Genomic DNA, 144,179 nt, shown 5'->3' on the forward strand with positions numbered 1-144,179 from the left:
AATACTTATAATTCACACAGCACTTGTGTAATGTACACTGTATGTTTTTCAGTGTATTTCAGCTGTGATAGAGGTGCGTCAAAGTGGAGGAGGCTTCAAAAAGCTTTAACTTCAAAGGCCTTTTAGACAAAAAGTGTGCAGGCTGCCTATTTTAATGCGCTAGCTGTCAAAGAGCTGCAGCACAATGTGTGTGACTGCAAACACCCTTCACCAATCTTTGCAATTTGCAGGACTTTTAAAGAATGTCTGTCAGTTTATACGATGCAGGTCTAGGTCTGCTGTCACCTCTGGGTGCAGGCCTGACAGCCTGGGCCCGGCTTCATTCACATTTGCTGAATGAGTGTTTAGCTAAATCCCAGCAGCTGACGGGGCCAAAATGAGCAGAGGTGACAGCCTAAAAGCCCTTCCTGTGGCCTAACTAATGTCCACACCAGAAGTGCAACCTTTGCAAAGCCAACCACGGGACAAAGGAGAGACAAGAGAAACGGCGCATGTCGTCACCTTTGAGGAATGGTGCTGTGACAAAAGGGCCAACTTATACAGACAAAAGCTGGTAATCTTTGTTGCAAGAACGGTCAGCTTTAACTTGTACCCCACTGGGTGATGGTCCAAGTAACTGAGAACCTGTGCACATTTAATCTACAGTTTGTATACACAGAACATTGAGAATGAAATTAATAATTTGGTCATTAAAAGTCCTAATCTGCATTTTTCAAGGAAACATTTGTCCATTATTTCGGTGACACAGAGGCCCTATTCTGTCACCGAGGAGTTTTGCAAATTCTGTCTGAGAGCACTAAACATCGCTGTCTCCACCTAGACGAATCAGTATTAGTAATAACCATGTAGATAATAATAAGTCAGTGTGAGATAGCAATTATATCAAACAGGCATATACTTAGAGACAACACATGGCCGGCACATATAGTTACCTCATCACGTGGAGCTTTCATTTTGAAATACCAACCAAACACTTATAAGTGGTATTTATAGTAGAGTGAGAAGGACTCCTTGTTAAGCTGTCTGATTTAATTAACACACACACACCCTTCTCCTAATGTATAAGATTCAATGAAACCTGCAGTATGGAGAGGACACATTAAGTCGAGGGGGCAGGTACTGACATGCAGCACTGTACCAAATATTGGTTATGGCACAGAGGAGATACGAGCGCCTTGTTGTCGTCTGGCATCCTGAGTCTGTCTCTCCTTGAACTCATTCACTCCAGCTCATTTATTTTCTCCATTCATTTTTCTCAGATGTGGGAGTAGCATATTCTTTCACACAGGCTCCAAAGCAGTTGCGTGGTTTCAGTTATTAACTGCTATTTCCAGGAACAATCTGGAGTAAAATACAGTACAGTAATGTGTTACAGGACTTGGAGTCGGAAAGTGGGAAGCTTGGATACGACACACATGAGACAGAAATATCAATGTGTGAGGCATCTAAATGGAAGCCAAGTCTTTCAGTCGGTATTTTTGGACAGCGGTGGTCAAGGGTCTGGGAAAACGGCCATCAGTGCTGATCTGCTTGACCCTTGTTTGTTGTGTCTGTGTTGGAGAAAGCACAGCTGCTTTGTGAGGGGCCAAGGGGTGCACTGGGCGTCAGCAGTCAGATCTCTGTAGCTCTAATATGCATGATATGGTTCTGATTACTCATACATTTATAATGTAACCTTTACTGTTACGTTTTTTTTTCAGACTTGAATAAAAAAAGTTAATGCCTTTGAAATCTGAGTGCATTTTCCTTCTGTCACTCCCAGAAAGCACATAAGAAATATACTGTACGTAGTGGTTTTGTAGATTTGCAGCACATTTTATACACTAAATACAGAGTAAGACAATTAGTGAAAAGACATACAACTCTCTTACAACTGTTGTAATTTAAAAAAAAATCCAAGCAACAAAAATAGATAACTTTATTGATTAATTTGATTATTGGTATTAGCATTGAGCTCAGTGGTGTGGGACTCAGGATATGTTACAGTCCAATGGTCATATCATTTAAGCAAACATGCAGTATCAAACATGCCATCATATAGTTCATCCACCCAAATAGACAGGAGGCATGAGAAAATATGGTCTAAAGAAGGTGTAAGCAGTACCACATTTACATATATAATAAAAAAACATTTGCTTATGCAGGCAGTTTTGAAAATGATGCTACGAAACATGAGATTAATATTGTGCTAATTTTTTACCATTAACACAGAATATGGAAATTAGTTTTAAAATCAATGGCACTGTTCATATGCAGCATGGGAATAAACGTTCTCTCTTAAAAATAGTTATTGTTTTAAACAAACTGCTTAAATTAAATAAGGAGCAAAGTAGTATGCACATATGCACATATCAAATCCAGTGTCCAATTTACAGTGTCAACATGGCCACACATGCCAATGCCAGTGCTGGATGCTGAAGTGCAAGCACCATCACTTGCTTTAGACAATGTCTACACGAATGAAATATACTGTATAGAAAACTATAGTTTTAGTACAGTGCTTTAGCTTCCCAGATCATCAAATAACATAATGGGGTCATAGCAATATGTGCACAAAACAGAATCATGTACTGTAAGAAAGGTAGACATGGAGGTAACTGTAACTCAAAAGAGAAAAATAATTTAGATTGTCAGAAAGAACAACAGGAAAGGCATAAATGCATATTATGCAGTGTTTTAAAAATGCAACTTTTAATCCTGCAAATAATTTTAAAAGTCTTACAAAGTAGCATTAGCACATGGGAATTTATAGTTGACGGCAAAGAACTTTTAGAATGCCATCCCTATATGTCTACAATGCACTTTTGTTTCAACCATCAGCCCTTTATTTATTCTGTATTGATCACAAAAGACAAAAAGAAAATGTATCCTGGCTCAATCATTTGTGTTTGGGTTTGAGACAATGATGTATTCCGGTGACGCACTGGTAACGTGACTCTAACCAGATTTCTGGCTCGGTCATGTCGAGGCCATCGGCCGCAGGAGCTCAAGCTGGGACTCTAAGGTGACCCTCTCCTGATGAACCACCTGCAGCCAAGTAAAAGAAAACATAACTTTTGATTACTACAGTCAGAACAAGAGATGCACCTCAGGGAGTCATTACATCATGTGCTTTGTTTGCCATAGTAATGATGGTCTACAACAAGATTAAAGCCTTGCTAGGGGCCTCCAAAGGGTTCAATGGTTGTTACACTCACAAAATATGTATTGGAGAAAATAAACAGCCAAGTTAAAAACTTAATTCTCTCAAACTTTACAAATAATAGGGAAAAAAATAACTGATCCAATGATACAATGAATGTGAGTGAGGCAACAGACTCAAGTTGGCGACCATGGCGACTACTATACTACAAGAGTTATCCCCTAAAATGGCCCCCCATTTTCCTCACACCCCCAAACTGAAGTGTTTATCAGAATTAAATATATGGTTCAGTACAAAGTTGAAGTTTTATTTGTTTTTGTTTATTCATTTATTTATTTTAGGTACAAATTGCTAAAACGAACACAGTTTCATACAACAGTCCAGTTCAACAGTCTTCAGAATAATAGGAAACTGTGGTTTGATCAAAGGACCAAGATCAGATGTGTCATACAACACGTATTGCATTTTGAAAAAATGTTAATTTATCTAAATCTCCCAAAAGAACTATGCTTTTCCATCCACCCTCCTTTCGTTCCTCACACACCCTGTTGGAGTTGGATGTTTGACCAGTCCAGGCTCTATTTTGAAGAAGACAGTTGTGAATGCCAATGGCTGCTTAGTATTTCACCATGGCTTGAGTCTATATAAAGACACATATGCCTTTCTCTGCAGAATTCCACAGATGCTTTGAGGAACCAGCAGTACTAAGTGAGAAAAGAACGCCAATATATTGTAAAGATAAAGCTTAGAAATCTTAAGCTTTAAGTTTAGGATCTCTTTTTGGACTTTGCAAGATATTTAAGAAATTGTATTCTGTTGCTTGATTGCATTTCTATTTTTTACTCTTTAGTCTCTGTAGTGTTAAAGCTATAAAAGGGATTTATTGTGAGCATGAATGTTACACCACTGGATCACATAGGAGTAGAATGACAGGCATGCAGCAACTGTGCCACAACCCCATTCCCAATGCAAACATGTAAATCTGTGCCATTAGTTCAGGTATGAGTGATGGGTAAGTGAGCTGACAGTTAAGCTTTGGGCTTTTCATCAAGTTTGACCAGTGGGAACTTTTGTTGTAACTGAGATTCAACTTCTGACAGATAAATGAAAACTTCAACAAAAGAACACAAAAACCCCAGAGTATTAAGTTCCTGTACTTTCACTTAACAGTCAGACTAAAAGCTACTTTCTGAGGTACTTATGCATGCTTTAAATGTGTTCTGTGAGAGCTTCATGCTTCTCCCATTTGAGTTTCCTGGAGGATGCAAGGTCGGGTAATGTCAGAAAGTTCTCATAGACACACGCCTTTTATAAAAATACAGTGTGCATACTAGTATGGTTACATTTACTAAACCTTTTGTGCTTTCAAAGAAAGAGGGGTGCTGACCTTGAGTTGCTGCTGAAGCTCACTGTTGAGGCGCGTCAACACTGCGTTGGTTTCCTTGTTTTTACGGATCGCCATCTGGATCTCCCTCTTCTGTCTGGACAGCAGCCTAAGAGAAATTACATATTGTACTGTAATAACTGTTCCTATCGGGAATATAAAAATAAAATATACATTTAATTCCTGAGCAACCATTGTGAAAAAGGGCGTAAGCATGGTGTTTGAAAACAGAATAAAATGCCTCAAGTTAAAATGAAAAGAAAAGCCAACGGATCCAACTGAAGCGCAGAGGTTTTAGATCAACCAACTGCCACTGCTGGCAGGCATCCCTGTCACCTTTTTCTGTGCTGGATGACAGTTTCAAAGAGTGGTCTGGTCAATGAGAAGCAAGAAGCACATATGCTGCAGCCATTATGCTGGGTTAGGGTGTGCCTTAATGTCTGACAAATACCCATTCTTACTTTTTGAAAGACTATTTGCTGTGTTCATATAACATGCTTAACTGGCCCAGATCCCATTTTTTTACTCCCGGTAATGAATACTCTACTTTGCTTAGACATTGATATATGGGCGGTCTCCTTTTTGATGCTGGGTATGTAGCGTATAGGTGGTTTTAGGACTTGTTCTTTACAGACAGCTTCCTGGTGCCAGACACTTGCCCCGAACAGCAACAACACTGGGGAAAAAGCTTCATAGAGCTCAATGGAGCTGCACAATGAGTGATAATTGAGTGATTGATGTTATCGTTTTTATTAATGCAGCTTTAAGGTTTAATCAGCCACCACACAAATGTATCTTTATTCCTAACTCACTGAAATATTAACCATGACTACCTAACACCACTAATTCAAATAATACACATTTACATTTTAGTGTTGAATAAGTTAAATGTTTGACTGACTTCTGAGCAGGTTTGGTAGAGGGAGGAAACAGCATGGCGGATGGGGTTACACTCTCTGGGTTCTGGGTCTCTGGATGATATTTTCTGCGAATCGGCTTCTGTGGAGCCTGACTGTGTGAAACACCGATTACGTCCTAAAAGAAAAAGGTAAATAAAAAGTTGACTCCCCTGACAAAAAAAAAAAAAAAAGATAATAGATAATTACACAATTAGACCATTATGATCTTCACATGTTATGTCCGCAAGCAGTTCTGACCTCTTTTGGAGCATTTGTCAAGTCCTCATTACTGTGACGAAATCTTGAGCGTTCTTCAGGTTTTACAGTGTTCTCCTCCTGCAATGCAGGCAGAAAGAAATGAATTCAATTAATTACACAACTCAAATTAATTACACTAAAAGTGTTTATCTCATCATGTGATGATATAAGAAGAGTGATACAGACACAGGATGAAGTGATTCTGCACTGGCTGGATAAAACAGCAGTTTCCCTGCCCGGACCACAATGTAGTACTCTCCAGATGCAGCTTCCTCCCCCCTAATTGGCAGACATGATGAATTAACTAACTTTTTTTTTGTATCTCCTTGCGGCATTTCAGCCATTATTTTGTTCCAAACCTAATGTTTGACATATCACTGCCAGCTTTCGTTCAGCAGGGAGATTATTAGTGCAAGAGTGCGAAGACAGGCCCTACACATGAATGCCAACTTTGGAATTATAGCCCAGATCAAGATTGTAAGATTAGTTGCTGTCAGAGCTGCAAGAATTTCTGACTGGGCACCACCTTCTGTACATTTTCTGCTCTGCATCATTTACCATCTGCTAATGTTGGAGTTAGTGAATTTGATCCACTAATTTCTATGGGCTGCCGTCTCCACCGCGGTGGCAGTTAAAATGCCTGGGCTTCACTGATGGTTTAAACAGGCTAATGCTGCTCCTGTAAATTGGACCCAAGAAACCCTAAAATGCATTTCCCTGAGAAGCACAAATGACTTGCAAGCAAGCACAAATAAATGGCCCCGACACAACACTGGATGTGAAACATAACCACAGCATGGAAACATTTAAAATGGTACTGTACTGGAGTAGCTGCTGCAATGGCAATAAAACACAGGAGCACCATTAGCGCTACTGTATGTGTGGTCACATAGGCCATAGATCCCAGTCATTCCACTCCAGCAGTGTCAGGGCTTAAGAAGTACTGTCAGTATCAACCATTTAAGGGCAGGATTTATTTAAACTGCAATGAATGAGAGCAAAATAAATAACTACATAAATAAATAAATAAATTGCTGTCACCAAAACTGCAGAGATGATTTAATAGAAAGTCTGCAAACACGACAGTGGAAGGTTGGTCTCATCAAATTCTGAACATGTTGACTTATCCATTAGACTGTCGGGGACAAAGTTGAGTTGGTGAGTGTGGATACTGTGTTCGACTGACAGATACATATATCAAACTCTGCTGTGCTTTGGAAAAATTCAAGGATGTGGCATTTAGGTCAGGTCTGCACGAGCATCACGTCTGGCTGCCTGCCCAGTGTCTCAATAGCTACTCTGTAGCTTCTCCTTACTGACACTGTTGTGGTTCGTGGAAAAGTTTGTATTTAAAAATGTTAGGCGAAATGAAAAGTTAAATTCAGTAAAGTTGAGTGAAGTCAACTTAAGTGTGAATTGAAAGATTTGTGAAATGTTGTTTAATAAAGTGATGCTAAAAATCACATTTCGGAAAGTCAAACCGATTTAATTGAAATCAGGTAACTTGCTGCCTTTGCCATTTGCTTTCTTTCAACAGTAGAAGAAATATGGATGCAGATATGAAGCGGTTTCTAAATTTATTTTTAATACACTGACCTGTGATTTAGCATTAAGATGCTTTATGTTAAGGAAACCATTTTAACTACACTTATAGTTAAACCATCTATAAAAATGCCCCTCTATGGGGTTTGGGCTGGTATGAGTTTCAGTTTGTCTTACAAAGTGCAAACGTTTAGGATCATCCAGCATGCTTTGGCTATAATTAATAATAAGTAAGTTCCGTGGTAAGGCAGGGAAAAGATGTTGGCCAGTGCTTCCTGGATCAAGTTTCCCCCTTGGAGAAGAGAAAACTTTACATGCCTGTGTACATGGTGTTTCTGAAATGAGAGTAAGACAATAAGGAAGTCCTCTTTTTCAATGTATAAAAAGACAAAAAGTAAATTATATGCTGCTGCCATGGAATAGTGTTTTCCACTTTCTGTGATGGAGCTTAGCTACAGTACCTATTGGAGAGTACATGAAGGATACATTTTATAAAGTAAACACATTAAAACATCAAATGCGTATCTTTGCAAATCGTCACAAGTATACACCCACATGAACAAAATGAAAGTTGTCAGAAAAGACAAATGAAGGACAAAGACCTCGAGGCTGAAAGGGCTCCATATAAATTTATGACATGTCACTTTACCCGTAAATAAATCCTTCATGCATGCGATCGCTTTCAGAACTCAGGAGAGCAGACTTGAAATAGAGGCTCGTATATTTGACAAACACGACCTCGGTTACAGATTTACTGTGCAACATCTGAGATGGATGGAAGAAAATTCAGAAGTGGAAATGCTGGATGGAATTTTGAGTCGGCCTGCTGATTTCTTATTTTTCTCCATTTGCAGAGTCAATGTTTCTGCTTGCTACAATTACTAAAATGAAAAGTGACGAGAATATAAGATTTTCTGCTTACCTCTTCCCTGAAGAGACTGAAGTCAGCAAAGTTTGGTTGCTGCACTTTATTCTGGGGTGTAATGTCAGGAGCATTGATAAAATGAGGAATCTGCAGGTGAAATGGCAGGTACCGATTAAGTAAACCTCGCTTCTATCATTAATTTATGGAAAATTTGTACAGGAGTTGGAGTTTAGATGAACAACAAAGGCTTTGTTTGCTCGGTAGCATGGATCGCTGCCATAATACAAGAAGCCTGACCTGTGAGGTTGATGGTCTTGGAGGGAGGGCAGGAGGAGGGGGCAACCATCCACTTTTTACCCCTGAATTCAAGACAACATTTCACCAATCAGTGATTTAATTTGTCTATATTTAGATGCCCTCAGTGGTCACATTTCACAAATAAACCACACAGTGATGTGAAATCTTGTGTGCTCTCACCTTACTGACTATATATTCCCTTTAGCTCTGTCATGAAAGAAGAACTATCACAAACAAAACACAATAACTCAGTGGAATAGTGCACTATACCGCCAGGCAGTGTGCAAACTCTGTGTGTGTCTGTTTTGAAGCTAATATTTTGAGATGAGCTGACCGAAGACAGGTAGAGGCCATAAATGTGGATTGTACCTGGAGTGCCCTGCTGTAAGAGCTTGTTGAGGTCCAGCGAGGAGGCTCTGGAGTGGGTTTTCTGTGGTCGTGGAGGAGGGGTCGGAGGCTCTTCTGCCTTCTTCACTGCATCCTCAAAAGAAGTGCTAGAGTAGGACCTGCAAGTAAGACAGTGAGGTAAAAAAAAAAAAGAAAAAGAAATAGCGTAAGGTTTTAGGAGTTAGGAATGTTATTGGATTGGATTAATTTGTTACTTGTAATAGGGGGATTTTCACCTCGGTCTAGTTTTTGTCCTCATCTGTGGGTCCATGTCTTGCGACAGCTCTGTAGGGAAGGATGCATTAACTAAACACCAGCACATTAGGCTTTTTTTCTTATTTTAGCTTTTTGAAATGAGAATTAGCTACTTCCTTTTGGGAACATGAACTACAATTTCAATTGTGCAAAGTAAATCAATCAACACTAAACATACAGTACTGCATGTTCATTACACCACATAACATTTCCGCAGCCATTTTTATTACCTCTAAATTTAATTACACTCTAGCATTCACAATTATTGCCATGTGCTTGCAAAATACTTTGCAATACATCAATATCAAATAAACATTTACATGAACCAGGTGTTTTCAGTGAATGTAGAAAAAAAAAAAAAGAGGAAACTCTCTGAAGCAAACACTCCACACAATGAATTGTTGAAGGTAATGTGGTTCTCATATATTCTTATGTGTACAGAAACAAAATATTCACACTAATTTTCCCATGTGAAAGCAGTTGTAGTATCACCTGGCCTCTCAGGAAAAGCATCAAGTTGTAGAGAAGGTGTCGCTTGAGTTGTTGTTCGCCTCTTCAAACTCAGATCTGTAGACACAGTAATTAAGATAATTGGATGACAAAAACGTATAGAAAGAGTTAAGATCTTTAGCTCATAAAATAAATTACATAAGAATTGGATTCCGTAATAGGGAAATTCCAGTGCCATGTGCTATATAACAGATTTTGGAAAATAATGTTGTTTAGTATTTGTTTATTAATCGCATTAAAAAAAATACAAAATAGGAAAAGCAAAAGAAAGCCACCTTGTTTACACACATCTTTCAAATCCTGTTTTGCTGTAGTCCGGCTTGGCCGGACCCCCTCTATAATACTTCGATCCTAAAAAACAGCAAAAAAAAAAAGACAACAAAAACTTAATCTACTATATTGTCAACAACACTACATTGCTCAGAATGAACTTATGTGGAAGTGTTTTAACAAATCAAGTACATGTCAAATTTTATACATTTGGACTAAGTCGGTGCAGCCTCATGTTCAGCTTGTCAGTGCCCCCTACTGGCGTCAAAGACAGACTACACTTTATCTATGAGCTGGGTTTACCATCTGACTGGGCCTTGGTTGAGCATCCTCAAAGACAATAAGTGCCTCTGCACTCTGCAAAAAAACAAAACACAACAAAACTAAAATATAAAAACACACACATACAACTTAATGACCAAGTCTGAAGTGAGAGTAACAAACAAAGAAAAGACGCCTAGGTTCTAGGGGTCAGCTTTACATTTGCGTTTCCCTTACTTCAGGAGTATCTGGTATGTCCTCTTCCTGTTGCATGAACCCTGGCTGCAGGGCCGGAGGAAGGCTCTCAGGGAGAGGGTATCCATTCTTGCGTGCCACAATCAAGTGAAAGGCTGTGCAGAACTCAGAGAAAGTGAGAGCTCCGTCTCGATCCACGTCGCTCAGCTCCCTTAAAAATTTAAAGTTTAAAAGATAAAGAATATCTTCAAAACCAGAGTGGAACTGTAGCCATATGTGTCAAATAATAATCCTTATTACTAAATGGTAAATGGTCTGCACTTATATAGCGCTTTTCTACCTATTGGCACTCACAGCGCTTTACACAACTTCTTATTCACCCATTCACACTCACAATCACACACACACTCACACAGAGATGGGGGAGCTGCTATGCAGCTGACCAACGCTCACTGGGAGCAACTAAGTTAGGGTTCAGTGTCTTGCTCAAGGACACTTCGACGTGTGACTGGAGGAGGTGGGGATTGAACCAACAACTGTGAGATTGGTGGACAACCCCTCTACCTTCCTACCTTATTTTACAGGTCATTAATGTCTAAACAGTTTGTTAATGATTGTTAGTTTTCTAGGAGAGGATTTACAGTGTATAACACACTTCACATTTATCCATGCTAGATTAAATGTCAGATTATCTGCTGACTCACTACTTAATGAGGCATTACTCCCTGATACACTCCATACAGGCGTTTAAAAAAAACTGTGGAGGAAACAGCCCACGTAGAAAACCAGTGTGTAGTTCTCTTTTAAGCTAGCAGTTTAATTTACGACAATTTATCGAAATAATTTATTTTCAAACTACAATTTGGAATACATTTGCAACCTTAAAATTGAAATACTTGGTTTCCTAAACATGTATCCTAGCTTCATATTTTGCTAGAAAAGGCTAAAAACACACGGAAAATGTTGGCTTTGATGTGTCCAAGGTTAACAAAATCAGTCTAACAACACCTTCAAAGCTCTGTATGAAAACCCCTGTATGTTTGCCTCCTTTTAAAGGAAATGGTAAAATGATACACAGTGATGGGAAAGGGAGCATTGCATTGTGGGATTGTTAGCAGAACATGCCCTGTACATTACTTTCTTCATTCTAATGTGAAAGTTTCAGATAGATTTAGTGGACAGATTTTACATAGTCGACATTTACACACTACTACAAAACTCACTCTATAGTGAGTAGGAGGCGATTACAGACAACTCTTTCCTCCTGGTGTCTAAAACAAATGTTTTATTGAATCCATATTTCCCTTAGAATGAAAGTAAAGTACTGGTCTCAGAGAGCATGCAGGTTGGTTGGCCAACAGACCCCAGAACGACAACGAGGACAGACAACACTGTGAGTCAGCACTTACCAAATGTGTGAAAGCTCTGGTATGGGGAGCTTGGATTTTGTGAAAAAGTTCTTTGCAACAGCTCCTAGAAAAAGCAGAGAATTGATATTTCTAAAGTGATTTCTTTATTCATAGAAAGGTGAAGCACAGTGGAGTGGGGACCCATACCCAGGATAAGAGCCCCCAGGTCAGGCTGCAGGCTTTTGAACTGATTAGTGTAATACTCCAGTTGTTCCTCTGTGATCCTCCAGGGGTCCTCATCAGAGTAATCCACTATACTTTGTTGGTCCAGCCTCTCTGCCGAAGAAGCCTGTGAAGAGACAAAACCAAAGTAGCAAGTAGGCTATTATGATAAAGACAGACACAATTCAAAGCTAGAAATAACATTCTGGCTGTACCCGAGCCATAGCAGGATGCTCCACACCGGGTTTGGTCCCATAGTGACAAGGTGAGGAGTGCTGCTCCAGCTGAACTACTGCCTGTGGGGATGGTTTGCTTTCATAGGCTGAAGGATAGGAGAAAAAAATAAAGGATTTTGATGGAGGAGAAACCTGAAGCCAACACGCAATGATTACTTAGTGATTACACTGTTGAAAAATGTGATCTGATAGAATGAGACATTTACCCATCAAAGGACTAGGGAAGAGAAAAACGAGAGGACAGCAATCAGAGCTGCCTTGTTTGGAGGAATGAACAGGTGTCTTGCATTTTTTCAGTTCATTTCTTATTTATCAAACATGGCTTCTGTCAGACATCTTTCACTATAAGTCAACTGAGTCAAAACTAGAAAACCTAAGCAATAAAACTGTTCCTTACACAGTAAATTACCAAATTAAATGACATGACATAAAGTGGCCAGTCAGTGTATATGCTTGTCTTACTCATCTGTGAATCTGCTCCGTTCCTCTGCTTGGTGTATGGGTAGCTGTGGTAGGTCAGCGGAGAGCGGGGTGGTGAACTACGCGGCGATCGCGGAGGAGACAAAGGTTCCTTTCAAAACAGGAAGAGAATATTTGGTATTTCAGCTAAAGAACAAGATTTACTGTCTATGTCTAAAAGCTGTAGTTACTTCTAGAAGAGATATGACAAATGCTGGAAACTCTTCCACTAACATGACAGTGTGTCAAGTTAGTTACATTTATGTTATAAGGAACCTGCTGCATCAAAATCTACCTTGACTGTATTGAGACGATGACGATGGAAACACATATAAAGACACTGATCTGGTCTGGTTTGGCTTGTCCTTCCTCTCTCCAATTTAGTCAAAGAGTTCTGCACTGATGAGCATACGTAGTTAACTAGAATGTCTTTGCACAGTGATCCAATTTTTGTTCAGCTGTAAACATGTCTTTGGTATGATGCCCATTAAAATGATCATTACACTTATTTTGAGCTTATTATCTTTAAATTAAATCAGACAACTAAATCTGAAAATAAATTGCCACTTGTTTGTGAGTTGATACATTGGAGAATCAGAGGTTTCATCACAGCATATACCTTCTTGTCTGCACTGGCCTCCAGGTGTCTGAAGGAGCTCCTTTCTGCTGAAGTCCAGGAGCCAGAACTGGGAGTTCCACACTGAGCCCCCTGAGATTCTGTGTTTGGAGGGAGGGTTAAGTATCGCATCTCTGGTTCATTCTTCAGCCCAACAAATCTGGGCAGAGGTAGATCTAAAGTGAGAAAATTAGAATTCTTTTGATTCTTATTTACCATGATAGTTTATCCTCTTCTTGAAAATAACTGAATAACAGGAGTGTTCACTGAATGACAAAATATTTTTTAATCTAACTAGACAGAGGAAGAGGGTCTTCTACATGTTACTTTATACATGTGAGCTACAACTGCGGCACACAATATTTTTAATTTATATTTTTTTGTCCTTTCGGCTTATCCTGTGAGTTCAGGGTCGCCACAGCGGATCATTGTCCACATGTTGATTTGGCACAGTTTTTATGCCGGATGCCCTTCCTGCCGCAACCCTCCCCAATTTCTACCGGGCTTGGACCGGCACTGCACAGCTGGAGATGGAAACGGGCCGTTAGGGGTTCAGTGTCTTGCCCAGAGAAACTTCCACATATAGCCTGGACTGGGGATCGAACCCCTGACCCTTTGGTCCGTGGACGACTTCCTAGTAAGCCATCAAGCTGTCATGTGCCATGCAGAGAAAAGATTTTCTCTTCGGCTGGCGTGTGCCTAATTGTGTTCTTGTGTAATACAAGCCAACACACTCAGCCCTTTGCACGCGACTCCTCTTTCGTCCAGATTAGACCAAATCCTACCAGGTTAAGATAATCTCCTGATCCCCTTTTGCTCTTATAAGACTCCAACTCTCTGAGCTGCAGACTTACTGGCCGTTACACTCTTCAGGCAAACGGGCAGACCAGACTGGGCGGCTGCGAGCAGCTTCAGTGCCACGTAGAACTGAGGTGTACCAAAGTAACCCAGGCGCTTTGCTCCACACACCTCAGTCACCTGAAAAAACAAGAGAAAGTTTCAAATCAAGCCACAACTACAGCCAGATTATAACAACAAGTTACACTGACAACTCCCTTTTTTCCTGCTGCCTGTAGTGATTTCCTGTTTTTACTATTCTGGTCAGGACCAGAACGATGTTGAGCATGTGGATTTGCACCAGAATGTATGTATGTATGGGATAAGCAGCACAATGGGATTGGTTTATCTGGCACAGTTTTGATTAGAGGTAGACTCATTTGGAGGAGCAAAGAGGATTATGTAGGAAAATCTTAGCTTTCCAAAATATTTGCTACAACCATTAGACGTTTAGTAAGAGAGAAAGTTTGGAAAATTCTACACAAATGAAGAGAAACATGGAGAACATTATATTCTGTTACTTTAAAACACAACATGCTTGATATGAGCTTCTAATTGGTTTAGTCCGAAGATGGAAGGGGTGATGTCAGAAGTCAGATCATCCACCTTTTGTGACATGAACAGATTAGCAGTGGTTATCTAGCTCTCACGAGTTTTGTCATAAACATACAAGGGCCCAAAGTCCAGTTTTATATGTATGAGTGCAATGTTGTACACCACCACATGGTTTTTTTTTTTTTTTTTTTTTTTTTTTTTTTGGTCACAGGCCACAGCACATTTTGCAGTACTCTCAGTTGTCTGGTTATTGAATACAGCAAACCGAAAACAATAAATCCTCCCTTCAGGAAGGAACATTATCACTTTCATGAAGGGAGGGTGGATTTATTGCAGGACTGTTGTATTAGACCACATTAGTTGTATGGTTGCTGTATTCAATACCCTGCCAACTGTGTACGTTTATGAAATATGAATGACGTTGGTGCTGTTAATACCTATTGTCTAATGAGGGTGGGTGGAGTGTGCGTGGCCCATATCGCCCTGTGTGACATTATTTCTGCTTGACCTGTATTGTATTGTAACACCAGCTTTCTCAAAGACGTGGAATCCATATGCAAGCATGGGCCAGCAAGGGGCTGAGCAGGCAGTAGAGGTCATGGCTGCAGTGCTGGTGAACGTGAATGTGGTTGGCAAAGAATGGCTGATGATGAGAATATGTCAAAAACAAGTTAAAGAAGAGAGGAACCAGACTGACAGGTTGGCTCTATGGCCCTGAGGGGGGAAGACGTAAGGAAGATTAAAACCCTTTCAGTGCACGTCAAGGCTGACTTTCCAGATGTTCAAGCTCAACACACTGTTGAGGTTGAAGTTGAAGTTGTATGTTAAACTTGAGACATAGAACAGCTCTTCTTATAACGCACTCCAGTACGAACCCACTAACCACTTTGACCTCAATAATAAACACATAGTAGAATTATCACCTCTCTGATAGTTTCATCCTAAGCACTGGGAAATTGTAACCTTGTAAAAGCAGAATTCATGGCAGAGCTGCTGTATTGGATTGGATTAAATTGCACAGATGGTCACAATGTTATGCCTGATTGTTCCTTTTTAAGGTTTGCAGCAGAAGTTCCCATTTAATTCAATTCAAATATACTGTAAAATAACCAGCTAAATAACAAATGGAAATAATATTAGTCAAACATGATCTGACAGTTCAGTATTTCAGTAACACAGAAGTTTCATAAAAACAATCTAAAAACAATTTAAGTACCAAGTAAGGTACATTTACTGTTTACTTGTGTCAGTTATTTTTCACACAAAAACAAAATCACAAAGTATGTGGATTTAGATAATAAACTTTTTAAGAGCTTACAAAACAGCAGCGCCTAGTTAGGACCCCGGATGCCTATAAGCGAGTTCCCCATTTAAACTTCTTAAGATGATTTTATCTCAGTAACTGTCTGACCTCTCTAAAGGTACAAACATCTAAATATTCAAAAACACATAATTTGGATTGTGTAGCAGAACTTTGTTTTTTTCTTTTATCCATTAACCAACTCACATCCCTGCAGTTTTATCGGAGGGCTTTGTCTAGCCCTCCCTCTCGTTGCTCTGCTACGCTCTGCTAAACTTCATTATGCTCTACCCAGCACTTTAGAAAGTCGTCATTAAAAAAAATGACTATGATGTAAATAAAACTTCTCCAAAAATATTATAAATCTTTGAGTTGTTAGAGGTTCAGGCCTTTTTTCCAAAATGTTTACAAGTGAATGAGGTTCATTCACAGCAGAGCATATTTTAGTAAAAACTTTCTCATACTGTAGCTTTAAGTGAGGGATCTGAGAATGCAGACCACACCTTGTTCAACCAGACTGGTTCTGCAGTCACATGTCAGTACATCTCTCCATGGCCCTCACCATAAAACCTAAACTACCTAAACGTAAATCCGTAAATTACACTTACTAAACTAATGTACACTAGACTAAACGCTCTGCCTCATCTCACTGGCTGCTGTGGGAAACCCTCAGTCAAACCACATGGCCCCAAGTCTAAACTCTTTAATCCACGAATTGATTTCATTGCAGAGCAATGTGTAGGAAGCAGAGCCTCTCTCTGAATAACTGCTGCCTTTACAGCCTGCAGTGACAGCTCAGCAGGAAGAAGTGTCCTGCCTTTAATGCTCATCGGCTGTAAACACAGGTTAGATATAAAGAGCATTCCTTGGTAAACCTGGTAAAGCTAGACAGATCATGAATCAGCAAAAAGCACACCTCTACGTAGAATGCATGACTGAAAACACCTATGTTTTGGCAACAGAGAGATTATTTACAATAAAACCAAGCTGAGCCAAGTGATACCACAACTTCTGCGAGGAAATGCACTATTTACACTTCGCTGATACTGTGTCACACAATGACCCAGAAGGCTGAACTGAGTCTGAGAGTGATCCTGCAGGCATCCTGCAGCAGGGGCAAAGGCAGCTCAAAGGGCCACGTGTCAATCCCCCGTGTGGTGGCAGGGATCCAGGCTGGACAGGAAGCGAGAGGAGCTCAATGCCAAGCTTCCTGACACCCGCACAGACACACAATAGGCTGTAGTCGCCCAGGGCCGAGCTCTTGGGACAGAGAGTGGCGTGAACAGAGGCGGCAACCTGCTGGGTTCATCTGAGCTGGAAAAATGTGTTTATATTTCTGTGATGGCTCAGCAAAATGACTGTGACTGTGTCGTTTTTTTGTTGGAGCAAAGAACAAACATGCTTGTTGCCAAGCACGTCTTGAATAAAATAGGAACAAGAAAACAATATGTATATTTTTCAATTTTAGTCTTTTTTTTAAATATTACATATTTAAAAGACTTGTAAAATGTATTAGAGTTCACACAAAGTCTTAATGTTTTGCCTTTGTCTTATTATTGATGAACAGTCATTTAATTAAATTTCAGTCTGCACTGCATTTTCTTGTAAAATTCATGTATGTTCAACTAAAATAATACTCCCTTTATATCTCTAAACTACTATACACACGAGTGGCAATTGCAAGATAAAGTAAATGTATTGCAAAAGCATAAAGAGTAGAGGAAACGGGTAGTTATGACCTTTATATCTTACTAAAGTTTGCTTACAATAGCCAACATAAGTTTCTATTCACATCACAGCAAGCAGGACTGTAGCAACAAAACTGCTGCTAATTCTACATGGATTGTGCTGCTTATACATTTTTTTGTCCCACAAATGATTTCTGATTGACCTGGCTTTCATGAGCGTACTATTAGATTGCCATACTATATACAGAAATGAATCAACAATGGAAAAACACATTCAGACATTGTGGTTTGCAACAATGCTACAACCACATAGCATAACCGCTGGTCTGGTCCCTTTAAAAAAATACTGACAGGTGCCCATAGTAAATCATGATGATTTCTCATGTGAACAATAGGGTTAAGCAAACCTTACTATAGTTAAAATGACATTACCATCTCTAATTTAATCCTCACAACAAAAAGCCAAAACAGAGAAAAGGCTGAACAGTGGAAGTGTCACACACGTACAGTTGGAGGTGAGAGCAGAGTGCCCTCATGTGTGACAGAGGTGTGAAAGATGGATGAGAAACCTCACTTACACACCACCAGACAGACAACTGGCAAACAAAGAATAATGGCTCGTTATGTGTGTGAGACCATGAGACCCCTGCAGATCAGTGGGCTCTGATGGAGCCGCAGCTGCGGCTCCTTCGCACTTGACAACATGTGATGAGCAAGCAGGCAGCAGATGTGCGATTCACTCACTTTATGCAGGGATTCTGGAGGTAGCTGAGATGCCTTGAACAGCTCTGCCACTTTGCTGGACGACAGTTTCCCCGACGCCTCAGCTTGGCACAGACTGTGGAGACCTGAGTAATACCTCTGTTCATGTTCATTCAGGGAGATGAAAGTCCCCGCAGACGCCACACCAGATTCCTGATCCATTCCCGGGGCTGACGCATGGAGGATCCGCCGGAGAAGCCCTACAACCAAACAGATCGATGCATCCTGCTCCAGACACCGGCTCCTGTTTCAAGTCGGCAAAGGGGGGGTTTGGGAAGTGGAGGCCGGTATCAACACTGAGGATAGAGCTCCCTGTGAAGGCAGGCTGCCTGCTCGGCTCAGGCTCATCCACTCCTCCTGCCTATTGTAGCTGATTGTAGCAGTACCGTCCGGAGCCTTCTGGGGGCGGTAGAGTACAGGAAGAGAGAGGGAGGGGGTCATTGTCTGGGAAATAAAACGATGCTTTATTTACCTCTAACCCACACAACAAAATGATCCCCAGAGTATCGCTCTCAGGCAGGTTATTATGCAGTCATTCATGCAACTTGTCCAACAGTGAAACTTTAATTACCAAAGCAAAAAGAGGCAGAAGATAGATACACCAGCTGTACACAGGGTTTCATTGTACTTAACAGGATGTTTCAAAGAAAGGACCTGTGCTAAAAATAAACAACGTTGCGCATTACTGACGTAAAGTATTTTTTTAAGTTGAACTTAAAAGCAATTCAATTTGATCTACAAGACTTTTAATGCTACAGATGTTAGTAGCAGGTGCATAGGGGGTGGGCGGGGGCCTCTTTGTGCTCAGGCCCTGCCCTTAACCAAATGAATCCAAGGTGCCCCCCTCAACATTATTTGACCCTTCGAGCTTTTATTATAGATGCTGAAAAAATCTGGACTGCAAGTGCCATCATGTAACTGACATTAGCTTCCCCTATAGCCATAGCTTTTCCGGATGCATGGGTTTCACCTTACCTTATAAAAATGGACTAAAGTTCTAAGAAAAAGTAAATACAGACATTGGATTTTTTTGACATTTTATCAATTTCCCACATCAAGAAAGTATGTGCAAATGTTTACATGTGCTGCCTAAGCCCCCAGGTGGAAAACTAAACAAATCTTTAAAAAAATCATTCATCAGTCATTCATGACAAAAATGAAAACAGTCATACATTTTTGACAATAAAGCAAACCATCTGTAAAGGACATAATGATGTTCTGTTTTATTATTAAATACATAAATAAAATGTGTAATATTCTGAAGTTGATCCTGAAACATAGTAGTATAATAGTATAATAGAAGCATAATAGTTTGATCAATAGAGTTACATATGTAGAGTCGGTAACTGGTTATTCAGTCAATTGTTGTCTGTTTTGTTTTAAGTCAGTTATTATTTATTTTGAATGGACACACTTTATTGTAAACTGGAATAATAACAGATTTTTAAAAAGAATTCATATCTGTGGCCTTATGTTGCCACTGGGCCTCTACTGCCATCATCTGTTCAGCACATTTATCTGCAGTCAGTCAATGTTATTACATCAAAATCAATTTATGTAAATCAGTTCTTAGCAGAAAGTGAACAAAACACTGCCTAAAGTTAAAGCCACAAATTGATTTGTCTTGTAGTGGACATGTGAGAGATGTTTTCATGTCCTTTCAGCGCGGGGGTTATCTGTTTTATGGAAAAACACTTAGGACATTTTATGGGAGCAAAAGATCATTTATTGTAGGCCAAGTGCACAGTTTAACATCTGTGGATTTTAATTGGCATAATTCCACTATCCTGAGTGAGAGACTTTAAAAGTAAATTTAGAAACAGACTTTGCCTCAAAGGCCTGTGTCCACTCAGTTTCTTATTAATGGTTATATCAGGACTCCCTCACTACATATGGTTAAACGTTTAACCATTTGTACACATGATTGTCACCAGACGTCTCATCAAGGACAGAAAATAATTCTCAGTGGTATTTCTCCCTTTTGCCTTTTGTCAAATAGTAAAAACACGAGGCATTTGATTGATATCCTTTTTTTTTGTTGTTGTTATTTTGCACAGCAAAGCTGATTAGGTCGATGGCCATAATTGAGAGTAATTGTGATACAACGTGCCTGGCACACATGGCTTGGTCACACACTGCACTGTGCTGAGCAAACAGGTCTCCATCAGGTCTGCCTCACTCACATTAGCAAACCTATCTGGCTCCTCAGAAGCTTGAACAAACAGTAGCAGCCCTGCCGCAGCTCCCACTTCAGAGTTTCCATGTGAGCTGCTCCTCCAACGCAAGTAGTTCATTCAGGTGTGTCCCCGTTTAACCATTAAACCCAGACTTTGTCCAATCAAGTTCCTTTGCTGGCCTCTTAAAATCACTGAACACCGTGGCTTTTAACATTCAGCATTTTATTATTTTTACTTCTTCTCAATGGGAATGTTGGAAAAGATCTTCATCCTGCTCTGTTTGTCATCTGCTTATGCAGAACAGCCATGTACACCTGGTAAGTGATCATACTTTATATGTTAAAATGTAAAATATTTTGGTTATTACTAGTTATGTTATTACAATTTATTCTACATTGTACATCCACTAAACAGAAACACGTCAGATGTAGTTACAGTAAACCAGCATTCTAGTTGTATTTTTCTTATTACTTCTCCAGTCACTTTGGAATGCAGCCTCCAGAGCCTTAACTGGAACAAAGGCAGATTAGACACATTGCTCAAATATTTACCACATAACAATGGCTCTGATTAAGGCCCTAAAATACATGCTACATCACAGACTTTTCAAACAATATATGGAAATATCTGACTGAGATTATATGAAATTATATAAAACATTTCTGATCTGATCCTGTGCCTGGATTTAATTCAACAGAAATCAATCTCAGTGTGTACACACACAGACCAGCTTTATCAGCATGAGCATAGTCTGCCGTTAATTTATAACCTAGGACATTCAATTATTTCATATAGAGGACATTTACACATGTTTTACTTTTATAGGAGTGTCAGATGGCTACAAAGTTCGACTCAGCATCAGAAGTGCTCTTGGAAATGAAGCCGTATGTATACATTTAAATATTCTACACACAACCATAAATAGGAACATAAATAACTGCTCGAAGAGTTATTATAGACTATTTGATGCCGCTGCGAAAACGTACCCATATGAATGTTGAATTAATGTGCCAACTATGGTCTAGAATTTACTTTAAAGTGTGCGACTTAGGACAATGTGGTGATCAGTTAACCTTAAAGGCCTTTACTGAACATAATAAAGCACATAATCTGTTGTTGCAGTATGACTGGAATGAAAATGAAATGTTCCTTTTCCGAGCAACTCTGGCTTTTGCCATGAGGAATCAAATCAGTGGACAGAAATTTGAGTAAGAAATGTTCTTTTCCTGTTTGATTTTACACACACACACACACAAAACCAAGAATGTTTCTGTGTGTTTATAGACTCGAAGCCTTAAACATAAAAGTACAGTACAACATTTCCTTGTATGAAATCAGTGACTCATGGTTATGACACAGACGTTGCATTTATTGTATTGTGAATCCAGAGTATCAAACATCCTTGTTTGTGATGAGACTCCTAGAGTGTCCTTCTGGTTTGTGGTGGCCTACCCAAGGAACGGTTCAGGCCTTGTTGAGAAAGGACTTGTAGAGGAGGCTGTCAGGTAAATAAATGATGTATTATCGTGTAAGAATGTATTAATTAAACTGTCTATTTTTTTCATGTGGTTCCCAGAAAGAGCAGGGTCAGATAATAACTGATACGGTTCTAAATAAGCACTAAACAATAACTTTTCAGTTACACAAATAGCATTATTTTAGGATTTCAGTCATTTTTATGCTAATATGCCAATGTGAATGTATGTAAATCAGGTATTTTGTTTAAATTAGCTAAAATTAGATGTCGTAAGCTCCCATCAGCTGGAAAAACATGGTAGAAAAATTCCCCAGTGTACTGAGCTGAACAAAAGTGTTGTATTCGCTTAAAATTTTATGAAAAATATAAATGTACAGAATGAAAAACTGTACATTTGTGCCTTTAAATCTTACTACAGGTTGTCAGTCCTGCTACCTTCAATTCAAATTATGAAGGTGCAGCACTTTTGGTGCCCTCTTATAGTAGAGTATGGTGGGGTCGTACAAATTGGCAGTTCTGCTGTTTGTTTGTATTGTAGTCCCTAAAACACAGATGGCGGTGGGCTTTTTAGGTATGACGGCATTTTATCCATGTGTGAGGTTTAGAAAAAGATCCAAGATCATCCAGTGCGGATATTGAGGAGTGTTAAGTAATATTATGTACTGTGTGAGTTTTGTGTGAAAACAGTAAAACACAGTTCTATATTGTGCACATCAGTGTTTGGCCCAACTCTAAGCTGTTTTACTATGGGTTGTACCTCTAAGGTGCATTGGGAACAATGTTGAAAGATAAACTGTCCAGCTGCACTTGGGTTTGCAGCCATATTTAAAAGCTAACAAGTTCCTAGTGGTTAGTGGTACAGCAGGAGCCCAAGGAAGCTGGCAGAGAACAATGATGTTTCAGCTGTTCTGCTCATCCGTAACCTTTATGGATCCCCAGATGGATGTTTGGATAGAGTATCACTGATACAACACAACACAGGCAGCAAAATCTGACTTGTAACAGGCACACACTGAGTGAAATAGTCAGTATTCGTATCACAGAGGAGTCACAGAAAGGGAGAATGTGTTGCAGAATGAATTTGACTAAACGCCGTCATAGCAGTCAAAATAGAGAACAAGTAAACACCGATTGAAAAATGCAAATGTGACAGAAAAAAATTTAATGCACCGTACTGGCTGAATATAAATTAGTCCATGTGCTCGTTTTCTGAAGGATTATGTCCATTTTAAAGCATTTATTTGCTCACTAGAAAGTCTAGACATCGCATCAACAGTGCCTTCCTGCTGACTGATAAAACCCTGGAGTTTATCGGCATCCCTCCCACCCTGGCTGCACCAGTCAACCCTGCCACTCCCCCATGGCTCATTGTGTTTGGAGTGGTCATTGGGCTGGTGGGTGCTGGGATCATCATTCTGCTTGTGTCGTCTCTGGTCCAAAGGAAACGGTGGGCAGATGATTTTAGATGCATTTTTTGAAGCGTTTTGTGCGTGTGATTAATAGTCAGTATTTTATTCTGGATTTTTATTCTAGGAGGAAGAATGAAGAACATGAAGAAGACACTCAGGGGAAAATTGTGGAAAATGGTGCCACAAATGAGGGAGTTTACAACATGTCGTTTTCGGATGATGAGCGATTCACAGAGATGTGAAAAGCTTTGATATAAACTGTTGCTGCACCTAAAGCTGTGATCTGCAAAATCAATTTAAAGGAGCAGTTTGGTGTTTAATTATGTGGCTGAGGGAACAACTAGACCACAGATGAGTTGCTTATTATATTTAATTTGAATGTTCTTTTCAAATCAATCAACAGACACCCGCTGTGAGAAGATCCTTTTTCTTTCAGTTGGCCATTGTCTGGTTTTCCCCGAAAGCGACAGTAGAAAACCCACTAATGTCAATTAGGCTTTTAATAATTACGGTTACTTTATTATTACTATAGTTGGCAAAATAATGCTGGACCACATTTACATGTTGTCACGAGTCAGAGCAAAACAGTATTCTATGTACTTTTACACAGGATACTGTGGTAATTAATGTAATGTTCACACTTACCAACCAGATTAGAAAAATAACTTACTTCTCCTAACCAACAGCCAGATCTTAAATATTATCACTTAAATTTGACACTAGACAAGTGTATAACATGTCGAACGTCACTGGTGTAGACTATAATTATTTGGTGACTGATGGGAAAATGGTGAATCAAAAAAGTTCACATGACACCATGTCTACACTCAGTATATGTAAAAAGTGTAAAGATCAAAATCAAACGTTTGGGTAAGTTTATTGTTTAAGTGCACTGCCTCCTGCAGGCAATTTGAAATAATGGGATAATAAAGTATATTCACCACCATGTCTTTTTATCTCCCATGTTTCTGCATTTAGATGTTTTTTATTAGAAGTATTTCTTCTATTATATCTCTGTTTCCCTAAGTGAGCACAACACTTTAGTCCACTTTTTGTGTCTGTGGCACCTTAAAATAAAGCCATGTTTATTTGTGAGCCCTTGTCAACACACCCCTTTAGCCCAAAGTGAATATTTTCCGTAGGCCAGAGATGGCACATAACGTCTAAAAATATAAAGCAGTGTGAAGATGGCTGCTACAAGAAGAGCTAATGAGGGACTTTATGAAAATAAAGTGAGACATGAATAAAGAGAACTGAAACTGAACTGCTGTGCTGTAATAAAATGACCCACCCACATTTTATAAAAGGAGTAACCTTAGCAGCACTTGCAAACATTACAGAAAATATGACTGAAAGAGGGGCACAGTCCAAAAAATATTCCAGCCATTCCTTAGTTTTAAACCAAGAGGTGTCACGGTCACTTTGTATCTCACACAACACATAACGTTACAGTAGCTTTGCTTTCTGTTAGAATGCAGAATAAAGTGATGGAAAGAGCTACTGTAGGTTCGCCTCTGGAGATGGAAAGTTACTTATACCAAAGGTTCATGTCTATTCTACTTCTAAAAATTGTTTGTTGTACAAATTACCAATAAAAAAAAACCCAAACCTGGAGGGCAGTGTTTTGATCTCAAGAAATCTTTTAATTAAGAACATCATTTAATCTAATTCTGTGATTAGAATCGGTTAGAGGGACTTTCCTGACCTCCTTTTTGGATCCTTTAACAACTGTCTTTTGCCTGTTTATTAATGACAACTATGCCTTTATTGTAGTAAACCTATTATCCCTGTTGTTTGAGCCTGCTGCCGTTTCACGATCTTACAATACAACACTCAGTTTCACTGCATTGCATATATTTAACTGTAGGTGGCACCTTTGTTCTGCCAGTTGCTGTGGTTACAAGCTTCCCTGGACAGACGTCCATGTCCTCTACTTGATGTGCTCTTCTTAGTATCCTTTAAAGTGTACGTGTGAATGGCAAAAAGCCTTAAAACATTTGAATTTCAAACATATTTTAATTTGCTGTTATCTTATTTTTGTCTCACCATTTTTGAAGTGCTAATTCCTAAAGTCTCCCACGTTCTAACTCGTGCCTATATTTAGTTCATTGTTAGATTAAATCTATTGCTATGATCTGTGAGGAAAGTGTCTTATTTGTCATTTGTACAACAGTATTCTGTTATACGCTTCCCGGCCATGTAGTATTTTATTAAAATATATCCACAGTACGCTGACAATAATCTATATGCCGCTGACTAATTTTGCACTTTATGTAACATCCCCCTCTTTTACCACTGCGTTCTCTTGCTTGAGGATTCCAGTGTTTTGCACCTCATTTGTCTTGTCAGGTTACCAAAGATTTATTCTAAAAGAATCACAACATAAGTAGAATGTTTGTCCATTAAGACTTAAATTCCCACTGAGGAAGACAGAAAATGGGAATAACTGCAGACAGTCTAATACATTTTATCACATTATTGAAGAAAATGTCATTATTTTAATAGCTAATCCCTATACCTTCTGAATAATAAATAAGTTCTGAAATAGCTATAGAAATAAGTCATTGTCCAGTGACTGATTGCCTCAATAACATTCTACAATCTTAAAGTCAATTTTGCTGTTGCCTCAGTGTTTTGAGCTCTTCCCAAGAACAATGTCTGTGTGCACCACACAGCATAATGGCTTTTTCCTAATTTTGGCTCTGCAAAAGGTGGAAGATAAACATGCCTTTGGAGATAATTGTAATTGAGCAAACAGAATGGTGAATTATAAATAATCTTGTGTGGGTGAAATTATGCAGAACATTGTATATTGTGAGCTTATGTCTGCAACAGTGAAAATCAGATGTTTAATTTTCCTGCGTGCAAATTCCCAAAAATTCCCAACACCCCCTCCTGAAAAAACGTCCTGGGCAATAAACACTAAAGCCAATGCTGATATTTATCTACATATGCACATTATTTACTGTACTTTTACAATAGTACACAAGTCTTTGACAGTGACAATCTAATCATTCCTAACCACGTGCAATTGCATAGTGAGCAGGTTCTGCCACAGTAATGACGACTAGTTGCGGGACTTTTATCTCTACAGAGCTACAGAACATGAATGTATACAGTTAGAGGCTCTGTAAACTCGAGGCAGTGTAGACTCACATTATTTTATGCTTGTGTGGTTTTCAAACTCACCTATTCAAATGCAAATGATGCATTCAAATTCTAAGGGTTGCTATCGAATGTGCCCCTATTAAACTATCAATATTAAATCGCACAATTTCTGTCAATATTTAATAAGGCCCATTTTCTAACAATGTGGCTTTCAGAGCTCAGAATCAATATTTTAAGAAAGTTAATTTTTCATAACTTTAGCTTTGAAAGCCCAAGTGCATAATTAATATCAGTTACAAGAGCAGTGTGAAAAGTGACAGATTCCAGACGAAATTCTAAACATAGTGGTGTGTGTACACTGTGCACTGATTCCAGCACAAATCTTCACTATACTGTCAGCCTCTTGGATTTTTTCCTGGGTGGGGGGGGGCAAGAACATTTCTGTCAGAGCTGTTGTATTTTGCCAGCCCTGCTGTGTTTAAAATCCATCACTATCAAGTGAGTTCTCTCTCTCTCTCGAACTTTTCTTTTATTGCAGTCTAGAAATCCCATTTTTGCTGTTGTGTTTCTTTGTCCCCGGTTTGTTTAGGAGTCTTATTGAGAGTAGCCCCTGCAATCTCACCTCCCCCAGACGCTCGTGTCTCTACTCCATCCTTCTCTTTCTCCCTCTCCCGGATGATCTCCACCAGTCTCTGAAACTTCTGATTTAATTCCTCCAGCCCTCCCACCACTCTCCCTTCATCCTTCTCCCCATCGCTCTCCAGTGAACTCAGTGACTCAGCCCGTGAATCATGACCCTCAAACTCATAAGTCTGCAGTGAGTCATAGGGCGGTTGCGACAGGTCAAAGGTGACCTGATCTAGACGGAAATTCAAAAGGTCTTCCATTCTGAGAGGCTGCGGGCTGGCGGCTATTGTTCTAGATGGCTCCGCCCCCAGTGTCCAGCCTCCGTTGTTGCCATACATCCCCCCTGGTAAGGGCAAAGGCTGCGCAGTCACATCTTTTTTCTGGAGTCCGCACGTGTTCAGTAGCTGCGACCCCCCTGGATACAATCCACTGCCAGGCCCATTCACACACGTTCCTCTGCTGTTTGCATTCAGTGAGCCCACAATGCTGTATGTGTCTCCTTTCAGGTACACGGGAGGGTTTACAGAACTGATTTGACTGCCACTTGAATAATTTTGATTTGAAACGGAAGGATTGGAGGAATCAGTATCGTTGTCCTCTACCATGGAGCTGGTTGCTCCAGTGCTGATCTGAGTCTGCGATGACCCCAGTCGTCCCTGTTCCGGGTTTGATGTGGAGTTGGTGTGACTTCGGCACGAAGACTCATTGGGGTCACTGTAAGTCAGATTTGCCACGTGGTTGGCTGGCGTCAACTTAGATTCTATTGCGTTTATCTGTATTGGAAGAAGAGAAAATTTAAATGATGTAGGAATAGAAGAGACATAAAATGTATGGAAGCAAAAAAAACATTTTTTTTCCCCGAGCAACTACATACGGTAGCTAAACTGTAGCTACTGTAGTATGAAATTTTATTATCAACACTTTAAAAAATTCTTGAATTCATTATTTTGTAAGTATTTGTTATCCAACTTAATGATGTTTAAATGATGTTACAGTTACTGGTGAATCGGTATGTTCTCTAACAACTACACAATGAAGACAAAAGGAGAGAAAAGAACACAGCATCATCCTGTGGGAACATTTCTCTGCAGCAGACTGTGTTCATAAGGGTAGAAGGTAAAATGATTGTATAAAAGTATAGGAAAATCCTGAAGGATGCTGTCTGCAAGAGATCTGTGACTTGGGAGACGATTCGTTTTCCAGCAGGACCACGACCCAGCATATAGACAAACCTACACAGGAGTGGCTTAAAAGCAAGATTATTGTTGTGGAGTAGCTGAGAATTTGTGCCTATAGACTTAAAAAGGCTTGTTTACTTGCGCTCCCTGTGTAACCTGACAGAGCTTAGGCAGTTTTACAAAGAAGAATGGGGAAAAATTGCAGCATCCAGATGTCCAAAGCTGACTGAGACCGATCTACACAGGCTCACTGTAATTATGGCCAAAGGTGAACCTACTAAATACTGCAATCACTTATCTTCCATCAATCCATTCTTATTTTCCATTCATCTATCCATTATCTTAAAGGACGCCTTCACTGATATTAAACTTGCTTCTTCTGGTTCTAGTTTGAGTAGTACATGTAAATAAAATGCCATTAAAGTTCCGTCTGACTTCCCTACATTAAAAAATCTCTCTCTACTTCTAGCTGAAAAATGCTTCCAGATGACATCACTTGGAGGAACTTTTAGTTCAGATCATGTTATCCCATTGCTCACACTATTGAGTTTGTAATCATGGTCAACCTACGATTCCTGAGCTTCCCCAGATGACATCATCTTAACTGCTAATGATGAAAATGTCCTATGGCTGATGTCAGCTGGAGGAAGTTTTCAGCTAGAAGCAGAGAAATATTTTAACATAGTTGAGTCGGAGGGGAGTTTAAAAGCATTAATATGCATTTAAACCGCCTAAACTAAAGCCATAAAAAGCAAGTTGAAAATGTGTGAAGTTTCCCTCTAACTGCTTCTCCTGTAAAGGGTTACAGGGTGCTGGAGTTAATCCCGGCTGTCATTAGGCAAACTGCAGGCTACAGTCTATCTCAGGGCTAACACAAAGGGATAGACTGTAGAGAGGAACACGAGAGGACAAGCACCAAACTAGGACAGGAGATATACAAAACAAGTAAGTGCTATTTGAAATGTGTTTGTTGTTTTCAGAGGTAGCTGGGTTTCTGTCAATTCTTCTGCTGATTTAGTCTGTTTTTAAGGGTGTTAAGAACTGTAGGTAGAAAGTTTTGTGGATTTTTGGTCTGTTGTTGGTGGTAGTTTCAGCTCAGTAGCTTTTGCTACACAGTCAGCTATTCAGCTGCTTGCACTTACAGAAACCTGGATCACACCACAGAACACGGCCACCCCAGCTGCACTTTCCACCAGGACATGATCAGCAACACCACGCACACCAGAAAGCTGTTCTCTACAATCTCCACTTTCAAATCACTCATCTACCCACCTCCACCTCCTCCATCCACCTCTGTCACCGCTGACGACTTTGCCGGCTTCTTTACTAATAAGGTGGCAGCTCGGAGTTCTCTCTTCTTCTTGCAACACTGCATCGCGCTCCTCATTTTCAACTCTGACAACATATCCACCTCCTCCTCTCTAACCGACCACCTGCTCTCTGAATCCGATCCTTTTCACTCTCCTTCATGCAGTTGCACCCGCAGTAATGCCAGCTATTACACAAATTATCAACACATCTCTCAAAACAGGCACTTTTCCAACCTCATTCAAGCAGGCCCAGATTACCCCACTGCTTAAGAAGCCTTCTCTTGACACCTCCCTTGTTGGGAATTACAGACCTGTCTCTCTTCCTCTATTTATAGCCAAGATCCTGGAATGAGAAGTCTTTAATAAACTGTCAGACTTTCTTTCCAAGGACAACCTTCTCGATATCAACCAGTTTGGCTTCAAGAAGGGTCACTCCACAGAAATGGCACTTGTGATGGTCGTGGAATGTCTCCGGGCTGCAAAAGCTGCAGGTCAGTCTTCTGTCTTAATCCTACTCGACCTATCTGCAGCCTATGACACTGTGAACCATCAGATCCTCTTGTCCCAACTCTCTGACTTGGGCATCTCTGGATCAGCTCTAGCCTGGCTATGATCTTACTTATCATGAAAAACCTTCAAGGTATCCGGGCACGGACATGTTTCTCACTCTCATAGCCTCTCTACCAGTGTGCCACAGGGTTCAGTTCTTGGTCCTCTTCTTTTTCTGTCTATACTACATCCCTGGGTTCCATCATCCTCTCACATAGCTTTTCCTATCACTGCTATGCTGATGAGCTCTTCCTCTTCCTTCCAGCGAATGACTGCAAGGCCTCATCACGCATTTGTGCCTGTCTCTCCATCTCTGCTTGGATGAGAGAGAGCTTTTCAGCTCAACCTCTCCAAGACTGAAGTCAGACCTTCAATACAACAATAGCATCCACATCGGATCTGCAGTGATTGTCCCCACTAAGTTGGCCAGAAATCTGGGGGTCATGATTCATGACCAACTGAGCTTTAAAGACCACATTTCCACAGTTTTTAGGGCACACAATCCATACCTCACGGGATATACAACCCAACTCATTGTGTAGGTACTGGTCTTATCTCGTCTTGATCACTGCAATGCCCTGTTAATAGGGTTACAGGTATCTACAATCAAACCCTTGCAGATGATCCAAAATGCGGCAGCAACTCAACAGCTCCTGCTTACCTCTTTCTTAGTACTGTCCTCTGCCAATGAACGGCTTTTGGTGATCCCAGCAGCGCACAGAAGACATCAAGCAAAATTTTTCAGCTCAGTGATCTCACGATGGTGGAACAAGCTACCAAACTCTGCACGCTCAGCTAGATCACTCCCAATATTCAAAAAACTGCTGAAAACAGAAGTCTTCCGCACATTCCTATGCACTTATGTATATATAAAAACTTTCATTCTGCTTTTTCTTGCAGTTCTCACATCTCATGAAACGTGAATACTTCTTCTGACTTTGCTTTTATGTTTTCTTCTTGACTCGGTTGCCTTGTACCTCAAATAGTACATGTCGCCAAGTCACTTTGGATAAAGGCGTCTGCTAAATGACTACATGTAAATGTAAACTGTAAATGTAAATAGAATGAAAACCCACACAAGCATGGGAGGGGGGCAACTGTGCTGTCCATCATTTAAAAAGCTACTAATTTGTTGAAGTTGATTTAATTTTGAAGGGAGATAAAAGAGTACACTTTAAAGCATTGTAGCTGTTACTCTGTTAGTATTACTATCATCTGACCTTGGCCTGTTCCTGTGTCTCTTTTTTATTAGCAGTGTCTGCTTCACTGCTTTCATTGCTGTGTGTAATTTTGGTCTTCACCAGCATGTGTTCTGCCTCATAAGTAGCAGGGCTCATCTCAGGAGAGGGCATCAGAGGCTCAAAGGTGCTCTGGTTTTGGATGACAAGGGAATTTCCATTATGACCTCCATTGAGCCCATGGGTTAGCTGGGTTAGTTGTACACCAGCCTCCAGTGGCCCCGATGGATAATCTCTAACAACAGGCAGTGTGTGAATGCCGTAGCAGAGGCGTCCGTAGAGTGGAGCAGAGCCCGGCCGTTGGTAAGGGTCTAAGCCAGAATGCAGGTTACGACTCCAGCTGTACGTCCTGGCCCGTGGCAGATTCTGCTGAGTGTACCATCTGCGCCAAGAGATAAATGTCAGAGAAGCACACAGTCACACACAATCCTGAACATGGTCCCGTAAGCCAACATTGAACGAATAAGGAATTAATTTTAATGTTTTGGACACAGCTTACATGTTCCTATTGTTGTGCATGTGCTGTATTCTGTGCATGTTCTGCAGCGCTGTAATGTCAAAAGCTGCAGTATCTGCTTCCCCTCCCCCTTCATCATCATAGGATATGATGTTTTCCCTGACATCATCTTCCTCGAAGGGTGAGTGGGAGTCTCGCTTCTGATGGCGCAATGACAGAGAGAGTGCACACACCACTAAAGGGCAAAAAAGAGACACATGACCACATACTCTTTAGACTTCACAGAAGCAACCTGACACAACTGTTCAACATCTTTGACAAAGTCACAAACAACATATTAGTGAGACTTCAGAGTACTGATCAAACCTACCCAGCAGAGTGGTGACACATGCCAACATGGCCAATAAGGTGACCAAACTGAATATAAGGGACGGGGAGGTGGACGTCACAGGCAAACAAACCATGTGTCTCTCCCACCTCCTTTCCCTCTGTCTCCCCCTGTCCTCTGTCTGCATGCCCCCTTGCAGACAGGGACAAATGGTCACGGTTACTGTGCCAGTATTGGTCAGACCCGAGGCCCCATCGCGTAGCACAACTGGCACATAGAGGGTGAGCAGAGATGAGGAGAAGCCAGGAAGGGGCTCCAAGGCTGACTGGAGAACGAGGCTGGCTGTCACACCTGATAACGTGGCAAAAAAACACATATCAAACACGGTCACTGCACAACAAGCATGCCCCAGTTTTGGCTGGTGTCTTGTATTAAATGGAAAAACAGAACTAAAAGGTACTACCTCCAGTTTCTCTGATTGTGAGATTGAGAGCAGAGCTTGACTCTGGAGGGATGCTGAAGTGGACTGGCTTGTCTTGCCCTCCCTGGTCTCTGTCAATGGCACGCAAAACCTGCACCACCTATAGAACAAAGAACATGAAACGTATTCTAATGCTACTAATATTAGGTATTATAATAATATTTTACTTTATTTTTAATATTGTACTTTTTTGCCATCTGAAAATGTAAAAAAAAAGAAAAAATGTGTTTGGTTATAATGCAGCACGGTGGTGAAGCGGTTAGCACTGCTGCCTCACAGCTAGAAAGTCCCCACTTCCAACTACCTGCCGGCTGCGGCCTTCCTGTGTTTATGGCCATGGTGGCTCAATGGTTAGAGCATCAGGTTGGGATGCGCGAGTCACCAAGATCAAATCCCAGCCCACATACACGATATGAGCAAGTCTTGCAGAAGAGTCTTAGCACTAGCTCACTGGATGCTGTCTGTGCCTGCCTACTGCTCCCCCCAGGGGATGGGTTAAATGCATAAATTACATTTCATTATAACATGTACAAATGTGCTCAGTGATAACATAAAGCTTTTATATGGAACCAGTGATTTTCAATGAAAGAGTGCTTAAATATTAAGTCTTATAATAAAAAAAAGAACTCGGAACACATTTTGTAGTCATGTCTTATATTAAATCACAGTATTTATAGTCAGCATATTTTTTAGCAACACCTATTCTGTACTGCTCCAAATAGTAATTTGGATTGTAGTTGGCAGCAGCAATTACAAGAATGATTTTTTTCCCCCGTATTTACAAGTTAAGTAACTGCTAATGCCGACCTAATGCTTCCAGCACTAGTTGCTACTTTACAATAGAAGAATGAAATTGGTGATGCAGTGGGGGATAATATAGTTTTGTTTAGAAGATTGAGGATCCTTATATCTTATTGTATCCTTACTGTATAGCCTAAAACACATAAACCAAACCACAATTTCCGACTAAGCATGATCCACAAACACCAAGTCTCCCAAGAGACCCCTATTCTTTTGCCTAATCATTAAAACCAAAATGCTGATCTTGTCACCTTTGACCCTTGAAAGTGTCCTCAAGGGTCAAAGGTTTTTTTTATTTTTTATTACTGTGATGCTTGCAGTGTCGCAAGCATCACAGTAATAAAACATAAAATATCAGGTCACCATCATAACTCACCTGAAGGAACCAGCTTGATTCTTAAGGGCAGACCAAAAAAAGTAGATTAAAGCATTAAAAAGCAGTGTGAAGAGTTTCAATACCATCACCACCAACAAATGGAGCATTTGGTCCCAACACAAAGAGGACAAACAACTGAAAAACGTTGGACTGTTCAGTGCACTTCAGTTCAGATTTTGTAGTTTTGTCACTTCACTTTTATTCCACCGTCATAAGTACAGTATATCAAAAACACAAATACAAACAACAAAGTATTATTTATAACAGAATGCTGACTGTTTAAATCTCAAAATGCTAAATCTGCAGTCGGACTATTCTGGGAGATAATATCATAGAGGTTCTGCCATGGACAACCATCCCCACGGCTGTGGAAAAGACACAACAGTGGTTTCTTTCGAACAACAATAAAGTAAACAACAGCTCTATAGTGAGCATACTAACGTACTGCATCACAATGTGGTATATTAACTGTTCAGCAGTCGACAAGTCATCTCTTCAGAGAGTCATAAACACTGGCCAGAACTTAATTGGCTACTCCTTGTCTCCACAGAATGATCCTCACATCACACTGACTCTGCAGAGTCCTTAGCATTCTGTAAGGCAAAACCTGCCCCTGCCACTATCTCTTCACCTATAGTGCTTTCTGGGTAATGCTACGCTACCATAACAACATCACACTTCATAGCTAGAAAACAGCTTTTACCCTACAGCCATCACTGAACTGAACTCTGCAAAGCACTGCTGCCCACATCTTAACATCTCCTATAAACCCCTCCAATCCCAAATCTCAAGCATGCCCCTCTGCACCATCACTGTGTGCAAGAGCTCCAGAAAAAAAAAAAAAAAACGTGAAATATTCATTGCAGGTTTCCATATTGCAGGTTTCCATATTAGTTCCCTTCTTTCTGCACAGTTTATTAAGGTTGTTTATTTTTATGAAAATAAGTATTTTGTGCTAGAACTGTGCAATGACAACACAGATATTTGATCCTATTCGAAAGACACAATGAAAACAACAATATGAAAAAAGAGAGAATGAGCCAAAAGCAAAGCTCTCTCCCTTCAGAGCCTATCAATCTATGACTCTGGCATTTATTACAGCTTGCAGCTTCATACTCTGGTAGTACAAATGGTCTGTAAGCACAACACAAATTCATCATGCAAGAAGTGCACAAAAACCTCCATTAAACTTGCCTAATCCGTGGTACTTTCATCATTTTAAATTTGAATTAACCCTTCACAAATAAGCTGTTATGCCACTGATTTCCTTCACCGCTTCTAGCAGTTGTTTAATTTGTCTTTACGTCTTTCATACGATTGCTAACATGAAACTCAGCTCATTTATTCTCTCACGCATTCTATTTTTGTTTCCTCTCTCATTTTTGTGTCTTTGTCTGTGTAAGTTGTAGTGTTTGCAGTTCGTCAGTGAAGTACTACCAATACCACAGTTGTGTGAAGACCTAAAATGGAACTTGTTTGGGCTTTCTTGTGCATGCTTTACGCTCACTTGCCTGAAACAGAAAAACAGCATATGTTTAAACTGTTTTATGAGCTGTTTTATGTGTGTGTCAAACTCCTGCATTATTAACATCCATCATGACAGATTATTCTAGGGTTCTCCCCTTGGAAATGTAAAGCTGAGTAAACAAACACGAGGTGACTTTGCCTCCACTGTAGCCGTTTGTCATCATGGTTTTAATAAAGGAGGAAAACAACTACATTTAAGGTTATAATAATAAAGACATTCCTTCACTTGTTTTCAAAAATAGTTCCATGCAAAAGCTTGAGAGAGACTGGTAAAAAACAAGAACGTGATCTGAAGTTGAATGTAATTTCAATCAAAAACAAACGGACCTGACCGGGGGCACTGGAGTCACATACAGACGTTGTGTACTGCCTGTCCAACTCCGGCGCATTATCATTCTGGTCCAGTGTCTCTATGGCAACCACAACCCTTGACACGAGATTTGGATTATCTAGAAAAAAAAAAGGGAAATTATACTAATGTTAAAATTACCATTGAATTAAAAGTTGTTTATACTCCACACTGTATTCCCAACTCCAGATGGTGCTTTGAGTGAAATATGACTCTGGTAAGCTCTGCTGCTCATAGCGCCAGAGGCCAGAAGGGCTGACATACCCCTTTGTGTGGCGATGACAGTGATATTATGCCACTGCTCCTGTTCACAGTCCAGCTCCATCACTGTGCTGATAAAACCTGTGTCGGAGGCGATGCGGAAGAGAGCCTCCGGGTCTGACTGGGGATCGATGGAGTACCTGAGATGCAGAAACAAGGCAAGAATAAAATGGAAAAGGACAGTAAAGAGAGGGACTAACTAAGAGCATGAGTAATAGTGTTATCACCACCTGATATTGCTGCTTTGTCCTGTGTCTGGGTCCACGGCATGGACCCGGCCAACAGAGCAGACAGGAGGGCAGTTCTCAGACACATCCAGATGGTACCGAGCCTGGGAGAATCGCGGTGGTTCATCAGCATTAAGGACCATGACCCGGACTGTTGCCTGGTCCTTAAAGGGACCTTTCCTTAAGTACCAGGCATCCACTATAGGGTTGGCAACTTCAACAGAGAATGTATAGGAGCTGCGGGTCTCATAATCCAGCAGCTGTTGGGTGAAAGGAAAGTGGTCTGCACTTAACTGAAGACCTTTCATGTATGATTCATATATATGTGTGCTGTGTATTTCTGCCCATATCCTTCATAATTCATGTGGGGTACTCACTTTTCATTGACCCTCTATATAACTCACATCTTCCATTTTGGACTTTCTTTTATCTCACTCTAATACATTTTTGGGTAATTACTCATCAGGCTCTCTTCTTAACTCACCCTCCACAGCCTCTTAATTTAAGATTTCACTGCAAAATAATTATCTTGAATGGCCATTGCTGTTGAAATCCTTAAAAGTAAAAAGACATATTGTCTGCCTTTCACGTGGCCTACCCACTTCAAATGAGCTGCAATTTTTCACCAGCTGCTTATTAGTTCATTGTTACTCATTAATTGCTCTTTGTAGAGCCTTGGGAGTCTGAACCTGTCAGCAACAGAGGGTATCTGAGTGGAGTACTGAAGTGTTTAACTGGCTAAATAAAATTAATTTGCAATACAAGACTGAAGCAAATTTGTTTAATCTTTGGGGATGTTGCCTATTGGATATTTTTCTCATTATGTGGCCATTTAAGCTACAGCTAAATGTAGCTTTGGATCCTCAGCAACTACGAAGAGCTTTGTTAGTAATGAACAAAAGCTGCTTTACCTGGTCATCGTGTTTTGGCACTAACCTTGTTCAGCACTATGACAGCCTCTCGGTCTCTTCCAGTTATATTGAATATTTCGGCCTCCTCAGCATCCAAGATAGTAAACTCCAGCTCTGCATTTTCTCCCAGATCGGGATCAGCGGCAGTCAGACGGCCCACCTCCACACCTGGTGCTGCTAGCTCAGACACTGAGAATGACCACGCACCTGTGGAGGCCAACAATAGATTTAATGCTTCTCAAAACTGCCAATGCATGTTCATGAAAAAGGGAAAAAAAGTGAAGGGGAATAAGACAGTTTTTGGTGTGTGCAAAATGCTAATGCTAATGTGAGGCTTCAGTAGTCAGAGTAATTTTTCACTGAAATTCCCTCCTTGTATTTCCATTCCATACAGCTCTGGTTTACAGAGCTGCAGTGTAGAGACAGTAGCACAAAGAAAGAATTTAGTTTGAAAAAGAGTATTTGGAAGATACCCACTCCCCAATGCTGAGACTTCTGAAGCCTCATATAAGCCTTGAACGTTAAAATGCATTTTTGCCCAGAATTAACACTTGGGGGATATTGTCCCCCATCACTTACCTAGGTAGAAATTTCTTTAGGGCCAAATAGAAAAAGACAAAACAATGAATGTGCAGTGTATACAGCACTTTGGTGTCTGGATTTTGTGGACTAAACAAGTCATCAGTTGTTTCACCAATAGTTGTAGCCATAATAGTAACCTGGCCTACCTTCTCTTTGTTTGAATCACTGTTCATAGAATATTTAAACCCTGTGTTTGTCTTGTGATGGGATGACATGATTGTTGTTGAAAAGCACTTCTTATTTGCAATTAAAAAGCAATTATGTTTAATCTCAGCATCAAAATAGGTTCCATCAATTCCTTTACAAATGTTACAAAATGTATGAAATAATACTCTTAATTAAATTATAGATAATTTATAGTTTTAAACTGAGAATTACTGTTGTTGTGTTGCTTGGATAACAGTCTTTTCACTTAGTAGACAATAAGAAGCATCCAGTCATGTTATTCATTCAGATATTTGGACCTCTGTGATTCTGCAAAGCGAAAAGCACCAAATTCAGAGAAATGCCTTCATTTTAATCACAGCAGCTCTGCCTTGCTGATTGTTAATCACTGAAATCCTCCACATAATGAAGAACATTTGAAAATCACCCCCGTCGCCTTCAAGAACATGCTAAATGAGCCATTGCCTTAAACTGCGACATTATTGTCAAACAGAAAATATTGACCTGGAGTAATGTGAGGGAGGGAATATATAGTCAGATATCATTAAATACTATAACACACTGCTGTCATTTGGAAACATTAAATTGTCTCTATAAAGCACTGTATTGCAGTACAATATATCAACACAAGAAAACATGGCTTTAAACCTTATGATGAATGACAGTACGCAGAGACTGTCAGAAAGAAGTAGGAAACGGGGAAAAAGCAAATAGTGAAAAGGTAGTATATTGAGAAATGCAGTATATGTCTCAAAGTGTAAGACACATTCTGCAGTGATTTTACTGTCTATTGAAGCAGAAAGCACTGAACTTTAGGATGAAATATTAATAATGTGGAACAGGGAAAAGCTTGGATAAGAAATAGCGGACATGATCTTTCACTCTTCTACGTCAAGCCACAGTCCATTTGTATCTGGGGACCAAATGGGAGTGTTTATATAAATGTTAATGCCAGTCATCTTGGCAGAGGTTATATTATTGCAAATCATATCAAAAACTATGATCAGGAACAGTGCATAAAATAAAAGAAGATGACACTGGACTGACAAGCTGTTTAGCTACTTTTGAGCTTATATCTTATCTTGAACCTGTCAAGGGACCCAAAGGAGGCAGGAAATATCAGACTGCTGTCACAAATGCCATTACAAGATGTTTCATCATTTTAATCTTTACACACACAGAGACACACACACACACACACGCACACACCTGTACAGATACTGAAAGGAGCCAACAGTTAAGTGGTGATCTGATAGGAGGCCTGCTTACTTCGTCTGAAATGAGGGGGGTTGTCGTTGATATCACTCAACTTCACAGTAACAGTGGTAGTTCCTGATAATCCACCTAGGTGCCCCCCCATGTCTTTGGCCTGGAGAACAACCAGATATTCATCCTGAGTCTCTCTATCCATGTCAGGTACTGCTGTGCGCAGGATGCCTGGTGGAGAAGAGAGCAGGACATGGAACAAAAATCACATTGGCAACAGATTTTGCAGTGACACAACGTCTCTCGAAATTAATGTCAAAGCAAGTCAGATGCATACATTTTTCGAATTAGGACACTGGAAAACATATGACTCCAAGCTACAGACCATGTAAAATGCACTTTTAAATGTTCTTATCCACACTGGACATGTGGTAGCAAGGATATAACATATGATATCCATCAGCACCACTGGGATTTACTGTTTAAAGTGTAATCATCGGCCGGAGAGGCATGTTACTGCAAACAGCTTTAAGGGGATCTGTGGCATGTGTCAGGTAATAATCAGACCTGTCTGTGGATCCACAGAGAAATAGTCCTGGCCCTGTGTAATAGCATACACCAGCCGGGCACTGTTTCCATATGTTGGATCATCGGCATCTCTGGCCGTGACTTGGATTATGGACGTGCCTGTGGAACAGAGGAGGAAACAGAGGTGGCAGATCAAAGAGGCACTTCAAAACACATTAGTTAGAGCTGGTAACTGGTCTGTGATCAGTGTTTAAGCAATAAACCACCAAGAATCAATCATGTGAACATCAAGTAGATTTTACATCTGTAGGATTAAAAAGATAATCCTATTCTGTATATCCATGTGTGCTCATAATCCTTTTTAAATTAAATACACCTAAATACCCTGTGTCCTTGTTGAGCAGCTGCCCCTTTAACTTTTGTAACTGCACCCCAAGTGTGTATTTCTAGGATACTGAGAATATGGATGTTGGAATGAAGTTATGCTATAGTAGTAGGTCTATAATTTCTTTATGCCAGTGGGGTTGTAGGGATAGCAGCACAGTTTTTTAAAGACTGCAAAAGATATATCACAATGACTTTTGTGATCTTCTGACATTTCCTGTACTATCACCAAGATAGTAAGCAAATACCAACACAAGGACAACTACTGGGTGGTAAATCTCTGTCCCCACTCAGGATAAATTACAACTCTGATGAGTCCCTGACATTTCACCTACCACCATCACTGGATCAAAATCTAAAAGATTAAAACACATTAGTTCAGGTTTATGTGTTTGGCTCTAATTAGCACATGCAAACACATTACAATTGATACAGACTTCTTCCACATCGCCAAAATTAGGAGTATCATATTTCTCAAAATGATGCTGAAGAACTAGTCCATGCATTTGATACTTCCAGGTTGGACTACTGTAATTCCCCACTTTTGGGGTGTCCTAATTAGTCCCTAAAAAGGCTTCAATTAATTCAAAATGCACGAGCGCTGACTGGAATTAGCAAGAGAGATCATATTTATCCTTCACTAGCTTCTCTTCATTGTCTTCCCATAAAATCTAGAATAGAATTCAAAACCGTCCTCCTTACATACAAAGCTCTTAATGGTCAAGCTCCATCATATTTAAAAGACCACTATAGATATTAACTTTGTGTCTTCTCCCTCTCTCTGTCCCTTTCTGCAGGCGTCCTCAGCTTTGGAGCTGCGTGTTTCCAGTGTGCAGCAACTGGTCCTACCAACCTGCCCATTGCTTTGTTGTTGCTTTCTGTTTCTCTTTTTATTTTCTCTCTACACTTTCCACTCACACTAACTGGTCAAGGCACATGTCTGCCCACCCTGAGCCTGGTTCTGCTCAAGGTTTCTTCCATTAAAAGGAGCTTTTCCAATCCAGGAGGATTTGTTGGGTTGCCTCTGTCTTTGTTGTGAATTGGCACTATATAAATAAAGTTGAATTGAATTGAATTGAATCGTAATGTTGTTGGTATTCTGCTAAAAATCTCACCATGTAATTCCCTGCATCATTTTAAACGTAAAAACTGTTGTGCAACTACACCTGTCAGCTATGATGCCAAATGATGTGCTGGAAATTTCAATTTACTTCACAGCATGGAGTCTCTTTTTATCAGGGTTTTGACAAATTTAGAGCTAATTCAAACATTTTAATGGAAATCGGCAAAAGAAATTTTCTATTTCCATTCACCTCTTCACTTTTCTGTGACAAAGAGCTGATGGCAAATTTGTTCAACCACATAAACAACTGCAGAAGGAAAGAGCGCAACAAAATAATATAATTAGAAGTAGGCAGTCAAACTCAAAAGTACACTGTCGTATAACTTATATATCTGAGGATTATCACAGTATTCTCACCATGTGGCACAGACCTGCCACCAAAACAAAAAAAAAAAAAAAAAAAAAAAAGTACATTGAAATCTATAGGGAGCAGAAAACATTCATGTTACAATGAAGGACTGCTGTCCATGAGAACTGCTGTTAAGAGATCTTTGGTGAAGTAACACTTTGATGTTGTTTTAGGGCTGTACCTATGTTGGCCATCTCTGGTACCATAGCAACATAAGGTTCACTGGGGAAGACAGGTGGGTTGTCATTGATGTCCTGCACTCTGATGATGAACTCAGAAGAGGGCTCCAACGCTCGGCCAGTCTGACGATCTGTAGCTGTCGCAATAAGACGATACTGGTCCTTCTCCTCACGGTCCAGAGACTTTGTGACATGGATGTTGCCTGTGTTGCTGTCAATAACAAACACAGAGCCCACTCCCTCTCCCTCCAGCATGTACTTAGTGTGGCCGTCTCCTTTGTCCATATCTGTGTGCAGCTGGAAAATAAAAAATACAGAGTCACTTACAGTCACACCTTCAGGCATCATCACAGTGTGCCGACGCAGGTATCGCTCATTACCTCTGATCTACTGCACTGCAAACATTGGTGTGAAATGGGTGATTTATGTTAAGACTGGACGTGCTCAGTGAATCTAAAATGAATGGCACCAGGTGTGGAAGATACATAAGGGACCAGGATGAGTACTGATGCATACAGCTAATTAACTCATTGAACCAAACATACCACTGGGGGACTGTTGAGGGCAAAACCACATCAATGTGGACTGTGGCTCTGCAAATGTGTGCTCAGAGATGTATTCTGCTAACACAGGCAGTATCCATCTGCAAATCTTTCTGTCCATACTATCCATCTGTCCCTTCTTTTCTCTTCTTGTAAATCCATCTGCCTGACTTCTCTGTACGTACCTTTTAAACCACCTCTTTTTCCAGTCCTTTTGCCTCTCTCTTTTCATCAAGTTACCTCGGTTACACAGAATGCCCATCTGCTCACATGTCTCATTCATCTCTTTCTCGTTCTCTCTCTCTCCCTCTCGGCTTTGGACTGTTTTGCTCTCTGGTGCAGAATACTGTTTCAGTATTTAGTGGCAGAGAGGATATTAGTGTGGGCTAGATAGGTAAAAGGCCAAACACACAGAAATAGAAAGCTAAAGCGATTACTCAGCCTTCATCACACTGAGCATTCTGACCAGGAACCTTCACATCTCTCTACCCTTAAGGCGCATCTTCACATGTTCATAATCCACGAGGCTTACTCACAAACTCTGCTGCGGACCTCAGTTACTCATGAGAACTAAAGCCTCGATTTTAGATTTCAGCTGCAGTGACTGTTTACAAATTTCCAGAAAAATTTCAAATTATTTTCGCATAGCATATACCGTCTGTTAAATACAAATAGTTTCACACAAACAGATCAATACAGAATAACCGTGTAAAATGAGTCTGTGTATGTTAAAAACAGAAGCACACTTGAAAGTACTGATATAGTCCAACACAATGCATAAATGCAACATGCTGTATGGTCATACCAGTGCAAATCATACAATGTATTGCACGCAGGCCGACACCCAGAGAAAATATACGATTAGTGTGCACCCTGTGTGTCTGTGTTTGAGGATGAAGTTGTGGATTATAGAAAGTCATGATAGAATACCCTACAAATTGCTAGATAAGGGACTCGGGGTTTTTTATTCATCCCTACACCCACATCCCTCTCCTTCCTTTCTTTCTTAAAGCTAGCTTCAATTTTGATCCCACACTTCACCACGAGAGACATCTTTGTCAGAGTCTGTGCTTATCTCGCTTCAACCCCCCCCCCCCCCCCACTCCACCCGCTATGGTTCTATCCGGCCCTCCTCTTCTCACTGGCTAATTGCTGGCTCAGTCCTGCTGCGCTTCAGTCAGCATGGAAAAACACTCATGGTGGGGAAGAAATTTATCCACCCCTTACAAACAAAACTGGAAGAAAAAAAAAATGATCAGAAGAATCGTCTCTTCCGATGCTTTTGACACTTTTGCTCTTTTGAGGCTTTCTAATCTTAATTTTCCCCTCCTCTCACTCATGCGGTACATCCACCTACAGGTTTATACCTGCTTTCACACTGCTGTCTTTTGCAGTCAAAGTCTACCTTTTTTAAGATAGGTTGAGGCACCCGTCATTTGAACTGTTGGGAGCTCACCTGGAACCTTGCACTAGCAATGAGCTTGACATGATTGTCTTTCTATTTCTGGGAAACAAGCCAAGCTGCCTGTGAGGAAAAAATGTACTTCCAACCCCTTGCAATGCAGAGATGATTTTTGTACATGAATATCAACATGAATACTGTGCTTGCACAGCAATGCGGAGTGTCGTGTGTCTAGTGATTGCACTTTCCCTGAGTCTATCAATAACAACCAGAGAGAAAGATTAAACATTTATGAGGTGTATACTGTACTGGTAAGAATCCAATCTAGACTGTCATTATAAAGTATACAGCTAGCTACAAAGTGCCTGGCAACACTCCCTGTTAGCGTTACAGCTGATCTAATCCTACTCTGAGTATACTGTAGCTGCCAGCAGCTGCATTAGTAGGGGGCCGCCTGACTGTGAAATGCTACAAGTAAACCCCTGGGATCTGAATGGTTCAGGTGTGCCTTGGATTAAAACATCTCAGACACTTTTCGTGTTGCGACACTGACAGCAGCTGAGGGTTGCTGGTGTGGCGACTGTGAAGCCTCGAGTATGAGACAGGAAAAGTAGGGGGACTGCTGCACAAACACTGCAATTATGTTGTTTTTTATTTGTGCCGTTTTCTAGGGACATTTTCAGTGTAGAAAGATTTCTTGCAAGCACAAACAAGAATTTTCTAGAGAAATGTCTGCTAGTTAAACACTAGGTAAAAAAAAGTATACAATAAGTAACAATTCAGTCTTTTAATAATTCATTAGTGATGTCTTATCTGTGTTAATCATCAAGGTAGATGGGTAGCTTAGTGTCATTTGGCAGATGTTTTTATCCAAAGTAGTATGTTACAAGTTTACATTCATACCACGAGCAACTGATTTAACTGCATTTACTAGATGACCTGCTCTAATTCCTGAACCACAGCCACCCCCACATGGCAGACATTTACAAGCAACCCGCCAAGACAGCTTGACGGCTTAGAAAATTTCTTGGGATTTTGGTTTTTATTCAAAATTTGAACTTTGGTTTGATTGTAGAAAAAAATTGTGGCAAGCTGTGCAAATTCAAAATTTCCAGTGCAAAAACTTGACCTACTGTATTCCCTGTTTACCTGTCAGCAAACTTACGTCATAAGAAAAATGGAGGAGATAGCTGGTGAACAAAGACCAATGCATACTTGGGTTATATGTATTGTGTTAAACTGAATTTATTAAAGTTCATAAAAGTACAGTCCTTTCCAAAAGTATTGGGGTGGAAAGGCCAATTCATTATTTTTTGCTTTACACTAAAGACACTTGGGTTTATGGTGCATATGTTATGAAATTTCAGATTTATATTTTTTTTTTATCCTCAATACAATACAATATGCTGTAATTATCATACAGCATAGCACATTTTGCACAGTATTGCACAGTATTGGAATCATCCATCTGTCCACTATCTGTAACCATGTATCCTGTTGAGGGTTGAGGCAGGTCACTAGTCAGGTACGATACAGAGACACACACAGACAGAAAAAAATTCACACTCTCATTCATATTCACACCTACAGGCCATTTAGAGTCACCAATTAACCTAACATGCATGTCCTTTGACTGTGTGAGTAAACCAGAGCACCCAGAAGAAACGCACGCAAATACAAGGAGAACATGAAAACTTCACACAGAGAGGCTGCAGAGCCAGCTGGGGATTTGAACTGGGGACCTTCTACTGTAGCAGTGAGGCCGCAGCTTTTGACCTTAAATCCAAATGTTTTGAGTTTACATCAAGAACAAATAATTTATCCTTGCTGTTCCACTACTTACAGAGAAGACTATATATGAAGTAAAGTTTGCACAAACTACTTATGCAAAACTGTGTAATGGCTCTCCTAGTATTTCCAGGCTTTCTAATGAAACTAATGAGTGACCAATTGTTTATGAGCACACAGAGCCCTGTGTGCAAAGCAAAGCAGGGATAATGAGTCAAACCTTTTGGTGTATAATAGCAAATGAAGGACACTATGTTTGCTCAAATTATTCCGTGCTTGATAATCATTTCTAGAGAAATATATTTAGGAGCTTACAAAAACAAAGCTTCTGTTCTTAATATGTCCAAGAAATTAGGTACAAATCCACTTCTATACCATTAGACACAGGTGATTGACATGTGGTAACAGCTTACCCGTCCAATAAGCACAGGCTCAGGCCCTCTGTACTCCTCGATTACAAAGAACTGGTTCCAGAGCCAGCTCCTCCGGCAGCGAGAGCGTGGCCCTGACCGTCTGTCTTCAGACTCCTTGACCCATTTAGAGCGTTCCCGTGTCCTCTCAGGCAGAACGTCACCAACACCTGTCTCCAAATGGAGTGTAGGCTGGAGAGTGTACTCCTCTTCTGAACCCAGATGTAGACTGTGATCATTAATTACACCTTGAACCGCTCCATTAGTCAAATTACTCCTTTTCTCGTGGTTTAATGCAAGTTCCTGGCTGTGTGCAGCTTTTAGGGATTTGGCAGCAGAGTTAAGATGTTTAAGTACGACTGTTTGCTCTGCTGCATTGTTCTTAAAGTCAAAATCATTAGGTTCTGTGACATTTGGTTTAAGAGCCACATTTGACAGGATTCTTTTTTCATCCTTAATATTGTGAAGATGGCTTTCCAATTCTTTCATGCTCATAAGAAAGTTGTTCATAGGGTCTTTTATGCTTGAAATTCCTTGCAAATCCTCATCTTCCTCTGAGAGGCCAACCGCGAAAGAAATGGCATCTCTTTCTCCTTTACTTAATAAAAGAATAAGAAGCACAATATGTGCTGCCATCGCTGAGATTCCCTGATCGGTTAGTTGCAAAGAATGACTGTTGAGCGGTTAATCAGATGGAGGTTTTCCATCTTGTGTTTTAACTGTCTTCTTCCTTTTTTCTTCACCGAGTGAGTCTTTGTTTCACCTTCTTCTCCCAGTGGACATGCTGTACAGGATCACCTAAGAGAACACATAATTAGTGTGATCTTCACAGTAATCATTAAAATAGGAAACATGCTTCAAGACGCAGAAGTGAAAACACACAGTTGACATGTTAGTCATCGCCTTAAAGAGAAGTATAAGAGTATATTTTGAGGCAAATTTGGAGCTAAAATATTCCTACATTTTGTTGAACAGCTCTGTTTGTTAATCTGAGCTGTCTGCCAGCTGCTGTAAAAATAGCTGCAAGCTTTCCACAGAAATGATGAAGACGGTCTGATAAGGAATTACCTACAAGAAAGAATTAACTTTGTACCTCTTATTACTCTCATTGCTGTTGTGTTTCAGTTCCATTATTGATCACTAAGACATTCTCAGAGAATACAGTGGGGTCTTGAAAATTTTCAATTAATTTGGAGCCTTAAGGCGCTGAAATGAGGTGGAGCTCAGGTACTTTACTGTTCCTTGTCACACATAATTGCCTGGACATCAGGTGATTGATGTCAACCCTAAAGATGGTCTCCCCATGCCTCACTGCCCGGTAGTGAAAGAAGTTTCCCTTAAGAGATTAATTAGACCCATAAATAATTGAATCAATGACTTGTTCTCATTTCCCAAAAGTTTAATGATCTGCGTTTCGTTAGTATTTGAGTCAGATCGGGCCCATTGATTTTTGAAACTTGATGTACTGAAAAGTGTCAGCAGCTTAACAAGACTGAAACTGTGCAATCACGCAGTGTTTCCATGCATGTCCCCTACCTGCATCCATGACTGTGCCTCACTATTTCCCGTGACATATGTAAATTAATTTGACATCATTTTCAACTTATGCATGCATGGAGAGATGCACTATCAGCCAAATGCATGGAGTGCAGCAGCACATGAGTCACTGGTGCACTGGGTCTTCAAATAAATTTAAACAAACTTTTCACAAATGCATTTCTCTTCTGAGCAGATTTACAGCGAAAGACTTAAGCGCTGCTTTAAAAAAGAGCTAAAGGGATTTCGGGGCACGACCTGCTGTGCTGTGCAAATGATCAATAAAGAACATAAATGACAAAGTGCACACTGGTAAACCTAAATCCTTTGGCTTCGTCTCACTAAATGTAGAGTGAAGCACGCGTTCGTTAATTTAGATGCAAATAAGCACACAGTGGGCTTATAGCAGTGCACAAGCCTTCGATGGCACTATATAACATGAGCCATAACATTGTTTAATATGTCCAAATTGCTTTGCTACATATGAGAGGAAGGACACATAAAAATGAAACCAATGTTCTTTTTCCTTCCAGATACTGACCTACTTTCGAAAAAGTAAGCTTGAGAGCAGAGTCAATTTGAGCATGTTATCATAAGAAATATTAAGTAATTTCTACCCTGTTTACGTCATTCTTTTTCTCAAAAGGAAATTCATCCTTGAGTTATCTTTATTTTTTTGGCGTTGTTTTTGTTTTCATTTTGCAAACCAATTATAACAAGTCATCCACATGTAATATCTCGTGTTCAGCATCTGCATCTGTTTGGCATCATCTTACATCTAGCAAAAACACAAGGAGTCCTTCTTCCAAAACAATTTTGTGTTGCTCAGCTATTGTGTATTAGCACAGACAGAGCACACGGTTTACACTTCTCCCTGCCAGCTTTGCTCCAAAACCGTGTTGCCAGCAGTACATGTCATTCACTGTTGTTTGAAGTCTTTAGAGTATAAGGGCGTATTAGATAATGTGTGAAATGTAAGGCAGGGATAGACGATGAAAGCGTGAGGACGATTTGCAGTTTTTTGCCAGCTCAGAATGGAATGATGAGTGGTGGCAAAGCTCTAAATTGCAAATAGCTGTTTCAGACTCACTTCACTCTGCATCGAGGCGCTGCACTGCAACAGGGGTATTTCATTTTTATTAAAAATAGCCTGTGCATCTCAGGCCTTTTACATAGGGAAAAAGGGGAGATGCAAGCAGAGCAGCAGAGAGGGGTGTGATGATGATGGTAGAAGTGGTGCTTGTGGTGGAAGCACTTTGGGAGGGGGTTAGCCTGGCTGGCTTATATGACCAGGATGGGAATAGATTTGGTTCCATTTGAACATCTCTGCCTTTCTCTGCTCCTGCTGTTTGTCTTAATGCTCATAGACCTTTTATCCATTGTCACTGGCTCTCTGCTGCTCAGTGCACTCACTCCACACACACACACTCACTCCACACACACACACACACATACATCTCCTAAGTCTGAAGTAGAGGTCCAGTGCACTGAGCATATCAGTCACATCATTACTGTATTTAACACACAGACAACTTAAACCTAAGTGACACCACAGAAAGAACACACACTGTGATGAGCAGCTGTGTGTAGCCATGCACTTCATTGTACAGTGAAAATCCCTCAAAATGTGGTCAAAATGCCCTGTGTGTTTGTGGTTTATAATAGTTTTCTTCTGAGACATTACATTGTAAAAACATAGGGACAATATAATATTTCTCAAAGCACATGAACGCTCATTGCTTCACGCGCGCACACACACACACACACACACACACACACACACATTTATATCTGGTCTGGTTATTAGCATACCTACTAAATATCCACTAAACAGCCCGGGGCATGACCTTGTCTTGTTAGCGGCAGCCAGAAAAGTGACCTACTTGATGCATGTTAATGCGAATTACACACATGGACTAACTATTGCAAGCAAATGTAAACGGAAGTCCAGCCATCCCATCATTTTTGGCAAACGAGCGCACGAAAGTGCACGCGGCAGGTGAGTTTGGCGCGCACAGAAGGAGCACGCGCGCACATCCACAAACAAACGCTACCAAGCTTAAAAAAAACAAAAAAACAAATGAAGCAAACAGCAGAGGAGGGGAGCACGGCATCATTCCTGGCGTCTGTCAAAGGCGGGAGATGAGTTCAGTCAGCCAAACACACCTTTTTAAAGCCTTCCAAGTGAAATTATTATTTGCTTCAAACGGACAGTGAAATAGTTCGAAACTGCCTCACCGAAACGGAAAAAAGGAGGAAAGTTGGCTCGTCTGTGTAGTCGTGAGAGGCTGTACTTAAACTAGTGAATCGTGAAAAAAAAAAAAAAACGGGAACAAAAAGTCCACTAGTGGAGGAGAATCACAGCTTACCGTGTGCTTGCGGATCTGCTCCGGCGCGTCTCCTCTGCCTTAGCGGAGCTGAAATGATTCAACGTGGGAAAAGATGCCGAGGTTCATCTGAGCTCAACGTGAGCTCTGTCCACTTAGCCCAGCCTCTCCCCGGCTCTCGCTCTCGCTCTCTCCCCCTCTCTCCATTAGTTTCTACTATCTCACAAAGACGACAGTCACTCTAAAAGCCTACTATTTTTGACGATGGTGACCGGTGAGAACCCACACTACTAACCATTACCCCAGTTTTAGTAAATGTCTTCACAAGCAGAGATTTGGCTGCTGTTCGTCTGTAACTACCGTTTTCTCAATAACCCCACAGAAGCCCCGTGCTTTTCTGTTTGCTTGAATCCCCAGTCAGTCTCCATTATCATCTTCAAGAACTTTCCATTTTTCCAGGGGTTCCATCCAGAAGCTGGGTCAGGAAATTGGCACTCAATGATGCTTCAAAAATGAAAATTTGATTGCACATTTTGAACGGGTGGTTCTAGTGTATGGCCAGGGGTGCCCCCTTCCCTTTGTGAAAGTCTGGTCCTCCCACAGCTGCAACAATCCCTGACAATATTTACAACACATTTCTAAAAAATAATGTTGAATGATGTGATTCCGGGTCATGCTGATTCCAAAAGTGTCAAAAACCACTGCTTTGTAGATAGTCCTTGGCTACATGGTGATGCTAAAGGTACCTGTCTTTGTACCGTGAAACCCTGCTGCTTCAATATTTGACATGTTAAGCAATGACACAGTATATTAAGGGAATTACCCACAGGGCAGTGGTTAAGGTGGTTGAGTGGCAAAACAAGCTGTAGTACTTTCCTACAGCACACTGGGGTTCAATTCCAGTGTGAGACAATGTGCACTTCAATCAATTTACAACATGAAATGGATAAAAAAATGTTTGTCCAATGTGGAAAATTCCTTTTGAAAGTCAAATATGAAATGAGGAATTTATATAAATCATCCACTTTTCCTTTGCTGGATGTTTTCACAACAATGTCATGATTTTTTTTTATTAAAGCTGAATTATTGAAGTGTCATTAATGCTGCCATAGTGGAGGTGCTTTCATTTGAGCGATGAATTCTTGGATTGCATTATATTATCTGAGTGACATCATCATTATTCTGTCCATGAACTGGTATTAAACAGAAAAAGTCTCTCTAAATGGAAAATTAAAGTTACAGAAATAAAGGCAAGACAAGAGAATAGTGGGTGTGATGTTGGGTGAGGGGATGGGGTCTGGCCACCCCTGTTAAATGGGCCTAGAACCGCAATTGGAATAGATAACAAATTGTTTCATATACAGTGTGTCTTAAAACAACTACTTCTAACAATGCAACATAAATTAATAACAATAAAAACAATAACTTTATTTGTATAGCACATCACAGAGCAAAGAAAGAATTTTGAAGAACACTGATAGAACAGGCACAGTATGATTTGACTCACTAAATGACAGAATTCAGCAGGAAGTTGTAGATTGGTAACATGATAATAAGTGTTCCTCTGGCACATGGTTAATGGGGGAGATTTTATTAGTAAAGTACTTGAGAAATTCCTCACATTTTTCAAGGGATGATTCAATCTCATGGCTGGCAGAGGAGCTGGTGGTATATTAAATTACATTGAATAAAACACTGGAGTTTTATTCAGTGAGAGATGGGATCTGAGAAATAGGCTTGATCTGGCTTCCTTAACTGCTGTTTGATATTTATACACGCAGTCTCTCAAAGTTAACTTGGAATTTATTGGCCTTCCATGGCTGTTCTGCCTTTCCTACAGATGTGCTTCAGAGCTTGAGTGTGTTCATTAAACCAGGATGAGCTCTGGGTTTAAATTTCTTGCCTCCCAGAGGAACGATCCTGTCTAAGATTGCAATACAAGTACTGTTAAAATGACCGCCTAGCTCATCTGTGTTGCGGAGAGAGTTGAGAAAGGTGCTGGTGTTAGTGGCAACAGTAAAGGCTTCACAAAATTACATGACTGAGTCAGCGCCGAGAAGCAAGATCTTAATGGAGTACATAACTTGGGAGAAGGTACAGATAGCATAACCTTAAAAACTAAAGGTAACAGCAACTTCTGTTGCTGTGTCTATGGGAGCTAAGCCAGATGCCTGTAGTAAATCGACAGTGATCTGTATCTAGAGGAGGTAGAATGAGAGGTGATTAAACCAGATTATCAGGTTATGTTCAGTAAGTCTGTTGATAAGACTTTGGTAGGAGAACAAACATGGATATTGAGTTGCTTGCAGTAAAAGCAGAACCCTATTACATTGGCATGAGAGTAGATGAATGTGCTTTTGAAAGAGCTGGATTTGGATTTAGTGGTCCATAGACCAAAACACCCAGACCATAGGGGGTTTCAATCGCCACTAAAAAGCAGAGATATTCTGCCAACGGTAGTTGGAAAGCAATTAAATTTCTTTTTAAGTATGCCTGCTCCACCTTTAGGCCCTGATGGCTCGGACAGATTAGTTGCTTCGAGCAGTTCTAAAGCATCTCCTTATATTATTCATTTGAAACAAAGTGGAAGTTGATCTGTTAATGAAACAGTATTTTCAGCACAATCATATGCATAATCATATGCTTTGAGCTTCCCAGCTCTGTCAAATGCGACCATTTATCTACAGAGTGCATTCTTGCTTTGCATGTCACTGTTTCCAGAACCTGTTTGAGTTCTGTTTTGGGACTAGGATACAATTAGTGGTCACAGAAGTGCTAAGTGGTACATGTATGTCTAAAAATCTAACTTGCAAGGCCACTTCTCAGATGCTTTACATGTCTACAGAGGTTTATTAATGCCACGGTTATTGATGTGTGAGTCAGGATTTGGGAGGAAACCATGGTCAGATCTGAGTGCAACATTTTTTATGAGGGCAGTTTCTACAAAGAAAAACTTTGATTACAATCACAATTCCTCTCAAAATCACTTTTAACCTGAACTAAAACTGCAATTAAAAAACTGCACTTAAAGTCTGTCCCTGGAAGCTTTAAACATTCTGGACCACTCAGTTGGTTTCTGTTTGTTTATTTTTTGTTTTTCCACATGCTCCATAATTCTGTCGTTAATGAACTTCTAAAGATGGGAATTATGGATGAGGCTGGGGAAGACGGGAGGTTTTCCCCTTCTTACACTCACAGCCACAGTCAATCACACATTGTAGGTCTGAGAATATGCTCAGCTGTCTGATGCAGCACTGGGAATGTGGTGAGGCTTGTCACGTGGTCCTGCCTTTCATTTATTTTCTACAGTTAATAACACATTGACATACTCGCTGCACACACATGCACCCAGTGTTCACGGGTCATACACAGCGCGTAGCAAAAAAACAAACTTATCACATCCACATATGAAACACAATGTTACCACTCTAACAATTTGACATGTAGTATAATCCATGTAGTAAAACTACTCCTATACAGATGATTGCCTTTGAAGCTATTCACCACGGTACTTTTCCTGTCTTGACTCCTGTTAGAAAAGGCAGGACTGGACAGTGGTGATGAGGGTGAACAGCTCTACGCCTTTTGCCCTAATATCATTTGCAGAGTCATCGTCACTTCAATAATTACTAGTGTGCTTAATTTACTACCACACTGCTCAAGTAGAATGAACAAGCTAGTTCAGCAAAATTTCATGTATTCATTAATTTACTGAAGTGTCAGAGGAACTTCAGAAGTATTCTGACAGCAGACACAAATCACTTTTCAACTCCTCAGCACAGCTAAATTCACTCTGTTATACATGGCAATACATTATGGCCATCAGCCTCCGGGCATTTAAATTCTTTGGACTATTCACTGTGGTCCTTTCTTCTGTTCTGTTGTTTATATGGTTCGAACACAAGCAGGAGTAGGTCTTAATTATCTCACATACTTGAAATGATTCATAACGTTTTTAACATCTATATCAAAATGCCTGCCAGCAGCAGTAGCAGCAGCAGCGCTGTTAGAATACATTTTATCATCAGCGCAAACAAAACATCAGCTGTTTATTAGAGGGAACGATATGCATGCCCAAGTCACTTGAGAAATAGCCTGGAGGATGCAACTGCTTGTCCTGTTCATTAATTTAGTATTTGCTGCAAAAAAGATGCCATCATGTCTCTCCAAAACACTCCCTAATGTTTGTCCTTCTTTCCTCTTGCCATTTTTGTTTGTTTCATGTCTTTACTCAGACAAAGTCACGTCCTGTCTCATTCTTCTCTCTTGTCTTTGCTTTTCCCTGTAATATTCTTCTTTCAAATCTTCCCTGTTCCTGCGAGTCCATCCTTTTGAAGAGATGTGATAGATGTCTACACAGTTTCCTGAGTATGCATCCCTGTGTGTGGCTCTGTACACAGCCTCTCTGGCTATTGATGTGGCCTCATTCACTGTCAGTCCCCATTTAACTCCTTGGTCTAAAATTGAGTATGCATAGGGGGATCCCGATCCCACTGAGAAAAGAGTGCCCTGCAGACGAGTACCATCGCTGCACACGTAACAAACACTGGGCCCACAAATGTTTATTTTCTTTCGGGCAAAAAGTTGTTGACCACCAGGTGCCGAAGAACTGCCCAGAGAAATCTGATCAAGGCTGGTGTCTTGAGACTTTCTAAGGCCCTTAGTTGTGTCTGTGCAGCCACTGAGATCAGCCTTTGTACATCCATCATCATGACATCCATCTACCTCTCCTCCATCCCATCCACACAACGTGGCGGCTACACACAGCTCAGTTCCCTTAAATGGGTGAAGCATGTGAGAAAGCAATTTAGCAGCTCCGCTTGTGGACAAGCGCCTACCGTGGCGGAGTTGGTAAAGCCTCAGTTCACGGGACAAAATGCGTTTCCAAAGGGCACAGTCTGCTGATGTACCTGAGGTAGTACCCACAAGGTGACTGTGAATGGGCAGGATTTTCTGGGAGGCTGGGCAAGCCACGAGCCCTGAGCAACTGGACCGAGTGTCTGCTGCAGCCAACACACCACCCTGAAAAACAAAAGCCAGGGTGGTGGTGCCATGAGACATGGGAAAGGGCAGAGGGACAGACTGAGAGGAAACAAAAGGAAGGCTCGTGGGTAAGGAGGAGCATGGCTGAAAGGAGTCCTGTGAGCAGCTGGCGTTGGAGCTCTGGATAGTACTAATTTGCCCAAACTGTATTGGACTTTCATCAAGGTACTCAGCAACTGGTATGTAAAAATGAAACAGATTTGTGCTGTTGCTAAAGGGCAAACCACTCACATAGTTAAAGCTCGTCTTCTTTCCAAAAGGCACCAGCGAGCATTTGTTCGTTGTACTGTCCTGAAAAATGTCTTGAAATTTGCAAAGGTCCTGTAAGGCCATTAAAAACGATCACTTATTCCCCAAAGAGGCTCACTCTAATAATGTTCAGCCAAAAATATTCATATTAATAGTTGGACAAAGGTATGTATATCATCTCGAGTTGTTGCATCAATGTGTCTTTCAGCAGCAGTCACCCCTTATATAGAAAAAATTGCTGTGCTCATGTGCATGTGGTCATCTAAAATGGCCCATCAGCAACAGATACTGTTGCCTCACTCCCTTGACTTTGAAGCATAAACAGTTAGTAGCCCATGGGTAATTAATTTTGGCTGTGATATCAGGTTGTTTTTTCACATCAGATTTCTTCAAAGTCTTGTGTGGGTGCAGGCCAAAGAGGACATGGGGTGATGGCAAAGCCTTGGCTCGAGCACATCAAATTAACTTAGCTACTCTGAGCTTTGAAGCAATGCTCTGATGGAAAATCCCCTAATAGAATCAGAAATAGAATAAATCAAACAACATTTTTGTCACAGAGCAAAGTACAATTAACCAAGGCTTTCAGTGCTGCATCGTGGGCAGCCCCTTACAAGGATCTCATGCAAATGGATAAACCTGCGACACCTGAATATCAGGTAATCCTGCATCACACAGGGTGTATGCTTACACAGCTGCGACCTGTGTCAAACACCAGAGATTATTTCAGATTATCATTTAGATTATTTCACACATTACTTTACTTGTTTAACATATTGTTGTTTATTTGTTTTTATGATCAAATTTATCATTTGCCAAAGAAATTTGGAATGAATGTGGTGCACTGCATCATTTCTGGATAGGACTCACTGCTGATACCAGTTCATGGACAGATCATGAGAAAATATGCCCCGTGGCACAGACAGGTAAAAGGCCTGTTACCTCTCCTTCAGTCCCAGACTAAAAAATGCTTTATTCTTTATTGGTTACTGTGTTTATTTATTTTTGTTAGTCTATTTAGCCATTTTCTTTCTCTTCTTGGTCCTTTCATTGTCTCTTCAGTTATTTTTTCTGATTCGATTTTGTAACTATCTTGAATCATTTTAATCAAATTTGCTCATTTTACATGCAATTATGCAATTTTGCATCTCTTAACTGAACTCTGCTATAGTCAAACAAGAATATTGTTGCACTGGACCGGTGCCCAATAGGCCCATTCAACAATTCATCTATGTATTAGTTGCTACATATGAAACCGGCAGTGTATTTTATTAAGTTATATATTTTTTTCAAAGCAGCTATTATTTTTTATTTTATTATATTAATGTAATAATAGTGTGAAGACTAAGTATACTTAGTGTAAGTATGAAAAAGGTGCCACACATTGCTCTAAACCTACAGAGAATTATATAAATCTGATGCTCTGCTCATATTCACAGAGCTTAATAATGAATGTCAGCTCATTGCTCACCTTTCTGACCCACAACCTCAGTGTTTTGGTTTATTCACAGTTGAATAAAAACACTACTTTTTGGCCCCAGCAGGGAGCTATCTTCGATTTAAAAAAAAAAAGCCTGTAAAAACAACTGTGCCTGCTGAGCACCAAGCAGCGCACAGAAACTGTTACTGACTGGTGAACACGATAAAGCATTTAGCTGCTAAAGCTATTTCCCTCAGGAGTCCTGGAAAAAAGAGCTAAAAGAGAGTAAATATTGGACTGCAGGATGGGTAAATAAGCAGCTTTTTAACAAGTTTACCATATCACGATAAATGGTGGTGATGTGTTAGTGCCATGTTCTAAACTTTTTCCCACTGCCCCCAGTGGATTAAACAGCATTTAATGCATATTTAAGCAAGTGAACTTTTTTTTTTAAATGTCTGTCAACCTATCTGGATGTATTCTGGCAGAATGAAAAAGACTGCCAGCTAGCCGTTTTTTGTTTTATATTCACTTCATTTTATTTACATATCCTCACCCAGGGGCTGTGTGTGTTAAAGGCCATTTCAACCCAAAGCGGTGACAGCCTACCTGAAAATTTCATAAGGTTTGACTCAGTGCCTGACAAATTGGTAGATGGCTCATTCGTCCGTGTGCGATATCAGTGCTCCAGGCCATGTCAGCTTGCAGTGGAGGTGGCGGTGTCCATGCTAAGCAAGACAGATTTAGTGGTCTTCAGGAGGAAATGGATCAGCAGCACACCTCGAGTCTACAAGATCCACCAGGTGCTGCTCAGATTGCCTCCATCTATTTTATATCAACACGATTTTTTCAACAGGAATGTTTTAGAGGCCAAGAACGTGAGGGTTCATGCTTGGCTAGGCCATCTTAAAAATGGCACTGAACCCAGGACATACCATGGTTCTATTTTGAGAATTCAGAAAGTGCTACAGATAATGCCACTCTCAGAGCGTCCAACTAAACCTCCCACTGAGTGCCCTTCATGGTCTGCTCAACTGATGTGGCAGATGACCAGAAACACAATCCATCAGTGTCCACTTGAGTCAGGTCAGAACCTTAATGTCATTTTCTCATATTGTTCAAGTCCCACCTTAAATACTAAAACCTTTAATGGAAACCAAGAAAATTGTTTGTGTATGTAAGTTGTCTAACTGTTCTACTTGTCCATAGATATAATCGATATGCTTAATTTCCCTTTGGCGAGCACTGGTGAGCGCTTTGGAGCGGTCCGCAGGTTCCAGCCTTTTATCGACGAAACCCTGGAGAGCGCCCGTCTTCACGCTGTGGCACAGCCCAGGTTGGACATCACGCTTGCACACAGACTTCTCATTAGTTTGTTTCAGTTGGAGCTCAGCCTCTATGAAGTTTAACTACACAGCATGAAACAGACTCCTGCAGGGCTCTCCAAATGCTGTATCAAATAGTAGAATAGCAGAATTGTTGGATATCAAAATTTATAAAGATGTATAGCACCAAATGTGGTACATCATGTCAAGCTTGTGTTCATATCAGCAGATTGATGAGTTACACAACAGTAGTTGTTTCCTTTTCAGTGATGGCAGCTGTTACAGTAAGACACCCTACTACTTTTAGTTTTATATTTATTTCAGTCATTACAAATTACTTTCCAAGCTTCATGAAGCCTCTTCACTAGAGCTTGTAAGCTGCTTATTTACAGTCAGCAGAAGTCAGCGAGTTCAGTTGTTTTTAACAGATAGCGTGGCATTTTAAGTTTACCCCCACGCTTCAGCAGCATTAGAAATGATTTGATCTCATTTTGTGGCTTGCTTTTCAGCGTCACCTTATCTGCGTGGATCTACCTGCTGAGTGGGTGCCACACAAGTTATGTGGGATCATCTATCATGTGGATAGGAACACGTCATATAACTGTGTTCTGATGCAGCTTTCAGACACAGGTGGGTCACAGCTTGTGTGTACACCTGAGAGCAGTTTAAGTCATTAGACTGAGGTATCATCAGATGATTATGAGTGATGATGTCTGCTTTGTGAAGCTGCAGAAACAGACTGTGTTATGTATTAATAAAGAGATTTGGATATACTGTGGTGAAATATATGACGGTTATATCTCCTGTGAAGGGAGCGTTATAACTCAGGCACGTGTGACAAGTGGAGAAGATGAAGCTTTCAGAGCACGGGTTGTGTTGCCCCTGTGGAAATGGATTAGATTAGTCTGCTACATACAGGACTCAAAGGTATGAACCCTCAGCATGTGATAAAGAACAGAAATTATAATACAGCTTTGGGCTACATCTTGCATCTTCCTCTTCTGAGCTTGGTTTGAAGTTGTGGTTTTGCAGTGTTTGATTTCCTTTTGTAACATATGTAAAATCCTGAAAGATGGTTCCTTTCCAGCTGGGAAACTCCAGGCAATTGCAGCGTGTGCTGCAATTTGGAGCTGCTCATGGCTGAGTAGTTAGTTTTTTTTCCTGTGTGTGGAGAGCTCATGCATTATTACAGTATGTCTGACTTTCACGTGCCGCTGGACGCAGCATGGGATGATAAAACCCACAGATATGTATATGAGTAAGATTTTAATCGAGTGGTTTAAAAAAAAAAAAGATTCTTTATGAGAGTTTTGTGTAATGAATGAAAAAACAAACATTGCCCAAAGCACTTTTTAGACCAGTAACAGCAATAATGTGATGTGATTACGATGGCTGGTTTGAGCGGCATTAAATATCTCACAGATTTCGGCACAGTATCCATTATGATGACACAGATGGATACTTTGGGATTGAAGGACGCAAATACATGCCAGCCATGAACGGCAACTTTGGGCCTATCAAATACTACCGTTTTGGAACCAAAGAAGTAAATGTCTTACTCTCTAATCACAAGGCAAATATCATTTTGTTGTTTCTTTGCCGTTAATCCCAGTGTAAGATTTATTCATTCATTACTGACAGATGACAAATAAACTTCACCACAAATCAACATTGCAAGAACTGGATAGAGCTCATCGAGAGTGTCAGAAAATAACAGCATTTACAAAAGCTTTTCTGACAGAAGCAACTGAGAGTCACCTCCCATCACCCATCAAAAAACGCTGCTGTTGACAGGTTGCTTTTTATGTTTTAATTCAGGTGCGTGTACTTCTCACTCTCTAAGACTGTGGGGTCAAATTGAAGAGAAAATCACACATGCACACAAACATGGACTGGGTAAACACAACTTAAATACAGTACACTTTATTATACCTTGCAAACCTAAGCGAAGGAAATTGGAACAGGTGTTTGACTTGTTTATCACTTTTACCATTTACCACTGCCATCCGTTTGAGTAGGATCTTTGAGCAAGAAAGGCTAAGGACTTTATTTAAGGAGTCAGTTGGAACAATGTTTCCCGCAGCACAAATTAAAATCACATCCAAATCAACTTCTCTACTACAAGTATCACAAAGCAATCACAAAGCATGTTTGTTGATGGCTTCTATCCTGCTCTCCAACCTTGGACACTCTACAACAAGTAGAGTTAGTTCCTTCCTTGTACCTTAATTGTTCCTTTATCACATATAATGTCACTTCTATAGTGGTCTCTAATATATATTAGCCCATGTTTATAGTTTGATTGGTGCATTGGGTGATGACTGTTTGCATGCAGAGTACAAACACACTCAAGGAATTGACTGGTTTCCTAAAAACTTGGACATGGCTTATGGTTACTATGTTAACGCTGGGGCACAGACTAGCACTGATACCTGTAGAATACATGATAAAAAGGTAGGTTTACTGGAAATGTTTAGCCATTTTGAGGACCTAAAAAGAATGAGCACATACAGACAGATGATAAATTAAAGGAAAAACCACTGCGCAGTAAAATGTAATTTGATGTATTGCAGATGGTGGTGGAGGGTGTACAGAATTTCCTCATAGGTGTTCAAGTAGGTGGAGATCTGGTGTCCTGCCTTCAGGAAACAGCCATGCCCTCCACTATTAAGTGTAACACCAGCAAAAGCTTCTGCCTCCTCCCGCCACTCAGCTTTTATTTGTTACTATCTGCCCTACAAATTAAGACATCACACCTTTAAATTGTTGTACTAATTCACTGAACACTGTGTAACAAAACTGAGCTTGTGCAGTAGCTGACTGACAGAATCATGTTTTAGCAAATGACCACGCTAACATGATAAACTAAGATAGTGAACTTGGTGAACATTATACCTGCAATAATGCACTAATACAATAGTACTTATAAAGAAAGAGCTGACATGTAAGGAGATGCTCTTATTTGCTTTCTGGACAAGAGTTCAATATCTGCCAGGTGCATAAAAAGCTGGAGTCAGCAGCCAGTTATCTTAGATTAAGAGGACTGCAATCAGTAGTCCATCAGACAGATGCCATCTTCACATTTTTTTTCTGTACAATTAAACTAATAAGATGTACATAGCACGTTAGTGAGATTAAAATGGGCACCTACTGTGTTTGTGCTTGTTGGTATGTTTGTGCATTGTCTCCTAAATACTGTATGATAAATAGTGTGTTTGCTGATTAGAGTTGTATAAGGAGAATAGCTTCATATTTTAATTTCAATCGTGACTAAAGTAGCCATCCAGAGAGACAGCACTCCAAAGATAAGGACCTACTTCAGACTGACTTGGAATATTTGAATAAGTTGCATCTAATGAATAAAGGATTCCTGAAAACAACAGACAGGCCTTGCTGCCAATGCACAAACAACTGTGGTCAAGTTTATTCTGAGGCCTGGAGCAGATGACGGTACAACAATCTATCTTAATCCAATCAGAATAAAAGGGCCTGAAAACCCATTGTCTTAGTCAGCTGTTCTACATGACCACAAAATGTTCTGCCAACGTTTTGGTTATTTCACATGACTGATCCTGTCTATGCTGTTTGGACTGTTTTGTCTGAGCTCTTCTGGCTTGTTTGAGGTGGATAGGGCACAGCTGCAACAATGTGATGTCATGTACTTCTGAGCGTGGATGAGGATTTATATTTGAATCACAGTATGGTGACTGGAATTGCTGTCGGCACTGTCAGTCACTCCAAACCCACACAGTCCTGATGAACCAGATTTGTTCAATATTATCTCATGCAAACTGTAATTGTTGCATATTGAGTCTTGTATATTTGAGGCTATTGAGTTAAGTTTTAAGGGAATAGTAGTCCAAAGAGAATATACTGCTAGCAGTTCTAGGAGAGTACTGACAGTTTATTAAGTTTATTTATTTATTAAGTGTTTTTCTAAAGCAATACACACCGGAACACATCTATCTGAGTAACCCAGAGGATTTAAACGCACTGACAGATGAGACAAGTGACATCTTTCAGTATCTTAAACTGCAAGCAGAGAGAGGAGACTTACAATCTCAGGTAAGTGTGATATACAAACTTTTGCCTTTTCTTGAAAATGTACCATGTTTCTATCAGGGAGATGCATAAAAACCCTCGTTAAAGCCTATTTTTATTTCTCCTTTGTGTTCAGTAGACAGACCCAGTCAATTTTAAGGCTAATAAAAACCTAACAACTGTTATCTTTGGAAACGCCTGGGAACAATGCTTTACTGGGGACAAAATGGAGTCTCAAAAGACACACCGAGTGCAGTGAAGTGGTTTAAGAGAAGTGCTATGCAAATGAAGGATCGTTCAGCAGTGTACGACTACTCCATTCTCCTGATGAAGGTGCTGTAACGTTAAAAAAGCTCAACCTATTTTACAATCAAATTGAACACTGGTTGTTTTGTGTGTGTGTGTGTGTGTGTGTGCTTGTGCTCGTGCCAGTGTGTTTTGACAGTTATTGATTCTCTGATTGATGCTGATTCTTTCAGGGCCAGGGAGTGAAAAAAAAAACCAGACCCGAGGTTTTCAGTTGCTGAAGAAAGCTGCAGACATAGTCCACGTGTATAGTAATCAATCTGTGTGTTTAAAGTTTGTGCCTCCACTATCTACAGCAACGTCTGTTTCCTTGCTTTAGGGCTCAATTAACGCTTTGAATGGTTTGGTCTGGTACCATGGGAATATACTCAGTGACCACAGAAATGCAGTGAAATACTTTGAACAAGCTGCAAATGGGAGTGATGATGGCATATTTAACCTTGGAATTTATCATCTCAATGGGAAAAATCCGAAAAGCCTAAGGAAGAATGAGGTTTCAGTCTTCATATCCTCTTACAGTGTCATTTTATCACTACCAATATGATCAATGAGCCGATGTATTTTTGATGAATGATCCACAGAGGCTGCCTTCCAGCTGTTTCTGAGTGCGTCTCGTTTTGGCCATGTCACTGCATCAGTAGAGGCAGCTTGGTACCTTCCGACAGGGAGCCTGGAAGGGCTGTCTCAGGATGTGGAGAGAGCTGTGATGTAAGAGGCTTTCATTAGCTTGGTGAAGAAAGCTTTGTTATGGGCTGTTGCACTGTATCCTGCAGCTCTGTGGCATCTAATTTCAATGACAGTGGCTAATTCAAGGTCAGAACCCAGTATTTGCATATCCAAAAATACAAGCCACTGTCACCGCAGTATTGTCTGGCACAATCTGCTTACTAGTGTTGTTCTGGTGTCTTATGAATTTAAAGAAGCTCCTGCTGCAGCCGTACAGGCTTTTTTTAGAATGACCTCAACAAATCAGAGAGTATTTTTAGATCATGTTAAAATATTTTCCGTTTATATGGAGTAAATGATATTCCATAATTCATCAGCCATCCTTTACCCTCTGTGCAGATTGCTAAAAAAGGTCTTCGAACGGAACAGACACCTTGGATTTATGATCAGAGAGGCTCTTCGGGCCTACCTCAAGGGCTCTTGGTAGGAACATTCATTTCAATTGCTTTTCAGTTGTCCTCGTTTCATCATTTTCTCTGGTCTTCACTATTTGTCTCCCCCGTCTTCGCATGTGTTTTATCGTGTTGCCAACAGGCAGGAAGCATTTGTGAAGTATTTTTTGGCAGCTGAAACGGGTCCAGGTTTGGCCCAGAGCAATGGTGCTCACCTGTGCAAGGTATGTGTTGTTTCTCTGGCTTAATCCTTTGTGGCTCTCCACACATGAAGCACTGCCTGGTCCTTCAGTCCTATTTTCAGGATTCTTCGATGTTAAGTTTGATGTCTGATGATTGCAGTTCTGAAGCAAGAAATCATTACTGCTTGATAACATAACCTTTATCACTGCTCTGCTCTTTCTCACCCCTCACTCGTTCTCCCAAATGCAGGAACTGAATGTCAGTTATGATTGTCAGCGGAGATATCATAACTATGCTGTATAACACTTTGATCCTCATCCTTTCGGTGAGTTCCTCTCATTTTATTTCACTTTAACCTCTTTCTCTCCCTGTCAATCTGGTCGATGAACTGCAAGTATTTATCTTTTTTATAGTTCTGCTGAAAATGGGAGACCACTACTACTATTCCTCCAGCACACAAGAAAACTCATTATCCTTGGTTGGTCAGGCCGTATCAATGTATAGCAGAGCAGCTCTAGTCGGAAGCCCTCAGGTGACAGATTTACTTGGCTGTAATCTCATCACCCTATGATAAACTTAATTAAAATTCCATGGGCTCAGGCCCACTGCAATAAAAACAACAAACAGAATTATACGGTGTTATTATTTGGAGACTTTGACTGTGAATAGCCCATCAGCTACATGTTATGGTTTTATTGATTTATTTATATTCACAGCGACTCACAGGGAATATACAACTTAGTGGTTTTAGGGCAACAAGGGCACGCTCTTTCACTGAGCATCCACGGCTTGTTTAATGTGTCACGTCATGAAGGGATGGACGTTGTGGTGGAGAAGATCTTAAAAAGGTGCATCTCTAATTCATAACTGCCACAGCAATATTTGGGGGATCATTGTTTGGGCACATGCAGCACTCATAATGATTGTAATACACAGTCTCTCTGCTGTTTCAAACAATGTCTGAAACATCTGTTGTGGAGCCCCCACATTTGGGCATGCGTCTACTTTTCAGTGATATTATTGTTAATATTTCAGTGACAAGATTCTACTATTTTATTATTCTACTATTATTTTATTAAAATATTAAGCTCGATTATAGCATTATCATGTCTAATGCATTTTTTTGTTATTGTTTCTTGGCCTAAGATGCGTGGAGACTGAGAATGAAAAAGCGGTAACACCCTGTTCTTTAGCTCTGCTTGGAGTCCAGATGGGAAAAGCCTTGAGGAGAATGACTCAGAACAGTGCACAGCTCCTCTTGGTAAGCATAAGGCAACCAACTCGTACTGTATGTTGTAAGAGAAAAAAGAAAAGAAAATCAACACACGCAAACGCAAGCTGGACTCCTAAAGTCCATTATCCTTCTCCTTTGATAATTTGATCTACCTTCAATTATTGAAATATGTAAAAATACAATTGGACATTCATAATGAATAAGACATTAAAGCCACTATAGGCTGCTGTTTTTAGAAAGAAATGTGATCATTTATTTAAATCATTCTCCGTATTTCTCCATAGACATATGCATCTCTTCTTTCTGCCTGTGTCTTTATTGTTGTTATGCCATTGCTGAGCTGTCTGGATAAGTAATTGTGCTTTTCACCAATGTGCATATTGTTGCCACAAGATGGTGCAGTTTCCCCACACATTGGTTGATTCCCACTGACTCTGACTAATCGTGTTTGTTTTGCTGTGAAAAAAAGTGTCCTAACCTCCTTTCATCCTCCTCATCTGCAAATTAACAGAACAAAAGGCTCCCAGTAGTCGAGGACATCCTCATCAAGCAAGGACGTCATCTGTCAGCCAAGATGGAGCCAGATTGAATAGAGGGCAACGTGGCATTGTTGGAGGAACCTACACAGTGGCAGGGAATCTATGGCTTATCATACTGAATGGAGAGCATTGGCTCCGGCAGAACAGCGATTTGGCCGTGACACTGTCGGGCATGTGCCTGTGTGCGTTCTGGGCCACACTCCTCTATCATCCCCTATGACATACAATAGCCATCCAGTGATCCAATAGCCACAGTAGAAGCCCCAGACACTACTGCATTTTAAGAGCATACATTTAGTGGATGAGTTGACAGGACTATTCATATGACACATTTTTGTTTGGGAGGCATGTGACTCATTTTCAGACAGGAAGGATAGAAGTGCTGATCTGAATGTGAGTGTGCTACTTTATCAGAGTGTTGATAATATAATCACTTTTCCAATTGCCTTGGTTGCGAACAATAAATTATTATTCATCCAGTTGATTTAATTGCTGCTGTTTACATTGTTTCCGGCCGGTGTTTCCGGGACGGGTTGTTGAGAAAGTAGACTGAAGCTTCTGTTGCACAATGTGTAAGTCCAATAAAAACATTTCAACACTGGTGTTTGTTAAACGAGCATTTCTTTTCTGTTGAAGTGTAGAGCTGCAACAACTGAAATACAAAGACTCCGGTGTCTGCACATTCAAAAGCATAAAGGATCAGCTGCAGCCTCGGTGATGGATGTGTTGGGAGATGTGCCGGAAGCTGTGTTCTAATAGGTCAGCCATTAAGCCTTGTTCCCGGCCCTATCAGTGACATGTTGATAATAAGTGCTTCACTGGAGACAGAAGACATGCAACAACAGCATGGAGGGCACTCACACATTTTTGTCCAAGGCCAGAGCAATGGAATTTCAGAAGTTATTGATTTAGTCTCTCACTGGCCAGGTGCTTGTGGTCGATACATAAGATAAGACAATATCATTTTTAGCCATCGCTATGGGGAGACAACAACAAGAAGAAAACAAATCTTAAAAGTCGTTGCTGAGGTATAAATTGAAAAAAAAGCTTTTCTGTGGTGCTGTTGTTACTGTGTTCATAAAGATAACATAATAGGCAAAATCCTCTGAGGGATTTTATTTCTATGGTTGCCAACACATATGAGGAATAGGCAGTGTTACTCAGTACTTAACAGTTATTTACAGCTCGGTGTGGCTGTTGTGATGATGTGCAGTTTTTAGCAATGAGTGATGCTGCCTGGTATTCACGGAGCTGTCATTAGTTAAATAAGGAGTTTGACAGTGTAAACAACACCATGTGGCATTCATTCAGTTTAATTTGGGGATGTACTAATGCTCTCTGTCTTTCTCCTTCTATCTCTGTCCCATATGTCATCTGTCTTTGCCTGTCTCTTTAAAAGGGGCCAATCACCAACACAAAATCCCACTGTATCATTTTCACTGTGGTAATCTGTAGTGAAGGTTTTCTGCAGTTTATGCAGTACTAGTTTTGACCATCCGTCATAATCTTCCAAAGATACGCAACTTATAAATGTGCTTAAAAGGACTTCATATAAAATTTTAAATGTGGAAGAAATATTTATTTTAATCCATGAACATTAAATAAATAATTTTGTATGTTGAGTACAGTATGTTGTATCTTTAAGAAGATGCTGTTAAAAATAACAAAATGAAAAAGTAAAATACATTATCCAACTCTAAAACCTGCTAAAATTGCTACAGTAACTTGTAAATAAAACCAGGCACAAAATTCTGTAATCTTTAACGAGACAGAACTTTTTACAATAGTATATACATGTAAATGGAAAATGCCATCTTAATTTTGTCAAGAGTTAACATGAGATAACAGGTTGATTAATGCGACCTTGGATTGTTGCACTCTGCAGCAGTTCACAGCTAACAAACACTCGACCAACTTAAAGCCTGATGGTCTATTCAGTTAAACTCTTAGTGAACTCTGTTAAATATTTAATTTACATAGACCATTGGAAATTCCTGCTTAGGAAGACCTAATATTTAATTCGTCCATGTTTCAGAATCCTGTGAGTCCACCTGTTTACATCGAGTGTGCACAAACGTCACAAAAACACCCAGTTTTGCATGTACTATTTATCTTTTGAAATACTCTTTGATTTTCTCACTGTAAAAGTTAATTCAAAAGTTTGATAAAACAGCATGTAACCATCTAATTTAATGTCACATAAATTAAATCCAGCTGTTCCTACACGATTATAAGCACTGAAAGCAACCACTGGGTGCCTTTTCATGTAAATGAGAATGTGTGTGCAGAAAAAGAACACACGGCTGCATGTAGTCTCCAGATGGGGACCTTAGCTCTGGCACCTCTGTGAGGCATTTCAGGTCTTGCAGTGACATGGCCACCGGCGGAAGCCGTACCGAAAGGAGCAATGCGCTGGACCGGGTCCAGAAACAACAACAGCCAAATAATTGTTATTGTGTTATTTTATGGGGACCGTTTCCAACCACTGACCACTGGCCACACCTTCCTTACCAACTATAAAGAAGTAAAGCGATGGACTGATAAGATAGTAGAATTCTGCTCTTCTCAGGTGTTACAGACCTAAAATAGCCTGTACTGTATGGCCTTTACTTGGACTTTAGTAAGATCTGTATCTAACAACCTGGTGAATAATAACCCCTGTCAGTGCAATAAAAAGAGATAAAAATTAAGTCATAAATTAAATTAGTGGCTACTGATGTAAAGTTATTTTCAGTCAGCTCTAAATGAATGGTATTGTTCACAGTCACCATACAGACGCTTAAACCAACACTGACTCCTCTCGACTCACGTTTGGTTAGCTGTCAGACAGCAGCCTGGATTGTGGTGTCGCTGACCTCCAGTCTTGTTCAAAAGCTATAACCAACACATCACCTAGACACACCGGCCTAGTGGGTGACATGTTTTTATTTATTCCAAAGATCATGATCCCCGATTCCCACATGCTCTAACCTGGCATTTCCTCGTACTATGATTGATTTAGAAAATGACCTTTTGAAGTATTACATTATTAATATTTCAGTTTGATCCAACTGATGGGGCCTGTCTGCTTTAAATACATTTTACTTAAACAAAAATAACATCTCCTAAAATGACAACTGAATCAAAACTTCAGTAAAACAGTTAAAGGAAAAAATAAACATCATCATCTTTTTGAAGAGGGGATTTATTGCAGGACTACTCTACTAGACTGGATAGTTAAAGCTAGGATGGACATAGGAAACTGAGAAACTGAGTGTATGTGCTTAGAGTAACAAAACTGAAATTCTGTATGGTACTGTAGCCGTGAGAGGCTGTAATGTCCAAAGCAGGACCTCAACAGAAGAATATTTATTTGCCTCAACTTAATACCGTTACTGATTTTTTTTCATTTGTAACCACAACACTCTACACTAAACACAATAACCAATTTAATCAATGTAACCATAATTTTGCAGCTTGAACACACACACACACACACACACACTTACAATGGACATTACTGACCACTGGCCGCCCTCAGGCTATGCTGCCAGTGGGTGACTAGTGTGACCATTGGCCCTTATCCTTGGAGAGTAAGACCCATAGAGTGCACAGGGATGAATCTCATGAATCTAAAATGCATGTGAGCGAGTGAGAGCACAGTGTTAAATAAGTCAGGGCTGTTACCAGGGTTTCTGATGCCCTGCAAAACAAGCTCTTCTAGTATCAACAGTTTAAAATGATGAAGACCCAGAGTCGCCATGATTCAAGGTCAGAATACCACTTAGCCTAAAAATGTCATCGGCTAGTAAAAGTACGGAATGTTCTCAGCACACACAGTGGTGATGCACTCTGTGAGACTGAGTGCATCTGAGCATCTGAGTTTGTACGAGAGGCCTCGAAGGGAAAACAAGTCTCCACCCACGCTGCTACACTGTCACAGTATCTCATATTCACTGTAAAGCTTCCATTGGACTTTCCAGCAGTGTTTACATTAGTTAGCTCATTTGGAATTATAAAAAAAAACATAAAAAATGAGGGCAAAGACAACAAGCTGGGAGCTGTTTTTTCCCTGGAACCACGGTACTGTCTATATGCAGGTGTTATTGTCCAAGGAGTTTAGTTTAATGATTCCGTGTTCCTGACAGCCTGCAGATTCTGCACCTGCAGGGTCTGCCGAAGGGAGGATTATTGCTTTGTTGATAGGCCGGCTAATTGTTTTGTGACGTGTGTGAGCAAGTACTTCAGCCGCCATTATGTTCTCATTTCTTCCCCTATTACTGTATATCAATATCATTATATGATATTGTAAAAAATGAAAGACGGTCACTTTTATATTTGTAATGTAAGGAATGTCAGTTAAAACAAACAAGTTGAATTACATTTATATATTATTTATAAACTATTAATTCCAATATAAATCGGCAACTGAAATTTTAATGATGATAAAAATAAAGTTTAAAAAGTTAAAAAAGTTCCGTAACCACTAATGCTATAATAATGAACGTCATTGCCTTCCAGCAGTATTACATCAGTTCACTGTAGTCAGCTAACTGATTTGAATTGTTTTTTTCAGTACAGATTTGCAGTCACTGACCATGAAACTTTTTATGCAGCTGTGTGAATTCATAAAAAAACTGACACGCACACATCAATATGTACTGATTCTTCAGTGTGCTCTGACATCATTGTTGAGCGGGTTAAAGGTTACAATAGTTTGGTTGTACATGAAAAAAAGTTTGTTTTAGCATTTCAACAAAGAGTTTATTTGCATCAGCAACAGACTGTACAATCTATATATAAATGGGCACATGGCATTTCATCTATTATTTTACATTATTATATAGAGCAAATATTATGGCATATTTTGGCAAAATGAATAATAATAATAAGTGAATTTTGTATGATAATAGGTGATGAACATTTCATAGTAAAAAAACACCTTTTTTTGATTATGTTGGATAGTTGTTCTTTTTCGTTAAGTGCCTCTGTAAGTAATGTTAGCGGCCTGGATTACACCACTCCAACACAAGTTCACAGTCAGGTACTAGTGTAATGAATTACTACTGCTTTGCCCACTGTAGAATGTCACAATGTTTGCCATTGCAAAGCCCTGAAAAAATGCACACTCTAGGTTCAAATCCACATTTACAAACACATATTAGTTAACACAAGTTTACATACACATGTTATACTGCATTCCAGCTGCAAGAACCTTGCCAATGAAAGTCTTATTACATCCAATTGCAGTCACCGTTGCATGCTTGGTTTACATCACTCTGACCCTCTTACTTGTTTCTTGGAGTGTTTGAGCGACAGCAGGTACACCTTTGTTGCTCTTATTGCTTGATGACCTCATTAAATGCCAGCATCGCTCCACCTAGCCACAACCTGAGCAGCAGTCTTATCAGATGCAGTGAGTGGAAACACTGTGTGGGTGTGCAGGGCCTTTAAAAAAAAGCCATATATGTAGTTTATTGTTAACCAGTATGCATCCACAGCTGTGGACCTTTACCTATCTGCAGCCAATATGCTGTTACCTCTGCATTCACCTGTGTATTCACATGAAACCATTGCAGAATTTTATCATGGTCATTTATCTGTTGGACATGTCAGCTGAAGCTCACTATGACCAGCCTGACCACTGTGACCAGACTTCGTTAAATTGATAGGTGTTGAACAGAAAAAAACTGCACTACACTGACAGTCGTAGTCTTCTAGGTTGTATTCAGCACTTAGTATTTGTGAAAAGGCAAAAATATCACACTGATGAATTACATTCAAAGAAATATTCGGTATATGCTATTTCTACCTGCAGCCTTGCCCTACATGCCCACCTTGCCTCACAGGTCCCATCAATTACAGTGTATATTGGCTAATTAAACGTTCTGCGGCCGTGCATGATGGACTTTACAATGGCCCTCTCATTAATTTGTTGCACGGATTTGAATTAGAAATTGTACAGATGTATTATTCTTTTGTTCTTGGTTACCAAATGTAATCCCAGCATAGCTCCACCTAGGTACAACCTGAGCAGAGAAACATCTGTGTGGGTGAACAGGGCCTTTGATATGGGGTCGTAGAGTTGGTACATTGTTCATCACTATGCATCGGGCAGTGCAGAGAAACTGCAGAGAGACTGCAGAGAAAATTGTTACGATAAATTAATTAAAGTAGTTTTATACCCTATTAAAGAACACAGAGTTATGGCAGAGGTTCAGAAAATAACAGTGTTGTAAATAGGAGCCGCAAGTAAAAAGTATTTCCAATTAATATTTTTATATTAATACTGGCTTAGGCAACTGTAATGTGAAAGAGGGCACTTGTACTGCCTAATTAGCAGATAATTATTGCATCAGGATAAACGCATTGAGGTGACCCAAAGGTTAAAGAGCTCTATGCAGTGCTACAATTGTTTAAGTGTCTTTCAGCTCATTGTTTTGATTTTACACTCCAACAACAATCAGCTGTTTTCAGACCGGCACTGAACAGCTTGGGAATGGGCTGTTGCCCAGAGACACTTAAACATATAGCCGAGACCGGGGAGGGAACCACTGACCCTGTGGTCCATGGACAACTGCCTTACCAACTGAGTTACAGCCGCCCCGTACACATTTATTCAATGACTAGCTAGTAATAATGGTGGAACCAGATGTAGATAGTGGGTATTGGACTATATCTGCAGACTGTGTGATTAAGCACTAGTTAGTTAGCTGAGCTTAAATGGTAAAATGTGATATGTCAGTCCTGTGTTTACACCTTCAGCCAAGTGGGCAAACAAAAAATAAAATTCAGGTTTAAATTCCAATGCAAATAACCAAAAATGACAAATCAGTTGTTTCTTGGAAAAGAGGACAATATTAGCTAACCTTACAATAAGATATATTCCCACTTTTTACCACCTGAAGTTGAAGCCTTTCATTGCTTTTGCTGTAAAATTACTATAATATGAAATTAAACTTTTGGAGCTAGAAAGCTATATTGTTATATTCGAGTGATCGCCCAGTTTAAACAAGTTTATAGCATTATGACTGTTATAACCTTGGATAGAGGTAATTTAGTTTATTGCATGATTGTTTACGGGTCATGTGAGAAATACTTTAAAACACTGAATTTGTTTTTACAGATTGTTACTATGATTACGTTTCATATTTTAAATGTTGGGTATTTTTTCAACCATTAGTAAAGTTTTTGTTATTTTCTTGTAAACCTATCACAATCACACTTCTGTAGTTGGCTGAAGAGTTAAAGTTGATGTCCAGTTCATGTTATTGCCACATACTGGACTTTGCTGTGAAGCAAAATACTCTTTGCATACAGTGTAGTAATTCAGTGGTGATAAATTTAAGCTCAAAAGTGAGCTTTCCCCAAACAGCTAAAAAAAAGCTCCAGATACCGATCGATTAATCTGTGTCCATTTATAATGAAACTTGAACAAGGCTCCTCAGACTGTGTATCTGGAAGAACAGCTCCAAGTTTCTTCAATGGTGGCCAGTGGGAACAAAAGCCCAGTCAGCTTTCTTTCCACCACTGATATCTTTGGGAACAATCATTTTGTTACAAAATGTTGTGTTATGATAAATGCCACACACAAAGAATGCGACCAGCTTTTGTGGATGAATGCTTAAGATGGATGGAATATCTATTGCATTTTGTAACGGCTTTGTGCTCTAAAAGATTGTTTCATATTTATATTTACTCTTTTATGAACTATTGTTTCTTATCTTACGCTTCCAGTGCTGTGTTATTCTTCATCTTTGCCTTTTGAATTGTGCAATTGCCTGATCTATGTGTATGGCTGAGGTAGAACTGCATTCAGGACGACTGAAGCTAAAACTGGGTTACACTTTATGTGAACTCCAGAATCAAACACTCAGATAACAAACTATTTTAACATCAGCTACGGTACGTGGTACATGGATTGTAACTGACTCTGATTCCTACCCAGCTTTACGTAGGCTACGTCTTTACATATTGCACATTGTTGATAAATAGATGTAATCTCAGTGCACAGAGGTTTGTGCAGCAGCTTAATGCTTTATGGTTACAACACAGTCACAAACTACATTCTAATTTAAGGCTGTTTATAGGCCTAGCAAAATACTAAGAAATTATAATGTATATTATTCATTAAAGTTACTAAAATAATAAGGACCCAAGCACTCTTCCTGAAATAACTGTACTAAAACTACTTACATAACTGAGCCCAACACACTAATAAATGACATGTGATTATTGGTAGGACATGATTAAGTAAATAAATTAATAGGCTCTTTTAATTGTTTGTCCTGTACACAGGAAGGGTATAGGTACAGCAGTGTCGGTGGTGGGTGAAGAAGACACTGATTGGACTCACGGGGACAGAGTGCTACATGTGAAGACATTTCATCATGTTTTATCGCCCTAAATGATGGAATTTCTGCCTAAAACCCACTCCACACATTTCTCTGACCTTCTTCCATTCAGAAACTGCTTACAAAAACATTCTATTGAAAAAAATCTTTTCAATTCCAAATTGAGCGAACCAAATCTTTAGCAATTATTTTGTTAGAATTATGTAGCAATTATACTTTGCCTGTTCAAAGGCACATCAGATAAGCAGCAATCCACAGGAAGTCGTGTTCTTACAGGAAACCAGCGAATGTTCTGCTCAATTCCATGAAACACAAGCAACAATATCTGAAGCTGAATATTAGTAACTTTGTCCATATTTGCAAAGTCTTTACATAAAAAAGATGTGACTGTAAAGAAAAAAATGACAATGCATTACTTTAAAAATAGTAATTTCTTTATTTACAAAAATTATATAATCTTAAATACTGTAGATACACAAATATTTTAAATGCTACATTACACATTTGAAGTTTAAAATAGAACCGAATGGCTCTCAAACCTATCATAAAAATACAAAAATAAGTCATAACATTCGGTGCCACCCACAGTGAAGTCATAGCAGACAGTGAGTCTCAACAGCAAGTTGAAACGTCATAAAATAAACATCACATGCACAGAAAGAGCAGGTTCACAATATGTCCAACACTTCATATTGTCCAAAATGATGGTCTTCTATATCATATAATCTGGTATATATCATCTGACATAGGGAAATATTAACATACTGTACCACAACCTGAGAAGTGATGAATTATGAAGTTTTTTACAAATAAGTTTGTTTACATAAGTTTTTTACATAATTGCATTAAGTACTGCTTACAGTATACAATATACAACAAAACTGAGTGCATCCCTGCACAGTATTATTAAATTGTTCCGACAGGTTCCATCTAATCAAAACAAAATTGTGTAGTTTCATGTGACCAAAGAATGTGCTGCCAATATGCACCATATTTTATATGACTTTGTGAGTTTTCTTCTTGGACATTGTCCATAAAGTCTAAATTTATGCAACGTTCTTTGCACAGTCCGATCAGAGATCAACACCAGTTTCCACAAATACTCCTTGTGCTAAGTCAGAAACAATGCAAAACGTGTTTAAATTGTGTGGCTTTTTTTTTTTTTTTTGAGATTTTCCACTGCTTCTTTTGTTACTAATAGCATGGCTCTGTCTATTCCTCTTAACCACTTCTGTAACTGTGATTCAGATCATGATCAGCAGTTCTTGATGTTATTGTGCTCAGATCTTTAAAAAAAGACTCACAATTCACACCATAACTGAAGACACTATAGTGTTCGAAGGCTCGTTGTTTTAACCGTTTTCAGGAATAGGGGCTGTAATTAGATGTAGTCCCTGTAAGATGTTATAGTTTTACATCATCAATTTTTGATCAGATCAGAAGTTGCACATGGCTGTACTCAGTTTTGCAGTATGCTGTAGACACAAATTTAGCTTAAAATTAAAAATGTGTTGAAGTCTTTTTTGAATCCTCATCTTTAGTCATGGCTGGGTTATCATACATCTCCAGACTCTTCTTGTTGTTCCCTGTGATCTTTTCATCCTCATAATTTTTGCAGCACTTGCAGCATTTGCAGCAGCAGCAACAGTGTTTGCTGCAGAAACCAAAGGCTGAGGTCACCACAGCATCCCAGGGTGCCAAGGAATGCAGGGGCCGGGGCAAAAATTCCCAGTTGCGCAGAACGTTGGGCAAGTGGCGGGGGCATCGAGACTGCATCAAGTTGACAATAATCACAAAGACAATCAACACAACTATTGGCACGCCAACGCCAACCAGGACTTGCCAGCCGGCCAGCGACAGGCCAAAGACACTTAGAGGAAATACAAAGAAGCACAGGAGCAGGTAGAGGCCGGCAAACCAGCGATATTTGGCTGTACGATTCCCCAGCCCTCTGGCCAATCTGATGGGCAACCGCGTGAAAGGAATTGGATACCACAGCATGATACCCATGATGTTAAAGAAGAAATGGCAAAGTGCAATCTATAAAACAAAAACACAAAAATGGATAAATATATGCTACAAGTTGACCAAAGTTATAGTAAATAATCCTCTGGAGACCAGAGTACTAAATTACATGGCAATCATCACCAATATCAGTAGAAGTCATCCCCTTGAAACCATGAGTGTCTTTACTAATTATCATTCTAAACCATTGGTTGAGATATGACGGCCTGGGCCACTGATTGACAGGCCACCATGTCCATTTCTAGAGCTATGCTGGTTGAAAAGAGACTTAAAGCAGGGAACCTTTTTGTACCTTACCTGCAAAGAATTGGCTAGTGTTTCTCCAGGGCTAGCCATAGCAGCAAGTATGGCAGTGGTTGTTGTGCCAATATTTGACCCGAGTGTCAGAGGATAAGCCCTCTCAAGGCTAATGACACCAATACCTAGAGAAACACAAGATATAAGTCCTGGTGTAAATAAAAAGAAAAACATTTTAGAACAGCAAAATCAGTATGTTAATAGTGACTTACCAACAAGAGGCGTTATAGCTGAGGTGAAGACAGAGCTACTCTGAACAATGAAGGTCATCCCTGCTCCCACGAAAATAGCAATGTAACCAGTAACCCAAGTGAACGGGAAGGGGAAGTCTGTTGTTAAACAGAAACACAGGAAGTGAGCAGTAAACCCGATGAAGTGAGGACCGTGTGACTGCACACATCATGATCACATGGCCAAAGCAATCAAGCATCACTATTGAAATAGATGTGCTTACTATCAAACTGGCTGCGCGGAGCAGAACTCTTGAGTTTTCATACCTGTGTTGAGCACCTTCTTAATGACCACGGCCACCTGGCCCTTCAGCATGGAGTTAAGCAGCTTGACGATGAAGATGAGGCAGGTGCAGAGGACAACCAAAGACAGAGCCAGAAGAATGAGGCCCACTGCCAGGTCTGGCAAATTAGCATTGACAAAGAGGTGCTTGCCTGCAACAAACAGTCAAACATTAAAGTGTGTGGTGTCAGCAGCTAATTTCTAATACCTTGTTACTAGCAAAGCAACCAAGGCCAGCTTCTGATTTCTACTCAAAAGGTTTTTGTTTTTTTTAAGGCAAGAACTGAGGAATTTATTTTAACTGAGGGCAGAATACTATGAAGAAGTGATCCATTCCATAGTCACATGGCACTCTGTGAGACAGCATGAATAGACCTATTGAGAAGGTAGATGGTCAGGGGAAGGCATTAGCTGAGTCACTGTAACATCTCAAAGGTAGTCATTGTCCAATCATCAGATGTCCTGCATGAAGGAGGTGTTTGTGGTGGAATGGCTCTCTCATATTACACTCAGTCTGGGCGGATAAGTTCATCCTAATTGCTTTAAAAAGTTTTTCTTCTTTTTCCCTTTTTTTTCACCAATGGAGGCATGCTTACATTTCTCTTGGTAATCGATCCATGTTGTGTTCAACTCGGTCAAGGTCTGGTTTCCTTCCTCCCAACAAACAGCACCAGCAGAGCAACTGTCCACTGTCTCATTCCAGAAAGTCTATGAGAAAAAGCAGGCAGTGCTATAATTAAGAAGCTAATGCAGCTACTGTGTGATCATCTTTAAATGATCGTACGCAACTTTCCACCTTTAATAAAATGACACACCTTCAAAGTGTGACCTAATAACAGACCGAATGTGGTTACACATTAAGGACAATATCAGTCATTAAAGGAACAAAAGCAGTGGTAACAATGGCTTTATTATGTGTTTTACTGCTTCTGTGTTATGATCAGTGGGTGGCAAACTTATACTTTATGCATGCGATTGAGCACTTGTGGACACCTTACCGTGTTTTTCTTTATTTTACACCATATTTTGATGAGACTCTTGTTCTGGGCTGCTGGGTCACCAGTGGCAATGCCAGTGATGACTGATTTGTCCAGCTAAAAGAAGAGAAATATTATTAAAAAAATAAAAAACCTTCCGAATGTTAAAGTTGGATCTAAATGTCATCGTCTTTACCTGGATGATGGAGTTTGTAAGAGGATCTGTGATGACGTTGAGCAGGTCGGGGGCGTCCTCTCCACTCTGAATATTAAAGGATCGAATTATGACCTCGGTGAGTTTGTACAGGACGCCTGTGGCTGCTTCCAAAGGCAGAAGAATCAGCACCGACAGCCAGTTGAAGAAGTCGTGGACCGTAGCACCAGCAAAAGCCCTGTGAGAAGTGAAGTGAAGGCCAAAATTCCTAAACGTTAACCCGACACTAGCTCTTGTGTTACTCTTGTCTTTGTCCTGCTCTACACTTATCACAGGTGGTTTATAATTATATGCTCTGATTTACCTGCGGAACTCATTTCTGTCTCCTGCCTGCATCATGGCAACAATAGTGTTGGTGACAGATGTTCCGATGTTGGCTCCCATGATGATGGGCACAGCAGACTGGACGTCCAGCACTAAAGAAAATAAGTGGCATTGCAATAGTGTGTAATGGACTTCAGCCCTGGTTCCCAGCTGCGGATGTGTGTACAGTACTGTACATACTTTAGGTGGTTAACTTTATTATTTGCAAAGTGCACATTAAAACATTGTGAATTGCTCTAATTTGAGAGTAATAATGTGGGACATCTATTAGCAAGAGAAACAGGAACCGTCACTTAAACAGAAGAGTCAAAACAGCTACAAGTGATGATCGTGGCTGAACTAGCTAAAGGTAAAAAATTGATGTTATAAGTGATGCTACAAACTAATGTACATTTATAGCCTCAGGTTTTTTCATTGGACCAGTGGAACTTCATCTGATGGAGCAATTGGAGGGTAGTCCGACAGAAAAATGTGGGAACTACTGTGCTTAATGTGTCTGTGTGTAATTGAAAGTATATCCATTCATCTCACATGTTGTAACATCTGTCTGTCTGCGTGTGTGTGTGTGTATGTGTGTATGTGTGTGCCTACTTACATCCAGAGGAAACCATGCTGACCACTATAGAAGAGGAAGTGCTGGAGCTCTGCACCAGCACTGTGACTAACACTCCGATCACCAGCCCAGCCACAGGGTTGGACAACACAGCATTGTCCTTGAAGATGTCACCAGCAGCTTTGCCTGTACACACACACACAAAAGTCAAAAACAGTCAATACACATAACATCAGGTGACCTTTTTGGTGTTATCAAGTTAATGCACTATTGCACAGTGAAGACAGTGGTGATAACCACTAAAATTACATATAATTCCTAATTCATCATTTTACCTCCGACCAGCTGGAAAGCGGAGCTGAGAACATCCAGTGAGCAAATAAACAGGTAGAGAAGTCCAAGCAGCAGAACAAACTTAACTATACCAGTCAGCACCCTCATAATCTTTCCTTTTGTATCCAGCTCTGCAGGGAAAAATTATAATAAAACAGTGTCCTGAATCACAGTCAGGTTTTGTTAAAGTGTTCACACTGTGTATTGTCAGTGCCAAGGTGCCTCACCTGACCACTTGATCCCAGTATCTGTGAGCTCTGGGAGTTCCCAGGGATCTTCCTCACCCAAATCCTGATTCACAAGGTCCACGGTGGAGTAAGCCGGCATGATGGCAGTGTCTTTAGTTGGAGTACTGTCATCTAATAGAGGGCAGGTGGGAATGTATGTTGGATGAAGTTACAGCAAACACAGTCTGAGGAGAAACTAAGTATTCATAGACAAGAACATACCGAGTTTGGGGGAGGAATCAGTCCCCACTTCGGGTCTTGGAACCATGATTGTCTAGAAGACACAGAAAGTTAGTTAAAGCAATGCAGAATTTATTGATATTATTATATAGAGTTAAAGACTTTGTAAGTTTTTTACCCGCGCTGCACTTTTTTCAAAATAAAAGGACTCTTTAATTGAGACATTTCATGTTAATTACATCTACTACTGCCCTCTGTATAATATTCATGACAACAATGTAAAATTCGCTGCAGACAAAAAGCACAACTTTTCTACTTTTGTGTTTGGGTTCATAAGACTTCCCGAGAGTGACTGACATAACATGCCAGAAAAAAAAAAAAGAAAGAAAAAAAGGAAGAAAGAAAAAGAGACGGAGAGAAAGGAGCACTGACTTATCATTGTAGGTTCTCCAATCTGAATAAAACTGTCTCATACAGAGCCATGAAATAATTTCAGCGTGGATGTTCTCACCTGCAGCGGTGCGCGTTTGTCCGGAGCTCGGAGCACTGAGCAGGAGGCTGCACCTGTGTTACCTGTTACCTGGCTTACCCTGCTTTTAAAGCACCGCAACACACACACACACACACACACACACACACACACACACACACACACACACACACACACACACACACACACACACGCAGGCAGCTCCCAGTGCAAAGGTCCTACACACATGTGCAGATTAGAAGTCACTGTCATGAGCATCTGTGTGCGGTGCAGTGCTGCACTGGAGGGTGTTACTGCAAAGAAAAACTGCACCGCTGTAGAGTGGCCTTTTCTCGAAGTACAGTAATGCACATTCGACAGTATTTATTTTATCAAAAATAATAACAAATAATGAACAGTTACATAAAACAAATATATATAAAGTATTTGTTGTTCTGAATTACAGGTGTTCCATTCATTAAGGAAATCAAGAAAGCTGCCCCCTGGTGGTAATAGATGGAACAGTAAACAGGGGCTGGAACAGAACTAAATGTCACCACAACATCAAAAATAGGAAACATCCCCTACCCTCTTAAAACCAAATCTGAAATACTGGATAGTTTATTTTCTTTTTCACGCCACTGAACATTCTGAAAAGGAAAATCCACTCTGACTGAATGACTGAATAATGAAGGGTCACAATTTGTTGCTTTAAAACACATTCTATTAATCCTCTGTTGGTCCTATCAAGAGGATAGCTGTTTTATGTGGTGCTGTTAATGTGCTGTTAATGTATCTGTTAATGTCATTTCAGAATAACATAAACAATTTAACATATATCCCATATTTGTATTCAATATCTCCCAATTTCATTTTACACAGGCCTGACCCTGCATGTACAAGCACATACTGTCTCCCACTCACACATGCACATGCACAGATGTAGCTCCTTAGATAACACGCACAAGCACACATTCTTGTGCATGCACATATTTATTGCTTATTAGTTTGCTTACAAGTTTATAGTGAGGAGGAGATATGGCCGCAACAACAGTGTGCATTACTAAAATAAATGGTGTGAATGTGAGTAAATGATTAAGCTACAATCAGGTTGCGGTAACTCCCAAACTGCAATAAAACACTCACTGCAGATTTAATGTTCTGCTTAAAAAAAGGGTTCACTGAGTTGATGGAAAATAATTACTTTTGAAGGATTACTTCACATCTTTGCTTTTAGCCTTTAAAGAACTTATTAGTAAATAATCAACATCTCTGATGATGAATTATCATTATTATAGTTATGGTACAGTGCACTGGCTTTATTTGGCCATGCAAGACCTGGGAGCAGTATCTGATTTAACGCTACGTAAATGTGTGTCTTCATGAGTGTTTTAGAAAGACACACTTTGGTGATGATGTTTCGCTTTGAAATGGAACTCTAATGACTCCAGTCCCTGAAAATGGACTCCAAAGGCAGCCTTAAGAGTCCCTCATGACACATTTAATCCACTTTGGTCACCGGAGTTAGTTTTATGCGTGATACACTCACTAGATTTTGATCCCTTTAGATGTTCTAAAAGATTTTTTTTGGCCCTTAGCTACATATGCATGACAGGCCCATCAGCCTCTTCTTTTCCCCCTTTCATCACAATAAAACCTACGCTTACAAGTGAAAAACATGGCAGAACATTGCTTAGTAACCTGGAATGACGAGGAAGATAACAGAGCTTTGTTTTGACTCAAGGGCTGGTAACCTGCTTTTCTGCACTAATGATGCTCATTGTCATGCTTCAAAACCACATGTACAGCACATAGGTCTACTTTACAACTTTACACCCATGACTATGATTGTAGCTGCTGTGTGTATTGTTTGCTCTGTCTCTGTCTAAAAAAAAAAAATACATTTAAAAAATAAAAATAAAAAACAGTCAGCACACTAGTTATAAATTCAACAACCTTTGCAAGTGCTCAAAATTTACAGTGATCGATTAATTACACCCACTCAAGCCCATTCAACAAAGTTAACAAAGCTGTAACCCGCCTGGTTTTAATACATCCTAATTCCTTTTCTGTGACCTACACATTGTGTTAAATAAGCTCCGTGTTTGAGATCTGAGCTGTAGAGGTCCCATTCCCCTACAATTGTGGATCATCTGCCGAGTGAAAGTTTGGCCCAACAGTGTCCTCAGCGTCAAATAGCTAAATGTCGAAACAAGTGGAGGACTTCTTCCTGGAGTCTTGTGAATACTGTAGCAGAGACTATACCCCTTTGTCGCCACCGTTTGGAAAGTGAAGTCTTTAATTTTAAAGCTTTACACTTTTTGGTTAATTCCCTGAAATTCTCACAATCTTCTACAGTGACAACAATCTGCATTATTATTCAGTCACGTCTCTGTAAATGTGAAATAAATAAATAAATAAACACCATGAGTCTTTGAACATTCTCGATATACTGACAGACTAGAGACTAAAAATCACCACGTTGCAGGCAGCCAAGAAGGGGAAATGGCAGAGAAATGACAAGTTCTGACACTTCCAACGGCTGTGGTTGTTGTATTTTAACTTTTTATTCACTGGATTTTTACTTTTTTGAAGACAGTTTTTTGTGACCAGGCAGCACAGTGGCACAGTGGTTTTTTTGGCCTTTCTGTGTGGAGTCTACATGTTCTCCCACGTTAGCGTGGGTGTCCTTTAGGTACTCTAGTGTCCTCCCACAACACATGCATGTTTGGTTAATTGGTGACTCTAAATTGCCCGTAGATGTGAATGCAAATGCCTGTCTGACTGTGTATGTCTTTGTGTTGGCCCTGACACAGATTGAAAACCTGTCCAGGGTGGACCCTGGCTCTCACTCAGTGACAGGTGGGATAAGCTCCAGCTCCCCGTGACTCTAAACAGGAGAAGCGGTTAAAGATAATGGATGGATGTTGTGACGTTAAGTACAGCAGCTGAAGGTTGATAAAGCAGTGGAGTGTGAATCTGGTGTTAACTCTGTAGCAGCAGCAGCACTCAACCCTGCGAGCTCTTATTCAGTCACAACTAACTTTTTTAAGTCACAGTAGTTTCATATTCCATTGTGTTTTATCCACTTGTGTAGTTACATATCCATCAGCGGGATGAGGATGTTGTGGGAAACACAAACATTTTACATTCCTACATGAATCCACATAAAAGCAAATAATAACAGGAACAGTACTTCAATTGTTAGAACAACGGTACTAAATTAAAACTGTGCATTTAAGGAAAAGATGCAAAAGTATAGATTTGAATGGTAATGAATTTGAAATCAATGTATAACTTTTCCTTTGGAGCAACTGTAGTACACAGAGACGGGGTGCAGCACTAAACAAACCATTAACGCCAACAAAATTCATAATAAAATAATAGTGATTGATTTATTTAATCTGCAACATTAAAAACTTCGAAGTGATTTAAAAAATTAATTTAAAGGTTACATAACTGTATTTAAGCCGGGGTAATGATTAGCCACTAATAACTTTATGGATAAACAACATAAAAGCAATGTGCACCACATAACTGATTATCACTCGGTTTAGTTTCTGATAATTGGCTGTTTGTTCCGGCGCCCAGAGTCTTAGCTTCTGTGCAGTTATGACCTGTAATATTATATTTGATATATGATTTTGATTGGTTCCAACAGTGTTTGTAGTTCTTACCTTGAACTCCGCACAGAGGACACATACACAGCTCAAAGTTTGTGGCGCACAGTGAAGTAGAAAGGAGCATCTTAAAGCGGCTCCATTTTACAACTCACCTAGTTATTAATTGACTAACCCATTAGGATTGATGCAATGGTTTTTCCATGTGACTTCTTTGGACCCAGATACTACAGACAATCAGCTGAGACTTGCCTCTAACATTTGGAATTCTGCTTCAAGCCTTTCTGTGATCCAAACACTTTGTAGTGTAGTTTTTAGGGCCTTTTTTAATGTGTGTTTTAGGATCATATTACTGCTCCCCCTGTGTACAACATTTTCCTCTACTGCAAATAATCTTGTGTTTTTGTTACTTATATAGTCGAGTCAGTCACTGCCAACCAGAGATGGTAGGTAGCTAAGTGTATTTATCCACGCACTGTACTTAAGTACAAGAAAGAGGTACTATTTATATATGTATATATTTAATACAGTATACTTGTACTATTTATTTTAGGCCCCTGTGTACTTTTATTTTACTACAGGTCAAAGGAAAATATTGTACAATTATTCCACTACAATAATGCTGCAGCTTTGGTTACTAGTTAGTTTTCAGATGCATATTCCTAATACCAAATCAGATTTTCTTATAAAAACATACATAAATTCATTAGTATTATGGACATGGATATACTGCATATCCATTAACCCCTTTTTACTGTAAGTTTTTTTTATCATAGTTTTCACCTTTTAGAGTTTCAAATCTGGAATAGATTTTCCAGATTTTCCAGACATTCACATTCACATTATCAACAGGTCAGTACTATTTAAAATATATTGTTTTTGTTTGTAGAGTACTTAAAGAAATGTAAAACATGTACTTTTGTGCTTCAGCTTGAGTAAAGATTTTGAAGTGGTGCTTGTAGTGAAGTGTGTTTTTAGGCAAATACTTGCAATTTGTCTGACTGTGTACTTTGGCAGGGCCACTGAGTAGATGCCACCTACAGTATCTGCATGGTGGCCCAGTAGACAGAAGGTCAAACAGTTTACCCTCTTGTCACTGCCAGGGGCCACCCTGTCATACATGCCTCGAGCTGGCTGTGCTGTAAGCCATAAAAGCATAAAAACCAGCTCTTGAAATGTTTCCAAACTGCTTCAGTCAGAGGGTGGAGAGACTGAGCAGCTATCAAAGTTACAAGCATATGACACTAACACTGGATACGATGAAACCTTTTTTGTAATCCTTGAACTCTAAAGACACAGTTTGACGGATTGGTACAAAGATCATAATTTAATGGGAATGTTCACCTGCAGCAGTTATGACATCATCGACCTTGACCTTTAGCACTAAGGAAAGTCTAATCCTGGGAAAGTCTGGCTGGAATGATTGGAATAAACCTTACACTGAACAACATTTACTATTATTCTGTAACAGGTGGGATCAGATGCCAAACTGCATCTGAGTCCTTAAAATGAAAACGTTTTTTATTAGGTAACGTTGCCTCCACATGGCAAAACAGTGCCCTTACTAATCTGTTTATCATCAGCTATTAGAAAATGTGGAGTTGAGAAAACGACACCTGGAGCAATGTCCTCTATCTCTGTGATCTATGTTATGTCATATAGAGTTTGTTTGTATTTTATTGTTTTATTACTGCTGTGCTATGAATTGATCTGACTAACATGTTTTGTTAAAAGTATGTAAGAACAAAAAAAAAATAAATTTTATATAAATGTTTACCGTATTAATTCATTTTCCTACAAATATCACATTTGGTTTCCTTAAGAGAAGCTGATTTGCAATTGGCCAATGCTCTATTTTAGATATCAAAGGGCATTATTAGCTGTTCCTGACCCTACTGATTACTTTTTAACATAAATAAACATGAAGAAATGCATTACTCATCTATCTATCTATGTATCTAGCCATCCATACATTTTATTTTAAGCTAATTTAAGGAGAACGTAGTGAGTAAATCAACCTGAAACTCCTGAGCAACACATGGAGCTTCTGATTGAGCAGGTTCCCTCATCTACCAGCAGATGGTGACAGATAAGTTTCCAAAGGTTTTTGTTCATGTCATGGTTGGTGGCAGATTTCCTCTAACTGTCTTGGTTTCACTTTATAAAGCTGAGGTCATTTCTTTCTGGGTAGTACGTCAAACCATAGAAGCAGTTTTTGTGCATGTTATGTACTGTGTATTGACTAGGATGAGACCTCAGCACTCAGGTGGCAGGTGACTGCAGTGAGCTTTTTATTGACTTTTTGTTCATGTGTTGTTAGTGTTCATGTTTTGTCCCCTGGTGTTTGTCACCAAACAGTATCGAAGTAATAGACTATAATTTTTTCCTGGACAGATGATAAAAATAAAAAGATGTAAAACATGTGGAGCAACAATCCATTTACAAATTGAGGTACTTAACTTGAGTGATTCTGCTACTAGGGGCTATTGGACTTCCTCAATTACATAACTTGATTCCATAACATTTACTTTGCAGCTCTGGATGAATATCATCAAATACAATCAACAAATCAATGAAAAAAGACTTTGTTGATCCCTGCAGCAAAAATACAGTAACAGCCTGTCACAAACTGGGTGTGTCTCGTATTTGTCAACAGTGGCTCAAAATGCTCCCATTACCAGACACAGCAGATTGCAGGGCGGTGCATCAGGGTATCATACTGCTGCCATTTATCTGAGGTGAAATGTTTCTTTCCAGCTCAGCTCCCACCTGGGTGTATCAGACAGCGTGTTCACCAGTGCTGACACTTGGCCGACCTTGGTGATGACTGATAGGACAAACTGATTCATAAGTCCTCCACATATGCTGACGAACACCACATTTCTCATTCTTCCCAACACACAGCAGGAGGGGAGAAATATGAAGTGGTGCTGTGCATCTCTTACCCAGGAATGGGGAAATTGTTCCGTATTTATCTCTCATGTAAAAACACAGAGTTTTTATGATTCTGCTGCAAGGCTGTGTACCAAACTATTGATGGTTTCTGTTGTAACACACATGTGATGCAAATAAGGCATTAAATGATTAGTGCACATTGATTAAGATGCACGTCCAACTGTTCTACGTTAAGAGACTGATGAAAGACACACAGTTTATTTGTCATTGTATTAAATATTTTCAGTGACGGTGGACATATTCCTCTGTATCCGACCCTGATGTCAAACTTGAACATAAACACAGAAAATACCAGGACTGGGGACCTCATTATTTTTCAGAGTTGATCAATTGTTGTCCAGCGCTGATCTAGATCCTTAGTACTGAAGCATGACCTGAAGATGCAACATGACTTATCAAAGATGAACAGTTTCATTAATTAGTGACAATGGCTGCAGCACAGTTCTGTGTCTCAGACAGACCCAGGTCTACGTTGATTGTACGTACCTCACTGAGCCAATCAGTGAAGGCAGAAACACGGGTGAAGACGGTGGGCTTCTTCACTTCATTGCAGACACGAGAGGAAACAAAGCTGGTTACACCCTGGATGTACCACCTACCATCCTGACCCAAACAGTTCAGAGGACCACCAGAGTCTCCCTGAGAGAGTCAGAGAGAAAAAAAGACAGAAACAATAACAAAATAAAATAGGTGACTTGTTTCACAGCAGGACGTTCAGTTCTGATCAGGACGAGCTACTTTCTCTTTGCTTCCTCACACACATTGCATCCAGCTACGACATCCCCTCCTGCGCAGATCATGGTAGTCTTGACGTTGATGCCCCACCAGTCGCTGCGGCTGCACACACTGTGTTCCACCACGGGCAGCAAGGCCTGCTGCAGCTTATCAGGCATGGGGCCATGAGCTGGGACAGAGAGGATGCAGGTGCTCAACAACACATGAAAACACGGTATATTGTGTGGAGAGATGTAAAAATTATAATCACTTACTCACAACATATAATTATTTACAGTAGATCATTGCATTATCACTAAATTTGTAATAGTTTTTACATGATCACGCCCAGGTCAACACATCGTGTGTGTGTAGAAACAGAAAAGAAGATTTAGCAAACAGGAAGCATTTACTGATGATCAGCAGCAAGCTTTACTTTAATGACACCACTCAGCTCTCAAAAAGTCCTGATCTCATACACCGGGTTGCAGGGGGGTCAGAGCCAATCCCAGCTGTTATTGGGGCAACAGATGGGATACATCCTGAACAGGTCTCCAGTCTATCTCAGGGCCATCATAGAGAGACATGCACAGACAGACAAACACTCACACTCTCATTCACACCTACAGACTGTTTAGAGTCACCAGTTAACCCAACATGCAGTCTTAGGACTGGACATGCAAACTCCACACAGAATCTGGGAGCTTCTACCTGTAAGGCGGCAGTGCTAACAACTCTACCACCATCCTGCCCTCTCATACATCCTTCAACTCGAAATAAATCTGACTCCTGAATGTAAGCATAGCTGTGGCTAATGTTAGCAAGGCAGCAGTGGTCACTCATACAAAGTATATTTTGAGAAATTCCACTATGGAGCTAAGCTGAATAATGGTTGGAAAAAATGCAGTGGTGTTTCAGAGTTTCTAGAACTGTACAAGATTTGTGTCCTCAGCAGTCTGGCCAAAGTTACACCGGAGTCAAACAACATGAAACAACATGAAATACAAAACTGTTTTCCCCTGGACTACTACAGTATATGTACACCAATCAGCCACAACATTAATACCACCTGGTGGTTTTAATAGAAAAATATGATGTAGTTTTTATAAAAATGGCATAAATGTTGATGTAATTATCAGTTAACCACTTTTCAGCACATAAAGTACGTAAAATCAGCTCCACCTTTACCAGTGACCTTTGACCTTTGAACTTAATGGGGTACTTCTGCTTAGCACTTACTGTACTTGCCATGAAGACTGCTCAGAGCAGCCGTACTGACCCTTGTCCTACATGACCACTAGTATTAATGTTGTGGCTGATTACTGTACTGTAATAGGAACAATGTTAGGAACTGAATTTTAAATTGTAATGTGGTTACTGAAAATGCAGACAAAACTACATTACTGTAACACCAAGGTAAGTAGACCTAATGTCATTGCCCAGCTCATGCAGACAGTGCAGAATGTGCAGTTGTTAATGTCAACCGTGTTCACATTTAACAGTAGTGCATAGCAAAAATCTGAGCTTAAATCACCCGTTAATGCTCTTTTTACATGAAATACTGCAGTGATCTGCAGTTTGGAGACAGCATGACGGATGAGAATTCAGTGTCATTACTGTAAAGGTTTCCCCAGCCGGAGATATAACACGGGGTCCCATGGGTTAGGATCTCTCCAGCCGTTGGAAGACAAGCAACCCCAACACTGTCAGTCATGATAGGGCTTTTATCCAGTTTCAGCAGGGCAAGGTCATTGCTGTAAAAAAATATGATACATATGCACTGGTGTTAAAAAAGGCTGCGGTTACATTAAAAGTAATTATTAATTCATTTTAAAATGTGCTTTATGGGTAAATAGGTTACGTCACCTTTTGTATTTGCTTTGAAATTTACATTATATCTTTTTGCTCACATGTATAAATGGTTTTTAAAGATACCAAAGATAATATGTCGAATTTTTCTTTTTTGTTTGTTCAGAAAATACTCACCCATTAGCCACATGGTCAATGTCCCACTTAGGATGGACAATGATGCGTAGAATATCTCTTATCTGCTCGGTACCCTCTTGCTGGTTCATATCATGCTCTCCTAGGACAACACGGTACACATCTCCCGGCCTGTGATGCAGTTCCATTCAAAAGTATTATTTTATTCAGATGAGTGTATTTCTACTTCTTGATCCCCTCTCAGATTGCATGTCAGCATAGTTTTCATTGGCTTGGTTCAATAAATTCAAGAGCTCTGTCTGTGAGCTCTTGCTTGATACTGTATCTCTTGAGTCACACGATACATTTTTGTCTGAGTACTACTCACCAGATGCAGTGTCCAGCAGTCAGCACCCAGCGAGGTCCAATTAGAGTTCCTCCACAGGTGTGATGATAACGGCTGCCGTGCTTCACTTGCAGGGAAATCTGAGAAAAACATGAATAATCTGAATAATATTCGAAGAGAAAAGTTCCAGCATGAGTAACAAGCAAAGCGTGATTGTGTTTACCTGCCAAGGCCAGCTATGAGGGCGGGCATCCTCTCCATTTACCACCCTGCTGACATCAGGCTTGACAGCTGGCGTACCACACCCAAACACTTCAAACACATAATAATGGATTCTGAAACTGAAGTCAGTTTAGTGAGTAGTCACAGGCTTTACTTTCTATTTGTAATTTGGAATAGTTGCGTCTTCATTCAGCTTCCCCACTAACCCACGTACAGTGCAAGCCTTACCATACAGTGCCTGAAGCAGCAGGAGGACCAGTGTTTGCAGCATGCTGTCAGTCTGTAGAGTGTGTACTCAAAGCATCTCTCAGCTCTCTAATAACTCTGTCAACCCAAACACATTTCACACTGAACCTGTGGAACTCTGTTATCAGCCTCATTTGCTGATTGTAGCTGGGAAAAACTTGCTAAACCACATATGCATCAGTGGAGCCAGGACACTGATGGAAAACAAGCAGTTTATCAAATGTAAGCGATACAAACTTTGGCTTTGGTTTATACAGGCAGTTTTATAAAACCCAATAGAAATCTAGAATAGAATTAGAATTAATTATTTACCTTCAAACATTTAACTAGATTTTCAAGGATTTTAGTTTAATGTTCACACAATACACAGTCAGGATATGAATGTTTTTTTTTCTCCCAAATCCATCAGCTACAGCGGCTTATCCTGTAGAGCGTTAAGGTGGAGCCGCAGTCAATATCAGCTGATGTTGGGTAAATGACAGCTCATAGTCTGGACCGGTTCCTATAGTCTATCGCAGGACTGATGCGTGTGAGACCACTTTTCACACCTAAAGCCAATTTAGAGTTATCACTGAACCTCTTTTAAGAATATGGAAACTGCACGAGGAAAGACCCAAGCTGGTCAGCAGGCTCAGGACCTGCTTGTTGTGAGGGAACAACTTTTTTTCTTAGATTTCAGAAAAAAACAAAACAGATATTAGACAATGTTGATACCATACTAGCTCATTTAATTTAACTAATTTACATATTTTGCATTATGGTCCAAACATTAAAAAATACTATACAACCCCCCACAGAATATTGTATTTTAAATGTACTGTATGGACTGTTTGTAGATTTATGTAATCTGATATTTTGTAATATGATATACAGTATATGGTAAGTGTGGGAGCCCATGAAAGAACCAACACAACCAAATGAGTCATTGCTAAAAATCTATAAACATGTGCAATACCTTTCATGTTTCCTATTTTTACTCAACCGTAAATTTGACATTGACCAAAAAGCTGTACTATCTAGGAAAAAAATCTGATTTTACATGCATTAAACTTTTTAACCATTTGAACATATGGTATTACAGTAGCACAAAATCAAAACACAAGCAGCAATAATTAGCTTCAGCAATCTCTGGGCCATGTTGTGCAAACTTTTCACCAAATGTAGTTTAATACACTACATAACCATAGCTCGATAAAATATAACCCGCTGTATTAGCGCTTGAATAATAATTTGCATATAGTTGCATGACAACATGCAGCTCGAATCAAAATCCCGTCCTGCTTAAGCAAACAGAACAAACTGTTCTCAGAGTGGAAATGAGTGCTGCTGAGACAGCAGCTCAGAGGGAGTGAAGAAGAAGAGCGGGGAGAATGGAGAGAAAGGCAGAGAAACTGAGATGAGGGTTTAGTGTCGTCAGCTGTTTTGGTGCTCAGAGTACTGTGAGAAATACATTTTCTTCTTGTGACCACAAAACTGGAAAGCTTTGGGTTACCTTCAAGAGAAACAGTACTGTAACAACTTTCTCTCCTTTAATAACATGTTATACATTCACAAAGGGGCCCATGTTCCTGCTGAATCTGGACCCAATTCTTCATGCCTCACTCAGACAGTATCCTTTCCTCCTGAGGGAAACTAATATCACTCTCTGGAGGAGACAGAGTGCATCTATAATTTTCTTCTTTTAGGGAGCAAATCAAATCAATATTGCCTCAACAGCTAAAAGATTTTGCTTGTTTTCTCGCTGTGTTAGTTCCCAACTCCACACATTGCATGAAGATTTATGAAGCCGACATATGTTGTATGTTTGCATAACACAGCAGTGACAGGACTATGAATAATTCTGATTAAGGCTGCTAAAGTTATAGCTCATGATGAATTAGCCACTAATGTTGTTTAGGCAACAGAAGGTCACTCAGGATGAGCTTTTTGATACGACTGAGTGTATAATAATAAAGTCTACAAGGTTAAACTGTGTTAAAAAGAAAATCAGCGAGCACTTTTAAATCACTTTTTAATTACCTGAGTCTTATTACACAAAATGCAAATATTGGATTTTACAGCCCTATGGTGTTCAATCAGAAAGACCAAAGAGTCAAAGTCACCAAGGAGAGGAAGTTTTAAGCATTTTGCAGTAAAATCTCTCATTTACAGAAACACCATTCAGTACTATTCCGAAACAATCAAATATTAAAGGTAGTTACCTTAATTTGACATGAGAAATGTGACATCCATTTGTATTCTAATAAGGCTAACATATTGGTCAATATTTGTGAAAAAAAAATTTGTGGCAAAGATTTGGGGCAAATTGAGGTCAATTCAACAAATCACAGCTGTTTTAGTTACATTTGCCATGCAAATTTCTGGCCTTTACTACAAGCAAGTGGTCTTCATGTTGCTGCCAGAGGGTCCAAAATAGAGAATGCTAACATTTACCAATAAGCACTAAACACAAAGTTAGCTACAGTTGAGGGAAAATGGTTTGCAAGTATTTAGTCATGCACCAAAGAATTTGAAAATTGTTTTTTTAGCTGGTTACAGCTTTCAGGTCTCCTATTGACCTGCCAATAATGCTAAGGATCACCAAAACTACAAATTACCAATTACAAATTCATGCTGAGGGAGAAATGAATGTCTGTTGCAAATTTCATCGCAGACCATCTAGTGGCTGTTGTGATATTCCAGTCTGAACCAAAGAGGTAGACTGACAAACCAACCAACAGACCAACACTGGCATTTTTACAGCTGTATCCTGACTAATGCCAAGTCTATTAATGTTTAGGTCAGTTATAAAAAGACTGCAGCATCATATTGCATTTTGCATACAACATTGCAAAGCATAATATATTTGGATTTTATGATAAAATTGCTGGAAAAAATATAGTTCAGTGTAAAATTATACGAGCTGTTTCTAAACCGCCTGCATGTATAAGCCTTTTAGTATTTTTCTATGTAAAACTAATTCCATCAAGACATTGTTCTGCTGAACCGCGTAAATCGATATTTCCAAAGAGAAATACAGTTAGCCACAGAAGCAGGTCTGCTCTTTATTCGGTGGGAGCGCAAGACAGAGATAAATTATCTGAGACCAGCCAGCGCAGTTTAAGGCCAAGTATATATCTCACAAGGTTTTCAGATATGTCAAAAATCTGACTGCAGCAGCCTGGAGACGGGGAAAATGCAGCCAATTAGACCTTTGAAACATAAATCACGCTTTACTGCTCTGTCACATCAAGTAGCCAATATTCAGTTTCCAGCCACTGAAAAGAAGAATATCAGTCATTACTAGAAGGCAGAAAAAGTTTAAATAAATGTACAGCGCACAGAATTAGTTGATGATATCACCTTTCACCACAATTGAGGAAAAATAGGAAGCATGAAAAAGAAGCACAGTATATCTGTGATTAATAATATTTTCCAAAAGGGCAGCATATGCCATATAAATGGAATAATAGGAATTGTTTGACATTTTGGAACGTAAAGCCTATTTCTTACATTTTGAATAGGCCCACAGTAAATATGATGCTAGAGGCAGCAGCTGATTAGCTCAGGTTTTTTTTTTTTATGGATTCTGTAAAGAGCCAGGTTATCCCTGTTTCCAGTGTTTGTGCTAAGCTCAGCTATTCACTCTTCCACTGTCATGTGTGTACACTAAATAAGTTCCCCACCAGTAGTCAATTCATCACCTTTGCTTTGACAGTGCTGTTTTTCATACACTGTATTAGATGTGCTGTTGGGTGGTTGTGTTACCTATAGACAGAGTCAAACTATTGGAGGAGTGGGAGAACTGAAAAGTAGCAAAATTGGTCACTTTTTGCTTTATGGGAAGAGTTGTAGACATTTTAGAAACTTGTTTATTTGCTTTCTTGCCACAAAATAATTTATATAATCCACCACATTTAAGCCTTTCTGTTTAAATAGAGCCAGGAGCCATTTAGCTTTGCTCAGCACAAAGACTGGTAACGGGGAAAATAACTATTCACTTCCCTGTCATGTTTGTCTGCTTTGCACAGATACAGATATGCTAAGCTAACTTAATCTACTGCCAGTGTATAATTGGCATAGACCTACAGAGACAAGAGTGGTATCTTATGTAACGCTTGACAAGAAAGTGAACAAGTGTGTTTCTCAAAATTCTTCTAGTTCTATTAAGCACATTTACATGGGTTTCATTATAATTAGTGGCAACGCTGGATGTTTTAATTCGGTTTTATGATCAATCAATTCCATGTCTTTGGTTGGCAGCCCATGGATATTTTCGTGCCATCCAGTGTTCAAGGCTTAAGGGACCAGTCAGAGATGATTATGTCTGCTGGTAGCTCTGCACACACTGTAACAGCCTTAAGGTTGACTTTTTGACACACAGTTCTGCTCCCTCTGACAGCTGAGACACTCTACGCTTGTTTCTCTTCTTCATCAGGATAGATTTAATCCAATTATTGCAGCAGATGTTGGTTATGAGTATATTCTAAAACATCTACTCAGTCATTGCAATTTTTTCAGCGCCAAACTTTTTCACAGTTAGCTGCACAGTCTTTGAGCGTTGGAGGCTACGTCACTGGAGGTAGAGTGTTTTGTTTAATGGGACGTCAGAGGCCGAGTGTCCAATTCCAAACCATCCATGAAAACCTAGAAGACTAATAAACATTATTGTTTTATCTGTGTGTTGTGTATTAACACAATACATTTGGACCCACTTGACTACTACGGTCCTGATGGGCAAATCCAGGGATGTTAGTCAATGAAAATATTATATTTTGTTTTTTAGGGCAATAAATTCAAAGTTAGTGTCTTGTTCCCCTGCTTAAATTAAAGTGAGGCCATTATCAGGAGGAGGAACTTCTGAAAAGTCTTCCCTGTCTGTCATGGAACCTCAAGCCAGTCAAACACAACACAGAAGTAAACAAGAGAGACATTCATAACAAGGTAATTAGACCCCATTCTGATAATTGGCACTGATGGATGAAGGAAACCTAACTCCAAATAAACTTAGGTTACTCCCTCTGGGCTGAGTAGCTGGAACAGGAGAGCAGGAGAACACTTCTTTCTCTCCTTTTTTGTCTTTAACCATCACCATCATTTCTTTCACACACACTGAGTGCTGATCCAAACTTAACAGACCCTCAGACCCCCGCTGGCCATTTCAAAAAGCCTGAGACTGAGTAATTGACTCCACTTGGGCACTTCGAGATTCCTGTGGCAACACTATTCCGATTGATTCATAGCTGCCCAGTTTTTACCTCCTCTTCCTGCCCTCCCCTTGTCTAAACTACAACATTGTTGGTCAAATTAAAAACAGTTTAGCCTGCTGGACTGGCTTACATCACAAGCATATAAACACAAATTGCTCTGGTCATGTAAGACAGACGCTCTGTGATTATCTCTACTCCTTTAACTTGCAAATCAAACACGCCCTGATATGATAGATGCATTTTATTAAGGAGAGCGAAAACTAGAAGCCTGGTGTTTCGGTGTGAAGTCCAGCTAAAGTGTGTCACTACAAAGGAGCATCTCTGCACATGGACAGCAGATCTGGGCTGCTGTTTCAGAGATAGAAAGACAACGAAACTCACTTTGACACTACAACAGCCCAAATTGTAGTGACAGATGGAAACAAATTCAGTTCACATGCATAATTTTGGCACCAACTTTTCAAGTGCCACCTGGTTATTGTGAGGTTAAATTGAACTGAACAGATCCATAATTCAGGGTCCATGACATCAAAAGGAAATCGACATAATAAGGCTTAATTGCTAACTTTTTGATGGCTAATGACCCCAGAAATTGACTGTCGGGTTAGATTTGACAGCTCAATGCTTAACATTAACCTACCAGAGCTGAAATGAAATATGCTACTGAAATTTTAAAGACGAGGTTTCAGAGAAGAGATGCCAGCAGAAGGATAGTGGCAGAGAAACACCAGAAAGGGAAAAGGGATAGATGGTCTTTAGTCTTCTCTCCCACAGAAGCTTAAGTTTCTGTGGCGTGACTGATGAACAATAACTGAGAAGTCCTATATTTCATAGTTGTGTGTTGTGATTGTGGTGCTCCTCAAGGTCTTGTATGATCTGAAATTGATATCAGACTTCAAATTAAATGGAAAATCCACATACTTTTATGATTTCCACAGGTACCTTGATTCTCAACATATATGGAACATAACTCCAGATATGACTGAAATACAGTGGCAAGAAAAAGTAAGTGAACACTTCATCATCAGCAAATCTGTGATTTGCATAAAGTTGGAAAAAGTTCCAAAGTCATCTCTAAGAGTTTCTTAACAAGCCCACAGACAAGTGATAATGATTTAGTTCTGTGACTATACTCTTCATAAAAGTGCGCGTCCAGTTAAGAGGACTCCAACGGACTATTAGAGCTGGTTGACAATTCTGTTCATGAGTCAACACCCTGCATTTTCTCCCTAGAAGTTGTGTGTATGTCCACAGACCAAATGAGTAAAATCCCTCACAGCTCAACCAAGAGCTTCCATCACTTACCTTCTAAATATAATATTTTGAAACCCTGCTGTCTGTCAAGTTACACACATATACTGTACTCCCCAGTTTTCACGTCTCATTATAGTAGATGACTCAGATTTTTGAATACCTGCACAGAGACCCTGGGCATTTTCCAAGACCCTCACTGTATCCACAGCTGATTTGCTGCCTCTGGACCTGAACAGACCTGCCATCAAAGGGAAAAGAGATTCTCTAACTAACAGTGATATGAAGCCAGTCTAAAACAGAGCTGTTAATTTAGCTATAAACTGTCAGTCTTGTTGTGTTCCACAGCCTTAACTGTACAAAGAAGGAATTTGTTTGTGTGTTCGGAAACAAAATGGCAAAATCACTCAGTAAATACCGTACACCTAAATGTGGGGATGGATGTAATTTCGCCACAGCAAAGGGCTCATGATTTGTTTTTACTTTCTTTGCACGTTGGGTTCATAATGGGGCCTCTGACCACCTTGAAATCACCTCACACCCTCATTGACACCTGCAACACCCCTGTAAATTGGCAGACAGGGAAGGTTTAATATACACCAAGCTGTGAAAAGTTCATAAATCTCGAGCAACATGGCTAATAGCAGCTTTGAGGTGACTGAGGAGAGAGAGAGCCACTCTAGATCCTGTTGCTGGTTTTGTCACGCTCAGAATAATCTTTATTTATTGAACATCTCGAATGTTTCACTGATAATGAAACAGAAAAACATTCAGGTAAGTAAATGCATTTGGATAATGTGAGAAATGGCTAAACTGTATTACTAATGTGATTTACAGATGCACACACCCGGCATTTGACACAGAAATATCCTGCATATCCCCTTGCCTTTAAAATTAAAGTCTGTTAGTGACCACAAAGCAAAAGTGTGTAACTCTAGATGACCTTGCACTCACACAACGTGTTAATGAAAGTGACACGTACTCAGCTCAACCTGAAACCCGAGGCTTGAACAAATACATACAAATCATTGCCCTGATGTGTCCAACACCGCCTGCACAGTGCTTGGTCTCAAAGACGACATGGGAAAGAACAGTTTCCCCATCTTTACAGGTAAATACACCTGTATATTTACAATGTTATGCAAACTTTATATAAATATTGTCACAACGTCTTTGACATAAAGTTGGAGCCTGCTGACTGCTGGTGCCTCCAGAAGTTTAGAACTAAACACAAAGAGCTCTCTGTGAAACATGTAAGCATTCGCACATGCTCCAACACTGTGCACTTAAACACCAGCAACACACACACACACACACACACAGACACACAGTTTATTGGAATTTAGCTGCCTTTTACATTTGTAGCCACATTCCCAAAATGCACTACCAATATGGCTACAAACTCTGTTCATGATGTATATACCAGACTTCTGATTTCTCCTCTAAATATTTAAAAAAAAAATCTCCAGATTCAGCTCATGTTTCCCAGTTGGCTATATTTTTATTATTTAAAAGAATAGTCAGGGGTCAGCAGTATGAGGCTGAACATGCCATTTCTCCAAACAAAAGCTGGGTGTGTGTGTCTGGGCCCATGTGCAAGTGATTTCACTCCTCTCCTTTGTGTATGCTGGGATGACAGGGGCCGAAGTCTGGTCAGCCTGGTGCCGGCACCACCACTGTCAACAGGGACCCAGAGGAGTTGATAAAAAGAAGGTGTGCGAATCGTTGATCGGCTGTTGTCTTTGCAATGGTCCAACACTGAACAGCCTGTCATGGTCTCCACTGAGTTTTTGTGTTTGTAAACAAAATATTTTTTTACAGAAAAGGTTTTGATCATTTTGGAAAAATACAGGGTTAGAAGATAAGATAGATCCCAGTTGTTTATCAAATATAGAACTACAATCATCAGCTGATTGGTTTATCTTAGCAAAAGAAAAAAAAAGGAAACAGGGAGGAACAGCGATCCTGGTTCGGTCCAAAGGTAGCAAATTCAGCCTACAATGATCTCCACAGAGCTGAGAGTCACGGCTCCCAGCCAAGAAAAAGTTCTGCACATGAGCCTCATAAATCCACAAAGAGAGGAAAAATAAGATGCATAGGAATATTATATATTCTTAAGCAATGGTAATAAAGTTTAAAAAAGGAAAAACAGAACAAAAGTCAAAGTCAGTAAAGTGCCACCATAGTGTTTGTGAGTCAGCCTTGCCAAACTGCAGTCTGACAAATCTCTCAGCAAAATGGACATAATCAGCAAACACCATATAAATTGTGCTTTTATGCTTTAGTTTGTGTTTGACTTACTTTTGCTCAGAATTAAACAACATATAATGTGATAAATACTAAGCGTTGGACGTGCTGGTACATTAGAGGCATATTTTGTTATCTATGTCGGGAGAGGCCAGCTGTTTATCCCATACTTGCGCAAATCTAAGCTGAACTTGGCATAAAGCTTCATGTTTAATGAGAAAATGTTTTCTTGATTTTCTAACAACGTCATTGTATTTCCAAAAAGGCTAAACTATGTCTTTGTGACGAAAAATTTAAATTCCACTGTATGTGTACTAAAACACTGCAGCAAGTACTCGTTCACGTCCACACATTAACCCAAACAGCTGGCTGTACGTGTATTTCATGTTATACAAATAGCTACATTCAATGAGATTAGTTAGTTTTCCGAAACGACTACTTACAGCAGGTGCAAATTCCCTCTTTGACCTGAGGATGTTTTGCAGAATTCACATCACAAGACCTGCTGTGCCCCATTTGTCTCTTTACGAATCCCTTCTAGGCAGATTCTTCTGGGGTTATGTAAGTCTCTGGGTGTAAAGAAAGGAGACTGAAAAATGTCTTCAAATCCCGGTAGAAGTGCGGGGAGTCATCTGATTAGGAAATGACATGCTGTTGGTATGAGAAATGTTATGACAAGATCCACATCCTCTTTAGCACTAAGCAGATGTTCCAAATTATCCTACGAGCAATATCAATCTTCTCTTTACCCAGAGAGGGAAAAGGTGTGAACAGCAACTTCCACTAAAACACTGGATTTATTAGGATAGCGAGAGCTATTCATTCTCTAATAGCTGTCCGTATTTTGAGCATCAGCACTTACCATCCACAGATGTGCTCCTGTTACAACACACTAGTAGTAATGGCCTTACTCAGTCTTCACATACATGTCCAAATGTACATGACTTCAATTGTACTTAATGTGTTTGTGTGACCTTTGAATGGTCTTAGATGATTTCTCTGAGTTTATCCAGAGGAGGGCGCTGTCTCAAAAGGCATTAGAGTTTAAAACACCATCCACTGCTAGTATGTGTGTTATTACGCTGGAACTACTTCAAATCTTGTACAGAATTAATCCTAAAACACTGCATCTATTACAATAAAAGCAGTTAGATTATTTCTTTGTTGTTGGACCGTCTGGACTACAATTCAACAATGGAAACTCACTGTAAGTGCCAATAAATTGTGTTCTTCTAATACTGTAAACATTGCAGTTTACAAGTAATCCCTCAAAAATATTCCCTCAATATGTCAATGTCACTTTGAGACATTACTTGCAGCCCTTGTGTTTGTGTGGCTTCTGTGTTTGTGTAGCTCCAATCTGATGTTTTATTGTCCGTCTGTTCTTGGCTTTTGGCTAAACTCACTTGCAAGTGTTGTGAGATCATATTTGGATGTTAGAGTCACAATCCTCCTGAGCAGCATGTTAAGAATGTAACTGGGAGTTTGCTTTCACGTCCACCAAATTTCATCAGTTTCTCCTGTGTTTTTTTAGGTGTCTATTTCTTGTTCAGAGCCCGTTTGGTTCCAGCACTAGAAACCTTAGAAGGTCACTCCGCTTTAATGTAGTCATCAGTGCAGGTGGTTGAGACACTGTGGAGGACTGATGAAACAACACGGTCGTCTCCAGTAGATGGTAGTAGTTGGTAGCTCTAAATGAGAGGCCTGTACTGCAGAGGATATTTGAATAATTCCAACAAAAACTGCTATTATATTTTTCTATTAATCAATTTCTGTGAATCAAACACAAGTTTACTTTGTCAGTTACTGTTAAAAACGTACCCTTTGCTACAGTATTTTTAAATTGATTTAATTGTGTATGCTTGTCTAACCAAAGATGACTTAAAGGTTGTAGAGCATGTATTTTGATGGTAAGTGTTTTTAGCAGTGGTGATGAACATAAGTGCTGTAATCCTGTTATTACAGCATTTTCCCTGAGCACTGACAAGCTAACAACATTCAAAGCCGAGTGAGCTCCTGAGGGCCCTAAAAACAAGCAAAGTACAAACACAGCATGACATATTATCACCTTTTAGCAAACACTTGCTTATTTGCACATTAGCAGATGCAGAGCAACGTTAGCATTCACAGAGTCGTATCTCTGGCCACCTGGAAGACGTGACTACCTCCTCCACTCTCCGTTCAGCTCTGGCTTTAGTTCAACCAACTCCCGAGTAACATGCCAGGCTCTTTAATCTACTAAATGTTCCACTGTGTTCACCAGCTAGTAGCAGATACTGATAATAAATATTTTGGCTTTGTAATAACATCAATCCAGTAATGCTCATTAATGTGATAATGTTGTAACTTTATTATGCCAAACATGATATATTTGCACTTCAAAGCAGGTAAAAAAATTCGAGAATAAAGGATATAAACTTCTAAAGGAAGGTGGGAAAGAAGAGTTGTATGGATTAACGAGCACTGATAATCTGAAGCCTTCATAAAAGGCAGAATGTGGCCACAACATGTCTATAGTTGAAGTACAGCATGTGTTTATTATGATGCAGCCAGGTGACAACTGCACATTATTTAATAAAGGTAAACAGGTTGTAAGGCTGTGTTTACTGGCACTGCTGTCTGATGTGTTAATATTTCACACTGCTTTGATTAGGTCCTGTTTAATCACATTAATCATTAATCAACTTTAGACGCCTTTGGTCATGAATTATTTGATTAAAATATTTTATTTACATTTTTTGCCTATTCTGTTTTTATCTGTGACTGCTATAAAAGTTATATTGCTCATGTTGATACAGCCCCCAGTGTGTCAGTGGAGGGACTGTCTTTTTAGTGCAGCAGCACCAAAAACTTGCTTTGAACAATTTTATCCGAATAAAGCTCTAACTTATTGGTTCTGCTACCACTCATTTATTAAAGACATTGTCTTTTGTGGTTGGTTTTTGAGATGTCTTTTGAGATGTCTCTCTACGTTGATTAAACAAAACAGAAATGTTCAAAAAGGAGCTGAAAGATGCTGAAATGCAGCTTCAGACTCTTTTGATTATCAGTGAGTTGTTCTATGGCACCTTTCACCTAATATGTAATAATCTGATTTATTGTTGATATAAAATGTTGACTACAACAGCTTTCATTTAATTAAGAAGGACATTTTACTGCACAGAAACAAGAACAAAAGGACAAAAACGCTGTGGATATATATTTTGATGGATACAGACACTAGAAGCATCGAAGCCCACAGCTTCGACCTCCTGACCTCCAGGATCACATCATAATTTAGATGGAATATTTAGAATATCATTGGCAGGTTCACAACATGCTCAACAGAAATCACCTCTCTTGCTTATCTCAGACTTTATAACTGTGGCGCACCTGTGACTGGTCAAATTAAGAAGTCTCACTAAAGAGAAGAATGTTTTCATAAGTTAATGATTTCCTCCGTGAATAAAAACATGCACACAGGAAAAGTAAATTCTTCATACTTGTTACCGTGCCCATGCCTCTCAAAGCTTAACCCTGTTTCAGGCTCATGTTGTTCCAATTGTCTTAAAAGCCGGCAAATCCAATTGATACTGGTCCTAACTAAGATAAAAGAGCCAGTTGTTTTGGCCTGACGTCATCTTTGACAGTAATGAAACAGTCTTACTGGGGGGAATCTGGTAAAGGTTTAACACAGATGAAATTCACTGAGTGTATCTGGATATAAAGTTATTTAAACATTTATTGAACATATGGCTTTTGATGAAAAACAACTTTTAATCTGTGAAATATTGAAACATCTTCCTGCCAGGTTGTTTGTTAACTGTCCTAATCAATCCTGGCAAACATTGTCCACTAAAATGTTTATTATTATATTCTTCAATTAATTTGTATTCTTTTAAATATTGTTTGCATTGCGTGTGTTCATGTGATAGGGTCTCTAACAGCATGTAAGTTGTCAGCAGCAGGTTGTAATGAAACACAGATCATTTCATCGCAGAGTAAACTAATAAAATCGGACAAACAACTGGTCACGAACATAATCAAACCTGACGACAAGTGACAGGCGAGCATTAGGTGCATTTCACAAAATAACATTTAGGTCTCCAGCAGGGCTAAAAGTCCCATTTGAAAGGACTATGAGTAGTTTATGGAAGCGATTATGTGGCTGGCCTCTTGCCCTGAAAAGACCCTAACAGAAACAAGAGGCCAAAGGTCACACAGACCATTAGTAGTCTCATTATGGGGCTTTGCTTTTGCATATAGACTACATGCTGCAGAAACAGCAGAACCACAGCTGGATCCAAAGTAAAGACAGGATACGACCACCAGAAAACCTCTGCACTTGTTTCTGAAAGAACATTAGCTACTTGCCATCGTTTTCTCCCACTTCATTAGTATCTCTGCAGAGAGTGAGCTTTACATGGCAGCAGAATACACCACAGACTGAAATTCATTATAACCCAGTTGATCACTGAGATGTTTGCTCCAACTTTAGTGAGCTTGATTTTACTGATAACCCAGTTTGTGGAGGCTTAGATGTGCAATAGAATGTGTCAGAAAGTAATCTTAGGAAAGAACTCTATGAAATGTTTGGTTTAAAGAGTTTAGAGTTAAACTTATCTGCTAACAATAACATTGTGCGATTAAACAAACCTCTTGATATCCTGTCAATGTGATTAAGACGGGAAACAGGGTTTGCTTTTACCATTTCATGGAAAAAATTATCTCATTTTGAATTTTATGGCAGCAATACATCTCAAAAAAGTTGGAACAGGGTGATGCTTAGCATTGTGTAGCATCCCCTCTTCTTTTAACAACTGTGTGTAAATATCTGGAAAGTAAAGAGACCAGTTGCTGGAGTTTTGGGACAGGAATGTTGTCCCATTTATGTCTGATGCAGTTCAGCTGGTCAACTGTCCTGGGCCATTGTTGCTGCATTTTTTTTTGTTTTATCATGCCCCAAATGTTTGCTATTGCTGAAAAGTCTGGATGGCAGGCAGGCCAGTTCAGCACCCGGACTCTTCTCCTGTGAAGCCATACTGTTGTGATGGATGCAGTATGTGGTTTAGCATTGTCTTGCTGAAATATGCACGGCCTTCCCTGAAAGAGATGTTGTCTAAAACTTTTCACCAGTTATGGAGCCTTTCCAGATGTGTAAGCTGCCCACGCCATAGGCACCAATGCACCCCCATACCATCAGAGATGAAGGCTTTTAAACTGTCCGGCCCAGAGAACACAGCTGCATTTCTGCATCGTGTTCACATTTGGCTTATCTTTGCATGATCCTGCTAAAAATTACATTTGTCAATTGCACAGCGAACAATATTTACAGACAGTGATTTCTGGAAGTGTTCTTGATCCCATGCAGTGATGTTCAGTAGAAAATCATGTCTGTTTTTAATCCAGTGCTGCCTGAGGGCCCGAATATCACGCGCATCCAATTTTGACCTTCAGCCTTGTCTTTCAATCTTTTGATGTTATTATATAGTGTAGATGGTGGGATCTTTAAAGTCTTCACAATTTTACATTGAGGAACATTTTTCTGAAATGGTTCCATTACTTTTAGACACAGTTTGTCCCAGATTGGTGAACCTATGTCCATCTTTATATTCAAGAGGCTCTGCCTCTCTGAAATGCTCCTTTTATACCCAGTCATGTTACTGACCTGTTTCCAATTAACCTAATTAGTTGTCAAATGCTCTTTCATTTGTTTTTGATTTGTGGGAATTACTTTTCCACTGTTGCCCGTCACATGACTTTTTTGAGACGTGTGGCTGACATCAAATTCAAAATGAGCTAATAATTTCCATGAAATTATAAAAGGTCTCAGTTTCAGCATGTAAGATGTTGTTTGTGTTGTATTGTGAAGAAAAAAATGCGTTGATGAGATTTGCAAATCTTTGCATTCTTTTTTAATTTAGTTTTACATTTCTTCACAACTTTTTTGGAATTGAGGTTGTAGATTGGAATCTAGAACTCTGTTTCATATTCATGGACTGATGGGGGATGGTGTGTTGAGCGGAATTTCACCCGCCTTACTTGTGTATTGTCACACTTTGGTAAATGCACAAGCCTGTGCACATGCACACACACATGCTCACAAAGTCTGTGGAATGGTTTGTGACTCTGATGGCCCTTGCTATGGGGGCACTTTTAATTGTTTGGAATTGTTTGGTCATCGTCTCCATGCTCAGTGTGTCACAGTCAATAAAGCCACATTAGAGGAGACAGGAGGTGAGGGGTGAGGGGGCCAACATAGGGGGTTAAGACCTCAGTGTGGAGAGAATATAAAGCGAGTAAAACCCTCCCAGAGTGGCATTCTGCTGCTATCAGTGCTCTGCGGAAGACGGGCTGTCACTGTGGCCTATTGTGAGGCCAATGACTCATTCTTACTCAGGGAACAACCTTAAAAAGTCCCAGGGATTTCAAAAAGTGGGGACAAACCTCTTGGATTTGCTTCAGCTGATGTGTATGTCTGCATTTGCATATGTGTATGGTGATTTAGAATTTGAAAGGACATAATATAGACCAATCAATTGCAGACATCACACAATTCTTGATCAGATATCATTTACTTCATAAAAACTATATCATTTTTGATAATCTTTGTTAATGCTTACAAAAATAACAAAGGGAAAGATTTAATTTGGCTCTTATGTCACAGCAGATGGCTTTTACATGCATGACTACCACACTTTATTTGAAGTAACATGCATTTAAGCTGCTGTCAGTGATAGCCATAACATGTCATCTGAACCTGGGAAATACGCCATGGAGGCTGCGATAACCCTGTGCTGTTGCTGAGCCTTAGAAATCCCCGGTCTTAACTGTCACTGTCTGCATCTGCAGACCACCAAGTTAGTCCTGCTGACCTCCCTTTGACCTGCTCCACCTCACTGCCATGAACTCTGCTCACTACACACTGTGTGGACAGACCTGCATGTGTCTAATACAGGTCTGTCCACAATCCTTCACACTCCATGCATTTTATATATCCAGTCAGGAGTCTTATGTTCATCTATCTTAAATCCTTTCCATCTTCAATGCGCTGCGATTGCTCCCTATCATTCACTAGCAGTGATGTTTGACTTTAGATGAGATGAGTTAGTGTGTGTTAATTTGTGCCCTGTATAACTGTATTAATGTTGTGTCAGTCTACAGTATATGTACTGTACATCTTACAGAGGAGCTACACATAAATAATTATAAACAACTGACAAATTATAAATCCATACCGATGTTCGCTTGGAATCATTTGACTGCATTTAGGACCTCATCAGATCAGATCAATGGCAGACTGCACAGACCCTATTAAAGCTGTCATGGATTGAGTTGGATCCATGTTGGATAATATCACTTTAACAGTTATTTATTATTTTGTTGCGTGCTATTATAGTTAATTATTTTCTTTATCAGTTTATTGCTATGAAAGATTATTTTTCCACATAGCTAAAGGGTTACAGTGCATCAGTTCACCTTTGTTGTATGTCAACCCACTCTCACTCCCAACATAACCTCTCTCTCTTTCCCCACCTTCTGCACAGCTCACGGTCAAAGAAACCGCAAAAACCAAAAAGTAAGAAAATAGTTGTAAACTGTGTCACTTCAGTAGGTCCAACAGCGAGAGAAACCACGTTTGTCATGAGTTGTAGTCAAATACTGACCAATGTATTTGGAAATGTGTGTTTTATTGGTTTATTCAGTTTTTTTTTTTTTGTTTCTATGTTGACTATGTTTGATGTAGTGCAAATGGATATTGATGTCTTAAAAACAAAAGTAGCTGAAATGAATTCAATTGAAACTGAACTTGCATCATGTATTTGGACAAAACATTTAATGTGTACAGATAGAATGTAGAGTTTGTTGCTGGTGTCTATGCAATTACTGCATACATCTATTCAGGTTTGGCTCATCGTAACTGAAAATCTTTAAAGATTTTGTGTTAATCATAGGTTCTCATGAATGCATGTGACAGCTCACATTCTTGAGGCTCTAGGACTAAGAACTGAAAAAACTGATCACAAGCCACCACACACGTTTTGTGTTTGTTGAACACATAATTCAGAAGTGCTGCTTGAACATGCTGTTCATGCCAAATAAATCCTGGTCATTTTATGACTGAGTTTCCTAAAGCATTCCCCTTCTTTCTATTTCTCTTGCCCTCACACCCCCTCTATACACACACACCATTCAGGTCTCTACTGGGGAGGTCACACATATCGTCCTTTGTTTGACACTTAAATAGAGGCAAAAAACACAGAGGTGACTCATTGCACCCATATGTTTTCTCTTAATCCAATGCTCTGCAGTTACAAAACACTATCTTGCGCGGTTTGGTTACGGGTTATAAAACAGTATCTTCATCGTAGCTTATCTTTACCATTTGCAGTAGCTAACAATACCCTGACTACGTACAGTAAAAAGTACCCATGTGTTACTGCTGTACAGCACTGGCACGTTAGAGGCCACGCTCTCAGTTTTGGTCCGTGTGTTTATGTGCCTGTGTGCATGTAGTTTGGTGGTGTTATTCAGTGGAGAGGGAGAAATGCTTTGTGGGATTCTGGAAGGGTGACTGTACACTCGACTGTACATTCCTTCTTCAATATTGTCTGCTTTTGAAGAAAACTGTATAAAGTGTGACAACTGTTTGTAGCAAGTAGTGGTGGCAGCTGTAAAGCTAACCAGGGAACATATCTGTCTTTTTGTGTGTGTTCAAATGACTTTTGCTTTTGTGTCACATTTGCTTTGATTTACTTTGAGGATTGCAGAGCACTTACTCCAGGCAGTAGTTGATTCAACATCTCTAAGATATAACTTGCACCATTTCAGATACTGATTTTATTGCTGGGGAAAATTAAAAGGACAATCTCATGTAGAACACTTTTATCTGAGCTGTGGTATTTTAGTGAAAAGTTCTTTTTCAGCGCGCGAGACTCTCGTTTTAGGTGCTTTTACAATTTATGTAATAAATCAGTTTTAAAAGGTAGATTTTAGTGTGCATTCTGTCACACTTCACACCCGTGACACTTGTCTTGTCTGGCTTGTTTTGTTTTTTTAAACCCACCTGCCAAACTAATTTAGGATCGTGTAAAGAGAAACACTGCACAGGATCTTGAAGGCTGAATTTCTGGCCCCAGTGCTGCTACAATATTTCACGATTATCAGGGTAACCCTGACGGTATCATAAAACACCTCATATTACCACACTTCCCTGTGTCTCTCTGCCTCAGTCTTTTTTACACCCTCTCTGTGGTGGGTCACAATTTAAAATGGCTTCAGGAGGTGTTTTTTTTTTCTCCTCTAGACCCACAGTTGGCACATGCTACAAGGTTGTCGAATGTATTGGCCATTAAATAATCTCCTGTCATTCGTTTTTTTAGTACACATTCTCGTCTCAGTAGGCAGACAATAGGTTTTGCTGACAGTAAAACTCAGAGAAAGAGTTTAGAAGTCACAGAGGGACTGCCCACACCATTGTCCCTCAGAGAAGTGTTTTACTGGTAGATCTTTCACTAAAGCGTATAATACTGGTGTTGATTTTAGCTGGCTGTGGACGAACTGCTGTTAGCCCAGTCAATGGCACTGTTCACGGCCTCTCCATCATTCTCTGTGAGCAGACCTGCAGCTAGCTCGTAAAGTTGATCATAAACTGAAACTAACAGAGCCGGCTCTACCCAGATACATAAAACATTGGAGCAACGCAGAAACGCCTTAACTGCACAGTTTTAAATAGTCGAAAGGCCAGTGGTTCTTTTTTACCTGAATAGAGCTATTGGAGTGCTCATGATTAAAGGGGCTTTAAACTGATAAGCATTTAAACCTAACTTTACATTAAACGACTGTACATTTTGCATTGATAGTGTAACTTGCTATGAGAGGTGACCTATGAATCACCCTGAAGCAATTAGACAGAGAGCTCAAAATCAACCGAAAAAAAGAAAAAAAGCAGCGAATTAAGACATGAAATTTAAAACCTCTTTTGTGAGATAAAATATTATAATCTTCCAGAGTTTAAGGAGATTGACCTGTCAAGCCTGCACTGTATTGAGCAAGGGCTCAATATTAGCTCAAATATTGGCCCTTTCAGAATTAGCTAATCCTGCCATTATCTGGAATAAGAACAACTGGCCAGACCCAGTGACTGCTTGGCTGAGGGTCTATTTTGTGTCTTTGTTTACGGTCTTAATTGTAACAAGCTATGGGGAGAAAGTAGAAAGACTGAAATCCATTATGCCAGTGTCACTCGGGCAAGCATTCCCATCAGTGCATCACAGGAAAAAGAAGTCTTTAGGTGCAGATTCCCACCAGAATGGCACAGAGACCCAGCCAGGAAAGCCAAAGGCAGGTCTTAAGAGAGACGACCTCATTTTATTGGAAAACTGTTAAATTGAGAAATCTATGAGGCACAAAGATTGCAATCAAATGGAGCAACAAATGAAGCAGACAAAAGGGGTCAAAGGTTTTTGTTTTCTTGCTGTGAATAGAAGAACAGTGAGTGAGGAATGAAGACAGAGCAGCATTTAAGGGCACACAAAGCTGTGCATTTAAATAAACAGGGTTATGTCCTTCTCCTTTGGGCCGAATGAAGTCCATCAAAGAGCATGGTAATGGCTCACTGAATGGACGCAAGGACTCCCCAACTCCTGCCTGTTCACTTTGTGTGAAAGAATGTGACATAATAAACACCCCCCCTCCCATGAAAACAGACATAAACAGAGCTCCAAATATTTGCTGCCCTGGTTACAGTTTTCAATCATTATCAAGGTTGTGTGCCTTTTTTGCAATGGGCAGATGTCATTATTTGTGGAACATGAAGTAATGTTGTGCCCTCAAGCAGTAAATCCAATGATGTAGGAAACAGTAATTATTGCACATCCACAGCAGTGGGAAATGTGTCAGCTCTGTTGTAGCCAATTGAGCTGTTTCTGCTGAACTTCCTGTCCAATCAATGCCATATTCTTTTCAACACATCAATAGATATTGTCTTTGCAATATATCAAAATATTCTGATTCTTTACATTTGTGAAAGTAGTAATATCACCAAGTAAAGGTACTGTAAAGGTAGTTTGATTAGAAATTTGACTTAATATTGCATTTGTTGATTTTTTTTATTGATTTGATTTTGTTTTATTTTTTTATTCACCTTAGCATTAGCATTCATTTGTATCTGGCAACCTGGCAAATATACACATGATATTTCTATCCTTTTAGATCTTTTTGGGTCTCATGGAGGTAAAAAAGTGTCTAACTGCTGAATCTTTATGATGGTGACTTGCAGGTTGCTGCCTTTCTTAACTTTGTCATTTCTGCTGGTTTATCAGTTTGTCTGTAGGTGACTGCTTGTTCACAGTTTAGCAGTAACTACTTAGTATCAATAAAGCTGTGTATTGGCCAGAACTGCAGAATAGTGTAAGAAATGGATGTGTGTTCATCATTTACCATCATCCCCTTTCACATTACATTTAGACATTCAATTCATTTAAAAAATATCAAATTTTTATTATCATCCTGTCCTATATTTAAGCTATATGTAAGTAGTATTAGCACATAAACTGATGTACTGTGTAAATGCAATGGCAGCTATATACAATAATATGGAAAAATTACAATATCCTGCTTGTTTTGGTAACTGGTAGTTTAAATTGCAGTAATGGATCTATTTTAATATCTTGTTCTGTCCCAAAATAATTAGTTACTACTGTAGATTATAAATATAATGTAGAAGATGTATAGATAGCTTAGCATAGATATACTTGCGTAAAGTACAAGTACAAAATACAATGCAAGTTCAATACTTAAATGTAATTAGTCCTCTTTTACGCTGTTAAAAGGTCATTGAAAATAAAAAATGATTCACACAGTAAAAAATGTGACTAACTTAATCCTAGAAATCAGCAACAAGATTTTATGACTCTGAGCAGATGTGATTTTTTTCTGCTGATCGTCTATTGCTAAGCATGCACATACATACATAATTATACACAACTGCACATGGCAAATCTTGTTTACGATATAGGCTCAGAGATTTTGAGCCCATCCAGTCTGGAGACAGGTGTTCCCCGCCAGCTTCATCCCAGCTGAGCTGCTACATAGATGCAGCTCTTTCACCCTAGCAAAGTATCCACATTCCTAATACTTTAATTTTACAAGAGCCCAGGGGCCCCTTGACTCGCTCTGGCTCTCGATCTGTTGCATCTTGGCCTGGATGCTCTCCATGGAACTGAGCATTACACACACATCATCCTGTGTAAATACTGAAGTCCGGGCCCAGTGAGGGCCAAATTGGATGGCAGCATGGTGCTGTGCGTCTACTCAGACATCTGTTCATTTATCTATTTTCTATGGTCCTGTCATTTGGCAAACCACTTTGTATAAGAAACAGAGGGAACGGCTATGGTCCAGTTTGCAAGTTAGCTAGAGATTGTTTTTGTTCAGGCAAATGGAAATACACACAACTTACTGGAAAGGTGAGGTGTCAGGCCAATTTAGCTGTCATACACAGGGTGCAAGGAGGTCTGTGTTTTTCTGCAGTATGTAGTACTAATGAGAATGTTTCACTTCTTCTGTTGTCTTTCTGCTGACACACTATCAAGTGCCACTGGGTGTGATCCCTCTCTTCCTCCCTATATAAATGATTAAAACATTTTTTTTTTAATTTTCATTCTCAGGTCTCAGCTGAGAGGCCTATGAGACGGGGGGTGGGCAGACCAGACAAAGAGCGTAGGTGGCAAGTAAGAAGAGAGGAAAAAACAGATTGGGTTGAGGTGGAAAAAGGGGTGACAGGAAGGGAGATCAGTTTAGTGAAGCAGCAAAGACGAGATGGATTCTAGAGGCAGAAGGGAGTCTGTTGTAATGTGGAGCAGAACTCAGGGGTCTTGACCTGTGGATACGAGTGAATCATCTCTAATCTGTTGTACAATCCTCTTCCATTAGCTCTTGATCACAAGTTCATCTCTTCTTTAAAGAGCTCCCATTTAAGTGCTGGCACTTTGTGCGAAGGTCTATTCGTCAGACAGGGAGGTCCAGTTCAGAGGAGCAAATTGAGGTTTATTTCCTTGACTGAAAAAATCTACTAAACACACTTTTCTAAATAAAGCCTGGTAAACTTTGACTTCTGTGGTTTTGAGTCTTGTAAGCATGTGTGTGTACAAGAGTATGCCCACGTGTGTGTGGCAGATGTTACAGCAATCAATACTACAGTTTATTCCTTTAATCAATGATTTACAGCAAACTGCTTCCAGCCAACGACATGGTTGAGTTGCATGAGCTGGAGCATGTCTACAGTTGGCACCTTTTATCTTTGGCTCAGATAGTGTATTTGTCTTATTTTGTCCAGAAACACCTGAGTACCAGACATTGTTCTAAGTCACATGGTGAATTAGGACAACAAAAATAAATGAAGCTAGAAGTGAACTCGAAAGCTGAGCTATGAGACCTAATAAAACCCTACCAACAATCTCTTACTTTATGATTTCACTTACTGTACCTTAAAATTGCCTTGATGTTTACTATGTAGCCTATTGGTCCCCTGAGTACAAACCCTTTAGTCATCATTTAAGTTTTCCTTGGCATAACTATGTTGCAATTTTTGTTTTTTAGTGTTCAGTTGTGTCACCAACTATTGGATGGACACAGAAATTCATTATCCTCTGAACTGTAATTACTTTAATCATTACTTAACTTTTTATCTAGTGACAAATCAGGTCACATTTTAATTGATTAAAACTATAATTTCTGACAGACTGTTGTTCAAATGTTACCTTGCTAACACATTAAACTATTTTAATGTTGCAGAATGTGCTGTATGTGTGTTTGATTCCAGCTCAGCTCAGTGCCCGAGTGACCTCAGAATGTACCAGAAAAAGGCCCTGAACAACATTTTCACTCAAGCTCAAAAGATTTTCAGCTCCCATAGATCTGTCTTAAATTTCAGTTTTCACTGACCTGGGCACATCACAGCTACTTGTCTTTGCACTTCAGTTTGTCTTTCCATGGACTGATATTGTATCTACGAATGCAATCATTTATAAAAATAAATAATGGGCATATAAACATTGTCACTGGCTGTGTGTAGCAACACACAGGAATGGGAGTGATCATTTTGGATTTGTTCCTTATACATAATAATACACACAGTATCTAGGTACCAACATTTATTGTATAAACACACTGTTGATACACGCAGACACTAATGACACTGTCTGCATGAGATATGACTCAGTTATTACAGATATGAGCAGCCATGACACCATTAACCCCAAAGCTGTCATTATGTAAGGTCGAAGACGTACTTTCACACTTGGCATGCCAAGGGTAAGGGCATCTCTGTGTCGAGGTCCCTCCACACTTAATACAGCAAAGAGGTCACCCTTGATAAAGGGCTGGAATGTCTTGTTTAGATCCAACCCTAACCCTCACCTCTCAGCCTTCCAACTCCATGATAGGTCCTGTTCCTGTGCAGTTGTTAGTGGTTTACCGCATTAGTCATGCTTGTGATGGTTGCTCACTGTCTCAAAGTCTCAGGCCGTTGGGGATACTCACATATCTGTCATTCCAGTGTGACAATGTAGTGTGTGTGCAGAAAAGCAGATGGGAGAAGAAAAGGCAAAAGGAGGAGATGCTATCTAAAAATGTGCACAGTGAGCGATTTCTCGCCTCCTTATTTTTGACAAAGAAAAGCAATTAACACACAGCAAGGAGGCTAATACTTCTCATTACAGACCTTTGGCAGTCTTAGTGAGGAGCGATACAATAGGACAAATTACACTGTGGTGAATGTAGAGAAGCAATACATGTGGACCTAAGCTACAGGATGTAGCTATTTTCCATCTGTCTATGGACCTACTACAGTGTAAGTGAACTTCTTTATGGGCTCTCAGCTATTTGCAAGGGATGGACACAATATAAGTAATTCTTAAAGTCAGCACAAAATCCATAAGTAAATTATTGTTGAACCGGTAACTAAGAGATGTTCATTTGTACTCATTAAAGAGTTGTAGTTTGTGATTTTTATCATATTGAGTTGACAGAAGAAAACACTTTACCACAATGCCACAGTGCCATAATTACAGACAGCTTCATAAATATAAAGCAACTTGTAACATTATGCTGCATTTTAAAACCTTTTTCCAATAAGCCTGTTTGCAGCTTTCCACTGACAGCAGCATGACTTGCCCTGAGGTTTAGCCCTATTCATTTTCTATGGGACAGAAAATTGCTTCACAAGGAATGGCGGGATTCCCAGGCAACACGCGACTGACCGACAATGAGAAAAATGGATGGGCTGAAAGATTTTCAGATTTGTGCAAATGCGTCCCAGGTCTCCAAAATGTGTGCCATTAATAAAACAATTATACTGCTAATAATGTTTGCATCTATGAAGTCTTTGCTGTACAGTAGGCCAGATGTGCAACAAATTCTAATGTTACGTTCACCGTACTGACGATAACTCGTTGGACCGAGGGTGTATCCCACAGCCGGATGTACTAAGCGACGATGCCAGGTTTCCACTGACAATGAATCTCAGCTGTTGCCAAGGGATAAGTCGCTGGTTGTGTGAACACACCGTAAAACTTTTCCTATGACTGTGCCGCAAACAAACCAGGATACACATAATAACAGGATAGATTTTCCATTTAAAACCCTAAATTTAAGCTGTCACCAAACAATGAAACTCTAAGTACACATTAAACCGATCACACAAGTTCACACACTTCACATGCAGTTACAGTTTAAGCTCTTTCCTTAAAGTGAGCATTTCATCTTCACCATATGTAATCACTGGCTCTGAAGTGATCACTTTGGAGCTCATGGTACATAGCTAACACTGCACTCTGAGAAGATAATGACCATTTATTCTTTATTCAGTGTATGTTAACAGTTAGGGGGGTGGCAGTAGCTCAGTTAGTAGAGTGGTGGCCTACCGACCATAGGGAGGGAGCTTCGCGCTCTGCTGTTCCCGACCACATGTCGATATTTTCCTGGACGAAGACACTGAACCCCCTACAGCCCATCCTCATTGCCAGCCGTGCAGTGGCAGGTCCAAGCCCGGCAGAAATTGGGGAGAGTTGCGTCAGGAAGGGCTTCCGGTGTCAAAACTGTGCCAAATCAACATGCAGAGAAATGATCCGCTGTGGCGACCCTGAACTCACAGGATAACCCGAAACCCAAAAAACGTTTACGTCATCAGTTGCTTAAATTTTCCTCCCATTCTATGTCTTTATCAATCAGCTAATACATCTTAATGCAATCTGCGCGTACACTGAGTAGTTTTATTCAGAAGCCTGTATAAAAAGACACCAGCTGAAAATCCAACGTTCAGTGTCTGTCCCACCTTTAATAAGACAACATCTAGCTAAAAAGCTAAAATGTATACTGGTGTGTAACAAGTAGCAGAACTCGTTGGCTGTTTTAAGACTGACACAAAGTCTGAACAGCTGCATCAGTCATTGTTCATACAACCACAAACTGCAGCAATAACAGGGCTGAGCAGAGGAATGTCGCACACAAAACCACACATGCCTTTATCTACAAGTGTACACAGAAGAAAGAAGAGGAGTCCCAGGAGGAAAAATGTCTCCCCTCAGCAACAGGACTGTAAAAGTTCCTATAGACACACACCCATGAGTTTGTGAGTGCCTGTTAGTTGGATGAAAAACCCCAAAAATGCCACAGTGTTTTGTGGCAGACGAGCCAGCTGTAGTGGCACGGAAAGCCGAACACAGCATTTAATCCCCAAAGACAGAAAATGACCAGTTAGCTCTCTTCTGATTATAACCTTTCAGTCTGAAGTTTTCACCTTTTTCTCCAAAGCGTAGCTCCAGGACCCCTGGAAGACTTCAGAAGACAGGTTCCAAAGTTCTTTCCACCTAGCTCATCCATCACTGTGATCTCTATTGTGGAGGGACCTCCCTGCTGTGGCCAAGGACCGTGATAACAAGACAGTGCAGAAACAGATGTGTGTAAAGGTGAGTCCAGTGCATGCTGCCAAGAGAAATGGTGACCAAACACCTTCATTTTTCAGAGGGGCTCACATGAAAAATAGGGTTCAAAAAGGGAAAGGACGATCCCTGGTCACATGGCATCTATTATCTGTACTACTGTACACCTGAAACACAATTATGTTCACTCTGCCCCCATCCTCTCCAGATCTGTCTTCTAGCACACTGAGTGTTTAATCACAGTGTAATGACTCTCAAGTTGTCATCTTCAGTTTGCCACAGTCATGCTTTTGAGGCCAATCCACAGCTGGATATTCCTGGCTCACCTCTTTAACCTCTGCTTAATTTATCTATTCCCTTAGAACACAGGACACCGTGTAGTGAAGAAAACCTCAACCTCTCAATTTGCCGTGCAAATTCCTGCCTTTTTTTTTTTTTTTTTTTTGACTGACACCACAGAGGGATCCACCAGCTATGAGGCAGAGAAGCCATTTGGATTCTCAGGCTGCATGACCCTATTGTCTCCCTTGTGCTTTCACTGCTATCAGGAGGGAAGTGTGATAAAGTTCCATTTTCTTTGCCGGCTTCTATGTTTGACTGTCTCCACTGTCGGCTGGTTGGTCCCCTCCTGCTGCAGGGGGACTTGCAGCAGGAGGGGGACAGGCGATTGTTTTATGTAAGGTTACAGGAAGGTCAGATCCAAAATCAATGAGGAAACAGCTCTGCTGCCCTAAACTCTATTTCTGCCAAGCAGGATCCTCTGAGAGGAGCTGGGATATCAGGAAGCCAAACGGGAGGATCGTTAACATAACAGATAAAGGGAAGAGGAGTGATAAGAGGAAGAGAGGGGAGAAGAGAGCTGTTAGTCGTGTGAAATGTGAAACGCACAGGTGTAATGGAAGGATGGTGTTTTCATGGAAACGTTCTTTGTGCTAAGCAGAACTTTATCCCCTCCATCAATTTCCCTCCACTGAAAATAATGCTAGTGTTGCATGTTTGGTTCCTTACAGACTAAAACCAAAAAAGGAAATTCTTTATTATTATTATTATTTATTTATTTGGTGTGACAGAGCCCAATAGTGCAACAGAAGCCAATATGCTGATATAAATTGCAGCATAAAAAATACATAGCAGAGTAGAGTAGTAAAGACTTAAAATGAAATTGAACTACATTTGTGTTCAAACAGTAAATTGGAGTAGAGGGGTGAGTGATTCTTCTAAAAGACACACTAATGTTGTCTCTAGAAAACACTACACTATTCAATAATATCCACAGTTTTCTTGTGCCTTACAGAAAACCTCAGGAGGTTGCTTTAATGTTTCCTCCACTCCCCGCTTCCTTGGAGCAGAGCGGATATTACACATTGGAAGCCTATAGTGAGTTTATAAAATCTCACACTGATTATGAGCAGCGTGAGTCCTTGGTTCTCATGCTATTTTGTTCTGTGAGCCTGAACATTTTCAGGTCGGGACAAAGCTTTGAATATTAGATTTGGTTTCTCAAACTTACAGTTAATGTTTCTTAGTACTGTTGTTTGGTTGCCGGTGAAAAATAATTTCACTTTCACTCAAATTCTGCTACAGTTTATTTTTGTGCAGAAGACACATGACAAGATCTGGCCCAGCTTAATGACCAGCCTAGGGTTGGCCAGACCCACCAGGGGGAGCATGAAAAGGAGGATGCGAGCTGACAAGTATTTCACTGATAAAGGCCCCTCAGCATCAAAGCATAGCTACAGTGTGGTGCCAGCCCCACCGGCCTGTCAGTCTGAATGGTATTGCTTCATGTAGGCTCAAGTATTTGCACTTTTTGCTGGGTGAACAACATTAAATGCCTGTCCTGGCTAAACATTAAAAAATAGGGCTTACCCTGATGTTATTGCCATCCAAGCTGAATCCTGTCTCAGGGAATGTACAGTGGTGGAGGGTTGGACAGTTTAGTGTGACTATACATCAACTTTAAGTCTTAAACTGTAAGCCTTTTGCACTGCTGTGCAAGGATTAGTATGAAGCGGGAGAATTTATGGGCAAAGTTTCCATTCCAACAGTATGTAAAGTTGTAACATACTCTTAGAAGTAAGGATGTAGGAGCAGATGTCCCCACATCACTACACCTCAGAGATAAAAAAGCTATGTGCCTGGCCAAACCTTGAAATTACCCTTAGACATAATGTGAAATATTGAAGGACACCCTTACTGGAAATATTCAAGCTGCATTGTCAGGTCGACCGTTTGCTTACTAGTCACTGATTTCATACATGGCAGTCATCATGGCCCCTACTGGCTTAAAGTGGAGCATTAACATAAATGTCTCTCTTTGTCATTAGAGATAGTATTCTGACAACAAATTTAGTTAAAGGTAAAAGTAAAAGGTTTAACAAAGACCTCTAGGAAATTGGTCTTGAGTTGTCATATTATTATGTTGTGCAGCATTTATAACATTTTTAAGACATTAATGGGGCTTTTTAAAAATTATTAAAAGGGGTTACACAAAAAGTGTGTGTACATACTATAAAAGTTTAATATTGTGTGATTGTATTCTGTCTAGTGCGGGTTTTTAAAATGTTTTTTACCACAAGTTCTTTGTTGCTTCAAGTCTATTACTGTATGAAATTTTGCTGCCCCACTGTGGAGCATATTCAGATGTCAGTTTTGGAATAAGTCCATGCAAGTGTTTGAAGCTCCTTTGTTGTAATCCAGACAGCATGCAAATTATTCATTGGTGTTAAGACTGCTTTAAGAGCAAACATCCATTACAGTGGATTGTTCTGGTGGCATTTCATTGCACTGTGAGCGGTTTGGCTAAAGCAGCAAATCCAAGGCTGCATGATGTGTGTTTAGTGAGTTCTGACACAGTTCAGATCTCAGTTGAGCCTTTTCTATTGAATAAGCACATGTCTTCAGGGACAGAAAACACTGATGCTGCTCCCATTGAACTCTGGGATATCCCTGTTTTTAGCTGGGCATGATTTTGGGGTTTGTGGGTGATGGGGGAAACCACTTTCCTTGCTTGTTAAACAAGACCATTAAAAGGCATTATGAGCTGGCCTCTGGAAAGACTTTTGCATGTCATTGATTATATTTGTTGGAGGGTGTTTTGGAGTTTTATGTTTCTTTTGATTATTGCAAAATACAGTTAATTCTGCTCACCAGTGTTACAGAGGCCAGTGGAAATGCTGATGGTCACAGAGCTACTGAGGAGCCTGTTGTGACACGAGACAATATGTGGGACTGTCAAGTTTATATGAAGTACAAGTGCCATCTACTGTACAAGTGATGCTTTCAAGACATACAGTAATGTCAAAAATTTTCGTTTGATCTTGACAGCACACAGCAGAGCTAAAGAGAAATCAATATAATTGAATTTCATAGAAATATGACCTCCTAAACCACAGGAAAGGCTGTGAAATAATATTTCAGAAGGACTTTAATGAATCTGCCTGCTAATGTACTGAATATGATCTGAGACACTCACAGCCATGGAAGCTCCTCAGCTCAGGTGGCCATAAAGTGCTGTTCCTTTATTGGTCAACAAGTGTGGACAGTGTCCCAAAAAACTGTAAATCATTTTTTTAGTTTTCAGTGTTTTCAGTAAATACTCGATAGTTCTAAAGGAAATCCATTGTTTAGTTAGTCACACCAGTGTTACAAAGCAACACAATGAGTTTGACCACCAACTCTCTACCCTTATGAAGCAAAAGGTTTTTGAAATGCTTCATCTTTTTGTTCTAAACCTTTTAACATCTTCATGTACATAATGTGGATAAATGGTTAGCAAAAGTCTAACATTTCTGCTGGTCCACTGGACCATTATTGCAATACAGTAATATCAATGTAAGACAACCCCCCCCACTACATTTAAATGTATTTTCCTACTTACGTGTTAAGGGGAAAAAAAGGACATTTTTTATCATATATTAGCAAATCGCAAATTGCTGAATACTATGCTATGCAGGTGTCTTGATTTAACACCAGTTCATGATTTTTATTAAAATATGAAGAATTTAGAAAATAAGGGATTTTTTGTCATAACAAAGTAAAGTGATATTTCTCATAACAATAGCTTTTTGTAAAAACTGAGTGTTAATCTACATGGTAATTTTAAGACAAAAAAAATTTGCAATATGAAAAAGTTTATTGTTTAAATCAGTTGGCAGCCAAACACTGCAGCCACACTTAAGCTGTTGATGGTCAACTTTTCTACATCTGGCCTGATTTACTAATTCATAACCCTGAACTTACTTTACACTTGGATTATAAGAAGACTCAGTTTCAATGACAAACATCTGGTGCAACTGGCTTGAATCAATTGGTGGAAAAGCCTAACAAGCCTGCCGGCCTGCAGGACTACAACTAACACTGAATGTTTGTGTGTGTTTGAGTGAACAATGCAGATCCACTGCTCCTCTCCAGTTGCATTAATGGAGACAACAGTCAGCCAGATAACCACGAGCAAGTGGCGCGTGCACAGGAACAGCAGCTTATTGATTAAAAATACATATGGCTGTGGATTGTGAGCAAAATAGAAACTTTTTTCCACGTTTGCCATATGATTGTCAGTTTACATTGGAAGCCTTTCTCCTCCCTGTTATTATATATTTTACATGTCCATCAAACAAAAATCTTTTTTTTTTTCTGGGCTAAATTGTGGCTTATAAACTTGGCTGTATGGCAGGGCTAGAGTTCTTGGACGACCTCTGCTCGAGCTTAATGAACGCAGTGGAACCCTTGATCTAAGTTGAAGCTGCATGTTTGGCACACAGTGGAAAAAAGGGGGTTAATGTGATTAAGGTTGTGTCTGAATAGAGACTTCCCTGTTAGAACTCTGAAGGAGGAGGATTAGATTTGTCATATGCATAGAGAGGCCATGGATGTGGTTGTGCACACTTCACTGCTCAGGAGGAATCCGTGAAGCGAGTGTCCGTGGTGTTGAGGATGTTCTCTGGACAAAGTAATATGAGGGCAGTGTCAGCTGCACAGCAACTCAATATCCAGAAATACCACACTTGTGTACTTGGATATTATCAGACTGCTTGTATAAGTGAAAGATGGCAGCAAACACAGAAGATGTAATACAATCTATGCTGGTGTGTTCAGAGCTCAGTGTGTGAGGGTCATTAAGTATGCATGTTAACAGAGAATGAGACTGCTGTCTCTCTGTCTCTCTCTACTACTGTACCTCTGGTGCATCGTTGTGGTAGTAGATGGTCCTCTTATTAGGTCAGCTGAAAGTGGAAAATTACCACAATTCCCCCCGGCTGGGATTTATCCCACATCTTTTCCAATTAGCTTCCTGAGGTTGTGGAGATAATTGCAGTGTACAGTGCAGAGACAGTAGCTCCCACAACCTTGCTGCTACTGCATTCCCATTTTCATTCCACACAATCATGCATGTCTTCACAGAAGAGTAGAGAATGTAAGAAAAAAAGAGAAAGAAAACTCAGGGAACTGAGAGAGTAACTATAGGATCAACATCCCATCTTTGCTGGTTAATCCAGCTTGGAGGCAGTCCCATCCCTTGAGCCCAGTTCTGTTAAGTACTTACATACGCGACCAAGAGTTTGGAGTTGGGAGAAGTTTTGCATGTGTTGTCATTTATAGCGCTATCATCTTTAATAACAGGGAGGGATTAGCGCCATTGCCTTTTGATCCTATAATCCGCACTCCTCAAAATCCCAAACTTTATCGGCTTGCCTCTCTGCTGGACCCGCTGATCTGCTGGGAAAGACAGAAATTGACCTCAAATAAGGCGCTGTCCTGTGAAATCTCAGACAGGTGACAGCAGTAATTCATGGCGCAGAGGAGAACAGTTGGCCTAATGTGGCCATGGGAGATGAGCCTGCTGGCTCATATAAGGCTGTTGTCAAGGGAGATTAAAGGACTTCATAAATATGCCCTTCCATTTTGCCGTGCCGTATATCAGCAAGCTGCATTAATCAGCACTGCCCGTCCATAGCGCGGTAATTGCATCTGAAGCTGAAAGCCAAAGAAATTCATCTTTCCACCTGTACCATACGTCGCATAACAGATTTGTCACATATGATTCATTTCAGATACTGAAACAACACAGCATAAATCCCCTACATGCACAAACATTACATTATACAAACTTCCTTACACATTGTGTTCACAGGCACATGAGGCTTGGTTGAAGCAATATAATGAAGCTTCGGTAGTGTCTTATTTTTTTGTAGAAAGATTGAAATTAAAAGGAACATACACTGAAACCTTTTGTTACGGTGAAAACAATACATTAAATCTATAAACTAAAACTTTCAGGGAACAGCTAAACATTAATGGAGGAATTCACTCAGCAGCAGTGTTACATGTGGCTTCTCCTGCTCCCTTCATTAACATGACATGGACTCCCTGCCGCCGCATACTCAGGATTGATGTTCCACTTTCATTTATGGCTCCTCCTTTCCCCACAACGGTGCTTTTACACGAAGAGGTTCATTTCAGCGTCCGAGAGCAGCGTCTTGTGATCACACACTGGAACTAATTAACGAGCCGGGCCGCTGTTTATGTTAAGCGATGTTAGAGAGTGGAGAACGACAGGAACTTAATTACATGGTGTTAGAGACAAGAATAGCCACTAAAGGTTTCAGTGGAAAAGTGCATGGGTTTGCAGAGGCTCTAGGCTCATTCTTGCATCCGGTGTCACTCAGTGGATATAAAAGTTGTTTCTCTCTATGATTGGCAAGCGTTGCATTTTATGTGAAATGCAGGATATGTAAAAGCATAAACACCCCTAAAATGTTTCACTACTTCAGTGCTGTTAAGTGTTTGACTTAGAGACAATTTAAGTTTTAAAAATCATAAAATGGTACTTTTATTAGATTTTGTTAATTCCAGAAGTGGAATCCTCTCACATTTCTTTACCGTTGACTTGCTTTAGCTTGAGAGAAGAGTTTAAATCAATGGGTAACATAAAGGCTATTTATCCAAATAAAGCCAGAGGAAGATTTCAGCATGACATCTACCATCAGCAGTTTTAAACATTTTATTATCAGACCTTAATTTGTGTTTTTGTAGTTTGTATTTTAAGGCTTTGTAATACATTGGTAATTGCAGTACAGTTCATTTCTTTCACACTAGTGTAAAATTGATTTGTTGTTCTTGTTTGACTTTTAATTTGGTTTTTGATTCAGATAAAATAGGTTGTCAAGAAATATTTTTTATTAATTTCGTAATTCTTAATATTTACTAAGTAATTAAATTAAAGCTGGGGATGACTGTCAGCATTGTAAAAACCAGCTGGGTGGGTTCAATTTCTAGCTGTCACCCCACCACCATGCTGTGCGGTGGTTGCACCTAGAACAGAAACAGTAGGTATTAATTAAATAAGTGATGTTAACATTTTCTTTTGGTTCAATTCATGGATCCATCACATTACTTCTATCATGTGACTTGTTCCAAAAAGCTACAAACTGTTCTACAAACCAGACATGAGGGTTCAGTGTTTTGTTAACCTCTTAATCCACCCAAAACGCTTACTGGCAAACTTTTCTGTGTCCACATACGAGGTGATGGTGTAATGTTCACTGAGGCTGTTACAGATCACCCCTCACATCACCCCACATGTTTATGTTTTATATAAATTACCTACCTCGTACTTTGGAGGAATATCTGAAGACATTTCAATTAACTTGGCCAGCGCTGATAATATGATCCCACTGTGAGTGTGTTTGGTGCTCCGATGAAAGCAGCAGGAAGAATGTCTCCAAGTTGACAGGAAGTGAGGACAGGTTTAGCTACAGGAGCCTTCCAGAAAATGTAGCTGCCATAAAACAAAAGCATGCTCTTGAAATATTTCACTGATAGATTTACACACTTCAGCCCAAAAAATCCAAGGGTTTATTTAAAGATTCAATATACAACAAGAATATTGGTAATGACGGAAAATCATCGCTGATTTTTTAGTTGATATGAAAATTAAAGAGACAAGACTGTAAGAGGTAAGCTAAAGCAGGGAACTATTAGTTCAGGGTGAGCTTTATTTATTCCACTTCCTGTTAGCTTTTTGCATGTGAGCTGTAAAAATCCTGTGCCTCTAAATGTTCACATGAGGCTTCATGTTTTTGGTTCTATGCACTACTTCTGTTTATCTGCAGCTGTACTTAAAGATTCATAGTAATAGTAAATATGAATAGTAAATATGAAGTGGTTCCTATTTCCTCAGATTGCTGGGATGTGCTTACATTTCCTAGAGCAGCAATTGTAACTGATTTATGACATATAAAAGTGAAAAAAAAAAGTCTTTGATGCCAACAAGCAGAGCAGAGCAAGTCTTATTTTGCAAACAAGACGACGTTACTGCGAACATACTAGAGTGTGAGAGTGGATGCTGACAGTTTAATGTATTCCTGGAAACATTTTTGTAACTTTAACCCAGTGAATCCAATGAAGAACATATACTCAAGTTTATTTTGCAGATCTTTATATGGGTGATATACGGGACAGTAAAACGGTGTGCCATTACAAAGGTTTATGTTTGGCAATAAAAGTTAGACCTGTTTACAGCAAATATGGAATTAGTTAATGTGGAGGAATGTGGAAAACTCCACTTGGCTATGTGGTCGTTTTAGTCCAAAGTGTTTGTTCTTTATAATGTGGGACTCTAAGGTTTCAGTGCTCACCGAGGCTTCACCTTCACCTTAACCTTCACCTTCACCTGCGCCATCTGTGGTCAGCAGGAACCCACAGGGCCGGAGTGGTGAACCCGTGTCCATGTGTGACAGACAAAGGGGAAACGAACCGCCTTGTTGGTGACAACAGCTAGGTTTCACGTGAATGCAGGGAGAAGTCATGGCTGCAGAAAGAAAAAAAAATGCTTGTAAGAAAAGAGTACTGTGTTTTAGCTTTGGGAAGGGTGGTCAGCCTTTCCTCCAACTTTTCTTCACAATAAACATTCTGGACAAGTGTCTGCCAAAGCCGCAGCTCTTATAGGGGAAACTGTGACCAGCTGTGACGCAGCTGCCTACACTTGACACTCCAGCATCACTACATTATTGCATTCAACATGGCGTCCCGACTCAAGCCTCGGTACTGTATTCATCTGTGGCCTGCGTGTTCTCCGTCCAGTCCAAGTCATTATCTACGATCTGACACCGTTTTACCTTGGTGCAGTGACACTATCACGAAACAGAGAGCGGCATTGTTTGTGTGGTTCATACCCACTTATGACTTGTCAACAGTAAACCACATGGAATTCCCCCTGTGCTTTGGTAAATGTCAGGTCCTAAAAAGGGGGAAGCTTAGAGACGCAACTTGCTGTAGGCTACTGTGGGGATGTGCTGTCATGTCCTTGCACTTTGCTGGTTTTTGGTCCACAGCGCACAGGATGTGATGCATATTTTTGTCAACCAGTGATCAGTGACCAGCCTAATTACAGACTAATCAATCAAGTTTAATGAGTCTGTGCCGTAGCCGGGTGTGGCCTGCTCCACCCCTAATCTAGTGCATCTGTTTAAGGGTAATTCCACAGCCCCACTTATTTAACTTCACACACCGAATTATTTTTGTCTCCTTCATTCCCATACAACAGTTTCTCCCATACAAATCCTGTGTATTACAGGTTGAAACTGAGGGTTTGGATTAGATATGATGAACAAGCTATATTGGGGTAACACAGCTTTGAAAACAAGGAATAGTGTGGATCTTTAATTCCCACGATACTTTAAAAAACTGTTCTATCCTGTGAACCAGAGAGAAATCTCTTGGTGAAATAATTCATGAAAAACACAAAACGTTATATTCTCCTGTGTTTTTAAGCTGTAGATAAAGCACAGCAAAGTATATATCTGAGAGCAATGAATTCATTAACCTCATAAAACATCTCAGTTTGGCGTCATAAAGAAGGAAGAAAAAGAGAGAAGCAGTCGTATTTTCTTGCTTTTTTCCTACGTTCTACAAATCTTCATACGACAACGTCAGCTAGCTTTCCTTTTCTTTTCCCCTTTCTTCCAACTCCACAGTGTGGTTCTTTCATGACATTTCTGTAATTAAAGCCAAATGGCATATCCCCCGATTAGCTCCGCAGCTGCTTGCGTTTAATTTCATACAATCAAAGTGTCCTGTTCGGCTGCGCGCTGTCACAGCTACCAGAGCTATTTGTCACAACAGAGATAAAAGAAACATTTACAACCAGTAAAAACACTGCTCATGTTGTTTTACAGGGTTTATTTTAGGCTTATTTAAAAAAAAAAAAAAAAGACATATAACATTTCAAAAATAGTGGTTGTTCTTTCACAGCCCCAGAAACGAGCTTTTCTATAATGTGATGCTAGTGGAGCCACACGGTGAAGAGTTAGTGTCGAAGGCACCGCCTGTTGGGAACTTCATAAATAAAACCCGGTCAGACACACACACTCGAACAAGAGCTTAACATTTCCAAAGTTGACACTTTTGGAAAAAAGACAACTCAAGTGTTACCTGATATTCTGCACCCCTGTGTCATAGGTTCCTCCAGATGGGCGTTTCCTCCAAAACCTTGTGACCTTTAGAAAGAGGCACTGGTGTGTGATCCCATGAACACCCCCGAAAGTCAGAGCACAAGCTTGTTTTTGTTTTTGGACTCGCTTCCTTGTGTTTTGACTGGGTTGCATGTGTGCCAACTATGGAGTGAGCTCATAGTCTTATATAAATGAACTCATCAAGTAAAGCTTATTGAGGCACAGAGTATTTCGATTGTTCAAGCGGAAATACGTGACATGCTTATCTTTTCTCCACAGGTTTTACATTGGCAAAATCACATCTGATAATTGGAACAGCCTGCGTTATGCTTTTAACAATATATGTATTTTTATTTCACTTTTGATCTCAATAACACTAGAGTCCAGGAGTTACGGGATAAAACCAAACCCATCACGGGAGTCCTGCCTATCAGAATGAAATACAGTTGTTTTCATAAAAACGTTTTAAACTTCCAGTCATTTAAATCTGTCTTGTATTTTCTAGACTGTGAGCACTTATATTCCACTGGGCAAAATCCTTTCATTTTCCTGGATACAAGTCTTGATTTTTAACACCATGAAGTGAAAGGAAACTAAGCTGATCCCATTTCTGCCAAACACTTAAATTTTATTTTTTATTTCCGAGTATGCATTGCACACAATGTAAATTTTACTTTTACTGATAATTTCCAATAGTGAAGACAGGCTGATTGTCAGTCCACTGTGCCGGACACGGTAGGGAAACTCTCCCACTTCAGCGCCAGGCCTGCCATGTATCCTGGAGACAAGAGGCCTAAACACTTCAGCTTGAATTTAGAGCAGTCATTAAATTATTCTGAAGTAATTATGAGCCATTAAATGAAGAGTGGGATTGCCCTGTCGCCGGTGGAGCAAAAAGTCACTCCACATGAAGGTGATTTTAAGAGACGCAAGGGCCTGTGTGCCCTGGCTGCAGGCTGATGGGGTCTCCAAGCGGGGCGGACCTCACACACACACACACACACACACACACACAGTGGAACTCTGGAGGCTAATGACATGAGTGTTCACCAAGGCTGCATAACATTCAAGCATGGAAACATGTAGAGCCGGGTAAGTATACACACAATGACAATGACATGATCACACACTTATCTCTAAGAGGAGCAGTTCAGTATATCGTCTCATCAGAATTTTGCGAAGCATGATGATTTAGTTTAAAGTCTAAGTTCTACTCATGCAACAACTCACAAATCACACCTTACACAATTTAGTGTAAAGAATGGTTCCTAAAACAATGTTACAAGAGAAATATGACGGTGATAGGTCATGATAAAATCATGTGATTAAAATACAGAGTAAAAATCAAGGTAATCATAAGAACAGCTGCCGAGAGGCCTGAGAAAGAGAAAGCCTTAACTCACCACACATTACTCCCATGGTGCTGCTCCTTAATACCAGATGCACACGTTTGCTGTATAGAAGACTGCTAAAGCATGCTAGTGAAAACTAGAGGAAGCACTAACCCCTTCATGACCACACCTTTATTCTGCAGCCTGAATAATACATTGGATTCAGTGAAATGCTTAAAGAAAAGTAAGTAACAATACAAGTAACATTAGTAAGTAACATTACACCAAATCACTGTTTGTATGTGAAAGGTATATTGTGACCAACATTGGGAGGATGACAACAAAAAGCTATTATCTGGTGAACAAAAAAAGCAACATAGAGCAGCTGAAAAAAGACAATGAGAGGATTTATGTCAGGAAAGAACCTTAAGTGAACATGAATATTCGACTTTAATTTGACTTTCATTTTGATGTCTGCAGGACATGTGAATAGACACATATTTGTCATGTCAGTGTTCACATCATTATTTTGCTTTACCGAAATGGTCAAACAAACAATTTGAAGAGATGTTTAAAGTGTGGGTTCACCGTTTTCCTGTCTGTCCTAAAACAGCGTTCAGGTGCCCACATAAACAGGTTTCACTTGCAGCAACGATTGCTTCTCTTAATATTACACTCCATCTAAAACATGCTTTTATTGTAACTGATGTATATCCATAGTCTCCAGCTTTGCAGAAATGTAAAAAAACATTATAAGGCTATAACCTAATATGAAATATAATGTAATTCTTACTTTTATTCCCTTGCAGATCAGCAGGAAATCACTGTGTCCAGGAAAACGCAAAAACCAAATTTCACACTTGATTTAATAAACACAGAGTGCTTCAGCCTGGTATTAGCTTTAGATATGCTTTTAAAGATATTCTTGCACAACAAAGGACTGTGGAGTTTGGCCCCCATCACTTCCATTCCAAAGGCTTTAGAAAGTGATTTCTTTGTGGCTAGTATTTACAGGAGAAGCTATTTCAGCAAGTGAAACCTTTTTCTTTGTTCATATGGACACCTGACAGACTTCAAAAATAATAAATCTCTCCTTTAAGGTGAGAACGTGGTCATGGTGCCACTACATTAATGTAGGTTACTTATCTCAAGTGCAGATTAAAATCAATACAGAACGCAAAAGCTCATAAGTTGATCCCATCTCATGATTCACACAGAGTAGCAGCAGCAGAGCAGGACTTTCAATTAAAATGTCAGAGTCACTCAACCTCAGTGGCATCTTATCTGATTTCACCACCGCCTCCAGTGTCAGAGACGCAGAGCAATAAGCACTTCGCTCATTCTGCTCCATCTCTCTGAAATGTCCTTTTCCTTTCCCCGTGGATACAGGTCTGGATTTCGACTACTGTGATCAACATGTCCCAGTGCTGACACAGTTGGCGACTGCAGAAAGGCAGGTCCAGACTACTGGACAGATGTGTTTTATTTAGCTTTATCTGTTGACACATCCTGTCTGTGCTCCATGTGAGGACAGCAGAGCAGAGACAAACACAGGAGACTAAACCTGAACTCACTGGAGAACATCTTACATCACAGCATCACTTCACTCCACATTATGTAAGAAACACCTCAGATGTATTTCTTCTTTTGTAAATGTCCATTTTGACATATGTCCCAGGTCTTTCTGACCAGGGCACAGTCCAATACATCAGATTATCTGCGTGAAGCCATAAGGAAGCTGTAAATTATTCAGAGGTATTATTACTGTAATTACCTGTCTATTTACCTCCAGGATACTACTAAAGTAGTATCTAGTCACAGACAAATCTTGCCCAGTCGTTGTATTTGAGCTGCTTCTGTGCTTTTTAATTTTATTCCTTGATTGATATTTGTCCTAAACTCTGCATGATTCCTTACTCCTCACTGCTGTGCTCTTTCCGCTGAGAACAGGGCGAGCTCACATATGTATGGAGCTGGCCTACAGGGCTCTGATGTGGTGTATGGAAGTGACCCACCCTCCCACATGCATGTCTCCCCTGCTGGTCACTCATGAATATGGCTCTAATTGAATTCACTGGAGACAAACGAGTGTTAATTGGGAGGATAACGATGACCGCAGCCAACTATTCAGAAGGCAGCCTCTAAAAAGGAGGAGGCCCTCTGTCCACCGCAGGCCTGTTCTTCCCAGCAGGAGGGGGTCTGTGGGGGGCTGAGAGGAGGTCAAAGAAGGGGGGGACTCTACAGTCTTTTGTGCTTCTTTTCTTTAGGAGGAAGCAATAAAGCAATAAAAGCCTTGGTAGCAGAGTCTTCTGTGCTCTCACTCCCCCTATGCTCCAGTGTGAAAAAGGGGGCCCTGTGACAGATCATAACCACTAACAACTTCTAGGCCTGTGTGTGTGTGTGTGCCTGTGTGTGTGTGTGTGTGTGTGTGTGTGTGTGTGTGTGTGTGTGTGTGTGTGTGTGTGTGTGTGTGTGCGTGTGTTAGCATTACTTAAATGCAGTCTCTTTATGATTCAAATACAAAGCAGGTATGGCACAAACACATGCATTATTAAACAGGCTCATATGTCAACAGTACACACATAGACACACGGATGCCTGACAAACAATATCAGTTTTCATTTTTTACTGTATGGGAAGTGCATGGACTACAGGAGCTTTGCCAGGTGCGTTGGATATTACTGCCACTTCTTTTATTGCAATCCTATAGTAGCTTGCCAATATTTCAAAAGTATGAAAGCAAATGTCGCATAGCCTCTTCATATATTATATTTCTTTGATATGAATTCTTTATAAGTTAATATGATCGGAAATACTTAAACATGTGCAAATAAACAACTGCTGGCAGCTCTGTTCATTTCTATGTTGATAACTTTGAAAAAAGTAACACGCTCACAAAAAACTTATGAAATGACAGAACAAAATTTACAAGCCTGAAAAAGTGTTGTACCTTCCATTTATACATCAACGGATTATTTTTCAAACTGCATCTTTACCCAAATTCAAGTACAGTGTCTTGGTTTAATTGTGTATTTATTGCCTAGATTAAACTTGTGTCACTGCCTCCGTTTTGATTGCATTTCTACTCTGCAGTGAGTATCTGTTGGCTTGCTGTGTTAGTAGTTTAAGGTTGATGACATTACACTGTGAGGAGAAACAGTATGAGCAATGACAAAACTGTTTCACGTTGTGAGCAAATTGTCCTCATTGCACAACCAGGAGCAATATAAGCTAAAAGCTAAAATCAATACAACTCATACAAAAGTAGTGACAGAGAAATATCTCAGAATTAGTTATTAGCGAATGTTCAACAATGATAAACAGAGGTTAATGGTCAATGTGCACACTAATGTTAAAGTTTCCCCACTTCAAGCTCTGACTGTGATAAAACTTTACTGAAGTTGTACTGTTCCTCACTGAAAATAAGTTCTCAACCTTTTCCTCTCCTGTGGGAGCGCAGGGCCACTCAATCACCCCAGCATGACCCTTGACTGTGGCATGAGTTCAAAGCTGCACTCGGCCTCCGCATCACCCAGAAGAATCTCTCCAATCACGTCAGTGATTGCCCTCGCTGGCATCTGTCTTCTTTCCATATATCACAGGTGAGCGTTGGCCATAAAGAGGATTACTCCGCCGGGAGACTGTGCATCCATTTCCACCATTAAACCGGTTCAGGTGCTGCCTCCTGCGTTCTCCAAAGGCATCCAGTGAGTAATGGATACCCACATACCTCTCGCTGCCCTTTCTTATCAACTGTACAGTCCTGGAGATGCTCACTGACTCACACAGACAAAAAAACACAGACACACACCTACAGGCACACACTCACTTACTCAAACAGGAACCGTTTTAGTTCTCATCTGGAGGCTTTCTGGTTTTATACAGGAGGTTAGTGTTCAAAAGAGGAATTTTGGATCATGACCCATTACATGACGAATTGGCCTCTGCACTGTAGCTTGTCCTTCATCCGCTGTCCACCAGGGAGTCACACAGACATAATGTGCTTTCCAGAGTTTTACCATAAAGACTGTGTGTTTAATCATTGCTTTATTTTACTGATCCCTGTTGTACATTCTCTTTTTGAATAAAATGTGGTCTAACTTTGCCCCTGCTCTGTGTGTGTTGAGTGGCTGTGAACTCTGAGACCACGTCGGACAGCCAGTAACGCTTCATTGGTCTTACAGTGCTAAAAGCCCATGTCACAGGGCTGTGTCTAAACACAGGAATGATTTTCACGGCTGAGAGAATGACTCTTTGAAAGAACTTAGTGATGGAAGAAGAGATAAAGGAACTGCTGAGTTTGTCTGCAACTGTGCAACTGTGCAGAAAGCCAGATAGACATAAAGACAATAAAAACTACTTAGTTAGTTAAATAGGTAAGTGAGTTGGAACAAATTACTTTTTAATAGATAATATGTAATCAAGAATTATCTGATAACTGATGATAAATTATGCCATAGTTTTTATATGCAAGAAAAAAGACTCTCATTTCATCAGTTTTTCTCTTTGGAATGACTTTGAAATGTCTACAAATGTATAAATAAAGGTTTTACTATGAAGTATGTGTGATTAAGTGTAAGTAACACTAATAAAAAAGAAATTTCTGTTCTAACAATCTTGAAACAAGGACAGACAGGTCAATGCTTGTACTGTATGATGCATCGCCACGAGTTATTTCTTAGAACTGTCTTTTGTTGATAGTTGACAGAGACATAGCAAACACGAGAGAGAAAGAGATGATACTGTGTAAGTGAGAAATTCAACCGTATTCACCTTAACCATCATCCTTTTTGTGCTAAGCCCTTTACTTTTTCTCTGTCAGACAGTTTATATTTTAAAGAATATCGACCAAAATAAAACCACTCAATATATTTTCTTAACTGAACTCTCATATGTTTGTACAGCACAAGGTGCTGCTGTTGCAGGGCTGTTCTCCTTTACTGTTGGGGATTAGCTGCATGGTATATTAAGAGTTTGAAAATGTTAATAATACTTTGGGCACATGTACAAATAACATGTGGCACATATGAAAATAACTAAGGTCAGCTAAATATACAAAACTCAGATACGTGTATTAGGAATTTTTTAAAAATAAAAGGTACAAGTATATAACAGAACAGCTGTTCAATACATACTTAGTGAAAAGTTTCTGCAAGTAAATATCAAATCATGTTCTATATTGGCAGATGCCCAATATTTAAGTATTTAGACTGGGATCTATTGCAAAAATCTGATCGGTAAATCTCTAGTTTCTAGTGAAATATTTTATAAATATCGCAGTGAGATGTTTATGGCACCCTGAAAATTAATGGTAAGGGGTTTTATGATCCCTGGCTACATTTACCCCTCATAGCAGGACTAATAAAACAATGTTATACATCCCTCAGAGGATGAAACCTATTTACTTTTTCATCTAGTTCTATCATCAGATCATGATTTCATTCTGCCAAGTAATTAACATGCAGAGTTAACGTGTTAAAGGAATGCAGTGATCATGTCATTTTGGAGTTACGCGTTCCTACTTGTAGATAGCATTTACATCAATATCAGTTTCACAATTCTGACTGGTAATGACTGGGGTTTCTCAAAGCTCCTATATATGGACTGACATGCTATTAAAATTTGCAGATGTTCACTAATTACTCTTTATTTAGGGCAAATCCGAGATTTGTTGATAAACACATTACATATTTTCAAAACGTTATTGCAGAAAACATGTGGTCATTTTCACATGTGAAAATGCTGCATTGTGGAGACTAGTAAAGAGTTTTTCATAATTTTTGTTGTCAGGAGTTTTTGGGCGGGATGGAAAGATGGCTCAATGATGCACTGGCACCTCTGCCAAGAGCTTGCAAAAACCCCCAAAACACTTTCAAAATCCTTCAAACACAATCAGCCTGTTTTCAGCCACTGGTGCTGAGAGCTTGATTTGAAGAACTTGAGTTGAGGTAATCCAAAACTCAGGTAATGTGAAAGACACTTAAGGTGACGGCTAAGTTGAAAGGTTGCCTGTTACATGCATCTGTATGTCGCATGAAGTCACGTCTGTGAGTTTTAGCACAGCTGTGGTCCCCAGCATGGAAAAAGCTGGGAACTACTGGATGTCCTGCCAGCGCAGAATCAAGTGCAGTATGACTAAATGTATGTAGCCTGCACAAAGGCATTTTGTTGTGCCCAAAGGCAAAGTGAGCCTGTGGTATGTCGGCCAATGTTGGTGTAAGTGAGGAAACTGTGATGGCAGAACTCTGAGCACTGGTACAAGGCAGTGAAATAAAACGCTCCCCTGGTGCAGGGCTGCTCGGGCCATGTGTTTGACGTGAAATGTTCCAGAAGTGTTAAATTATTCCTGCACGAAACGTAATCTATTCCACCTATCGTCACTCCGGTTCAGTCCTGTTTGATGCCGCCACCTCGGTTTAGAGATTTTCTCTTTGAAAGGCTGCTGTACCCTCATGTATCATAAGTAAACAGCCATAATAATTTAACATCTCCAGGTTGTGGATCAAAAAATCTTTGATGACTGAAGTACAGAGCACCAGAGATGGTTTATCGGGGGGGGGGGGCTCTGATCATTCATCAAAGACCTCCAACGAAACCATAACTTCACTTTGACAATACACATAGCAAAATGGGGCAAAGTCTTCTGGGTGATATTCCATATTAAAGCTTGTCTGAACACCTGAAATACCAGGCAGGACAGAGAAGTGGGAATTTCCAATCTCGTCAGAAAGGCATGATGATTTATCCTGAGGGTTACAAGGAGCACCTTGTAGTTTGTAATTACTGGACAGAAAAATAGAGTTCAGACCCCACACACTGTATCAGTGTTACTGTGCATGACAAATAAAAAAAGCATTTGTAAAAATGTGAAGGGAAATGGATCAGACTGTATGTTACATGCCTTACGTTTGTAGCAAAAACAGAGTAATGATGTCCTTCAGAGTCACAGCATGTACAGATAATACAAACCACATGTTCAGTGATTAGATATTTAATTTGTCTTTCTGAAATGCACGACAGGAAATTAGCTGTAACTAATAAATATCAAAATATACAGATAAAAGATAAGAGAAAAAACCCTACTAACACTACCAGATACATTAAAATATTGTTATTAATCTCATGTATTATTTAATCCATTCATCCATCCATTATCCTAACTGCTTATCTTGTTTAGGGTTGCGAGGGCTGGAGCCTACACCAGCTGTCATAGGGCGAGAGGCGGGGTACACCCTGGACAAGTCTGCAGTCTATCTCAGGAGCAAAAGGGGGTCAGTCTGTGTCATTTCTATTCTCATAGAGAGTCATATTGTTTGGAAAAGTCGTGGGCTTATTTTATTTTATCCATATTCATCTGTGGGTGGAGCGAGTGGAGGTCTCCAGTGTACACACTCTATGGGGCCAAAATGTGGAAGTGTGAGGATCATCCAGGTAAAAACATATCCAGTTTTAATAATACATCCATCCCTGAAACTTGAGTTTGAAGTTAACATTTTGTTTATTATGTTTATCTCTACAGTCACGTTTCCTTCTCTGTTTTTCAGGTATTAAAAAGTGGCATAAAAATTAAAGAAAGGTTTTGTTTTTATTTAGTTGAATAAATTGTTTTTGACTTTCAAATATGAACGGTGACCAACTGTTTTATCAAAGCAGAGGAAACTAATCCCACCTGTCTGCTGTATGTATACGCACGTCAGCTGGGAGCAGAAAATAGCAGGAATAGTTTTAATAGCCTAATTAAAGCAGAGGGCCAGGCACAAACTGGAAAAACAATCTGAACAACATTATTGCTTTTGACTTCAAGAGCACAAGGAGGTTAGTTAGCGACGACAGAAGCTGTGTTTGTGTGTCTTACTTGGACTTAAGGCCAGACAGCGGGGACACGGGGCACCTCATGACATGTATGAGAGGAGACTGGATGACAGACGCTAACGGCGGGACCCTGTGTAAACACACCCACCCAAGACAGTGTCAGTCAGCACTCCAGATTAGAGGCCAGGCTATTATTCAATTCAGAAATCCTTCATCTGTCCTTCAACAGAACTTCAGCTGAACAGCGCACTAATTGAAGTGCCGTCGGACTGAACTGACCCACACACAACAAAGGGATAACTCTGAATTATCAGAGACACTGGCAATTTAAATCCACAATAACCCAGATAAACCTTTTTAGCAGAAAAGCACTTGGCTGAGAGCAGACCAAGGCCAAACAGTTTTTAGCAGCTTATTTTACTTCTACAGCCAATGCTGCATGAGGTGGATGACAAAATATTTATGCAACTCCAGCCACGGTTTGGGGTGGTGAAGAAAACTTCACAGGGCCATCTAATCAACACACCCTGATTGTTCACAACTAAGTTCATACAAACCAGGACATTTTTTTTTTATGTTCGGGGTCAAAGTCAAATAACCTGATGGATGGACTGACTGAATGAGATACTCCAAGACAAAGTTTAGTAAATGCAGCTAAATGCTTTCATTTATTTGTCTTAATTAACTACATGGTTATAAATGTATAATTCATCTTTAAGAAGTCAAACCAGACACCAAGAGACAGCAGTGATGTACATATTTTATGTTAGCTGAATTTATTGTATTGGGGCTGGATGTTATTTATTTTGTGTGTCTAAAAAAATAGAAAAGTTTTTTTAAATCATTTACAGAGGTTCAACAATTGTGTTACATCAAGGCAGTGTGATGGGTTGGTGGGATGAGCATCTGGCCTGTGTGCAGTCGATGATGTCTGTCTGTCTTCAGTGATTCCCCTGAGACTCACGATGCTGAAGAGCAGGTGTTTGTTTAGCACTGCCAAGAGTTTCCTCTTTTAAAAGCTTGTCAGACATAGTGAAAAATAAGATCAAATGAATAAAAGAATGAGCATTTAGCTTCTTTGTAGAGCAGTTGTCTGTTTTACTAACAAGGATGAAGCCTGTGGTTTGGAACTGTTTCGGATGAGTGAGGTTGAAAGACATAGAGAAGAAGAGAAGACAGGAATGATAGCATCAAACAGAGGTGATTCTCTCATCCTGTCACACATCACATCCACCAGAGTTTATAAAACCTGCATGTTTTTGTTTTGCTGGGCAATGAAGTGTTGTGCTGCATTTCAGCCCTTATTTTTGTTCCAATAGTTTAATCTGTCTGCTAGATAAGATGCTTTGAATGTGGTGCTACATGATCGTACTGGTGGTTGTAGAAAGGCTTTGTCTTGCTCATATCTGCGTGATACAACTTTCACATACCCTGTAGTTATTCTAAGGTATATTTCAGGCTCAGAACAATGTTTGACTGTGTTTGACAGCTTCAGCTACAAGAACCATATCGCTGCCCACACTAAGCTACGTTGGTAAGTGAAAAAAGGATACGATTGGAAAATAGTATAACTACTATGTAATACATGAACAGCACACACATGTACTGTACTGCATGTACAGTTTTGTGGAGTGTCAGGGGCAAAAGGTGCACATGTGATTCCTATTGTTCGTAAGAGTTTGATTTTTCAGATCCCTCTTCATTGGTGAATCCACAGCTGGTGCATGGGTGCATTTTGCAGAAAGTAAAGTGACCCATTTTATGTATTTATGGGTTCCATGTGAAGTTTTTTTTTTTTACTGTGTAACTTGATGATTTTATAAAGGCACAAAAAGTAGTAGGGATCTTCCTTACGAGTGTTGAAGTGACTAAATTGACGGGTCTGTGCAGGACACGCTTGTTGTATTTAGCATGTCGTTAAAGATGTCGGGTTTGGCAAATATTATTACTTTCAAAATATCAGTCTTAATACAATACTCATATAACAACTAACTGGAACACTGATATTTGCTGGCTGTCTGTTGCTCCACTACTTGGGTGCAAAATTTGTAAAAGATGATCATCTCTTCCTCATGTTGATTTTAAATAACTTTAGTAAACCTTTAATATCTGGTGCCATGATCAGGTCAAATGCCAGAACTGTACCTTTACCTTTTTCATGCTTACGCCATGTTCAGGCCAAAGACACGTCCCTGCGGTTGTTTGTCTGAGCTCTCTGCCCCGCCACACCAATTAGACTGGCCTCCGTCAGCTGAAAATGGTGGCCACGCTTTTTAAAAAGTTGATATGAATTAATTCGAGACATTTTTCTTACTCTGCTAGAGAAATTGCAGTTGGATGTTAGGGGGTCTTCAACATGGATTTTACCAAGTTCAGCATCATCAGCTCAAGTTGCTGCATTGGCCAATCACATACAGTACTTGTAAGTTGCTGGTGGACTATTTTTTAAATATTGTATTAGCTTCACGTCAGATAATAACTGCTGTGATACTGTAACCACTCTGCTGGGTTTGAACATCTAACATTAAGCAGCACTCCCCCATCAGTGTAGATTGTTAGTATTGTCAGTGTGAGCTTGTTAGCATGCTGCCAATGGGCATTTGGCTCAAAGTGCTTCTATGCTGAAGCACAGCTTAGAAAAGCTGATACTAGTTTCATTTTTACGGTTGTTGAGCCAGGAAAAGTTTGATGAGTCTGTTCCTTTTCTAGCAATGCTGTCCTCCTCACATAGGTCCACACCTTCCTGCTTGCTGTGTCAGCCAGTTGAAGGTTAAGTTCCTGGCTCCAGAGAACCTCATCAGCACTGACAGTGTGAGGGTAGGGAGTTGCTCATTTGGTTTCCTCGGCCAAATTTTCCCAGCTAGAGTTGATTACAGTGCCAGCCTGAAACAGCTCCTCGGTGCAGCACTTCTGGCATGCGACCATGTGCATTCATACACAAACACTAACATTCCTGAGTCTCTGGAGGTTTCTCTCTCCTCTACATGCTAAACTGGGATATATGATCCAGTGCTTATTAAACAGAGCTTACTTGTAATTAAGCCTCCCAGATGGGTTGCTTGAGGTTTGCTTTAAGCCGCTCTCTCCATCTGTCTCTCTAAAAGTGATGAGTGAAGAGTAATAGGTTTCATAATGTACTGTAGAGAAATGACAGACTGTTGAAAAACGAGAGGCGGCCGTGAGAGTGTGTGCTCAACAAATGCAATTAAACCATACACATCGTGTAAAATCCTCAGTTAGCATCTTGGTTAGCATCTTGGTGAAATCCTCCGTTAGCATCAAAATCACCTCTGTCCTGAATTCACCTCTCTAATGGCACTGTGAGCAACCCACTGTAATGTGTGCAAGTTGAAGTGCAGCTCCAGACTGGGTATAATATAATTTTAGCACTGTCTACGCTATAAAAAATGAAAAGGGAACCCTGAAATGTTTTGGTAGGATTAGAAATACATTCCCCTTGTGTGTTTATCTCTTTATCCACACAAGTCATTGTGCAGACAGGATCCTCAAAGACAAAGTCATTATGTACTGTAATATAAGTGGGAATGAGATTAAGGCCGTACTGTTGCCTTTTGTTTGAGTCACAAAAAACACAGTACTTGTTTAACAGTAAACAAAACAGACAAGAGGCAACAAAGAGACCAAGGTAGAACATGGTGCAGCGTGTGGTGGTGCACAGCTGTGCACAGAGGCAGGAAGCCAGGTGTCCAGCAGGACAGCGGTCCAGGATCTGGACAGCTCTCTCCGGTGCATGTGTAGCCCTCCAACACCTCACTGTGGGCCCAGTGCTAACGGCTTTTACAGAAACATCTGGCAGGCGACAGGTCTTGTTCTCCACTTTCTTGCCAATTAGTGATTCTCAGCACACCTCCATATTCCCATGCAGTGTACACACACAGACACACACAGGCACACGTGCGTGCACACAGTTACTCTGTCAACCTGCTGGCCACTGCCAGGTTGGACACACAAAGACTCAAAAGCATAAAATGAAACCAGTTTAAAAAGGCTAATCTACCCATTTTTAAACATGAAGTTTATTTTTACAGTCTCCAGCTGGACTTGCTTTGAGTGTGTGGAAGCAATCAGGAAACACTGAAAGAGAGAGAGAGAGAGCTAGAGAGAGAAACTATGTTCACAGATTTAAATGTCACTAAGCCTGGAGGATAAACTGCAGAAATTTATAAAGGCCCCATTGAAGCGATCAGACTGCTTGGCCAATTGCCTCCAAATGGACATTGCATTTTGTTTTTATTTGCTATAGAGGAGGTCGCTTTGCAAAAATAGAAACATTTGGCTTGTGAGACCGGGCAACGTGCCGAACATTAGCCCTCAAAAACCACTTCAAAGTGTTGTAGTGTGTCTGTCACTGCAGAGCAGAGCAGAGAAACTCCAAAAAAGCTTGGATTGTTTTCGTGTCTTTTAGTCCGTTTGTTTTCATTTATCAACACTTATCATTTATTAGTGCTGTCTCATTAACATGCAACTGAAATCATGTGGTCCTGCAGTATGCATTTTGTCAGTGTATTTGCTCGTGCAATAATGTTTTTGTTTTACGCTTGCGTGTCTTCATCTGTGGTGTATTATCAAAGGACACAATGAGAGTTTTTGTCATGGATTTGGAAAAGAGAGGAGCCAAACTCTTCATGCTCTGTCTACCACATTATGTCGTTAACAGGGTATCTGCTCTCAAAAAAAAAAAAGGCCTTAGAAAGTATTTAACTTTTATATTATATCTAAATGTATACTTCGGAAGCGCATCAACTCCCTTTAACGTGACCAGACAAATCATGTTGATCATGTCTGACAAATAAAGCTAAATGTAAAGGTATCAGATATCATCTAAATGTTAGCTAATGTTATTTTTTTCACAGCTGAGTGGCTCTCAACACCTGGAGAAGCCGAATCCTGGAGGTGATTAGGGCAATCATAGAATGTAGCTTTTTTTGGATGCGGACAGAATGACTAGATTTCCATTTGATGAAGAAAATTAATTTCCAAACAGGACCAGTGCTGAGGTAATAGTCAAGCTTAAACTCTGTTTGACCGAGCCAATACCCTTCCTTCACCCGGAGGATGACTCTCCTCTGCCCTCAGCATTTGACATGTTGCTCTTCTGATGGATGTTTGCTGTCTTGACAAGGTGGCCCTGCGCTTTCATCAGGCCCTCAGCAGGCAGGCAGATAGGCTGAGGGAGCGGGATGAACATCCCATTCCTTTGCACGAGAGATAAAACAACCGTCCTGTGTCACCACTCAGGAGATAAAACAAGGCTCCTCTTCACAGATCATACATCAACATTATACCATCTGATGCCAGGAAGCAGCAAGGCATGCTGGGTAGACAACACACCTAGAAAGATGGATCTTTCTAATATGAGGAGTAAACACATAAATTATCCAGTGATATATTTAGGCATGCGCAGGGGGAATGTTTCAATTTAACAGAAATGAAGACTGAGCTGTTTTTTATCATGCAGTATGTTTGCTGTGTGTGTGTGTGAGAGTGTGTGTGTGTGTGTGTGTGTGTGAAATTAAGGCAGTGCCATGTCGTGCAGGGACTGTACAAGCTGACAGGTTCATGTACAGTATATCAGCTTTCCGTATCAAACTTTTTATCTGTGAATCCAAACACATCTTCCTCATGTGTGTCTTTAGTGCTGTGTGGAGACACTTAAGGAGACACTCATAAGAAGAGGTGAATGACTGGACACCATTTTTCTCTTGCTCAGTAGACTCTATAGTTCATTCATTTTTCTCTCCAGAATGACATAAAACCACACACAATAGTTCACAGACACACAGAGTTACACTGAGCACGATGCCGCTTGATCTTTCACTGGAGCAGTTCTCGCGTGCTGTCTGACAAACACTTGACAGCAGAATCTCACTCCACCTTTCATTCTCAGGTTTTCAACATTTCAAACCTAATCGCACGTGACTGTTCTGTTATCCTCGCAGCGTGCTCAAGCCACCTGGCATCCTTCTTACCATTTAACAGAATATGGTTTTCATCTCACGAACGTGGTTTAGATTTCTCCTCCGAGCTGAACCGCCTTCACTTCTCTTTCATGACTGTCGATTATGTTGTTCAGATTCCACTGGCTCACACGGGAGACTGTTTATTTGCAGAACTGGCACTCACGCCGTCTCAACAACCTCCTAGTCATGTGCACCAAAAGCTTTAATTGCTCTAGTCTGAAATGAGGCTCCATTAAAATGAATGACCTTCATTAAGGAGTATTAAGCAGATGCCTTTGCTGCTGCAGTGAACATGCAGTGAGGGGTGGTGGTGGTGGTGGTGGTGGTGGTGGTGTGGTGTTGGGAAGCACTTGACCAGATGCACAAGTGCCTGAATAAACAGCTTGGCAGGTTTTTCTTTTTTTGCCCTCTTTGAGTGAAACCCCACTGCGGCCGCCATCAAGATTACAACCACCTGGCTGTGCGTCCTGCTCGCCCCCTACCCTAAACATTTTAATCATGGATGAAATTCATTTATATGTTGCAATAATTGTGCCTAATAGTTTCTTTGAAGGGGAGTGAGGCCGGCAGCATCTGGCTAACATATGGCTCGATGCTTGAGATAGTGACTTTGTGCCCATGCAGCAAACCGCTGGGGGCCCGATTGGCTCTCTCTCACCCATTTAGCCAGAATGCCATGGTCCAGTCCGTGCTTCTGAAGTAATGATCCCAACCAGTGGTGACTGATTTGCACAGGGTGGTGAAGCTCCACTCAACCTTCTTTCATGTGTGTTTGAACCCCATCGAGGACGTGTCTGCCAGGATTTGCTTGACATGTTCTTCTTTTAAGGAATGTAGCATTGAAAACTTCTCCAGCAGAGCTTCCTCTTCTAGCTGCACGGTGCATATTCCATGTGCCCCACAGACCAAGTAATATTACACTCAGTGTTTCTGAACACACTAAGATGCATACATTGAACTTACAGCACAGTATCCAGAGAATAACACCTCACAATTTATGTGAAGAGCCGAAGTACAGTGCCAATGCAAGATGTACCGGGGTGCAAACTAATGCTGTGGAGGATGGGAATGTAGCACACCTGACTTTAATGCAGGAGACTGGAGTTTGCCTTTCCACAATTAAAGCCATTCTCCTTGAGATGTCAGTACTGTTTATTAAATATACAAAAGATGAAGAATGGTGTTCCTGCAGACACTGCAATTAAACAAACTGATACTGTTATCCTGAACAACTAATTAAAAAACAATGGGAATTGTGATTTGGTTTCATGCTGAACATAGCAGGAGTAATTTTACTACAATTTCTTCTTATTCACTTTATTCTGTAAAGTGCCTTGAGATGACTTTGTTGTGAACTGGCGCTATATAAATAAAGTTGAATTGAATTCTTATTCCATGAATAATCCATTACTGAAATATTCAAAACAGATCTGAAAGTGACAGTTTGTATATGTTTTTTATATGCATTTGTGATTACTGATCCAACCAACCAGTGCCAACCTGGACACACACACGTGCTCGCCCAACAGTGTCTAGGGACACTCTGACATGTAGGAGGGACTTAGCTACAGCTGCCCACCTGACTCCTCATAGGCAGCAACTTTTGTCACCTATGCTATGGGTTGGCCCTGGTGTGAAGTAAAGGCAGTAAAAAAGGTTTGAATTAACTTAATAACAACAGTGAGCCTGATATCAACGAGATACAATTCCAATCAGTAATTCTGGGCAACAGCACATGCATCATTTCTTGTGAATCTCATGCATATGAGGACAATGAAACAAAAAGGAAAGGGCGGACTCTGCCACAAAACATGTTGTCGCACCACAAAGAGCCTGGAAGCTTGGTGACGCAGTGACTACTTGCTGTAACTAACAAGCCGTTAACAAAAGGAGCTGAAGGATGGCGCCTACTTTCTTGAATGAGAATTGTTTCCTGGCTCATAAGCCAAAAAAGTTCTCTACTCTTTGTCTTTTGCCCATTTCAGGGGAAAAAATTGAGTTTTAGTCGTGATGTCATGAGGGGTCACTTTTACCAGAGCTGAGCTTGTTTTAAATCCTGGTGTGATCATATTATAATGTAAACTAAAGGTTACACATTGGACAAACTTTGGTACTGAACACAATCTGGGACTCAACATGCACAGGCAAGCTCATAAATACACACATCTCCTGTGATTAAAGGATGTAGATAAATCAACTTGTCGCCTAACTTTAACTCACATTTGGGTCCTTTGTCTTTACCCTCTAATGACTAATTGAAACATTTATTAAAACAGTGCTGCCACGTAAAGGGGCTGTTGAAACTGTGCTCCTTTTGGCCTTAAAGAACAAAATGGTGGATACCATCGCTTGCAACTGAGCCAATTTTACACTTGATTTTTAGTCTAAACACTCAAAAAGCCAAGCTTTAATCTGCACAGATGCAGCAGTTTTGTTAGGGTTAGGCAAGAAAACATTGAGGTTAGATTAGGTTAGGGTTTGGCCTTAGATAAAGATGGTTAGGATTAGTAAAAGAAGTTGTGGTTTGCCTCAAAAATTATTACTTAATAGCATCACTTCACGTTTCACACGAACTCAAATCCTCATAAGTTTTGTGACCCATCCACACCCCGGCCTGGTCCTAGCTTGTCATAAAGAAAGGCACACTAACTAGTGTGTAGTAACACATACACAACCTTCTCTGAAAGTGTGTGAGGATATAAAAACAGGCTGCCATTAAAAAGATTAGTGTTTTTTTCTCTCACTGAGTGATATTTTCATTCACACTGAGAGCCTGTCAGTCAGTAAAGCCCCCCATCCCACCCCTACCTCATCGCTGAGTGTCGTTGATGCTGACATGTCACATCTGGAAGCTCTTCCCTACATGTGCTGCATAGACATTTCCCTGCTCACTTTCCCTTTCCTAGGAGGCCTGATGGTGATGCTCCTGATGATGTGAAAAGAGATTTCTACACAATGTTGAATGAATGCATCCCAGACACATTCCTCTCCCTGATGTTACAGGATCAGTTTCTTTCATAGGTGGAGAATAAAGGGAGATCATAATGCTAGTAATTTGCTGTGACGTCTAGTCCTGGAGTCTTTGATACATCGTTTGTTTTCAGAGGCTCTGTGTGTAAGGTCAGAAAAGGGAAACCTATTTTCAGTTGACAGGGATGAGACGCTTTGTGACATGTGTGATAGCAAGCTTGTATTTAGTGTGAAAAAGGACATGACCCCTCAAAGATCTTTGTGGATCACTTGACACTTGTTGGGTTAGAAGGAGGCAACAGAACCACTTCAAGCTTCTGTTTTCTGTGGAAAATCTATGCTCTTCTGCTGTGCTCTGCTTTCTTGGCAGGGGGAGAAAAATTAAATAATTATTAATATGTCTGAAGGGTAAATGATGTCATACACAGTGAATATATGTTGTGGTCAGGTCATGCAAGACGTTTGCAGAGACAGTGGCACATTGGGCTCTAGTGT

At 40.0% G+C, this 144,179-nt stretch overlaps 6 protein-coding genes and 1 pseudogene across 12 annotated transcripts; 2 read left to right on the forward strand and 5 right to left on the reverse strand.

Annotated features, from left to right (window-relative positions):
* Positions 1-1,901: 1,901 nt before the first annotated feature.
* Positions 1,902-18,671, reverse strand: reps2 (RALBP1 associated Eps domain containing 2). 4 transcript variants are annotated; one of them, XM_067514169.1, is made up of 21 exons: positions 18,272-18,671; positions 14,002-14,125; positions 13,151-13,323; positions 12,827-12,925; positions 12,535-12,643; positions 12,052-12,158; positions 11,822-11,963; positions 11,675-11,738; positions 10,308-10,476; positions 10,113-10,166; positions 9,815-9,890; positions 9,522-9,596; positions 9,011-9,059; positions 8,757-8,893; positions 8,388-8,449; positions 8,148-8,237; positions 5,870-5,962; positions 5,684-5,761; positions 5,428-5,561; positions 4,530-4,635; positions 1,902-3,027 (listed from the first exon to the last, which is right to left on the reverse strand). In XM_067514169.1, the coding sequence occupies exons 1-21, from the start codon at positions 18,449-18,451 to the stop codon at positions 2,959-2,961; spliced, it is 2,190 nt and encodes a 729-aa protein (XP_067370270.1). In that variant the 5' UTR covers positions 18,452-18,671; the 3' UTR covers positions 1,902-2,958. The 4 variants fall into 4 exon arrangements, with proteins under 4 accessions (XP_067370270.1, XP_067370272.1, XP_067370271.1 ...); XM_067514171.1 differs by lacking the exon at positions 12,827-12,925 and having other exon boundaries at positions 18,272-18,670; XM_067514170.1 differs by lacking the exon at positions 5,870-5,962 and having other exon boundaries at positions 18,272-18,670.
* A 1,875-nt stretch (positions 18,672-20,546) lies between these two features.
* cltrn (collectrin, amino acid transport regulator) lies at positions 20,547-24,298 on the forward strand. Its single transcript, XM_067514207.1, has 6 exons — positions 20,547-20,783; positions 21,292-21,350; positions 21,589-21,674; positions 21,855-21,971; positions 23,196-23,390; positions 23,477-24,298. Exons 1-6 carry the CDS (start codon positions 20,711-20,713, stop codon positions 23,592-23,594), a joined length of 648 nt encoding a protein of 215 aa, XP_067370308.1. The 5' UTR covers positions 20,547-20,710; the 3' UTR covers positions 23,595-24,298.
* Positions 24,299-25,327: 1,029 nt separating this feature from the next.
* On the reverse strand, positions 25,328-50,065 carry LOC137132100 (cadherin-24). Of its 2 annotated transcripts, none has more exons than XM_067514206.1 (14): positions 49,644-50,065; positions 45,742-46,536; positions 41,599-41,893; positions 39,601-39,720; positions 39,097-39,264; positions 37,106-37,287; positions 36,173-36,429; positions 35,946-36,082; positions 35,660-35,781; positions 32,611-32,728; positions 32,190-32,498; positions 31,862-32,054; positions 31,426-31,744; positions 25,328-27,860 (listed from the first exon to the last, which is right to left on the reverse strand). In XM_067514206.1, the coding sequence occupies exons 2-14, from the start codon at positions 46,372-46,374 to the stop codon at positions 27,000-27,002; spliced, it is 3,714 nt and encodes a 1,237-aa protein (XP_067370307.1). In that variant the 5' UTR covers positions 46,375-46,536; positions 49,644-50,065; the 3' UTR covers positions 25,328-26,999. The 2 variants fall into 2 exon arrangements, with proteins under 2 accessions (XP_067370307.1, XP_067370306.1); XM_067514205.1 differs by having other exon boundaries at positions 31,345-31,744; positions 49,644-50,063.
* A 1,044-nt stretch (positions 50,066-51,109) lies between these two features.
* LOC137131133 (proteasome subunit beta type-11-like) lies at positions 51,110-55,224 on the reverse strand. The gene has a single exon (XM_067511984.1). It carries the CDS (start codon positions 54,975-54,977, stop codon positions 53,829-53,831), a length of 1,149 nt encoding a protein of 382 aa, XP_067368085.1. The 5' UTR covers positions 54,978-55,224; the 3' UTR covers positions 51,110-53,828.
* Positions 55,225-56,756: 1,532 nt separating this feature from the next.
* LOC137131845 (protein sel-1 homolog 3-like) lies at positions 56,757-65,644 on the forward strand (annotated as a pseudogene).
* An 8,757-nt stretch (positions 65,645-74,401) lies between these two features.
* slc34a2b (solute carrier family 34 member 2b) lies at positions 74,402-83,247 on the reverse strand. 2 transcript variants are annotated; one of them, XM_067514308.1, is made up of 13 exons: positions 83,179-83,247; positions 79,075-79,126; positions 78,853-78,984; positions 78,628-78,756; positions 78,335-78,478; positions 77,720-77,831; positions 77,398-77,593; positions 77,223-77,318; positions 76,821-76,932; positions 76,209-76,376; positions 75,924-76,040; positions 75,712-75,836; positions 74,402-75,429 (listed from the first exon to the last, which is right to left on the reverse strand). In XM_067514308.1, the coding sequence occupies exons 2-13, from the start codon at positions 79,118-79,120 to the stop codon at positions 74,890-74,892; spliced, it is 1,917 nt and encodes a 638-aa protein (XP_067370409.1). In that variant the 5' UTR covers positions 79,121-79,126; positions 83,179-83,247; the 3' UTR covers positions 74,402-74,889. The 2 variants fall into 2 exon arrangements, with proteins under 2 accessions (XP_067370409.1, XP_067370408.1); XM_067514307.1 differs by lacking the exon at positions 83,179-83,247 and adding an exon at positions 79,544-79,676.
* Positions 83,248-86,258: 3,011 nt separating this feature from the next.
* Positions 86,259-99,160, reverse strand: LOC137132158 (chymotrypsin-like elastase family member 3B). 2 transcript variants are annotated; one of them, XM_067514314.1, is made up of 9 exons: positions 99,077-99,160; positions 98,658-98,846; positions 89,283-89,371; positions 89,102-89,199; positions 88,777-88,905; positions 88,408-88,544; positions 86,838-86,980; positions 86,563-86,715; positions 86,259-86,450 (listed from the first exon to the last, which is right to left on the reverse strand). In XM_067514314.1, exons 2-9 carry the CDS (start codon positions 98,728-98,730, stop codon positions 86,433-86,435), a joined length of 840 nt encoding a protein of 279 aa, XP_067370415.1. In that variant the 5' UTR covers positions 98,731-98,846; positions 99,077-99,160; the 3' UTR covers positions 86,259-86,432. The 2 variants fall into 2 exon arrangements, with proteins under 2 accessions (XP_067370415.1, XP_067370416.1); XM_067514315.1 differs by lacking the exons at positions 98,658-98,846; positions 99,077-99,160 and adding an exon at positions 89,510-90,269.
* Positions 99,161-144,179: the final 45,019 nt, after the last annotated feature.

The sequence above is a fragment of the Channa argus genome, chromosome 8 (assembly GCF_033026475.1).
Source record: "Channa argus isolate prfri chromosome 8, Channa argus male v1.0, whole genome shotgun sequence".
Classification (NCBI taxonomy): Eukaryota; Metazoa; Chordata; class Actinopteri; order Anabantiformes; family Channidae; genus Channa; species Channa argus.

Coding starts and splice junctions, on each gene's coding strand:
- LOC137132100 (XM_067514205.1), bottom strand. CDS start 46,374: ATGGCAGCACATATTGTGCTTCTTATTCTTTTATTAAGTAAAGGAGAA. Junction 39,721..41,598: donor ACCAGAGATGGCCAACATAG/GTACAGCCCTAA, acceptor TCTGTTCCACAG/GCACGTCCATAATCCAAGTC. Junction 31,745..31,861: donor ATGCACAACAATAGGAACAT/GTAAGCTGTGTC, acceptor CTCTTGGCGCAG/ATGGTACACTCAGCAGAATC.
- LOC137131133 (XM_067511984.1), bottom strand. CDS start 54,977: ATGGCCTTACAGGACCTTTGCAAATTTCAAGACATTTTTCAGGACAGT.
- LOC137132158 (XM_067514314.1), bottom strand. CDS start 98,730: ATGGGGCACAGCAGGTCTTGTGATGTGAATTCTGCAAAACATCCTCAG. Junction 89,372..98,657: donor AGAGGGAATTTGCACCTGCT/GTAAGTAGTCGT, acceptor ATGTGTTTGAAG/TGTTTGGGTGTGGTACGCCA. Junction 88,545..88,776: donor ATTGACCATGTGGCTAATGG/GTGAGTATTTTC, acceptor ATTTTTTTACAG/CAATGACCTTGCCCTGCTGA.
- cltrn (XM_067514207.1), top strand. CDS start 20,711: ATGGGAATGTTGGAAAAGATCTTCATCCTGCTCTGTTTGTCATCTGCT. Junction 20,784..21,291: donor AGAACAGCCATGTACACCTG/GTAAGTGATCAT, acceptor TTACTTTTATAG/GAGTGTCAGATGGCTACAAA. Junction 21,351..21,588: donor GTGCTCTTGGAAATGAAGCC/GTATGTATACAT, acceptor CTGTTGTTGCAG/TATGACTGGAATGAAAATGA.
- reps2 (XM_067514169.1), bottom strand. CDS start 18,451: ATGGATCAGGAATCTGGTGTGGCGTCTGCGGGGACTTTCATCTCCCTG. Junction 11,964..12,051: donor AGCATCCTGCTATGGCTCGG/GTACAGCCAGAA, acceptor GTCTCTTCACAG/GCTTCTTCGGCAGAGAGGCT. Junction 5,762..5,869: donor GCAGAATCACTTCATCCTGT/GTCTGTATCACT, acceptor CCTGCATTGCAG/GAGGAGAACACTGTAAAACC.
- slc34a2b (XM_067514308.1), bottom strand. CDS start 79,120: ATGGTTCCAAGACCCGAAGTGGGGACTGATTCCTCCCCCAAACTCG. Junction 77,319..77,397: donor TTACAAACTCCATCATCCAG/GTAAAGACGATG, acceptor CTCTTCTTTTAG/CTGGACAAATCAGTCATCAC. Junction 75,430..75,711: donor CACTAGCCAATTCTTTGCAG/GTAAGGTACAAA, acceptor TTTGTTTTATAG/ATTGCACTTTGCCATTTCTT.